The sequence below is a fragment of the Syngnathus acus genome, chromosome 21, assembly GCF_901709675.1.
Source record: "Syngnathus acus chromosome 21, fSynAcu1.2, whole genome shotgun sequence".
Classification (NCBI taxonomy): domain Eukaryota; kingdom Metazoa; phylum Chordata; class Actinopteri; order Syngnathiformes; family Syngnathidae; genus Syngnathus; species Syngnathus acus.
Genome location: NC_051105.1, coordinates 3,910,516 through 4,032,357, shown reverse-complemented (window position 1 = coordinate 4,032,357; position 121,842 = coordinate 3,910,516). Strand labels below are relative to the sequence as shown.

The following is a 121,842-nucleotide window of genomic DNA, read 5'->3' as shown; positions in this document are numbered from 1 at the left end:
TGCTCATACATACAGTAGTGCTTGGTTAGGCATGAAGAGTAGTCGGGATAATGTGGAAGGAGTCCCTAAGGTCCCTGTAAAGTCACTGTTGACTTGTCTGCTGAATGTTTGAAACCATGACCTATTGAAAAAAAGATGCAATTTTGTCTAGAAACTTTTTTTATGCTCAAACATCCCACAAGTTTAAGATTCAAACATGTATGATGGCTGCAATACATCCCTCCAAATCGTCTTGGGGCTTTCCACACCATGAAAATAGGCAGCTCGCGAGTTAACAGGTGCCGGGCTCCTCTTAGCCGATGGACGGGCAGCTGGGAGTAAATAACGACACAGATTTTTTATATACCGTATTTTCCGCACTATAAGGCGCACCGGATTATAAGGCGCACCTTCAATGAATGGCCCATTTTAAAACTTTGTCCATATATAAGGCGCACCGGATTATAAGGCGCATAGAATAAATAACTCAACGTTGCTCAAACGTTAATGCAATCACAATATAGTAACACTCTGAGCAGTGAAAACAATAACAATATATCAATAACTCAACATTGCTCAAACGTTAATATCACACAACACACAAAATAAACACGTAAAGCTTACTTTAATAAGTTAGTCCTCATCCACGAATCCATATTGGTCCATATATAAGGCGCACCGGATTATAAGGCGCACTTTTGAGAAAATTTGAGGTTTTCAGGTGCGCCTTATAGTGCGGAAAATACGGTATATATTTCTATTTCTACTTTCTATAAAAGCCAGCCTATATATATGTACATTTTATTGTATTGTATTGCATTGAACATGGTACATGAAAAGTGAGCTCATACTGTAGACATGATCTAGTTCTAAAGTCTGAGTCTTGCTTGGTCTACTGTACAAACATTTAGCAAGAACAGCTGCCAGCATTTACATACTTTAGCTTTCCTCTCCGGGCACTTTAATACACTCTAGCGCTCCCCTGGTAAACTTTACAATGTTGAAGGATGCTTGTCGACTGCCATCGGAAATGAGAGGCACATGTGGCGCCCCCCCCCGCCCCAGTTTTCGCTGGCCAGGAACCCCCGTCAGTGCGATGCTGTGCTTCGTGATGAGACTAATGGATTCCTTTTGTTGAACAAAACGATGTTAAGCGCAAGATGTATTGTGGCCACGTGCACTAGATAAACAATAATATCTCGGGGCGCAGCGGGAAATGTCAGGGCCGCTTCGCTGGGGCAATCTTTTACTTTCTGCTCCCCGCCGCCGATGTTGCTTTTTGTCGTCTCCATTAAAAGGACATAATGTAGCGACGGAGTTTCAAACGTTGCTAAAGTGACTCCAATTGACCCCGACGAGGAGGAGCCAACGTCCTTGATTACTGCTGTGTGTCTATTTTATCTGATTGTACACTTGCTCATTCACATTTGCTGCCAAACACCATTAGCACATATAAATAATGTAAGGCCCATCCCCCTTCTTGCTTTTATTTTTTCCTACTCAGCTAAGTGCCTGCATAGGAACCTTGGCCTCCACTTGTCACTCTTCTCCATAGATTAGTATAAGATTTATTTTAATGCTGTAAAGCACCATGTTCTTGAACGTGCAAGAGATCTTTTTTAATTGTATCAAGTGAGATGAAAGTGGGGGTCCACGTCAGGTCTTGTTAATATTTAATCTAGTCAAACTTCAGTTTCAGAATGTGGAAGGAGGCACGGAACGCCACCGTATGTCGGGATCATGAAGAAGAGCTCGTCATTACACCCAAGTTGTCTTTTACGATTCATTATTAAGCCTTTTTGACCATTTAACATTATCATTCTTTTCACTTGAGGCAAATAAATCATAGATTATGTTCTTGTGGACCAGTAGTATTACCGTATTTTCCGGACTATAAGGCGCACCTAAAAACCTCAAATTTTCTCAAAACCAGCCTTATAGTCCGGTGCGCCTTATATATGGACCAAATTCCTAAATTTAAGCATTGTGTCATGAAATCAATCATAAATGGCTCGCTGAAGACTATGAATCATGAACCAAAAAGACTATGGATCATTATTTTGTGATTAGAAAGTAATTTGTTGCGTCTGAAGTTGAAATAAAAAAGATAAAATGGAGAATGATTTGATTTGGATAAAAAATCTGACATGATGCATTAATGATGCACCTTATAGTCCAGTGCGCCTTATATAAGGACAAAGTTTTAAAATGGGCCATTCATTGAAGGTGCGCCTTATAGGCCGGTCACCTTATAGTCCGGAAAATACGGTATAGTCGTGTCTTCCACCCAAGGACGTACTGGGACCAAATTCGAATCGAAGACTAAACTTTTTTTCTTTACATGTGTCTGTGCATAGACATTGGAAAGTGAGCGTCTTGGGAGAGGTTGGGTGTGTTTCACTCGCTCAGTTCTCCCCTCAGTGTGCGCATCACGTCTCCGCTCCCCGAGCTCAATTACTGAATTGAGACTAACAGAGGAAACTTGATCATGTCGTACAGATGTCTTCACTGCTGCACAAAGAGAGACGACGTGTGCTCTCATTTAATGTGACACGCCATGCGCTATACATTTTAAAGAATTGTCCGACTTTAATACCACCAGATGTTTTGTCCCCTTGAATAAAGAAATGCTTCTCTCAAGAAGACACCTCTATTTTCACAATCACAAGAAAGTTGATAAATGCTGAGCTACACAGTACCTACTAAACTGTTTCTTGGAAGCTATACAGAATATGACTTTCTTGCACAGTATAAAAGACGATCTGCTACTTAACCCAGCTAACCCTTCAACCTGGTGCAACCAACCTTAAAAGACCTTTTTACTCTTTAGATTCTACACGTGCAGTCACTCAGTCATGTTGGAAATGACTTTCTACCATGCTTAAAAACAATGATAAAAGAATACAAAGCAGTCCCAGAGCCGTTTAGCTCCATCATAGTAAATATTGTGAACAAGGCAGACAGCTCTATAAAGTGCTGTGGGCATCACTGGGCACAGCCGTCATTAGCGTGTAAAACCCCAATAAGACCACACATAAATGCATCGTATCCATGTTTGCGTGCATTCGCAACACAAACACTTTCTCACCGACAATGGTGGCGTTTTGCTTTAATACGATTACGCTTTTTTCGTCTCAGCCGAAGCCAAGTGCTGTTTCGCCTGGAGAACGCGTCTCGTCTTCATCGTGTTCCACAAATGCTGCCTCTTTTGCGGAGAGCTCACAACCGTGGCTCATGCCCAACTTTACATGGCTGAAAGGTAAGCATGCACGCACACACACACAACAGCAGCAGCAGGCGTGTTCATGCACTTCCAACAAGAGGGAATACAAAAGCGCAGCTCTCATCCCTGCCATATAAAGTGATGTTTTGTGTTTAGTTGAGTGTGTGTGTGAAGCCTACATGTGTGTTGTTTGCTTTTTGCTTCTCCATTAAGAGAGCTGTAAAGGAGAGGGAACAGATGGCGGCGGGCCCGCTCTGTCCTGCATCTCCTCGCGCAACCCCCGCCGTACTTCCCGCGCGTCCATTAATCTTCCCGCTCACCGCACAACTTTATTAAAACAACTCAAGAGAGAGGGCCAACAACGAGCGGCGCAGCTGTCAGGAACACCGTGCAAAACCATTCGTCCACACCGTGACGACGAGTCCTACATGTTTAGCTTTTACGTGTGCGGAGGAGACAATAGATGCTTCGGGAATCAAATGCAAAAGCAATGAGGAGCAATTTGTTCCTCTTTTACTCCTTGTGGCTAATGCTAAATGCTAACAAAAAACACAATGTCACATTTTATATCTCATCTATAGCTATCTATATACGTGTATATACGTACATATATATATATATATATATATATATATATATATATATATACATATATACATACATATATATATATACGTATATATATATATATATATACACACATATATACACATATGTATATACTGTGTGTATATATATATATATATATATATATATACATATATATACACATAGGATTTTTTTTGTTGATCATTCCATACATAATAAAATCAAAAATGCTTCCACCAGCATGTTTCTTCGTAAGGTGTTCTTTTGCATCCCACTTGCATTAGGGATATTTCAAGTGTGTTTTTGCACAATGTAATGTTTTGCTATGTAATGTAAGATTTCTGTCTGAGCAAAGTCATAACACATAATATATGAAGATGGGTGGTTGTTAAGCAGCCACTAGCTGCCAAAAATCCTTGCAGCTCCTTCAGTGTTGCTGCCAGCCTCTTGGCACGCCCTGACCACTTTTCTTCTTGTCCTTTCAATTTTGTAGGCTTGTACAGTTACTGTTGTTGCATATTTTCTCCACTTGATGAAGACTCTGTTGTGTGACATACGGTATAATGCCTTAGAATTTCATTTGAATCATTTCTTCTGATTGATACCTTTGAACAGTGTCATTCCTCTGATACTGTCTAAGTTTTCTGCAGGACCATGGCTTTTGTTGTAAGATGTGACGACAAAAATATCAGGAAAAGCCTATTTGAACATCTGAACTTTAATGGGGCGTTAATCAGAGGCATTCAAATTGTGGCAGGTGTTAACAGAGTTTGAATGTTAATTCCTTAACAAAACATCCCCAATTATCAGTGGGTGCGCACAATTTCAATTTGACTTCCCCTTCCCCTCATGTTTTTGTTTTCTTAAATTGAGTTCTACTAATTATTGGGTCACATTAATGAAAACAAAATCTATATGATTCATTATGGTCACGAAAATGTGACAGTTGAACAGGGGTGTATACACTTTTGGATGGATGGATTCTTAAAAATATTTCACACACATATATACGTATATATATCAAATCGACTATATACCATTTATGTACTCAACATAAAGCTCTGTAGAAATGTACTAATCATAAACAGCACCTAGTAGCTGTATTGAAAAGTACCAAATGAATCCTTTAGGTTAACTGTACACTTGATTATAACAAAGTAGACAAATCGCAAATGGTCTTACTGTCTCACTGACAGCCCGTTGATATTAAGGACACATTATGCCGGAATATTCCCTCAGTTGTTGACGCACTTATTAGAGAGCGTAATGGAGATGTTAGAGGGTTCCGATCACAAAAGGAGGAGTCGCGTCAATGATATAGACAGAAAAAAAAGAAAAAAAGGATTCTCTCGAGAGCAAGCGAAGAAGACGAGAAAAACGCGGCCGTCTCCATTTCCGCAGAGTTAAAAGGTGGCCCCTGTACAAATGAAACTCAATTTCACGCCACATTATCCCTCCCTGTTCTCTTGCCTGCCTTTCATTTTCATTAAGACCAGAGACAATCATAAATTAATAATTACTGCCGAATGTCTAAGCGCAGGCCACAGTGCTGCAACCATCACCCCCCCCCCCACCCTGGCGGACCCCCCTTCGCCTCCTCCCACACTCGTCGGCTCCATGTTCATGCTTGCAAAATGTTAATTTAGGTAATGTGGCCGTGGCCCTTGTCAGATGAAAGTGTTTTGTACCTCGCCTAATACATAATGGTCCATCTGATTAGATGACACCGGGCCTATCAGACCGTCCTAATGTGCACACGTGCAACCTCACCGCCTCCACATTAATAGCGTTGAACAGAGAATTACCTCTTGTGAGGCTAAAGCGTGGATTATAAATAAAACATGGGGATCTTTTAAAGCCTGAAACAAACGTGGCGTTTTAATAGTCATGTAAACAAAATATTTTCTTTGTCATTGTATATGTGTAACTAATTGGGTGGTAGGCTTTGAAATTTACATGTGGTATAAGTGTAACGTCAAAACCATGCTAGCAGATATTAAATACAAAATTTAACTAATGAAAGCATTTCAAATGTATATTACTTTAATTTAATGATTGTTAGTTTTTATTGTTTTGACAAATGAGTTAATTGTAAGTTTTTAAATTTAATTGTAATTTTACGATTTACTTTTTCATTTCTAATTTTGTTTTAGATATATTTTTTCCCTCTGATTCCTCTTCTGTTAAATTTAGTATTATATTTAAAACATTTTTAAAACACTGCACAATATTTTAACTTATCCGTTATTTTTTGTTATTTGTTTTTACTTATTTTTTCAATATTATTATTACTACGACTACTACAGAACAATAATACTAAAGGATACCGGTATAGAAATGTATTTGACCACAGGTATCTTGCCTGAAATTTGGAAAGACCAAAACAAATAAATACGATCTTTAGGATTTACTCAATTGTAATTTGTAATGTTGCGCATGATCAAAATGTGTTTAACAGTTTCTTTCTTTGAGGACTAGAGGAAAACATCACATCATTCCAAACATTTTAATCATGTGCAACCCCCTGAAACTTGTTTTTTTCCCAGTGCGTCGTGTCAATCACCTGATCATTGTGGTGATGCAAATCCGTTCAAACCGATTGGGATCTTGCCTTGGTCGCAGCAAATCAACCCTGAAAGTTTTTAGGAAATCCGATGACTTACTGCAGCTTTATTTTATGCCATAAGTCATATCACTTCAAAGATCTAAAGTCGAATTTCTCCCAATTTAGCATTGTCTTCTCGGTGAAGCTCAACTTTACTAGCAATTGGATGAAAACTGTTGGGACAATTTTGCCTTTGAAGGACCCCAAGAAACGGTCACAAAATTGTGTTGTCACCCTGTGTGACATGGATGTAGATGATGTCTCAATGAGAAAACCAAGTAAACAATGGGTTGCATGCTTTGAATATGCAATGAGTTGCATGTCCCTAAAAACTAAAAAAAAAAGCAACAACAATGCACATTTGGTATTTAAAGTGTTTGTGCCTCGTGGTCAAATTTGGAGCGAGTCGCGTTATTACAAAATGTGCACTGATATGAAACATGTAGCTGCGGGGCCCCCTGAGTGCATTCACCACGTAAAGAGAAATAAATATAATATCACAGCACACAGGACGTGAGTACAAAAAGCAAGTGAAGCACTGAGTCATTAAATGGATGACTTTTTTTTCACTTGGGGGGGGGGGCATTCATGACTGACCGCCCGTTGTGTGTCATATTGCTCTTTCAAGGTTGGTTGAAACTTAAACCTTATTTTGCTTCAAAAAAAATAAGAAGGTTGAAATAGTGCAGTCCTTGAATGTGAACAATGCGCCATTGAATTATGCAACAATCAGTCAATTATTCATTCGGGCGGCTGTGTTAAAGCCGTGTTTTAAAAAGCATGCAAAATGGGAATGGGCCCCAGCATGCTGCGTCGACACTTTTCACTCAGAAATGCTTACAGGAGAAATTTGTCTCTCCATGTCGATTTTATATTTCGTGTGCATTTTAAGAGCGGGGAACTGTCCCCGTGGACTTTGAATAATTAGTCATGATGAGAAACATAGTCATTGGGAAAACAAATACAACAAAAGGGGATGTAAAATAACACTGGCCAACAGGAAAAAAAATAAGCATAATCGGCTTTTTTTGTCGTCAATTAACATATTTTTTATGCTGATTTAAAAATGTCTATTTTTTTTCCTGTTTTTGTATATTCCTTTTTTCTTGTTTTTAAGTTTGACCTTTGAAAGCCTGCGCAATCCAGATTTGACCATGTGTTGAAATTGATAGCTATGATGTTCTAGAAGAAAATTCCACCTGTTGCTAAACCCTTAAGTCATAGACATTACTAAATATAGTACAGATTAAAGTTATTATATTACTATTATTTTTAATTTTGTTAAGCACACGTGCATGAAATGCCATTAATAAAGCCGCCTTGTCGTGCCAATGCTGACACAAAAGTGAAGTCATTACAATCAATACTTGAATGGAAAAACACCGAGCGTAACTTCTGGTGCCGCGTAACGACATATCCTTCAGCCTCTGCGCGAAGTAACTTTGAAACGTCGTATATCAGGAACCTTGTAGTTTGATGCGGCTTTTACCAATTCAAATGAAACAGAACCGTACCTATGATGAGCGTATGAAACGTGGGTGATGCGTTTTGGCCAATCAGCGTCATACACTTGAAAGAACACAGGGAATAATTTATTTACAGTCAGCTTGGTCACACCCTCATTGACATACCGTGTGGGTCGCCAATTAGCCTAAAAAAAAACACATACGGAAGTCAAAGGTGCGCATCTCTGAAACACTCCGAAAGGATAAAGGATTATTTGTATACATTTTCTTTCACTGCTATACATAGAACAATATGCTCAGTTATTTTCTACAGCACAGCATACCTGTATTTTTTTTTTCTTTTAAAACAACCTTCCCACCCCGTACGTACATAGAAAAAAGAGAGGGCGCACCCCCTTTCTCACGCTCACATGGTTTTATTGTCAACATTATTGGAAGTACAATGAAGAGATGATTTTGAGAGGGAGAAACAAGAAGCTATATAAGTTATCAGTGATAAAACACACACACGGGTAGCTTCTTTGTCTGATTGGAACACATACGCTCAAAAGTGACATCGGGTTATTTCTATAAGAATATACACACATGTTTAAAAGTCTTTCAGGGACAAAAGTTCACTTTTTTTATCCATTGGGATACCAGGAAGGTCATGGGGGGAAAAGGTCTGCACAAACATTGACGGACTGTTCTTGAGTTTCATATTTCTCTTTTTAAAAATGAGAAAGGAAAAAAGGTGCAGATTTTGAGGACTCAAAATCATCCAAAATGTACAGCAAAATTCCAAGAAATATCACCTCTGTTACAAAGATTACGGTACGAGCGTACAAGAGGAAAAGTCTCCAATTTGAAACTTTTTTTTTGTGGTGGTGAGGAAAACCCTACGTGTTTGTTCAGCACAATATAGGATTTATTATTAAATATCATAATTCCGGGACAAACATTTACATCATGCCTGCATGCTTTCTCAACAAAGTGGCAGCTATTGGAAAGATTGATGGCTCAGGAATACAACAGAAAACAAACCCCCAAAAAAGAGAAGTTTATATAAACGGTGGTATTGTTTGCCTATTAGTTCTACTGCATGACATTATATATACACACATATCATATCAATCTGCTCCAGTTGTCCTATGACTGTTAGCATTGTATGTACAACAATGGTAGAAAGGAAACTTGATTGTATTCTGTAGTCATCTAAGAAAAAGCATTTTCATCTGGATATTTTTTTTCACAATTTTTCCCGACTTCTCTGTCTCAAAATTCAAATTTGAAATATAAAAACAGGCGAATTCATGTCACTGGTATTAAAAACAGCGGTTGGATGAGTTGGTGCCAACGTTTGACTGTGCTCAACATCTATGACCCGAAGCTGCTTTTATTCCCGGTCGAATCGAGCTCAAATCCCCGGTTTAAAAAAAACTTGGTCTTATTCTACATTCAGACACACCTTCCTCCAGAATTCCCTTCAAGCAGCAGCTCCACGTTGTCCCAAAAATGAAATCACTCAGGAAATGGACTCTGGAGAATCTTTTCGATCCTTTGTTTCCATTTTTTTAATTGCCCTTTTCCCACCAAGTTTCCTTAGCTATTAGTACATCACTGCGGTTTTCAGGAAGAGTCTTCCATCTGCAACACAAAGATGCCACCGGTGATGCAGGATGAGATGGGTCACAGACTTCAACACTCTCCAAATCTCCAGTGTAGCAGTTTTCAAACTTTTTACACTTAAATTCTTAACCCTCTAAGTACCACTGTCATCAACATAAAAATTTTGTCCCGTATTCACTGGCAACAGACAAGAGGGTAGAAAAAAAAAGAAGAAAAGAAAAAAAACATGTATATATATATATATATATATATATATATATATATATATATATATATATATATATATATATATATATAATATATTATAAATATGTAATAATAATAACCATCATAATAACTTTTGTTATTTGTGTTGCGTGCACCATAGACAAGGATCTGCACCCAAATTGACACGTGCAATTTGACTGCTTGGTGATGAAGTTCTGCCTCCGGAAGTGAAAACATCCGATAGTTACCTTCAGACAGCGCTAACCTAACGCACTTTGTCTATTTCCTACGAGAACGTGCTCATCTCGGAAATGTCGCGGCGGTAAAAGCGTCTGTCAGGAGGCATGTCAGATGTTTATTACCTTTCCTCTGGCGGAGCAGCGCTACGTTAATGCCTTTAACGTGACGTCCGACTCTACGGCGCCGCGGCTAAATAATTCAATACTCAAGACAAAACGCCTACAAAGACATTTAGCGACGTCGGATGTTAGACTTGACGGAGGACATGACAACAAAGTCATATAGGAGCTTCAAATTATCCTTAAATTAGAAAATGAATTTTTACTGTATACCAATATGTTATTTTACAAGAGTTTCAGTTCGATTCACCATAGTTTGGAACACAAAAATGTTGTGGTTTGAAGAAGATATTTACATATCTCCTTTTATACAGCTACATATTTTCTATAGGCGTAATTCTCGTGGTAAATATTAGCTTATTTGCTAATGTCTGCGCAAATGTTGAAAAATCACATGACAATTTGTTCTTACGAAATAGCCTCATTAAAACACGTTAAAACTTTAGTATTTCTACATTCAAATTGAGATTGAAAAAAAAGTTCATTAAAAAGAATACATATTTCATTAGACGCTAAATAAAACAAAGGGATTTTTTTCGGCCTCTCTCAGCATTAAAAAAATCCGTTGAAAGATTAATTAATACATGTAAATTATGCAAATTATGCCCGTGCAAATATTTTATGAAGACAATTAAGGGATTCATTAATTACACCCGTTTTTTTCCCTCCCTATTGTTTGCTTCAGTGAGATTCATTCATTTAATTTTTAATTTCAGTTGAACTGTTTTGATGTTGAATCTCGTAACAACAACAATGACGGCACCAACATGAAAAGAACTTTGGAGATGGCAAACAGCAAAAATATTCATGACGGTGTTGGTGGTGGGGCTGCCCCACCTGCCAAAAGAGCCTTGCTCCCTCTTGGAAGCCATTCAAAACACAGCAAAAAGCAATTATTAAACACCGACTGTGTTCATATTGCAGAATTAAAGAAGTGTGACAAAAGACAAATAGAAATAATTAGTTTGCTAAAAATTACGCACTCATTACCCCCCTGCTCCCACCTCCTTGAATCCCTGAGTTAGGAGAATATACCAACACATTCACTTTGCTGATACGTCGCTCTCCCCGTTCCTCTTTATTTAGTTATTTATTTTCCTCTCTGTGTAATTTATCAACCTCTTTTTTTTTTGTTTGCCATTGGAGGTTAATTATACAGCCAGGCTGGCAGAGTAGACCGCAGGAGGAGACACGGGTGGGAGACAAATGGTTCTAATTGAACACAAAGCACAAAAATGATGCGTTTTATTGAGTTATTTATTTGCAATGGAACCTGACTTTACTGTGCAAGTGCTTTATTTTTTATTTTTGCATGTGTATTTTTTTTGAAATTTTTAAAAAAAATTCACATACAAGTTGCTCCTCAGTATAAGTCGACCCCCCCCCCACCCAAACTATGAAAAAAAACGCGACTTATAGTCCGGAAATTACGGTATTTGCTGTTTTTATGGTCATTTTGAAATGCCACAAAATAATGCCCTGTCTAATAGAAAAGTGGAAAGGAAGTAGTTGAAATGACAGAAATCTTGACTGAGAGACAGCTATGTATTTTAGGGAGGAGAGTTAATCAATTACACAAACAAACAATTTGTATAATATAAATTAAATAACAATGGCTGCAACCATAATGGCTAATAACTATACATAAAAAAGGAAACATTTGAAATAATTTTGATTTATCTTGGTTTTATTATTCCGTGTGAACACTTATCTGTACCTGCACAGTTGAAGCAAGTTGATTTACTTCAGCTTAAGACAGTTTACAAATTTGCTATACGGTTCTATAATGAATTTTGGATGCATGCGTTACCTTTGCATTTAACGTGTAAATCCTGACATCAAACAATGAATGAATGACATTTAATTAAAAGAGGAGTCGTGGTTTCTTTCCAATGTGTTTGCCCTTTTCACAAATCAAACTTTTTGTTCTGCGGAGACGAACAATTTCCACGTCAAATTCCGATTAAAGGTGCAGACCCGCGCCCCGAGGCATCTTAAAGCGACTTGTCTTCGGCGTGATAATTGAGGATGTTTTAGCGTGGTGCTTTGTGTGTGCGTAAACACAGATAGCAGACGGCCCACTGAGGTTATCACCGGTGTGCGCCCTTCCCCAAAAAAAAAAAAACGCCCGACCCTCCTTTTCGGCCCCGGAGGCGAACAAACAAACAAAGCATTAAAAATGCACAAGGCTTATTCATAAAATGGATTGATTTGGCCTCTTTTATTGCTACCAAAGGGGAGATTCCGACGCTTTTGGTGGTTTTATGACTCATTAGTATTTCCTGAGCGGTAAACAAACGCGTCTGCTTCTGCAAAGAAAGCGAACACACACACAAGCGCCGTTTGGTGCTTTTGACTGCATGGAGATGCTTGTACCCTTGGTGGAGGTGAAAGGGTTACGTGTTTGTTTTGTGTCTCACTATTTGTATTTGTTCCTGGTATAAGGCCCAAACTACAAAATTTACAGCGAGAACAAATCCTGATAGCGACCTTTTAGCACAAAACATGAAGACACGATGTATAGATTTAGCTCTGTGGTTTTGTTTGTTGGATGTTGCAGTACACAAGCAAAGAAGTAAGAATCAATTCGAATTAGGTATATTTGTTGTTTGGTGATGCACAACGGAATTGTTTTTCTTCAACAGCAATACTATTCAAATGCTTAAGTTCCATGAACCAGAAACTAGCCTGGTAACCAAACAAACAAACAAACAATGTAAATGTTCATTCGCCCCTATGCAAAATGAAATTGGTAGTGTCTATCCCAAACCTCTTGAGTTTTCTGTTTTTGTTGATTCACTCATGATGGATCTCTTAACCCCACATCAGAATGCAAATGATGGATTTAAAGTCTCAAGATCATTCTCCTCGAACCAGGGAGAAGTGTCCTGGCTATCGTATTGACAAATTGTTACAGGGATTTCTCTTCTATATTTGCAATTTAAGTCATAATGGAAGAAGAACAGAATACAAACGGTAGAGTTCTTTCCATCTGATCTTAGTTATTCTCCACGAATGAAGGATTAACCTGCTAACTAACGTACAAACAAACAGAAATGAGAAGTGGCATTTTTTTTTTTCATTTTTGTCCGCATTTTAAATTCTTACCTCACAATGCTAGTGAGGTCAAGAATTGAAGTGGTACTCTTTTGCGCTAATGTTATTCTTATTTTAGTTCATCGTGGGGTGAAAAACATTAAAGTAACGCCAGGATGTAAAAGTGCTTTGTTCAGTTCTATTGAGGGCTATTGTGTTATTCCCCCAAAAGCATTAGCCTACGTTGTCTCTAAAGGGAAACAATGATCTTGACCCAGTACGGTGGCCCAGATGGTGAACAGCGATGGCCCAACGGCGGGCACTCTAAATGTGTGTGTGTGAAAGTGGAAAAAGAAGAAGAAAAAGAAAGAGATTTATAGTCTCATCTGAGCCCTTGTACCTTGTATTGTCCTTTCAGCATCTGTTCTTCCGCTGCTGCGGTCGCTCTCCATCTCAGGGGTCAGAGCATCTGCGGCAGAAAAGAGATCAACGCCGTTAAACATCCTGCCTGCGTCCGGCCGCCGCAATGTCAGCAGTGCCGGCGCATCGCTCACGCGGAACGAGCAGCGACGCCTCGGAGCCTTGCGGGCGAATGCGAGACATACTTTTGCTATAATAATCTGTTGCTCGGAGTCACTCTACCTTAAAACAACAGCTACAAAAGCGTTTACGATAAAGCCTGAAAGAGTCAAACAAAGACATGCTGTTCTTCAATTAGTCACCAGATGCGTCATCCAATTAAACGCCTCCTTCAAATTGACACCTTTATTTTTTTACACCAGTGGGAAATTATGAGTTGCGGCAAATGTCCTCTTTCAGAATTCAATCTTTTTTTTTTTATTCAGTTACTGACCATTGAGGGAGCGCATGCTGTCGGCAGGCGACGGCTGCTTGAGAGTCTGCTCCGCCTGCTCTCTCCTCTTGGATTCGTACTCCAGAGCTTCTTGCAGTTTCCTCTTGGCCTTCTTCTCCTTCTTCAGACGCTTCTGGATTATTGCTAAAGGGGGGGGGGGGCACACTGGCATTAAATACGCTCTTGAATGTATTGTACAATATAAATGGAATATTTCTCCATATAAGTAATAAATCAAATGCATATTAAAGTGTATTTTTACATATGTCCACAAGAGTTGGAATGGTTCAGGCACGCACACACAGATTTGCTTACCTCTGTTCTTCTGCTCCATGGCCAGCTGCTTTTCCAGAGTCTCACGGAGTTCCCGTTCTCGGAACAGCTCCATCTTGAGCTCTGTCTTCTCCAGCTGAACCTGCTTCTCTTGAGCCCGCGCGTTGTCGATGGCCACCTTCAGCAGGCCCTGCAAACATGCACATTATAGAATATATAACAACTCATACCCAGCGGCTTTTTCTGTATTTACTTGTCATTATATGGAAGACAGACTAATGTTTTAACCAAGCGGAAACCAATAGCTGCTGGAGGTAAGCGGAGGCCCGGCCGAGGCGAGGGCGTGGAATAAGAGTTAATGCAAAAAATAGACACATCTGATCGGTCACTCATAGAATTCATTTTTGTCAACACTTGGAACCACAGCTCACCCAATATTAGAAATACTACCTGGGACTAGTATAGAACCGAAAATCATGCCTGGTACCAGAATAGTACTCGAAAAAGTACTTGGTACCAGACATGGTACCATAATTGTTGTCTGGTAACTAGAAGAGTGCCCACTACCAGAAAAAGGACATGGTGCCAGAAATATATCTGAAATGGAACCAGAAGTAGCACCTCATCCCGGAATAGTAACTGGTAGCAAAAAAACAGTACTATGGTAATCAGTGGTATTACAACAGTACCTGGAATAGAACTGAGTGGCAGAAATTTTGCTCAGTAGAATAATCGTACCCTGTATCAGACAAGACATAGTACTTGTACCGGACAGTCCCTGAAATCGTACGGTAGTGAATAAAGTGCAGCTTGCGGTTCAGCATCAGCAGATTTACGTATTTGTAATGTTTTACCTCAATATTTTTTAATATCGTATTGTTTTTAAACCAATTCCCTCATTTTCATTAAATTAATTTAGTTATTATGTAAAATGTACATTTAATTTTCAGTCCTACTAGATTCTACTTAGAATAAGTGCTATTGTAAATGGATGCGATGGATGGATGGATGGATGGATGGATGGATGGATGGATGGATGGATGGATGGATGGATGGATGGATGGGCAGCATGACAAATTCTACCTGTATGTTGGTGAGGAGGGTCTCTATTGATGACAGGCCGTCCGGGAAGAGGAAAGGCGAGGGGAAGCCAGGAGGCAGAGTCGGTCCAGCCAACGACAACCGCTCGTAGCTGTCTCTCGCGGTTGGCGTGCACATCAGGTTATCATCTGGAAACAAAGTTAAACTTGATTAAGTATTCATCCACCCATCCATTTTCTGTGTCTCACTAGTAAAAAAGCAACTACAGCAGAAAATATAAAGAGGAAAGCCCGTGAGGTGGTCCGATTTCGTTTGATCATCGAACTTCCACTGTCCTAATAGAAGTTTCCTCCTCTCCTCTCGTCACCTGGAGTCTAATAAACACATTGCAGTGGCCCCTGTGAGATTCCTTTGTATTGCTTTTCCTCAACATTCCAGCGTGGGGGCTAAACACTATCAAGATGGACATAAATCCCAGCTTCCCCCATTTAAGAGATGTCATGTGTATAACAAAATCACAAACAGGCTCGCCCGCCTTGACCCCCGTGAGGCTCGCGCTTCTTTTGTGCTGGCACGCATACGACTGTCTGTCAAACCGGTAATGACATCATCCTCGTCTCATCGCGAAACACGGGGATATAACCGAACCATCTGCCGTATAGCCTCGTAAGGAGGATGGAGAGGGTGGGGAGGAAAAGACGGCGCACACATCAGCCATGTTATTTTTGTCCGCCTTAAATGGAGAAGATTTTCATTGATTATGAACTTATTGACAATGTATTATTATTGTTGTTTGTAAGAATACTTATTTGTTTATTATTTAAATAATATTATTTATTCAATAGGCACACAAGAAACCATACGTACAATTTTAGAAATCATGTAAAATAGATTTTATTGTTACTAAGCAAGTGCAAAAAAACGGTTACATTATCAATAATGTCGGTTTTATGGCTACTCTAATATGGGTCAAAACTTAAATGAAAAAAATCAGTATCCTTGGATATTGTCTTGGATACTATGGAAAAAACATTATCATTGTGAAATTCATTACCTGTAAGTTTTCTTTTTTGTTTGCATTTGGGTTAGTGTACTTTTTATGTCTCATTTTTATGTCATTTCATTTTTTTTTATCACTTTTTGTCAATGTATTTATTTGATAAATATATTATTGCTATCAATATTATCTTTGAAATTGTGGAATTGTTGAGTCTTCAAGCAAAATGGCATTACTCTACTGCAACCAGCAGAGGCGCTGTTGATTCGGTCTCAGTGAGTTCAAGGATTGTAAAATTGGAACAGATCCAAATCAAAATAGTTCAGTCTTGGTGAAAATGTACGCTCGCTGAGTGCCACTCTAGATTGGAATGTGGACTTCAGTGTTCGTTTGTGATTGTGTGGAGGAAGAACAGTGCACAAGCTGCCTATCCCTCCCTCCCTCCCTACCTCGCTCCCTCCCTTACCAATCCCCCACCCCCCCTCCCATCAACATTCAAGCGATGCCAGCCAAGAGCCAGGAACAGCTGGTGCTACATTAATTAGTTTAAAGTATTTATTTCGCCCATCCTCAGAGCAGATTGAGCAAAAGCATTGGAGATTATTTCGAGCATCTGCAAAATGCCCTGGAAACATGTCGGGCGCCAAAAAAAGGAGCGTTAGGATTCACAGTTTGGGCTTGTAATTTGGATTTTGAGTCCACCTTTCCTGTGGAGAAGGCGGTGAATGTCCGTGGAGGAAATAAACAACCTTTCTGCTTTTATTCGAGAAGATGGAGTGTGTGTCTGTGTGAATAATTAGAATGGGTGTTTGCCTCATGGATTAAATGTGTTCATAATGCGACTTTGTAGGAATAATGGAGTTCTAAGTTTTAAATTAAATATATAAAAAAAGTTTTAAGTTCTTATTCTGTATTATTTGCCTTAAAGACACTCTCCAAAAATGTTGAAGGCCAATGTCCAAAGGACAGAAGGCTCAACTACAGTAGATAACATAAAAGCCTCCCATGAAACAGCGACAATAAAGCTAACCAAAGATGAGTCAGACTTTACTAAGTATTGTAGTTTTTTGTACAATGGCTGCGTCCAAACACTGAATTTGTCGCCCACATCCCGTAACTTCTGACATGCCTCCGCCAAATGCTGGTGTCGAAATTTTCGCCGCCCTCCAATCTAGCCTTCAAATCGGGCCTTCGTTTCCATGGAGACGGGCCCTGACACTTTCGTAGCCTACATTGCTTCACTCTTCTACGCTCGATTCCGCTCGTTTGTGAACGCCAACAGCACGGCGGTACATTCTGTTAAGTCCCTCCCCCCGTCTGACACTGGCTGCTGATTGGCTGTTTGAGAAAACTCAAGGGCGAGTGACAGATTCTGCAATTCTGTTTACACTCCCAGTGGAAACAGGCATGGCTGAGGTCAAATTAACTGAGGGCCTGTCCAAATTTGCAACTATTTATGCGGACCCAGCCTGGATTTGTTTGGGTTTCCAAAAGTGGACACATCTGGAAAAGCGAGGACTTTCTGTCCTTTTAAGTAATGATTTCCTCCGTGTGCAATATGTGAAATAAACATCTTTTAAAGTAAGATGAAAGCCCCATTTCATCTCCATAAAACACCTAATGAAAGATCAAAACATCGCAAGTTGGCGGGCGTTCAGGTTGATATAGTCGTCGCCCAGCTCCGATAAAATCACCATGTCAACGAGGGACGTTAGCAGACCTCTGGGAGAGCGGGCTTTGTAATTGATTCGTACCGGTGGCACTTTGTCGTCCTTATTTCGAGCTGGCATTAATCATAAATCATCGCTTTAACAAACTTGGGCGTCAGGCTTCCGCCGGCACCCTCAGCTCGACACAATGTTGGATCACAGAGAATATTTGATGGCTTTGTTGCGACGGGGAAACAACCTGTCACGCTGTGGGAAAAGCAAACAGCGCGTTTTGCTCGACAGACTCCGACGAGCGTACAAGCGCTTCTTGTCAGATAACATTTCCACCATGAGACGAGTTGAAGGAAGGGGGAAAAAAAAGGCAAAATAAATGTAATGAGATCAAAACACGAAATGGCCTAATGGAATTTGAACGTATAACCCAGCAGATCCGCATCTTCTTCTATTCAGCACGCTTCTTGGATGTAAACCCTGGCATGCGCTGGCGTGTTTATTCCTCACAATCGCTTCACGAGCGCAGTCTTCAACTTAATTACAGCGAGCCGTCGGAACGGAGTGCTCTGCTTCCAGGTGATATTTCTGCAGGGCTGGCGAGGCTGCCAACAGCAGCTGTGACGGCGGCGGCGGTGTCCAGGCCCGACGCTGTGAAATACCGCCTGCAAAAACGGGGCCGGTCACCCCGACGCCCCCACTCCTCCTCCCCGTTCCTGTCACCAATAACATTTCACGCACAACTGTTTCGCCGGATAATAGGAGCCACAAATAAAAACGGGGACGCTGTAAATACAATGCATTGTGAATGAAACACCATAATTTAAATACCTCCACCGCAGCCTCCATAACTCCCTCCTTTCTCCATCTTCCTGCTTTGAATAGCTGCAGAGGGAGTCCTTGACAGCGTGCAAGCAGTGATGAATTACCTATCCAGTTAATTTTCTCACTCCTCCACTGTTGTGCTGCTAAAACACTAGGCCAGGCATTCACTTGGCTATAAATACATACCAAAAAAATATAATAAATATATAAATGTGAATCACTTGGAGGGCTATAGACTCGTGTCCAATTTACATGTGATTATATTTGTGCAGCAAGCAAGAACTTGGACCTTAAATTAAAACAATATGAAACCCCCCAAAATTACATGCTATTACTTATGATTATAAAAATAAATACAAAATATGTGAAGTTGCTTTTATGGAATGCTATGTTGTAGCATTTGTGATGTGAGAGGCAAATGAATAAAATAAATAAAATAATATAAAATGTGACCAGATTTATTGTACATACATCGCATATCTAATTTAGTTGGTCATGTTGCTAGAATATATTTTTGCTGTGATTGAAGCCTTTCAAATAATAATAACAACACCAAGACCACCAATAATAATAATAATAATAGTTATTATTATTATTATTGTTATTATTATACAAAGAAAAGTATGTGTGAAGGTATGCATACAGGTTATTAAAGCTAAAATGTTGCATAAAATATATATTTAAAAAAAAAAAAATCATATAAAAAGCAAAATAAATCTCAAAGTTGCACATAGGCCTATTTATTGCACCTTTCAAAATACAAAATTAAAAAAAACATGTTTATGTGATTACATTTGTGTATTATGTAGCACTTGGGACTATAAATATAACAAATGAACAAAATAGATAAATAAATCATAGGCTACATGTGCATTTTTGCTACGTAAGCAAGCAAAAATATGCATTAAAGTGGCCTAATTTTTTTTTTCATTGTGACAGAAACATACTGCAATCTGTGGCAAAGCCAGAGGAGGAAAACCTTGGGAAATTTAGCCGCAATCTCGGGATAAATAGCTGTAATTGACCTTGGGAGTTGAAAATGTGCCATATGTTTCTGGTTCCTGTGTTTGAAAGCGACTCCCTCAGGACATTGCTGAAGCGGGGAGAGGGAGGTGAGGAGGAAAGACAGACAAAGAAAGAGGGGGGGGGGGGTGGAGGAGGATAGTTAAAAAGACAGAGGAGATGGATGCGTAGATGGCGACGGCACAAGAACAGAATGATTGAAATAGTGACAAGAGCAAGAGAGGGAGATAGGGCAAAGGTACACTGGGCTGGGCCAGTCAGAATGATATATTGACAGGTGAAGCTTTTGTCCTTGCGAGTGCCGCTCCTCCCAGCAGGAGATGCTTAAAAAAAAAAAAAAAGCAGCCGCTTGTCAGCACGGACTCCTCACTGCACAATTACATTGGATTTGCCTAGCCCCAGAACCTCCTCCTTCAAATGGACCAGTTATGACCTCTCGGACAGCCATTAGAGGCTAACGCGGCGCTGATTCCACCTGCACTTAAAAGCAATGGATTTGGAAAATCTTGTCAAGGGGAATCATGTGTCTGCCGCTGCAAGTGCAAGCGATGCAGGCAGGAAAGAGGAGTTGCGTGCAATTTGAGCACTTAAAAAAACACGAGACTTGCTTATCTTGCAATTGCTGTCTGTACTTGAAAGCGTCTTTCAGGCTAAGTAGACTCAACTGGATGGCCTGTCTAAATGGATGGATATGAGCAACAATATTAATCAAAGCAAACATGCTTGTCTGTGTATTTCGCTCTACTCACTATCGACAACTTACAGATAGAATTTCTGTCCATCCGTTTTCAACACCGGGTTGCTGGAGCCTATCCCAGGTGACATTGAGCGAAAGGCAGACTACACTCTGAACTGATGATATTTTAGTCCATCTAGGTGCCCAGAAAGAACCCAGACTGGTCCCTGAGCTGAAAAAGTTCTGCTTCACTTGCAAAGTGAACAAAGTAAACATGCTGATAGATGTATGCGGAAAAAAAAGCAACCACACAGTCATTAGACACACACATACATGCACACAAACACACACAACTAATGTGGTCTCATCACATTGAAGCTAATTTCCTTTTCATCACGGAGAGAGGAAAATGAGAGTTTGCCTCATCCCTGCTGGGGGACAAAGTCAAGGGCCCCCGGTCGGGATTGGGCTCGATTAACAGGTAACATTTGGCACTCGCTCTCTTATCGCAGCGTGAAAATCAAAACGCGGTGTTTTTTTTTCTTTTTTTACCCCCCTCTCCCGTCGCTTCAAGATGAAATCGCTTGGTGCACAAAGCCATTTAGAGAGCGGGAGGAGAGAAGGTGAGCGGGATAATCAGGCTGGCCACTGGGCCGTGTTTTCCTAAATGCTCTCCAAAACATTACTGTGCACAGGCATTAAATTAGCGGCGGCCCACCTTAAAATGTTGACATTTAACGTGACTTTTTGGAGAGTGACACCCTCATATTTTTCTCGTTGGATATCATTAAATCTCAACTGCCCTATGGCCGTGCCTTTCCATTAATAACCCATTCCGACTGTTGCCTCCTCCCTCCTTCTCTCTCTCTCTCTCTCGCTGGCTCGCCACATTGTTAAAGTGACAACTCCATTGCTTTTGCTTTAATAATAAATTGAATCATATTCTCAAAGCCGCATGAAGACAGAGAAACAGATGGACCTAATAAATTCTTTAGTGTCAAGTTACAAAAGATGCAAAGAGAGAGCTCACCTAAGTCATGTCCATCACCACACACTAGCATTTTGGAAAACATATAGTTGGTTTGTATGTTTTTGCTAGCAAAGTAACTTTAACGTTACTGTTTACCGCAGCGTATTCTTAAATTGAATCATCTCTCTCTCTCGCTATGCTCTTGGTTTTTAAATACTTGTTAACAATTTTTTTTATTCTTGATTTTGTATGCGTTATATTCTGTATTTTTTTCCCCCTTTTTTATGCTTTTTTTAATCATTTTTATGTAAAGCACATTGAGTTGCCTAAGTGGACTTTTTCAGTGACTGTCGAGAGTGTGCTGCACGCCCAACTTTTGCAAAATCATGTCTTCAAGCCATTTAACGTGTTCATAACAGTATTGGTGTAGATATGGACTCAGCATCAACGGGATGTACTCAACCATTCACGCTGTTAATTTACATGCATGCATAAAGCGCATTATTGCGTTAAGTGGCGGGAGAAGGCCCAATTATAATCAACTTAAAGAATCTAATCATGCATGAACACCGCCGTACAGACAACGATCCACCCTTGTGTTCCGCCGTGTACATGAGGTGTGGCGCTACTAATAAGAGCAGATTATGAGCTACAAATTGAACTTTAGTGGCGTGCGTTTAAAGGCGGAGGATACAAGCGTGTTTCATCATTCGCTCAGTCAGAACTAAACAGCAAAGACGTGCGAGACAGCGGAAGAGGGAAGGTAACGAGGGATCTGCGTCGACTTCCAACTGGGAGGAAGATATCTTGTCTTTTTATGTGGCCCGTGTCATATTTATTGCATAAAGGTCAGAGTGTTCATTTGTTCAAAGTCAGCATTTTGCCTCCCTCCTATCCGCCATGTAATAAATGCAGGGGGCTGTGTCATTATCGGACCTACGAGGATTTCAGGCTCGGCCGACTGTGATGACTGCATAAAAGCGTGCGGGACTTTTAGTTCCCGCCTTTTCCGACGAGCTCTTAAAGCCAGCTTCGATAAAAGGTGGCCCTTTTTGTGGAGGGAAGTTAGCAAAAAGGTTTTAACTGCGATCCGTAACTGTCTGCAAGATAACACTACAAAAGGAACTAAGAATTACAGTGGAACATCTGAGGTCGCGCTAACAACAACATTCCAGCCTTTATTGAAGCAGTGATTTAGATTGCGGCCCACTGTTTATTGACACAAGAATCCCAGAGATTAAAATTGATTGGCCAGTTTGCCTGACTCATTCCCATTTCCGAGGGGGATCATTTGTACTGTATATGCCGCTAATCTCTGCGTGACCCACTAATCATCCAGCCATTTATTCCTCACTCTTTGTTTTCTTTGCCTTTTGTTTGCCATTTATGAATTCATTAGAGCGCCTCCTCGCGCGGCTTAACGTGGAAGGTGACTGGGGAGTCCTGTGTGTACCCGATAGCGCCGTCAGAATACAACCAACATAAGCGGCAATTACACGTTGCTAATAATTAAGCATTCAGACTAAATAAACAAACAAATGAAAGAGAAAATCCATAATTGTCAGTTTTTTTTAATCAAAGTAGTATTAGTGGTATTCTGGAGTTAGGAGGTTACAACAACCTATTTGGAAGAAACTCTGTTGCGCAATAACTTTGCTTTTCTAACTGTGAGAGCTATTCCCCTGTTTTTCAATTTTCAAAATCATTCACTCCCCCGCTTTATAGTTAAAAGTAGAGGTGTCAAAAATCGGTTAGCGGACAAAAAAAATCGATTATCAAATCGATCGCCTTGCATTTGAATGATCGAGTAATTAACGAGAGACAATGTTTTAACAAAAGTAATTTGTCCAAATCTTCTAATTTCAGACTCTCAAAATGATTTAACTGATTTTGCTCATCCTTCAAGAAAGCATACGGATTCATCTTTTGTGTTTCATGAAAGCAAGATCTTTGCAAACATACGTACATTTGCACTTTGTAAAACAAACTTTCCCTGGCATTTCTGATTTGCTGCAGTTTTTCGTTTGTTTCAGCAAAAGAGCAAAGTTCCTTTGAGCCTACCCAAACACATGAGATATCATTAGAAAGGCCGGGATGTCCACTGCTGAGCACACCAGGACTTAGGGTAGCTCAAATGAGTCAAAAGCTATAGATACTGAAATCAAACTTTGACTACAATGGACACAAATGAATAGACTGCGTCTCAGGAGTGCTGTTTGACTTTCAAGGGTCTACCCATGAACAATTGTGGTGAACTTAATCGGCATGTTTTGATCAATGTGAACAAGAGAAGCAAATCCCTCATAATTGTCTTTTTTATAGCGGAACAAGTCTTAAAAGTGGACATATAGCCTCGCAATAACTGTTTTATCTTCAACATGTCTTTGCCGAGTTTCGGCGTCCACTGGGAGCAGCTCCGCTGGCACTAATCCATCCTTGTACTCGACTTGGCTTGCTTTTTAACGACGATGATGAAGACATGAGCAAAAAGAAGAAGAAGAAGAAGCGGAGACTTGAAAAGGACTGGCTTAGAACAACACTTTGCAAAGACGGATGCAAATCCATTAGTCGTTTCACAGTTATAAAAATACTTAAGGGGCCCTTTTAATCGTGGCAACGTGTTAAACGCGCGGAAATCTGTTTTGATAACATTATTCATAACACCGGCTTTGCTCGTGTGAATTAATAACACTTCATTTTCAGACGCTCAAGAAAAGCTGGCACGGTATTTGCAGCTAAAGAGATTAATTTTCAAACACCTAATTGACAGACTGGGGTTATACAGGATAAGCAACACACTCTATAAGGCAGCAGCTGCAAAGTCAAGGTGACTGGAATACTGAGGAAAAAGGCTTTCATGAGAAAAAAAAAAAAACAGAATAGAGAGCAGAAAGGGAGGGAGTGAAGAAAATTAGTCCTGAAGCACTTTTCCACCACCCGCCCCCTATTCTTCCTCTCTTTATTAGGAATGATTTACTTTCATGGTGGAAGGATATAAAAGCTCGAGTATAGCCGCGTAATTATCGCTGAGTGAAAATTTAGAGGTTTGACTCACAATGTCCTCAAGTCGGCTATCGAGCAGACCGCCAGACGATAAGAGAGGCCGCCGCGCTGCGCTCCCGGCATCGCATTGCCGGCGTTTTTTACGAGCCCTGCCAACGAGGAGCTCCACTCGCGAGTCTGTAAACAGGACGGGAGCGCTGCGAACGAGCAGGGCCGCTCGCTGTTTACCTTGGCAAGCCATGGCCTCAGCGTGTCGGCGGCATCCCTTAATTACTGTTTACATGCAAATATTAAATTATACAAAAAAGACCCCCTCCCTTGCATGAACGTCTCCAAAAGTACAGAAATACATATTCAGGGTCAACCTTATCTGTCCGAAACAGTCGCCACAGCCAAGATATGTATTGTTTTGAATCACAAATTTTTCCGCATTGTACATAATCTTCATAATTGCTTAATGCTGTTGTCCAAGGGCGTCGGGATGGGAACGTGCTGTTGCGATCTGCATAATAGCAGATGCTCAGATATGTAAAACTCACCTTGTGTACTCTCAGGGAGCAAGGATAGCAAAAAGAATAATAACACAAAAAAAGCTTGTTAAAAACACTTTGGTGCAATTCCCTCGAGAAGTTAAAGTGGCCGTCAAGTCCAAAAGTTTGTTCACAATATGTTCAACGTAGCCTCACCAGTCAAAACACTGCTTTGATAAATATTGCGTATGCAAAATATTAAGTAGCAAAATCATCTGTTTTTATCCATGTCAGGGGGTGGCTATGTTGCCACTTGCAGTCGACTGCAAATGACATCACATTTTGTTGTCCGTGGACCTATATAATATAATGGATATATATATAATATGTCTTGTCACCGTGGGATAGTAGGAAACGCAATTTCGATCTCTTTGTGTGTCTTGACGTGAAGAAATTGACAATAAAGCAGACTTTGACACCTAGGTGCTTAGGTAACGACCAATCACGGGTCACTTGTTGTTGAAAATTAGACATTGCACTATAAATCAACAAATCACGGGAAAGATTTTCTCATTTGCCAAAAACATGCATGTTAGATTGGTCAAAGACTAAATTGTTCATGTAATTTGGATTCCGTATCCCCATAATTTTAGATCCACTTGCATAAGCTAATTTGATTCCATATAGAACTTTTGATCCTGTTGTGAAATTTGTTTGATTGTATATTTATGTGTAGTGTGACTATTTTTGCCTATGTAGTCCCGATTCTTTTCATATATGGGCATTTGAGCAAAAAAAAAAGAAAATATGTTACGACACTCTGACATTGATGCTATGCCTATCATCAAAAGTTTGACGTGTTCAGCTCCTTCTCTTCATTTACGCTGACTTTAATGCTGCGTGTTGTGTCGGTTCATCTCAGTGTCCTTGGCGCTCGCAACTTCAAACGGGGTGCTGACTACCTGACTTTTTTTTCCGGTCGAAGGAGGCGAGATCATTAGCCATCAGAGCCCCTGAAATGTGACTTGGCAGACAATAATGCTTTGTGATCAAACAACTTGTCAGTGCGTGCCGTTGAAATGAAAGTGTGCAGAAAAAAATAATTCAATAGAGGATCAATCAAATTTCTTCTTGCACCATGTGAGCAGGAATGCTGATAGTGCAAGAGTGGGGACGCGGGAGTTCATTTGGATATTTGTTCTCCGCTCATGAATGTTCCATCGCGTGACACCATCTCCTCACTAATCACATTTCACTCAGGTGGGTGGTGGTGAGGGGAAGGGGATGCTTTTAAGGACGTTGAAAAGAGAGAGGTTCTTTTTAATCTTTGAAATGCCTCAAAAGTGACAGAATGCTCTCTCCTGCCAAGACGGAGAGCGTCGGATGGGGAGATAAATATGCTGTGGTCAGCTAAGTGTATCTAGTGAGCAGAGAGGCAAATTTAATAATGCATTATCATTCACTGGCGAAGGTGAAATCTGCCTGTCCATCAGGAGGCTCGGCCCTGTTTCATGTTACCCTTCAGTGCAAATGAACAAGTGCTTTACTCAGCCAGAGCAGAGATGCACACGAGGCAGTGCAGAGAGGCCTCGCTAAATATGAATATATCAAGAAAAACAGGTCGGCAATCAAAGGAATCATTGGTGAATCGGAAGATGAACGATCAAGCGCCTCCATTTGGATTTGGAAGTTGTTTGTGCACCTTTGGTGATCTTGAGCCTTTTTTCTCACTGGGCAGATTTTGGACTGGTTATCTTCAAAGGTGCTTTCACACTAGCAGGTTTTGTTTGAATGGAACTCTAGTTAGACATATGTAAACACAGTAAATGAACTCTGGTCTAAGACTTACTGCAAGACACACTTCAGTGTTGCTTCTAACGCACTCTAGTGTGACTTAATGTGAAATTAGTTGAGAGCACCTTAGTAAGCCAGGACTTTTTTTTTTATATGAATAGCAACAGGTGGATAAACAGGTTCATTGTACCTTCTGCCGTCTAATAGGGGTGCCTTTCTTTTGCCTGTCACTATATAACGCTGGCATAGATAAATGGACAAAGACGTATTTGCAATTAAGAATTGACCAGAAACATGTTCACAACCGCTTTTGTCCATATGGCGTTAATCAACAAAACCTGAAAAGTTCTCTTGTGGGGCTTTAAGTGGAATTGGGGATTTTTTCATCAGCATCCTTGATGACCTGCCCTGGCACACTCGTGTGTCATTTGTACCTTGACCTCTGCTCCCAAAACCTTGTAGTTCAAAAACAGATAGCACTGGCAGCTAACAGAAGGAAGCTGTGTGCTTTTGAATGCTCAAAAATCGTTTTGGGGATGAAACTTCTGATTAGACTGGTGACACGTCTTTGGTTTTAGCAGGATGTCCTGTTTACACTGCGGTGTAATTTCTTTTTTTTTTATTTTATGCTTATCACCTTATGGCAAAATTCCTTTGTGTTTACATTCTTGTGACTACTAAAAGATGCCATGGCACATTTGGGCATCAGACTCCTGGTTTTGGTTTCTGGTGGTCAACAATAAGTAATCAGTCACTTCTGTAGGGAAACATTCTTTTTTTTTGTTACAGTTTCCCATACACAAAATCAACCCATACATTTAATCACTCAAAAAATATATTTTTCTGCACAAAGTTGAGCAAAGCATACGTACATATTTTTGTTATCATATAGTAGGTTATGTTTCTAAAACCCAAACATACTTCATATATTGTTGTGTAACCATCACACAATCAGTTTTGTATCTCAAAACACATTAGGCAAACCTTTATCTGCCTCAATCTAAGCAACACACTCATTAACCATCAAATAATGGTATAATATTTTTAGCTTGTTATTCTAGCCTAGCGGCGACTAAACAAAAAAAAAACTGTCTGACATTTCAGCAACTCTTGAAGATGGGTGTAACTTATTGTTGGCAAAACACTGCCCCCCCCTCCGCCACATGGAATTCACACGTATGGTTCGAAGTACATGCATATGGCTGGCATTTCAAACACACTCTCCCAAAGAAATGAAATGATGTCAAGCCGTTTGATGTCCAGAGTGGGTTTTACAGCCAAAGGCTTTCAAATGTCCCCCCTTGTTTGCCGAGGCTACCTGCTGTTTTCACAAGACAGAGGCTCTTCTCGTTTGAAGCTGTTCAATTAGTCACATGTGAGAACTTTATACTTTAAACAATAAACATCATCTAATCTCACTATCCTTTTTTATTTTCATCCAGAATTGTTTTGGGGCCCAAAGACAGAAAAAAACAACAACCTAGGACCATCTGGCTTGTCTGCGCTAGGTGACAACATCGGAAAAAGGCTTGACAACAAACAGCCTTTGTCCTGCCACTAGATGACATTGCAACATCTTTTTGGGATTCCTATTTAAATGGGGACGTTTCTCCGGCGTTCCCGCTGCGCACGAAATTAATTGAGCGCTCGGCCAGGATCGTAAAGATCAAACAAGTGGGGGCGATATCATTAAACTATCGGAATGCTATCTCTAAACAAACCAACGTGACAAACGGGGCCCTAATTAAAAAGCTGGCCATAAACAAAGCCTCCTGAACAATGGTTTATTTTATTCATCTAACGCATCGTGTAATATCGTTACAGTTCACTATATCTATCATTAATTTTATTCCCTTCACTTAAAGCTTTTATTGGAATTACTTTGGTTATTAGTTAGTTCTTAATGTATCGGCCGGTGGTGGCGACCATCTCTCTTATCTCGCTGCATAAACCTGTGCATGTTATTCAAATTGCCTCATTTATTATGATAGCTTCCTCATGTAAATTGTGCTGACTGCTCGCCCTTGTGCAGTCCTCATTAGACTAATGAAAACCTTCAAACGAAAAAACTAAACAAGCTGCCAAATAAAAGGTTCCGGGGTTATTATGAAAATTACAACTGTGCGAGCGGCGAGGAGCTCTCTTCATTAATTCATGCTCAGCAAATTGCTAACTAATTTGGTTGCACTCCTCTGCATTAATGGGTTATTTCATGAAAAACTAGAAAAATAAATATATTTTTTTACCCCATAGTGCAAGACCTCAGAAGAGAGCAGAATCCTAATAAAGTCTGGCGACATATCGGGAATTGACAACGCCGAGTGTGTAAAATGCGTGAGGGTCACCTGGTTGGAATTGCTCTTGGACTGTTAGCCCCCATTCGTCTGTCTTTTATAGATCCCTTGTGTCTATTTTCTGGCCACATCTAAACTAAACTCTGTTAACTTTGACTATAACCTTGACCCGAACTATACTGGGACACATCTTTAGATCACAACTTAATAGAGGTGTGTATTGAGTTTGCACAAAAGCGAGAAACAATGTTTGATTAAAATCATTTTTCTTATTATTTTTTTAATACAGAACTAGTATTTTTTTTGGTGTTTATAAAAACTACACATTGAAGCAAGTTTTATTGGGTTATATTATGATTATTAATCTAATCACAGTTTTTATTATTCCTCAAACTTACATTGTTTTTAAAATGCCCATAGCCAATCAAAAACATTTATCACATTGCCCAATATGGTTTCGAACATTATCATTATTATTATTATTGTTGATGTTGTTTTGTTATTCTATTTGATAAAATGTTTTTAATAATTTTGTTGAAATGGTAATGATCAATGAAAAGAGTTTCAGTTGGAGAGAAAAACGTTTTTTCACACCGACAGCTGCTTTTATCCTTTCGATCTTTGTTCTAAATGTGCTACTATCTAAATGTGGTATATCATTACATATACTGTATCGTTAAGAAAGCTACACATTATTTTATTTGTGTCTTACTGGTAGTAGACAAAGTTGGACATTAAAAAAAGAATAATAGCATGTCATCTGTTATGTCTTCCAAGATTTATACCATTGCTGGATTAGGAGGATCTGTTGAAAATACACACACACTTTTGGTGACCCATAAATTGTGTTCATGATCCTGCTAATTATTCCGATGCACTGCTTCACAGGCTGCGAGTGAAGGGCTAATAGTGATTTTCATGTCAGACTATTCAACAGGGAGCAAAGTGGATCCCGGTGATGATTTCCACAGTGGTTCTCGTATCATTATCACCTCGCCCCACCCCGCTTCACCCTGAGCACAGCATCACAACCTACACTGCTCCCTTTAAACCAATGGAGAATACTACAAATCTATTATTTGATTCACTTTCTATGACTACAGACCATTTTCCTTTTTTTTTCCATTTCATAATGAAAAATCTTGACAGCAATTACTAAAACTATTCAAGCCTGTATGATATGACCGTGATACATCTCCTGAACATATCCACTCCCATGTGTGAAGCAAATGGGAATTTGTGGTAATATCGATGAATTTGAATTTAGTAACAGAATAGGAGACCTCCACCTCCTAATTTGGATCAGCAATATACAGTAAATGGTGCACCTTCGTCGATACTCACATCCTATTTTAAATTGAAGTTTAAACCTTGAGATGGATGAATTATTCAGTGACAAATTCACCTTTTGCACCATTATCCCGACTTTCATCACACTCATCACACTGTTAAAAAGTTCAATGAGAATTGGTTGCCATATTTTGGCAAATAGTGGCCAGCAGTGTTTAAATACTCAACTACAAATATTACCAGTATGTTCAATTTGATCTCAAGTAGAAAACATCATTTTAAATAAGAAGGATTCAAACAAACATGTGACAATTCTTCAATGCATATGAGAGATTGCTTCTGGCGTTGCTGTTTTGGTAATTATAGTTACTAGACATTTTTTCACTGATGAGAAACAAGGAGGTTTTTATTTGTTTTAAATCGATGATGCTATAATTATAAACTGATAATTGAGACACAGAATCAATAGAGCCAATCTTTGAGGTGTGTAGCAATATCTCCCCAAAAATTCCACAAGAAGACAGAAAACTAATTACCTTGCATGTAACGTTTTATAATGACTTGGAGATGAAACCCTTTTTTCATATCACCTTTCACTTTTTTTTAGATTAATTTTCTGACCTTTAATTCTTCTTTAACAAGCTCTGTTATCTGAAAACATTTTGACCTTTCACACCTTGCAGCCCAGCAATTAGCTTGAGGCAGTACCTTTGTGTATTACATTTCCTCAAATAGTGGCCCCTACCCTAATTCAAGATTCAAGAGTTTTTATTCGCCATGTTTGAGCGTGCCAAACAAGGAATTTGACTTCGGTAAATCACACCCTCTGTTCAACATTTAGATAATTAGATTAATAGACAGCTTCTCAATTGATTCACAGCAATAAATGGCTGCTTCAACTAGGGGAAAAAAAAAACTTTCTTCAACATCGTTGTTTACACAATTGCTCAGCGTATTTGTTGCAAACCAAAACAGCAGCACCTCAGAAATTAAACTGTGGAGACTTACCACAAGTTGGAAAATGACGTCCCTGTACAGTATTAAGGTTTGATCATAGGTGTGTATGTTTAATGATAACATCCCAGCACACTCTTATGTGACCACTCGGCAATGTGGTGTACAACTAATTTGCATTCCTTTAAATCTTTATTGAATTAATCAATGTAATCCAAAAATAGTGACAAAAAACAGACTTACCTTTTTCTGCATGCATCCTCTTTGCTTCATGGCTCATGTCATGGGCCAGGTCTCCCTCTTTCGGTCCAGGCAGGATGTTGGGGGACAGACCCAGCAGGGCTTGGTTCATAGACAGGCCGTTGTGGTGTGGCGCTGTGGACAGTAAAGTTGCCGGGCGGCTATGAGGACCCGTTTTAAAAAAAGCGCAATGTTGAACCACGAGTTGGCGAGGAGACATACGTATCCTATCTGAAGAGCTTTCCGTGTGGGCGGGCGAGCTCGACACGCTGCTGCTGCGGTGAGACGACGGGTGACTGCCGGGCCTTCGGTGGTCCTCCAAGGACGGGGCAGGGGATGGACTGTCCTGCATGCGCTCCTGCAAACCCTGCAGTGACAACACACAGCCCTAAAATAAATACAGTATATCCATTAGCTTTCATTGTGAATCATCAAAAACGTTTTTTAACTTTTAACATAGTGGTTAGCTCATTTTTTTTACATTGCATACAAACTAACTAACATGGAGTTAAAATTCACCAAATATAGTTCATATTTAGCTCATTTGATGCCAGCCATTTTCAAAGCAGATTTCCCACATATCACACAACCACTTTAGAGCTTTTCTTCTGGTCTTTTGACACCCACAGAATATTGTGTTCTGTGACGATATAAACAGCAAACATACTAAAAGATGCACTATTTCATCAGAAAAACTGCTTTTTGTTTTCTACAAATCGAACATGTCAAGCAGAACAGTCAAAAAATAATTGAAGTCTTTTAACACATCTTAACCACAGGGGCAGTAATTATGGAGGGCTGCATACGTCAGGCTTAAGTATTACATTTTTGTGGTGATTTATATTTTGTCAAATCAGGGCAGATATTTCAAATAAACCTCTTATATGTAAATAATACCTTACCTTAATGACAGAGGTGACCATTCTGGAAGGCAGGCTCTGGCCCTGCGCCGCAGCAGCCATGTTGGCGATGGTGCTGAGGTGGTTCATCTGGCTCATGGCCATGGTGACGGAAGCCGGCGGCAGACTGACGGGGATCAGCGGGTGAGGCATCATCATGAAGGGCAGTTCCAGGCCTGCCATGATGTGAAGAAGAGGTCGTTGGTTACTCAACGATGCGTATCACGGGTTTAATATTCACGAGGGGGAAACGGAATTTGCCGAAAGATATTTCCTGATGCTGTTAATTCTGTAATTCCCCACCCCTGAAATACTCCTTAAAAAGTCCAATAACATTTAAGTTGGAGCAATTGAATAATTCTCCATGTTAACATAATAGACATCAATGTTTTACTATGCGTTAATAATAGAGAAGGAACGCAATAATAATAAAGAAAATGGGGGATAAAGACTATCCACAGTCGTTCACACACCAAAGTTTACACAGCAATAAAAAGGAATCAATTATTCTCTGATGAATAAAAAATATGGGAATATTATGGAAATGGCCTTAATATTTAAATATAAAAACGGCACTAAAAACAAAGGAAATCTTGAAAGCCGCCATGACTAGTTAAGTACACTAATGACAAACCCGACGAAGGTTAATTATAGCAGCCCATCAGTCGGCATAATGAAGGAATTTCACTACCTCTTAGATCTATACACATTGCGGCTTCAGACGTATCTTTTAAATTATTCAATTGCAGTCCGCCGATGGACGCCTAATTGGGGGAAATTGAAGACGTTTAAACGGCAAAGAGCGCGGAATAATAAAGATACCACGGGGGGTTCGTAGTTAGCAGTGCGCCGTGCTTCTTTCATGAAAACATGGCAACTTTTACAAGGGCACAGTGAGGTATCTCCGTACCCCCCAGACCACCCACCCCTCCCTATCGTCCGTCCGTACTTCTCTCGACAGGGACTTTGAACGGCTGAGGATCAAACGGGACTGTGAACAGTCTGGTCTCGTTCCTGCGCAACTCGCTTTAAAGACAACCTCATAGACACTCGGATACTGATTGAGCTTTTTTTGTTGTTGATTTTTTTCCGCCCTTTTTCTTTCTCTCTCACTTGGCAGACCGGTTCAAGGTAATATAAAAAAAAAAAAAAAGCTGATGTGCAAAAAAAACAAAACAAAAAAACTCAGACAAAACATCAGTCGCTTAAGGGCAAGGAGATCGGCATGGCGACAACTCTAAAGAGAAGGACACTGGTTGGAAATGAAAGGGCTCTTTTTTCCAAAAGCAAGCATTGATTTCCATAAGAAAGATGCCTCGGTGGAGAGTATTCCCAAACAATATAAAGGATTAAAGCAAGCACCTTGTATCAGCGCTCGGACTGAATCAATTACCGCTCAGCAGGCAAAGCTTAATTCAAACAAATAAACAGAAAAAGGAAGGTCTGATTGCAGAGCTGCTTAATGTAGGACATCATGGAGAGGGTCTTGGCAACCCATCAGCCATTCAAGGCTCCTCAAGGGCCTCCCAGGTAGGATGCATTACACTCAGGGCCAAATGCGTCCTCCCTTTCCAAATACACGGAGAGCTCGCCACCACTTGTCCTTGAGACCAAATACATCACCTCTGTTCAAGGTATCAGTGTCGCTTTCAGCGACTGCCCAGCACCTTTCATGTCTGCCTTGTCCAAAACTGCCCACCCACACCCAAAAAGCCCATTGAAAGGAGGGAAGGGCAATCTGCTACGGGCCAACAAGGCCTTGCATGCTTCGGTTTGTTGCTGATTGAGAGGATACAGGTGATAGGTGAGATACGATTTTTTGTTTGTTGATTGATATGTAATAATGTTACGTAACACATGTCTGGTCGTGACAGCCCCTTGAATGGATTGTTTCTATTTCCATTATTTGCAGTGACATTTTTTTTTTTTTTTTTCAAATTGCAGATTGAAAAGGGTTCAACCTTAGAGGTGCCACAGTGTAAGCGGTGATTAAGTGTCTGCTTTCTTCGAGTAAAGTAGTATTTTTTTCCTCATTAAACAATCATAAAAAATAGGAAATTCGAGAATCTGTCTCTGTCAGACTAGCTAAGCAGAGGCAGGAATCATCAGAATCAATTACTTGCATGGGTATAGTAGGAGTAAAGTTCAGTGCTGTCGGCATATTCAATTGTTTTCATTTATTTTCATTTTAGGGGCATGGAAATGTCGAGCTGTCCCACTTTGCAGCTTCCTTTACTTTTGCCTGCGCATGGTCAAGTGACACACACTGCTTCCTGTTGATTAGCCAAGACAAACAATCATCTGGACAGCCGGTGGGGGGAAAAAGATGGAATACTCGGCTGAGGAAATTAATATATGATGGTTTTCTCACACATAAATAGAAAATAATACATAGTTAGACAAGGTCTGCCCATTATTAGGTAAAATGCATAATTTATTTTCTGTAATTTCCGGTGCGCTGGCAACTGTAGAGAGCGGGAAAGTCGCCAATCGACACCCTATAAAAAAAATCCAGCAAGGTCTTATAGGAGCTGATATCCTTATTCACCTCTCGTAGTGGCTTGGGTGAAAACTAAAAAAGTTACATACTGCAGTTTTAACTTCCAACTCATCGCAACATTTTATATCCCTTCGTCAGCTGTATAATGATACAGCCTGCTACTAAATTCTTGCAATACACATTGCTATTGCAATTTCCAACATAAAAGTTGAGAAGTGATGAAGAAGCGAATTCCCGCTATGCGTAAACAAAGCGTATGGAGTCATTTACCGGAAGTGAGCCTGAGGGAGCCTCAAAGGTGAACATTGATGTGTCGTCATTAAAACAACAAATCACTTAATACCGACAAACAGCTAAGCTATTATGCTCACGCCTGGCTAAGCAAAGATCGGAATCGGCGGGGACGAACAGAGTGAATTAAAACAGCCCTCAGTGAGAGTGCAATTACTGTAAAGGGCTTGTTATGGCAAATTTCAAATTGCATGTTGTCAAAAAAATCCAAACAAAAGATAGAACGTTTTAAAATGATTAAATAGAGCTGTTGGCTACGTGGTGGACAGAAATGATAACCCGCCACCATCAATCTTAATCTAAACAGGAAGTCTGCCTTTCGAATATATGAGAACAAGGAAAGCGGAAGCCTTTTACTCTTCTAACTTTGTTGCAGGCAGATTTCCCCTGACAAAAATTAAACTAGATCCTACTTGGCACTTTATTATCTCTTCAATGGAATGATTTATTGTTTGTGGAGCCGAGGAAGCGCAAAGAGAGAAGGGGGAGATTACATTTCCAGGCAAAGCTCTAGTCTGATCGTGTTTTCCGAGGAATAAAAGGGGAAAAAAAGGTTCCCGACAAACAATAATGTCAGCTGTAATTGATCAGAGGTCGCCGGCTGGGCCCACAGTAACGGCGGACTATTTAAGCGACAATCTGCCCCGACGCTTTTCAGACGCTGGCTAATGAAGCTGTCTGTCTTGGGCTATTTACCTTCTCTTAACTGGACGGCAGGAGATGTACTGTAAGAGACAGCACCGGAGAGGATCTGTGAAATAGGGCCCACACACGCCTGAGGAATGTCTAATTGGTTGGCGCCGCTCGAGCTCGGGATCTGGCGCTAATTAAATGCCTTGTTTAAAGCCTATCTGTCTTTGTTTGGAGCGTCTGAACAATGCATCCTAGACAAACATTCCTGGTGGTTATCCTTTGAGTTTGATTTCAATTGGACGAGACAAAGGGCCGACTTGTTTGACCACTAAGCCGTTTGGTTGTTCCGAGTTGAGACGCTTCTTCCGTCTCTCTGATCCTGTCAAACTCAATAGGAACATTCCACTATGCTGGCGGAATGGACTGAGTCACCGCTCTGTACGCAGTTCAATCCCAGTCTGACTTTAATTGAGCGCATCAAAGTTGGATTCTTGCAAAAAATGGTGAGATGCCGGTGAACACCATCAGTCTTTTTTGAAGTTATATCAAGAATTTGATGAAAAAGATGTCATTTTTGGAAAATTATGGTCACACTAATTAGTGTGGGCATATTAATTGAAGACTCTAAACAATCCATACGTCTGAATGGTTGTTTGTCTGTTTGCTCTGCCCTGCCACTGGCTGGCTACCAGTCCAGGAAAGCAGGGGCCGGGATCAAATCCCGCACCTCTTAATTGTGAGGCGGACGTGCTGACCAAATTGATTACAAAATGTATCATTTTTAGGCGTAGATTTCTTTTATGTACCAAAAAAAAAAATCACACAACTGCTTTAAAATAACTGCAAAAATCTAACACGTCAGTTAGCTTCTATAAACTATTTTCTGAAAAATAGTTGACGTGAAACCATATTTCTTGATGTATTAGTAACTGCACAAAAAATAGCTGTCCGACGTATTTATTTTATATAGTGCTATATGATTCTCTGCAAAGTTGAGACATCACACAGAGTCACAAGTTTAGAGCTGATGGCAGGCGAATTTCCCAGAAGCCCATTCACGCTCTCTCCTGAAGGGCGTAAACAAGGCAGTCCTCATTTAAGTGAACTTGTAAAATGCCCCCATGTTGTATTCTGGCAACAAAGGTGAGCTATGAACAGCCTTTGTTGTGGTCATAGCAAGCATTTGCGCGGCCCTAAGAGGAAATGAATACTGGGACGTTTGGCGGTCTCGAGCACTAATCAGCTCTTCATCTTTATTAGAACTGTTCATGGCGCTGAAAAAAAAAATGACCGGAGCCATCGTTTTTGGAAGCCTGGCGGACACGACATCAAACGGTGAAAACCTCCATAAAGGTGTTGTGTTGTCTGGAGTTGTGCTACCACTTAGAACGCTTACATTACGCACAGACGCACACACGCAGATGGCGGGTTGAGTCCAAGCAGGCGAGTCCTGGTTCTCATTATAGAAGAGAGGAAGGTATCTTGGCTTTGATGTAGCCACCCACAGCCCCACAGTGTCATTGAACGCAGCTCGGAAGAAAAGCTTTTGTGTTGACGCACTTAATGTTGATCATAAAGCAAACATGTTGCCTTTGTTAAATACGTCCTACGTGAGCACAAACACACACGAGGGAACGGATGCCGCCAAGACGACATAAAGCCTCAGATAATAACGCGCTATAGGTGCACGCAAAGACGACCCGACACCAAACACATGCAAACAATATCGTTTACATTCCACAAGCCAGATGGAGACAAACCAAGCTGAAGTGTGTCAACAAGCTGAAAAATATACATTTTACATTAGGATTAAAAACTAGCAATTTGAACAGCACGGTGGTCCACTGGTAAAATATAGACCTGAAAAATACATTTTACATATTACCTTAAAATTTACATTTACTTGTATGTTGATGATAAAGAACACAAAAAATATATATTTTTTAAAGCTGCAAAAATGAATTGCAGTGGCTGGCTTTCTGCTTGAAAACAGTTGAGTAGCTGCAACGAACAGTTACACGAAAGGTCTGCAAGAAAAACAGGGTATTGCAGCAAAGTGGAGACTGTATATTAATTAGTGCAGCGTTCTGAGCTAGAGCAAAGCGGTAGACTAACTTTTGTATGAAATGATGAATCTATGACTTTTAATGTGTATGGTATCAAGTTCAGCTACTCCAACTAAAGTACAGTACATATTGGGAACCCAAAATTGTGTTTGGGAAAGGATGGTTAATACAAACAACCCCCCTCCCCAACATACAAAAAAAGATTCAACATGTTTTAGTTCTACATTTTAAAAGGAAATTAATTGAATGCACCATTTGGCTGCACACCACAGAGGCACTGTGGACACCCTCAACTAGTTTGCTGTCTAAAGAAAACCAAAATGACTTCAGCGATGATAAGCGGAGTTACAGCCTCGGCAAATCTGTGCTATGTGATATTCTGCGCAATATGACATTGAAACCTGGTTCAGAACAGAGCTATTCGCCCATCCCATCAAAAATAATATTTAAAAAGCAGTTAATTGGTCATTAGTTGATCAAACAGTTAATTGATCAGTCAGAGGTCCATCCCGAGTTCAACCAATTAAACTTCAAGCATTTTCAAGCACAGGGATGTTAGCAAGGCGCGATAAGAAAGAAAATATCTCAGATTTGATGAGCTATAGAATAATTGCTTTCCTCTGAGAGGCAGCGGAGTGTAACATGTGGTCGAAATTATCAGCCAGACAGAGGTGTTTGTCCTTTAAGTGTATCGGGCTAACTTTTATGGGATCATTTAAAATCCCGGCGCTCTAATGGCATGCATTCTTGAAAGGGGAAATAGAAAGATCCATCATCTATGTGACAGAGGGGAGGGGAAAAAAAGTTGTTCCTATCTTTGAGTAGGAAATGCAAAACACGTTTTGGCCTTCCAGCGCAAGCCACTCGTTCGTGCTGTCTGTCTGGCTCTTTGCTGGAAATGTTAATGTTTATTGACCATAATCTTTTCTTTTTTTTTTTTAGGTGAAAATGTTGACCAGACTGAAGGTGTTGTGGTTTACTTGAGCGAATTCAATGCAGGCAATGTGGATTCAATTCCCACTCAAAAAAGTTTTATTTTTATTTATTTTTTTACTGTTGAGTGTGAAATTATATTTATTATACTGAGTGCACCCTGGCCGTTTTTCTTTTCCCCAATTATGAGGATTATCTCATGTTTCTATTCATTCGTGTTCTGGAAAAAATGGTATTGTTTCGATGCGGGAAATCTTTGAGGGAAAAGAATGTGCAAGACACATTTTTGTCTGCCTTGAAGCGCTTTTCTTGTCTGGCTCTTAGCTGCAAATGTTAATGAACAGGGCTCCATAATCGTGCCATATGTTCGCATGTGGCAAATCTCATTACAGTAAATGACCTTTACCAGGCAATGCCAACATCCCAGCGTTTGATAACGCAGAGCGTAGGAGACAATGGCGGCTCTGGTTAGCGTCTTCACGCTCCGACAGCAAAACGGGTTCCCGGGAGGAGCAGCTCCTCTAATTTGGGCCCATTTTTTATATTTGCGTCACGTCACTTCTGATAAATTTGCCACATCAGGGGGAAAAAGAGAGTCTGCGATAAGCGACAATGGCATGAAGAGTGCCGTGGACAAGAGTGCAGAGCAGGGCGTAGATATTAGCAGCAGCTGTTACTGCAGCGGCTGCAATATATTCAAGGCCAATCAATAAAGCTCCAGCAGTGACACCCAAGCAGACAGAGGAATCATTTTCATCTGATACTTAGCAAAGGCTCCCCCCTTTTAAAAAGATTGCTTTCAGTCAATGACAAGCCGTTGTCATTTGACTAAGGCTCCCCAAATGAAATAAATCGACGAGCGTTATCAATCACGGCCCACTCCGCTGTCATATCGGACGGGCAGGAACATGGACGCCGAGGGTTGAATGGCGGTTAGGGTTTCATGTGGTCATCTGGTGGCTAGCAAGTTTTTAATTACATAAATTAGTATTGCGAAGACACGGTTTATGAGTGAATGATGTGGTGTAAGCTTTACTAAGCCAACACAACCAAAACAAACTGCCAGGAGTTATGTTTCATGGCATCTGACAATTGAAAGTGTATACCTCAACATGTTTTGTTGTTTTATTCCTGAACGGGATTTGTGTTTATATTTGGGGAAAAAAAATGGGTTGGATTCAAATGACAAAATAACTGAAATTGAAATTCCCTGCATTAAAGCACTTTCTGAAGCTGGATGGGATTATCTCCTTTTTATGACAGACAATACATTTGCTAGGCATCGTAATAAAGTTAATCATTATGGCCAGTTATAATCCAAAATTTGCAACATTTTAAAATGTTGCGTTTTTAGCCACGCAAAAAACATCTAATACAAATAAAGTACTAGTGAGATGCAGGGTATCCTTGGTGTATGACGGTCCCAAAATTCTAAGATTGTATGCATATTCTAACAATCATATCTACTGTAATTTGAATTTTACGTAGATTTGAACCAATTGGTCTTATGTTGCAATTCTTTTGTAAACAGACTACCACTTGGGCCTGCTTTTAGTTGACAAATTATGTGCAGTAATGCTTTCCTCACATAGCCTGATTGACAACAACAATCAAACTTGAATGTAGCGGGACTAAAATATGAATCTTGTTTGTTATGATCAATTTTATTGTTGTTATACTACTTATACCACTCCGATCCTAACATGACTGATCAATGACACATCCATCCCAAACGACTAACCTATCGTGACTAACAACTACGTGTGGTAAATCAAAACTCAAGAAAATGCATTGACCATTAAATGTTACGATAAAACTAACAGGCATGTTTTCTTGGATATTTTTAGAATTTTTTTTTTGACACTTCAATAAATGTAAACAGTAATATTGTCTATGTGTCACTTTAAAATAGCGTACGTGTAATAGTCAGTTAAAATAGGCACTTAATTGTAACTGGGGACCTGCTGTGTAAATGCAGCCTAATTGTCTCCTGCAGTTGGTATACACAAATAATGAATTAAAAAAAAACTGACCAGTGGAGTTGTCACCCATCATCAACATTAAAGCTCATTCTTCATTAATTGGATAGATTAAATTGGAGCGCCAGGACGTGGGGGCGATGCGTCTACGCTTCTGTCCAACCCCTCCCTGCCCCTCCTCACTCTTCTTCTCTGTCAGCTCGAATTTAGCGGCGCAAGGGGCTGACCTTTGCAAAGTGAAGAGATCAACACAATCTGAAAAGACAATGTCACTTGGTGTAAATGTGATACGCGCAATAAACGACATTCAACCTTTCGGCGGTGATTCGCAGGTTTCCAGGCTGTAATGCGGAGTGTGATTACGTGGCGATGTAAAGCAGTTTATGCGGTAAAAATGGTGACACTTTCACGCTGGGACATCATTGACGCAGATAATGCTTAGTTGGGAACATTAGCATGTCGGCGCAATATTACGCCACACGCAAGTGTAATGACGATACGACAATTACAACGATAAAACAACCTCTTTTGAGGGTGATTGCGTTGAAGAGGAAAAAAACATAATTGGTCAGCAAGATTGAAAGTGATTCTGCCTAATAACAATAGGGAAGAGCTCATCCTGCATTCCCATGTGATGAGAATCTTGCATGTATTTTACATATTTAGCAATGTAAGGTTTTCTGTCATTCCTATAAAATGTTAGTGATACAGAATTGCTCAACCTTTTTAGCTCACTACGGAACTAAAAATTCAACATAGTCTGTGAGCTCCAAATTGATATTACATGTTGCCGTAACATTGAAATATGCTTTCTAACTTTATTAGATCAACTCGGTCAACAATAACAAAAACGTCAATTGAGACATGCTTTAATTGACCCCATCAATTTCAGTGAGCTTTCAACAATTGACTATTTTGAACGGGAATTTTAAATCTGGATTCTCCTTTTGGTATGAATACAGCATAACCATTAAAAGATGAAGACTGACATTTGAAATCTAATATATTTTATGTGCCCCTATTAGTTTAGACGGCATTGTGATGAATATTGTGCTTGTGGATTACAAATTAAGCAGAAAAATCTACCCGTCTTCATCCATCTCAGAGGACGGCCATTTTGCCTCTTGCAGTCAACTGAAAATGAAATCGTTTCTACACATCATATAATGCATCATTAAAAAAACGTGTTAATGGGGTCCTCGATTAATGACGGTAGTGTATCACTAACCTATCACAGCAGCGAAGTCATAATTACAATAAATATTTTCATGAAAAAATCTCGTAACTATCAAACAATCAAATGAAAAACACGGTGGTAACTGCGCATGCCTCATTTTGTCGTGTGATATCTTTTTCTTAATTTTCTGCATAAACTAGTTAATTGAAAAACCTTAATGCAGACCTCTATGTATAGAACACATAATTGAGGACTGCTCCGAATGTGCTTTAAGTAATGCATATTAACGTCATGATTGGAACAGACTTCAGATGCATTTCAAAGATCCCAGCTTTTACTTGTGTGGATTGCAGGATATAATATTTAAAAATTGCTCTGCACAGGTGTCTAATGTGAATCCATTCCTTAAACAAACATTCCCATACTCATCTTTTTTTGCAACTCCGCCTCCAACTCAGTTCAATATGCAACATCACGAAAAATAACGTTTAATCAATCCCCCGTGTTAATGTAATTTCTGCAGTTGCGTCGCAGTGTTTGTGTTTTTTTTTTTTTTTGCGGGCAACTCCCCATTTCTCTGTCATGCATATTCAACGACGATGGATGCTGGAGGAATTGGAACGAGGACATTAAACTTCATTAAGGAGGAGAAATGATTATCAGATTTATCTGTTGAGATGTCTATTAAAACGTGTGACTTATCTGTCACCTGGCTCCCACGAGGCTCACCAGCCTAATGGAGAGATGGCGAGGGCCTCAATCCGAAAGAGAGAGAGAGAGAGAGAAAAAAGAGAGCGAGCTCTTTGCTCATCTTGTCTTCACTTGACAACACCTTGCCACCCTTCTGTTCCTGAACCTTTTAAACGGCTTCTCCCAGCACCACAACACAAAACAGTGCTGTAATGCATAAATCAGACAATAATGTGCCCCCCCACACACACAACCACTCTGCGAAGGAGCTCTTGTTCATGAATCGAATTCCATTCAGCCCATGGCTAAAATCTCACTCTCTCTCGAGAGCTTCCCTGCGACAAAAGGCTCCCACAAGAGAGCTGCGCAAGAAGATGGATGAAGTTGCCCCCAGACACTCATATCAGGTCAGCATGCGCTTTATCCCCTAATGGTTAAGGTTACGATAGAGTAGAGATGGGGGTAGATACCAGATATTAGCCTGAGGGCCATCGTTCTGTCTAGCAGGAACAACAAGAAAGTGCTCGCCACCATCCGCTATCCATGTGGTGGCCCACATTCACAGAGCAGCCACCAGTTTCCCGCAGCAGCAAGCAGGTTGGAGCCGCTTCGGATGTGTCCTTCCACCCGGAGAGCGTTATTATTAGAAAGGACATAAACAGACTAATTAAATCGCAGTAGTGGAGCCGAGGCTGACAGCTGGCGCAGAGTGTGACCAAACCGATTGCTGTCAAGAGTGCGGGCGCGGCATCGCTGCATGTGGCCTCGTCTGTGGACAGGCACAACACCATGCCGCAATGCCACTACTCATACATGAATGTATCGTCTCAAATTTTGTGTTTATTATTATTATTTTTTTTAGTTTTTTATTTATTTATTAGATTTACTTTTTTTATTAGATTTTTTATTAGATTAAAAACACTTTTCCTTGCCATAACTCATTGCATTGCTGTATATACATACATACATATATATATGTTGTTTTTTTTTGCGCACCTGTCTTCGAAAATAGATTTTTTTAACTAGCAAGGCTAACAATATCATTAAAATGTAGCAATATTTTAGTTTGAGATAAAAAATGATTGGCAATACTTAAAATGCTGGCCAGATGATTTGATGATTACAATTGGTCTAAAAACAAGATACTTGTCTTCCTTCTTATTTTCCCAGGAGGTAATGATGAATCACTTCACTGTCTGAGTCTATGAGAGAGTCTCCAGTATGAGTCTCCCAGTGCTCCGTCTGATCCACACATTTCTTCACGCACTGGAGCCATGATAATTGTTTGATAGAGGTCTTGATGGTTTAGTTTTGTCGTCTCTACCTCTTGCCATCACAGGTTGTGATGCTGTGTAACACGTTTAAATGCAATGCGCGGCTACCAAGAAGCATTTGCAAACATATTCAGTTTTAACTTAATTCCTTTCGTGCAATTAGTCGATCAAATATTTGAGTTGCTTTTTTTTTTCAAATTGTATTTGATCTTTAAGTCATATTCAATTTGTATTACTGTAAAAAAATCAGTGATCTTTCCACGTGATACTAAAGGGAGCTCGAGGTACACATAACACAATCTGAGAATCACTCACAATGCATTTGTCATAATTCATACACTAATGGCTAATTTAGTCACTCAATTAAGACGAGCGGGAATCAAACAGACGTATAATATTAGTCCTTTATTGATGACTGAGAATATGAATCGAGATTGTCAGCACTTAGTTTATCAAAACAAAGCTTGTTTGTGAGTTTGTTTTCTTCTGCAAAACAAAATGGCAGACATTTTGGCAGCCAATGGAAATGCTTCTTAATGCATGACATAATTTATTTTTTCATCGGGTGTTTGCCTTCACTTGGAAGAGATTATGGACACTTGCATTCTGTAGGCCAGTAATACCAAAACAGTGTGTCACCGCCCATCGGGTATCTTGCATGAAAAAATCCAATTTCACTAAATTGGTCTGAAAACTATTTCTAACAAATAATTTGTTCATCTAACTTATGCCAGCGACATTTTGTAACAGGCAGAATCATTGAATGATCCCACTAGATAACATACGCTACATAATTTTCCCTTGTATCCACTTTTTGTGTCTGACGTGTCATCAGATCTTTTTGTCATGTAAAATGAGTGTTGCTCCAACGTTGGCCATAATAAAGAGGGCTGAGAAGGTTTTCATCAGATAATGTGATTTACACATATGTGCATTCATAAACACTGCTATCCTAGCATCTCATTTAGCATTTGGACGTAAATTGACTGGCTGATGCGATCCAAAGTGCTATCCAGCAGGGCGGTAAACATTCAGGTAATTAGCGCTCTCTCTCTACGCTCGCTCTGGGCGGCTCTTTGGCGTCACCAAGCACGGACCCCATATCGGGAGGGGGGCCCCGTTATGCATTGATCTTGCAAATTTAAGGCTAACTGCCCCAGATTGCCTCGTCTTGATGTACCTTCTGGATGAGCGGTGCGCGCTCGACTACGTGCTGTTTGTGGGCCGAACGCAATGACTCAGGCCTCGCTGTGCACCTTCAATAATTAATGATTCCCCTTAAAGCACCGTTCTATCTGTGACCGCAGACATGATGATGATGAGAAAATATGGTTTTAACAAGTCAATAATGGCAACGACAACAAGAATAACCTAATCAATGCGGCTGCAGTGTTTGCAAACTTGAATGATAAACGCCGATAATTGATCCCTTACATTTCTCTTTCGCGTGATGCCATTTGTTATCGACCGGCCAAGGATAATGGGAACTTTCTAGTTTAGATTTAGCATGACTTCTGCCCTCCCCACCAGCCTTCCATTCCTTTATGCTCTGTCTTCATCCTTTCAATATGAAATTTGCAAGCTGTAGAGTCAGCTTAACCAAAAAGGATTAAGTCCCAAACCCAACAGAGAACACAGATAATGCTCAGTAATTGGTAAAAAATGAAGATGAATGGGACAGCTAGATAAGGACCAATTAGCTGCTGGGAGTGTACAGCTGTGGTCTCCTCACAGAGCGCTCTCAGGGGCCAGAGCCCCCCTTTTCTCATGCACACACACACCCAGACAAATGCGCTAACATGCAAGCATGAGGGTGGGGCTGCCAGAAATTAGCCTGATGACCCTGGAACGGAGAGAATGATGCTTCTTCCTTGTCTTGCCATTTTCCCCTTAAACTGACACACAGGCAACATTCCAGGTACGTGGACAACGCCAACTGAGCAGGTGGTGATTCGGGATTTCGAAGTAGGCTACCATGTCTACCCGACAGCGGAACTAAGGTTGAACAAATCTGACAATGGTCGAATTAAGAACGAAATAATCTGACAGGAAGTAATGACAATTTGATTAATTCACTCTCGGGTCAAACTGTGGTTGTCATAAAACCAACATGTGATGTTTCCGAGAATGTTTTAAAAGCAGATTTTCATAAAGAATAAACACAATGTTCATTATTGGCAACTTGTTCGACTATATTGTACCGTGCATTGAGGTTCAGCGACGATGTGTACCGTAATAGTGCCACTTCCTGTCCTATGGTGTTATTCTTTCCATCTTTTGGGATCATCCAGTACACACAAAGAGTTGAATTTAAAGCATAGAAGCATAGTTTTTATGGGAAATTGACAGATTCCAAATTGTACCACTTCAGAGGCATTCAAGTGACCAACTTAAAAGATCTCCTTGAGTCCACACATCAGATTCCTTATTTTCATCCATTCACAACAGTAGTTACGGTGTTTTTCCACAAATTACTTTCCCTGTTTTCTGATTAGTTAAACAGCCTGTTATATATTTTTTGCCTTTTTTTCCAGATTGCATTGACATGGAATGAAATGTGTGAAGTTAAATAACTGTCACTTCTCCAACCTAGTTGTGTTGAAAACAAGTCTCACTATTTAACAATAACAATGATGCTGACATCATCTACTGTATTAATCTGATTGTCTGATTATTAACACAAGTGCAACAATCTTCCTTTTAGCTGGGTTCTATGAAAAAAGCAAATGGTCGATCTTCTATGTCAGCTCTGATGCAGGTATTTTGCTGGGCCGTTGTTTAAAAGAGTCAAGGGCTTATAGCATCAGTGAGAGTCTACAAATATGTTTTGATGCGGTCAATCATTTTTCGTAAAATTCCACTGGTGTGGAGGGACATTTGTTTGAGCCTGGCATGCGGAAGAAAATGGTCTTGCACAGTATGTATGGTCACCGCCTGAGTCTCCACTGCTCAGAAGTAGATTAGGAAGTGGTGCATTTTAGCAGTCTTGTCCCCTCTTGTGTTTCTTTGGTTGGTGGCATCATCTGGCTGATGACAGTCAGAATTCCCATATCTAATTACGAGCGGGATTTCAGCTCCATTAGAGCTGCGTGGTGACGAGTTGGACGAGTAGAGTGGCAAGCACCCAGTGGCCAATGAGAAGGGTGGAAGTGGGGAGCGGAGTTAGGGGGTAAAAGACGGATGGATGGATGTTGATAAAATAATAAAGGAGGAGAGATTGAACATTGTTATCTTTACCTCCCACTTCTATTTCCGAGAAACACTTTATTTTCCTTCCACGCTAGAGAAGAAAGAAAAAAACAATTCCTTCTCATGGAATTGGCAGGTGTTTGTTAGTGGGCAGCGGACAGTATTTTCTCTCCCAGTAATGAAGGTTGTGGCTGGGGTCAGTGCACAGAGGAGGGCTGGGGAGGGTAGTGGGTGGTGGGGGCTGTTTATCCCCCTCAAGGCCCAGCGCCACACGTGTTTTGCTTGGTCTGTGATCTGTAATTGTGGCATTTCCTGAGAGGCGCAGGAACAATCCAGTGTGCTCGGAGAGGGCTGCTCCTAACAGGCAACCCCCATTCGTTCCCGTAAAAAAACACTTCTCATTTCTTTGTCTCTCATCACATATTCCCATCATTCAAAACTATTTCCCCTCTTGCTCAGGATGTTAGCGTTGTTTGGTTTAAGAGTGGAACCGGCTGTTTTTCCTTTTCTTATAATTAATAACATTGATGCAAGCAGGAAGCTAATTGAGATGAATATTTAATGCAATGAGAAACATTAGGCTGTTGAATTTACATCAACACAAAGACAGCGACCGCCGATCCAACTCTACAAATGGAACAGAGTGTCCTTCACAGACTGGCTCGGCTTTCAGCCGCCTCACACAAACACTCGGAGGAGCCACCTGTAGCGAAGAGGTTCGGGATTTAATATAGCCATGTCGTCCAATTATATCAAAGTCATGGTTGGTCACATATACTTGTATATATATCCTGCCTCAAAGATTTTGTAAGTAGGTAGCGTGAGAGGTAGGCAGGGTAAAGATAGGTAGGTATATATAAGGGGTACAGGTAGACTAGGGCATGTAGAGTAGGTATGGTGGAGTTGGTCGGTGGGGAATTGGGGTTTTATACCTTTAGTTACCTTAAAGGTACTTTAGGTAGGATAGATGGGTCGGGTTTGTAGGGATGGTAGTAAAGTAGAGTGGGAAGTACGGAGGTGGGAAGTACATAGTTAAGTTGGGGAGGGTAAAAAAGGGTGGTAGGTGGGGTAAGCACAGCAGGAAGGTCAGAAGGTAGATACTATAGGTGGGAGGGTAAGAACATGATAGGAGGGGGGGGAGGTAGGTAGGTAGGTAGGTATAGGTAGGTAGATTAGAAAGTGCTGGGAAGATGGACGGTACATATGTAGGTAGTTAGGTAGGTAGGTAGATTAGAAAGCGCTGGGAAGATGGAAGGTAGGTAGGTAGGTAGGTAGGTAACAGTAGGTTGATTAGTACAATAGGTTGGCAAAGGTAGATCAGGTATGGAGAAAGGTACAATAAGTAGGTAGGTGTGTAAAAACGTAGATAGATAGGTAAGGTCAGTAAATAGGTAGGTAATGCAAGGGTATCCATGTGTAGACAGTATGTTACATTGAACAAATTTGGTACTGAGATGCAGTGTGTGGTATGATGGTAGGTAGGCTAGAATTGTGCTTCGTATGTAGATTAGCATCGAGTAAAGCTGTGTCGAGAGCAGTGGAAAAGGTGGCATTAGACATTTTTAAATAGTTGCTGAATTGTTATCACACAAGTTGGTATTTAGGTGGATTTAATAATGGTATTAAATATAATCCAAGGGTAGAGACGGATGAAGAAGCGATGCAATAACTCTGCGGCGTATTATCAGGATGACTCCTGCTGGCCACCCCTGTCACAGGCGAGTGCTTGATATAAACACGAGATTGCTGCGACACCCGGTAATCAATATGAGGATGGTTTTCAGTACCAAACATCATTTGTCTCCGAGACCATTTCTTTGACCAAACGAAGCATTAATTCAAATCATAAATCTGAGCTGATTTAAATCCGCACAGAGTGAGTGAGAGCAGGGGCGAGATGAGGAGGAGGTGGGCGCTCGGGGGTTGTAGAGTGGCCCTGTCGAGCTAATGATTTATTTTCTACATTTCTGCGAGCGAGAGATTTGTCCATACTCACTGACAGGTCACCTTCAAACGCCACTGGCAGACTGTTCATCACCATGCAGACGAGCATGGTCTCATCGCGTCGGGTAAATATTAAAGGAAAAAGAATCCAATTGATTGTGGATGGGGCCGAGAGGCGTCACCGCCATATATTTCACTCACAAGCTAATGCCGGACGCACCTGAGAGCCGCTACCGCCCTTCGCCGGCTAGAATTACGATTCTAGTGCAGTGTGGCCGGGCTCAAGGTTACCATTTAAATTGTAAAAAGATAAAAGAGTTTCTTATTAGCTCCATTGCCGTAGCCTTGCTGTTGGTGCTCACATTTATCTTTATTTCCGTGACCTCGCGCGCTCCTATTCTCTTCCGTCTTTCTTTTTTTTACACACTCCATTCTCTCAGAGCGATGACCTCACGCTTTATGCATTCCGCATTGTTAAAATCGGCTTTGAGAACACATCCTGTTTTCGTGCGCGGTGTCAAGTGTTACCGGTGAAATGTATTCAGGAGTCGCAGTAAGTGAATCCAAAAGCTTCCATTTAGCAGCCAAAGCTACAGGGAATACATTTGGTTAATAATTTGGAACGGGCTGGTGGATCTGCTCTATTATCGTTCTCTTTAATACACTAAGTGCTTCTGTGTGATATCATGAAAATCCTTCTGCATTTTAGGGCTAATAATTAATTGGAATGGCGCATAGCGAAAGGAGAGAAGAAAAAACCCAAAGCTCTCACAGCAATTCAATTAGGCCTTGTTAAAAGGCTGATAGCTTTGGGAAATTGTGTTCACAGATTCACTTAGCCTTTAAGAGTGTTGTGTTTTTTTTCTCACCTTCAACACAACAATCTCATGTGTCAGGTGAGGAAAACAAGACGGATCCTGAAAAAGCTTTTCAGCTAGCTCAAATGAGCTAATGTTAGTATTTCACTTCTAATAATAAAAATGACATTATTTTTAAATTGTATACATTTTCAGTGGATTTGGGTTTGGAAGAAAATCAGACACAATTTCAGTCTACAAAAAAAGGGCTGTCAAAGTTGTCATTACCTATTTTGAAAACTAAGTAGGAAAACCTTTCAGTTATTGTCTGTTGGTTACCTAGTGAGCAAAAAATACAATCCTCCAAAAATATACCGTCATATTTGTTTTTAGCTACTTGGTTAGTTAAGAAGTATTGCGCTTTAAAATGCAAAACTTGCAAATATATTGAATATTATTGTTTTTGGTCAAGATTATTATGTCAATTGTTGTTCCTGAGAATGACTGTTTTATAACAGTTCAGGATACGCGTCCTCACCGACGCTGGAGCTGAGGTCTCCATTCTCACCGTCGGCCCCGTGATGGTGGTTGGCGTTGGCATGGTAGCCGCCCATGGCCTCCAACTTGATCTTCTTGACCTTCATGGCCTCTGCGATGGCCGCGTTGGCAGCCGCCGCCGCTGCCGCCGTCAGACCTTGAAGAGGGAAAATGAGGAAGCACGTACTGCTTAGCTACAGAGTGCCACAAGTCCGCCAGGGGACGCAAAAAACCTGCTTGAGCAAATGAATGAAAAAAAGTGCACTTGTGAAAGAGTAGAACAATGAATAATTTTATACCCCATAGGGACTAAGCATGTACGTGCTTTTTCATGAGGTGACACACGATATCTTCACAGCAGGCTGTCATGATGATAGTATCATATGATTATGATGAAGGCTACACCCACCCCATGGTGCCTCGCCCTCTATAATGAAATATTTGTGAGATCAAGGGAAAAGGATGCACGTGATGTAAGCATTTTTTGTTTATTTTGTTACAATTTAAATTTATGAGTTATAAGATGACAATCACAGATCTCCTATAACCAGGTGTGGACTGGTGAATGGAGCATCAGCCTAGTGGGCCAGCAGTCATCTGGGCCCAAATGTGACACTTTTTTCCAATCCCCCTAAGAGAAGCGCCCACAATTTAAAGACGGTGGACCACTGGTCCATCTTTATTGTATAAACGGGAAAGAAGAAGAATCTGAATATAGCACAAAAGCATTCCTGCCCCTTTCTTATAGTCGTCAAGGTGCACATCTCTTGGATGTGGAGCGAGCAATGCAATGTGGGAATAAAATGGAGATTGTGGAAGTTGCATGAAATTAAAGATTCTCGTCTTGGATGCTGAAATACGTCCAGAAATGATGCTGCAATCTCCGCGACAGTAACACCATTGCACCAGCAACAGCAGGTGGTCAGAGTGAACTGGAAAGTCAATCTGTCGATAAGAAGGTTGTAACATTCGAATATAAAAAGTGACTATGAAGTGATGGAACTACCATCCGCATATCTTGAGCAATATTGCACACATATATATTGTAGTTGAGAGGATTTGTCACAGATTTAATCAATTTCAGTCTTCATCAGAAAAAAAATCCTTCCAAATATAACAAATATGGAGTTGGCCCAATATCACCAGCGTTTCCAGTGCACAAGATAATTTGGGGTGTCTAAATATAGATTTTCCGAGACAACTCTTCCAATTTTTAAACATAGGGGGAGCATGCCTAGACCTTCATAAAATGGATTGGATATTATCTAGTATATGCGGGATAATAGACACACATATGGCGAGTGCACTGCAGAGATCATAAAGCATCCGGTTTGTCATTGCGGCACTTTCGGGGCTTCTGGTTGTATCAAACGTGACTTGAAATCTTTATTCATGAGCCTGTTGTCTCCAGCAGTGGGGACAAATAGTGTTAAAGCTCTTACGGGCCTGCGTGTACAGTACGTGCGTTCTCGGGAGAGTCCCCAGATTGTCTGCGCCAACAACATCAAAGATGCACGATTGGGAAAAGACAAAAAATATATATTAAAGGAAAGCGCCCATTAGTGGAATCACTCCGATCCACCATAGAGTATATCACCTGCCCTTTAACTGCTTATACTTGATATGCAGCTTTGTCTTTGCATTTATCGCCGATGCGCTGTCACCCTTAGCAGCGGCTTTTAGCACACATGGGAAGGGGTGGGACTCAAACGTGTGAGCCCGGCAGAAGATCCTCTCCTTCCCAGCTGATAGGCAGATGGTGAGAGTCATTCTGCGCATATAATTCCGAAGCTTGTTTGCATCTTAAAATACATCGGGACCATATTGACGCACTGTATACATCATGTCACCGATGGCCCTCTCGTTTGCGGGCGGCTGTTCCATATGCAAAAGGAGTCAGATGGAAAAAAGTCACAGGCTCATAAGAAGGTGATACTTGTGCACATAATGAATGTAGCCTCTGCCTGGCCTGAAGGTCAACCTTCATTTGTGTATAATAGCCAAGAGTCAACTGTTTCCCAAATGAGACGTATGCAGAACAGACTGCAGAGTAAATATTGAAATCACCTCCGGGGCTGTTTGTGTGATAAATTCACCGCACAAATCAGGTGCAGAGTACACCTCGCCGTGCCCCCACCCGTAGCTTTGGATGTGGTTTATTGTGCTACAGCCTTTCCGTCCTTAACATTTGTGAGTATTGCCGAGGATCTTTTAATTGCTGTTTGTTTAGTGCTTGTTTGGTTTACTAAGACGGCAAGCGGCAACAAACATTTCCTCACCCGTGTCCATCAAAGCTTGTGGAAGTCGGGTGAAGCAAGTGAATATGTATACGGTATGTTTGGGGAGACCTGAAACCTGAGATCTCACTTTCTAGAATGAACTACACCAATGGAGGATACACAGTTCAAATTTGGATGAATCATCTTGGACAAGTTTGTATTTGCACGAGGCCTGGAAATTGTCCAAAAAAAAAAATACAAATGTCAAACAGTTCATAGGTCAGATGACTTAATTATTACAGGAGTTAGAGTTTTTAGCGAAGAAAACTTGGCACATTCCACCAATAAGGTACAGTATAATAGTCTAAATTTGAAAGTTTGCTTTGTCTGTCTGTTTGGAACTCATGACCCAAATTTGGTAGCAATCTGACAAATCAAACAAATTTGTTTTTGTTTGAGGTCTGCAATGGCTAATGTCATCTAAATATGAAACAGCTTTCTATTATTTTTGGGCACATATTGCTATGTTTTGTGCTTCCTGCCATGATATATGTAATTATGAAAATAGTTGTGGATTAATTTGATAATCGATCAGTTTTCAATTCATTTATTTCTTTTGACACCTCGAGATTATACGATTCAGAAATGCGTTGTACATTTGGTGACATTGCATCAGAAAATGCATTAATCTATAAAACCAAATCTGAAACTACAAAGAAGTCCTTGTAAAAGAAACTATGGATCAGATGTTTTTGATTGGCGGGCAAACAACCACTGTGACTTTGGCTAAACGATTTGCTGCATAATTCTCTAGTCTTTCTTCTAGTAATTGTTTCATTCCAACAGATCAATTGTCAAATCTTCAGAACCCGCGGCCTGACGCGGCAGACGTAATGAGGAAGACAGGGAAGTCCATTAAGCCGCAGGAAGTCAACGTCAACGTTCCACTCGGTTACTAATCTGCATTCATTACCATGCAAACAAAACAATCCCGCCTCGTATAGTCTCCCAAAGTCACCTTTAGATTCAGACACTGGTATAGACACAGGTACGAATCATTGGGAGCGCAAAAGCAAACAAAAAAAAAAAGCAGAACCCGTCAAAGAATTAATGGGGACTAGCGTGGCGGTGTCACACGGGGAGCACCAAACAGCAAATAACAGAGACAAGGTCTGACGGTAGCCCTTGGAGCAGCTGTCATATTAAATAATAATGAAGGATCTATTAATATGCAAAGGAAGCAGCAGCCGACTGGCTTAACGCTGTCATGCCTCCGCATATTGTCAGGATCTTCATCATTAATTAACATGCTAGCTGCCCCATACCTGCGCCAATGTCAGAACATTCTTACGACAAACACCCCGATGCCTGTGCCCTCCGCAACTAACTCGCATAATTGAATTAAAATCAGATTATCTTTGCACGACTGCATAAAAGACAGATTCGTCTTTTTAACAGAATTAAAGTTTTGGCTTTGTTAAAGAGCGCACCACGGGCACAAATTAAAAACCAGGTTACGCCTGCGTGTGGCAGCACAATCATGACACCGACCCCGGGTACGCTCTTTGGTGTACTGCGCCGATATGAACTGAGCTGCATCGCATCACGTTACATTTGGTATCAGTTACAGTGCTTGCTAAACTTATGACAAGATGGCAAAGGAGAGGAGTAGCTGTGAGGCTGTGCAACAAGCAATACAAAGATACAATGCTAAAGTAAAAGCAGGCCCGTGGGTAGCCGATGAGATTGGTGCGAAGTCACAAGAGGTTCTGTTTTTTTAGATTCTATTTCTTTTGTCTGGTTATGTCTTCTGTGTATTTGTCCTCTACTCATCATTGTCCTTTGAATCTCGTGTTTTGTTCTTGTGTTTCTCGTTGTGTTTTCAGTTTAATTGTATTTAGTGGTTTTCTTTATCGATTTATTTTATCTGGTTTTGTGCTTTACTGCAGTGCTGTGTTTTTGTTGTTTCTGTGTTACCATGATCTTATTTTGTTAAACTCTGATGATTTTAGTGTTTACATTTTTACTGAATCATATATGCCTTTTTGTTTTTACATTAATTTCTTTTTTATTTGCACTCCCACCTTGTTTTCTTGCATTGAGGTCTGCAACCTCAATATATTAAAACCTCGATATATTAAAATACAGGACTTGAGATCATTCACTTGAATGGACCTGACGAGGTGTGCAACATCTTTATCACAAGCTTCGCTATTTCATCCACATGATATTGCAAATATGGTTACTTTTATACTCGTATGACAGATAAGACACTAAATTATTACTTAAAACACTGCCTATATGGATAATAAAGGTTTTAAGACAGGGCATCTGCAGGTTTAAAGAAGTCTCATTAAATTTTTTAAGGCAACTTCCATCAAATTTAAGACCTCTCCTTCACTAAATCTGACCATAATGACGGAAGGAAATGGACTTCACATTATATCACAGAAACTGGTAACTACAAATTTGTCAAGAACTTTCCTTGATTTACCAAAGCAAGTTTAGTCACAATGTTTTCAGGGTTCAAGTGTCTTGTTATTATCATTTCTTTAGTTTTTCCTTAAGATCAGGAGACATTGAGAATAATTGTCAATTTTGCACAAGCCCTTTGAGACGTGTCTGTGATTTAGGGCTATATAAATAAACTTGACTTGACTATCAATGAAGTAGTGTTTCTCTGTTTGCAGGTAGGATGTATGCTGTAGGTGGCATTCATTTCTCTAATGGTAAACTCCGTTCCTTCTGCACATAAATGAATTACACTGAAGCTTCTGCTGCTCAAGTGGTGGCCATACTGTGAGTAGAGGTCCTCTCTCCACTTTAGAGGAGATGTCATTCACGTGTGGTGTCAGGCCATGGCAAATAATCCCATTTGGAAGGTTGGGAATGTTGGGTTGGGGGTGGGAACAATCTGTCTGTAATGCATCAGCCACCTGAAAAACCCTTGAGCACGTGCATACAGTTACACGTGTATTTTCACACACACACACAGGTACAGTTTTTCCTTAAATGGGAAGATAAGCATATTAGGATGTCCTCGCTTCTAAATGGAAGCAGTGTCAAGGGCACACATACATATGTTAACAATGTGTTCCAACATGCTTATTGCGGCTCTTGTTAGCGTGCGAAGTAAACTTGCACAACAGCGTAGGCGTTGATTTTAATCCGACGCGATTTGTGCATTTAGCGGCAGCAAAAATACAACATTTGCAGATGAATGAGTCATAAACACCACAGTGGATTGGGGCTTGTTTGGAAAAAAGTATAAAACAGATTTGACAAATTTGCTTTAGGTACAATTGGCTATTAGTGTACATGGCACCATGGTGACGTTTCTAACAATTTAGAAAAATCCTGCTTGAGCAGGTTTTATAAGACTAAATTAAAACATTATTGCAACATTTAAGACATTAAAGTTATATTGACCATTTCATTATGTTTGTAAACATCAGGCGGCAGAATATTAACAAACACCGACCTAAACTGAAACTAGGGATGCGCGGTAGGGACGGTATATTTAATATAAAGTATGAATTTGCCCAAAGGGAGAAATTTGGACCTGACTGTCCTATCACGGTAATTCTTGTTGTGTTTCTTCTATTTTATTATTATTATTATTATTTCAGTATGTCTTTCTATCTGCTTTCACATTTTACAGTGGTGAACACATTTTCACGTTTATCAAAATTCAAAAAGCCAAAAACCAGGACAGGTTAGGCTCATCTGCAACAGAAATAAAAATATGGGCATACATCTATGTCAATACCGCTTGCATCTATTAAAGTGAGGTACAACTCGTTATTCAGTGACAATACCTAGTCGATAAGTAAATGTTGCTTGGCATAGTCACACATTTATCAATTAAAGCAGCAGAAGACAAACTAGCTAGATACAATAAGTAGTATACTAATATTGCATAGCATGGGCAGATTACTGCTGTCGTTCATCTTGTGTTTTTCAAAACTTTGGTCAGCAGTCTCTTGACGGTCATTAGTAACAAAACAAAAAAAAAACGTAATAACGCTTTGCTCGGAAATTCTGCGTAAATGGCGTCCTTGGTGAAGCTGTCACCACCCCTGAACCACACACGGGGGCGCTAGCTCAAGCGATATGATGTGACATGATAACTATTTGACACACTATCTCACCGCCACCATTTTGCCATCCATCAGGACTCTCTGGACGTGACAGCGACATCAATTAGCCGCCTACTTAGATACTAACTTATGTGTGGTCAATTATATCCAATTAGGTGACTGTCAAAATCGGTAACTTCCCCTGACATTTAACGCCTAATGCTATCATCAAAACGGTTCAATTATAAAAGCAGCAAGCAAAGGGTAGGAAAAGTTGCATCCAATCACAGTTAGCAAAGACCGCGTCACGGTTATGAGAACAGCGAAAACCTCAATTACTTTATCGGCGGCCTCTGAATACCCCGACTAAATGTCAAGATCAGAGCGTCCCTTTGCTTTAAAGGGGGATGATATCAAAAGGCTTCTGTGTTGCTTCTCTGTTCCACCGTATAACATGACTTCTTTCTCATCATTGTCCTCCTCCGCACTCATGTCAGACTTTCTACAGATAGCCGCCGACCTCGCCCTATGCGTTCAAAGCAAGTGATTGTGGTGAATGTGCTTAATATTAGGTTTCAAAAATCTCACAGACGATTTTTTGCCTCCAGGATGAAAAAAAAAACCCACATTTGGTATAATATTACAGCAAAGACATAACTACTGGTCTGTTAAAGCAACAATGCGCTGTAATTTAATCAGAAAACTTTTGTTGAGTACAAACCCTTTATTAAATAAAACCATAAAATTACAAATGACCAATTTTACTTTGTTTTTAACATAATGTGGCCCAGATTGGTCATTCTTAGGGCATTGAATCTTTCACGCCTGGACTGCTCTGCTTGAAGATATTTCACCTCTCATCCACTTCATCACTTCATGGCAATATGGCAAACAGACCGAGCAGTCCTGTTGCAATCGATCCGATCCCCTGAGAATTCCAATTGCTGCAGCTCCTGTATATTTTGCTTTTTTCTGATTTATTCCAGCATTCCAAAAGACTCGTCATTAAAGTTGAGGAAATGTTTTGTTCATTTTACAGGGGTTTACAGATAACTTCTTATTCCTGAAGGGGTTTGAGTGTGATTTTAAATTTGACATTTCACTCAAGTGGACCCTGGAAGCTAACGGACATTACCGTAGAAAACTAGCAATGTTGTTTTCTGTGTATTATGCATGGAGTACTTCGGTAAATATCATTTAAGTGAACACTGATAACAGTATAACACTGTTAGACGTGTCAAGAAGGAGAGCACAACAATATGCAAATGAGAGCACTTAAAGTTCCCAACATCAAAGTAGTCACAATGAAGCCCGCCACAAATAGAACAAAAGCATTTGTCGCAATAAGACTCGGCCTGAGGGGGCATGAGGGCCTGAACGCTTGCTGTTGATTCTTGTGGCGATAAGCTTGCTTTAGCGTCAACCGGTGCCTATGTACATATTGCAGTGGAGTGGATTTAATCGTGCTAATTAGAATACACTCCAGGCAACAAATGCAACATCTACCGGAATAATCTGAGAGAAAAGATCTCCACTTCAATTTATTCAACCTTCCCTTTGTTCTTGTTGTTTTTTTTTCTAGAGGGGCTTAAGTAGACGATCTGTTTTTGGTGAACAAGTGATCGGCGGGCGCCTGGTGGCGGAGGGTGTCACTTTGGACCCATTGCCATTTCGAGGATGAGCTGCAGGGAGCCCTTGAGGGCGGAATACAGTAATACCTCCAAGTTCTAACGCTCCTACCGCCATCATATGTATGCATGATCACCACAAAACTCATGTCACCCAGAATTAAAGGATTGTGCATGTCCTGTATTTAGTATGTATGTGCACTGATGCACACATGGTACACTTTGTCCCGTAATACCATGAGAGTCAAAACTAGTCTGTAAAATATCGATGGAATTAACTAACAGGGCCCTTTTTGAGACTTTACTGTGGAAATGCTTCTTTTGGATTAAATTTCACAACAAACCACAGAAAAACCCAACTTAGGTCTCATGATGAGCACTGAGGTAGCATGAAATTGAAGAGGCATATTAGATTTTGGTCAAACTTTAAAATGTGAGTGGCGTTGAGCATTTAAGTCCATCTGTGCTGTATGAAGAGCTCTGAGCAAAGAGGTCAATTTGTATATTGGCTTCTTAGTTCTCAGCCAATTAATTTTTCAATCCACATTTTGTCATTTTGTGATCAAAATGTTGTGATGTTTTATGCCTCGTGCATGCCAATTTGTTCTTCACAGTCTTAGTTAAGACGTCTTTAATTCAAAAAGAGCAAAATTATGATGAGTGAAAACGCTTACTTCTACCATCTTTTCTTCTCACGTACGTTTTCTCCTCACACCCCTAATAATGAATTGTCTAAGAAGAAAAAGAAGAGTGCAAGAAGCAGCACTCAAGAGTGAAGTGGGGTATTCATGTAAACCATGTTCGAGGAAGAATTTATAATGTGACAGTTTGGACTTTAGAACGAATTATTCCAAATATAATTTATGTAATTGGTATATTTTACTTGACTAAGACAAGTCAACTGTTTGGACAAATTATTCAAAATATAATCTATGTAATTGGTATATTTTGCTTGACCAAGACTAGCCTACCTGTGGGTGGCATCATGCCAGGGGACATGAGACCGGGGACCGTGTGGGGCATGATGTGTGAGTTCTCGGGCGATGTCACACTCTGGGTCCTCTTCGGGGGCCGCCCGGGTCTGGAGCTGAAAGGAAACACAAGAGGCAGACGTATGAGAGAGTCCGGGGTAGGCAGTGAAGGCGGCAGCGGTGATGGTGGGGGGGGGGGGGGTGTTCGACAGCCGCTGTTAACATTTGGAACGTTCCACAACGAGCTAACACGCACTGTAAATAAATTCTCTTTCAAGGACAGTTGCTTTCTGCAGCTCAACATAATAGACTTCCATAACTAATTAGATTACACGCTGAATTCATTTCCTTTTATTGAAGATCAACCACTTTTTGATGCATAATTCATAGCCCGTACCTCGTTACCTGTTTCTGCGCATTAATATCCCCCGCACTATTTGAATTGCCTCGTTTGCATATGTTAAAATCCTCAGCCCACGTCAGTCTGGAAATTACGCATTAACTTGTTATAATTATTGCAGTCAGGCCGCTATTGATTTATGAGACTTTTAAAAACCAAATATGTGTAGTTGCAGTAATGAATGATATTTTAAGCTTCTTCAGGAAATTAAAAGGCAATGGCTGCCTTAGGAAATGTTCCGCTTGCTTGATTTAATGCATGCCATCGCTGGAAGGTGCTGTGACAGAGTGATTCAGACCTGTTGGACCACTCCGAAGGGGGGGGAGTTTTATTACAGCGAGCGAGGGGCACAGATCCAGCCGTGATAAATGACCCAGTCACCTGACTGAGAGGGGGGAAAAGGGCCTTGGAAGCAGATACCATACCGACTTTCCACGTCTTACTCATTGGCGTGTTAATACAGCTCCGAGTTGCAATCAATACCTACTTTGCTGGCTTATACTTACAAAAAGAAGCCTACAGGGTGACAAAAACATATTATAAGGGGGCAAAGAGTCCATAAAGGTATACTCCGGTGTCGCTACTGAAGATGAATTATGGCCAACTTGACACCGATGACATATTGGCGTCATAAATTATTGAGCATACAATAGTCTGAGCGTTATCAGGCTACTAAATCCAATCCAAAATGAGCAGGGGTGCGTGTTTAAAATATTTCAAAGATCACTCAAAACCAGAACAACATGGTGTTCATTTCAGAAAGACAAATCAAGGCTAGAAATCAAACTGTGGAATGGTGTGGGCCGACACGGTTTTTCTGTTAATAAGACAGCAACAGTCAAATGTGATGTGCTCTGTTCCACTAGAAACCACAATTACATTTCCACTGAGAGATAAATATTTGTTCTTGTGCTAATGAGAAAATTAGAAAACAACAAGATAGGAAGGGCACTCCAACAAAATATTTGACTATTCACTCAGACTTGTGTTTTGTGGTCAGGATTGGGGCAATGAGGGAAGGGAGTTATGCTGTTGTCACTTCTGTATTTGTCTATTGTAACGTTTGCATTTATTTGAGGTTTGTTGTGAAAGCTCTAAGGCACGGGTGTCAAACTCAAGGCCCGGGAGCCAGATATAGCCCGGGACACCATTTTATGTGGCCCGCGAAGACAAATTGTGCATCAAATTCGTGTCATTAATAGGATTGCAAATTGTCTTCTTATATCTTTTTTTAAAATATTTTAAATATTTTTACCCGTCTGTTTTGAAAACGAGTTGTCAGTTTGTTTTGTAGCTTTTACTGTATATAATATGGTGCTCATACATTTATTTGGGTTGACAGTCATAATGGCCCTCCCAAAGAAGCTATGACTACAATGCGGCCTGCGAAAAAAATGAGTTTGACACCACTGCTCTAAGGTTATGTTGTTTTACATTTATTGTGATTTTTAACTGGGAATCCAGGAAGAATAGCAACCACCACGGAGGATACTAATGCCCCACCCGAAAAATAATAAACAATATACAATTTTGCTGAGACACTTCAACATGTGTAAAAGTGCCAGCGATCAAACCCAGAAATTTTCGGTTGGGATACGCCCACGCTACCACTGAGCCATGCCGCCCCGAAGGAGTGATGATGTAAAATTTTCATTTTATCTCATGTCTGGTTTAGTCAGAACCAACTGATTACTGGGGGGGTTTGATATGTGGTGACCAACAGAAAGACTTTCTACCAGGAACTGGCACCTATAAGGAAGGGGAGGAAGTTTCTGGGTGCAAAGGGATTTTAGATATGAACAGATAAAAGACTCACTGCTGCTTGTTGTGTAAACAGTTAGCTTTGGTGTGGAGGGTAAATGGGACATAACTCGTCTTTGTGTCCTTGTCATAACTAATAAGTGCAGTTTGCAAAGAAAATCAACAGATGTGGACGACAGTTAATGATTGATAGGTGGAAACGTACCCTTTGAGCAAGATCTTTTCCAAAACGAATATTCACAGAATTTAAGAATAAAGGTTCAATATTTTAGCCTATGTTGAGAACAGAAGTACTTTTACAAATAAACAAAATTTGAAAACTAATGCAATAAAGCTTGTGTGGTGCACGGAAAAAAATCAGCTATGAATCGTCTTTTTCCCTCAAATCTGTTTAGGTGACGATGTGCTTTTTTTTTTTTTTTTCCTAAACACTTGTGGCTGAATTCAGGGCCCTCATCAGCCAATGTGGTCGTTTGCCTTACAGCCCATCTCATTGCATTTCCCACAGGCAGCATCCGCAGCAAACGGCCTTAATAGTGGGGTTTATTCAGCCGTGTCTTGTGAGGTTTACTTACCTCGCTGCTTGCTAATAGAGTGCGCTCGCTCGTTCTGTCTGTCTGAATGTGCTGACTCTCACGGAGCGGCTCGAGGGGACTAAAAGCCGACCCTCGTCGAACCCTTTGAAGGGGGCGGGAAAAAAAACATACAAGCGAGCGAAGTGGCGAGGGAGCGAAAGTGAGAGGAGGGCAGCGAGCGAGTAGAGGGTGGGAGGGGGACAAGTGCCCGCTCAACCTGGGAATGTCTGGAAATGTAATTCCTATTTCTATATATGCCTCTTTGATCGGAGGAGAGGGAGCGATCGCGTACAGTTTTGCTGTCATCACTTTCACTCGTACTCTGGCTGAATTATTTATGAAAGACCTCAATGGAGGCTACGTGACGGCTAAAAGGCTTTTCGCCCACAATACAAAAAGCAAAAAAGGCTTCTCAAATGGACAAAAAAAGTGATGTTAAAGGATGCGGACTCCAGTTTAAAAAAACTGTAAGGGTAAAGTGGTTTGTCAGCTTGTATGCACAAATGAAAGTAGCACATATGTACTTGGTAACACAGCATCTGCACATCTGTGACGGTCAAGCTAACTAACACAGTGCGTCCGCAGAGGAACTCAACCTGGCCTCCAACAATAAAAGCGCCAGGCTATTCATCAAGCAGCAGATGCTGACTTCCCTAAATAGCCTGGCATAGAAATGGGCTCCAAACTAGGCCATTATTGCAAAATACATGCATGGCTGAGGTTTTCATAAAAAAAAAAATTCAAAGAATAGACTGAGACCAGAAATGCAAAATGTGTAAACCATCCCTTCAACCAGTTTATCATGACACGCTGTTGGTTGATCATGGATGCGTTGTTCTTGATTGCTATTGCAATTGTCTGGGCCAGTTTAGCACATAAAGTTGTATGAAATATAAATTGCAGGACCGGTCAGAAAACAAGATCCATCTTTGACTGTATTTTTACAGCTCCTTTATCATTTTCATCTGGTATAAATTGTGTGCGGAAATAGAAAAAATATTTAAAACTGGGAGGTGACTTGTAAAACAAATGATTCAAGGCTTTATTTATATTTGAGCTGCAAAGGATATTTGAGGGCCTCACATCTCTGCTGGCTTCAATTAAGCAACCCAAATAGGCCCCGGCAGCAAATATGCGATGTATCTATTTCTTTGTTTTGCTGCCGTCGCCAAAAGAAAATAACGATGAACTTTCCCTGAACCGGACCCCCTTTAATGGCGCGGCCTTGTGTTGACCCAGCAGAGTCGCCGGCAACCCGATACTCGCCAACACACTACGCCGCAGCGGGCAATCGGATTACACGGGGCCCAACACGAGTCCAATTTCAAGGCCTCGACGCAATAAAAGCCCCGATAATTGCATTCACGTTCTCACCCCGGTTTTCAGGAAGTGATAGGCGTAGAATATCGCAAAAGGGGACGGAAACGGCGACTGGGATCTCATTACGCAGAACGCCGCTAATGCAGTGATTACGATCGCTTATAAATCAATCGATAATGTTGAGCCCAAGTGAGCGTGCCGCCTTTACTGGATTTTGTTACACACATCTGCTGCTCTCCCGTCTTTCGGAATCCAACCCGATTATGTCAACAGAGATGGTAATATTATTTTCCGGCGGTTCTGATTGAGCCATTAACCTTTTATCTGGGCTTTTGTTTGACGTGCCTAAAAGGTAGGCATGAAGATATTTATTCCATTTCCGCTGCTTGCTCGGCCGACAAACAAACGAGTGAATCATTCCGTGTGTAAACAAAAGGCCTGTGCAGGTCTCCGCCAATCAGACCTTATAAAATATTAACCCAATGTCATTGCCCTTTGAAAATCTCTCACCTAGAATTCCCTAATTGTTCCTTTTCTTTATCTCTCCACAGCAGAGAGTAAATAAATTAACAAAATAGCTTTTATCGCCCCGAGTAACCTTTTAACTGAAGGATTATCTGGGGTTTATTTTTCATTTCTCCACCAGCGATAGCGGAGCGTGCACCCATTGATTAGTTCGCCAGGGTGGTGACCAGCCGTGAAAACAAGGTCTTATTGATAAAACAAAGCGCCTCCTTACCGTTTTTTCAAAGTGCCGGGTCAGGCAGAAACAGACGCTTCGGACCGTCAGGGACCAAAATATGCTGACTTTATGAGCTTTTATATTTTTTTATTTTTTATGTATTTGGTCAGGTCAAACAGTTTAAAAACTCCCCTGGGGTGGTGAGACGCTGTTTGGAGGACTTACTATCAATAGGAAATTCAATAATGCATTGTTGGACAGAATAAATCAACTCCAAATTAAATATTTCATGCAAGCTAGCATCTGTATTTTTCGAGAAAACAATTTAACAGGATATGGACGATTTGGGAAATATCAAGCACTTTTATTATTAGACACCAACATAAAGTATAACGTTTTGAAGTTTTAAATTCAAAACATAATTCGCAATTCTCACATGGGGATGGATGAAGAATGAAACATTGTTTCAGTCAAGTAAGCATTACAAAGCTACTCGTTAAAAGGAACATTATTAGTTAGATACTGCCCGAGCATAGCAAGAGGTGTCTTCTAACAGACTTGTCGCCGGTCGATTAGCTAATATATGACACTAACCTAAAGATTATAGTCTAGTTAGGGTGAAGACTACAAGTTCTGTTCACTGCGCAGTGGATACAATCTTGTCCGCAAACACAAAAGTACAGATAACATCAGGTGGCCATGCAAACTAACACACCAGGAACTGAGAAGTGTTTTGTGAATCATTTACAAGTTACCATGCGGAGACCATTTCCTCTTCCAAACGAATTGTCGCTTCAAAAGACCCAAAAGTGGTGTTAAATAGTGAAAGGAGTCCGTGTTCTTTCATGCAACTTTTGACATTTTTCTTTGGATCTTCCCAAGTGATTTACTATCTTGACTTTTTAGTCACCCCTGTGAGACAAAAAGACTAAATTGTTGCAAACTGTTAAGTAAAAAAGGCAATAAGTATGCATTAAATATTTCCTTCAACATAGAGAGAAGAAAAAAAGGGATGATTTATATTTCCTGCTGACCTTGGCAGTCTATTGCTTGTGATGATCGTAATCTCACAGTCACACCGTGATACATGGGAATATATTCGCTCATCCATCTTTTTCATGCAGCCATCTATCCCGGCGCCTCATCTTGTATCTGCACTCGCATTCAACTTATTCTCGGATTATCTCCATCAGCTTCCCCTTGCACCTGTCAAACAGACGTCTGGCGCAGGTAGCCACATGGACCTTATCTTATCAAGATTGTGGACGAGTGGGTGAGGGCGGGGAACAGTTTTTATTTATTAGCGATGGGAAAGAACAGCTGCATCCGCCTTGCAAACTGTGAAGCTCTTTTTGCGGAACAATATATGGCAGATCAAATAGTGAGGAATCAACCAGAGACGGACGGGGGTGGATAGTGCTAGCAGAAAATCAGTCCCTACTAAAACCCCTTTTAAACTACCGTCTGGTGCCTGATCCCTCTGTGGGCGGTGGGTTGGGATCAGGAGTCGCAAAGGGACTGGTCACTTCCCAGTGCTTTTCTTTGGCTTGATTGGAACTGTCAGCTCAAATGTCGGCGGCCAACCTCAAGTCTGTTAAGCACATTCTTACGTAAAATAGACCCAATATCTGGCCACATCGGAATTGGATCAGGGCTGTTATCCGTACCCAGGGAGCCACACGGGATTGATTATATCGTCAAAACTTTAACTATTAAACGATTAAATAAATCCATCACACAAAGCCGTCACTGAATGACGGGATATTTCCTCTGGCAAAAAAATGCATGTAAAAAAATTGTTTTCTCTACTTTTTTTTTTATAACTCTGTTAAAAGCCCTTTTTTCCAACAAGCCGTAAAAATCATTCAGTTTCGACAAGAAATTTCTTCTCATTTGAATCGGTAGTTCCCAAAGAAGTTTTTCAGTGATTGCACAATATCTCACGTGTACCATGTCACTTTTCTGTACTGTAGAGTTTTGGTGAGGACTGCAGTAGTGCAGTTTAGTTTAATTCAGTATTTTTATTTTATTTTATTGTTTGGCATTTACTTTGTAGGGAGTTCCAATATTTTTTATATTTAGTTTGTTAGAATAGAGGCTGGAGTAGAGGTTCAGTATAGTCAAATGTTTTTCATCGTTCCCTATAAGCGAACTGAACTGTCCCGCTGACCGAGTGTCCCTTAATGAGACTGTTAACAAAACCTTTTTACGTCCTCCAAGTGGAATTCTTTTTCAAACGTACAGAAAAGTTATTAAATCGACGCCTGATCGTACTCCCCCAATCTTTTGGGAGGGGACTTTCTCATAATCACATTCCATTAGAGCTGTTTGAAGTCTCTCAGCTGTGAAATTCAATCTACAAAACATCTAAAACACCATAAATTGCTGATTATAAGGCGCGCTTCATTAATGGCAAAAAAGAAGATTTTTCATAATTGCCGCAGCCGCTGCCGTAACTACAGAGTAAGAGTGTTTAGTATCACATCAACAGGCCGCGATAATGAGTAAGCAGGCTTCGCACATCACGAGAACTGACGAGGAAAGCCTAATTGGTTGACTTTTCCATGCCTAATGGATGATTCTCTTAATTAAAAAGATACTGTAGCAAATGTTGGGAATCAGATAGCGCTTAAAGTAAATGCAGTTAATCAAATGTACGCGAGTGCACAGTTCCAGGAAAGTCCCAAATGAGATCGGTTGATATGATTGGCTTCAGTATTTATTATTAAGCGCCTTTGGTTAACAAAACAGACCAGGTCTTATCTTCAAACTGCGAGGAAATTTCTCTTTTTTTTCATGAACTGTGATGCATATGAAACAAGTCTTCAAAACAAGGCTTTAAAAACTTACTCAGTCAGGGTGCCTTTGAGGATATTTAATTAAAATCTAATCCTGCATTCATTAAGGCTCACATAAATTAAGCTGTCATTCATAAGATTTATGGATTCTCATTTGCATATTGCATACAATTCATCAATTACTCAAGTATGAAAGGAGCGCATTTCCCTTGGAGCTGCCTGCTAGCCTGCCAACATTTGAAATGAGAGAAAGAGCACGACTGTCAGGCATTCACGGCAAACTTTTTTTCCCCCCCGCACAATGTCTGCCGTGCTGATTAATCTCATTTCCTCGGCATCCCTTACAAGAAGCGTACACAGCGCGGCTACACTTTTCAACTTTTTCAATTATTTCTCCTGTCCTCTCCAAAGAACTCTGAAAGCAGGACACGGGCTACTCATGCAGACTGGAGGCTACTTGTGTCTTTATGTATAAAACATGTCCTTTTTGCCAGCGTAATCATAAATTAGAGAGCGAGGGGCTGATGGAGAGGAAATGTCGTAATTTTATTACAAATCCCATCAGGCAAATATTCCGTGTGCTATAACAGCATATTTCCCGTAATGTTTTGGGGGATACATCCGGAAGGCATTTTGACAGAGGCAACAAAGACGGTAGCAGGTGCGTGTATGTGGGGGGCGGGTCTATACGTGGTAGGAAATTCTAGGTACGCTCAAGCAGATTCTGACTAAGAAGGATGCTTAACACTAACTGTGGAGTACTTCATTGAGTTGAGGTTTCAATACGTGAAATGGGTTCAAAAACATTAACTCCACATGTATCTAAAAACATATATCATGAAAGCACTACTAAAGTCCACGAGAAAGCTGAACAAAGAACAGCAACTGCCTAGTTCTTTAATCGGGTTGTCACAAGCTAACTAGAAGAGATTAAAATTAACACAGCATTCTAAAATATTTTTAAAGTACCGCCGTAATGTGTACGTGATTGAAAAGTGCATTAGTAAATAAACATGGTGAGATATGGTCCACATGTGGATACTCTTAAAAAAATTATCTTAACATGAAAACATTACCCTGATGTGAAGTATTTAACCGCTAACAGTTGTTCACCTGAAAGATTTTTTTTAATGTGTAAGTTGGAGAAATTTTATTAGAAAGTGAAATATATTATCCCAGTGTCCAAAAACTTAGTTTGCCACATATCGAAAGGCCCAAAAAGCGGAAACATTTATGAAATACCCACTTTCAGAACTTTTAAAATTCAATGAATGGCCAAATCAGATTTAAAACAAACAAAAGGTACACCATCTTTGATATAGAGCTTGGGAGCCGAGCACTCCTGAAAGCTTCCATCCTGAGAGACGGAGCAGCAAAACAAAAGCGCGGGGGAGCACCTTAGTGCTAAACACATAAAAAGTCCTTATTTGGATGCGAGGCTATGGGAATCGCAGCAAGGAGCAAGTGCTTAAAGCGAGCCGAGCGTGAACGAATGCGAGATAAAAGGTCAGGCGCAAAAAACAAACAGGCCACTCGCCAGGACGAATGGAATTAATTGACTCATTAATATGCATGGCTAATAAAGCTGGAAATCCTAAAACAAAAATCATTGTCAAGCATTTCCTTTTAATGGCTCTTATTTTCAGCTTGAGAAGAGCGAGTCTACAGGGCGTATCAATCTTTAAGGGGGGGGGGGGTGTTTTGGAGGGGGGGCGTCACTCGGAGTCACCTCGCTGTTGTACGCTCATGTCCTCCCCGGCAGACAAAGGCGGAGTTGTTCTGCTGCGGGGATTAATTGAGAATTAATCCCGCTTTCTGGCAGCGGAGCAGACCGGCAGTTAGGAGTGAAAGTCATCCTGAAGGGTAGTTAATTGGTTCTCCCCGTAGCAAGAAGCTTTGGAGAACAGAAATCAAGCTGCATTTTCATTCGCACTCCCCCGTCGTTATTGTTTGAAATTGTCGTGGGGAGTGACTTCTGATGGAGTCAACAGTTAAAGGCTTTCACTTTTATCTCTGGCAGTAGGGCGGCAGTTAACAAATGACAACCGTGATGGAACTTCAGCGTCCAGGGACTCGAAATTCAAGCTAAAATGATAAAAGTCATTAGGAAATGAAGTTTTTAGATGTAGCTGTGACTCTTGATAGCACCATAGCTATAGTGGCATAGATTAAGAGCATTCCTCACGGTAACTGATCTGATCCCAAAAGATACAGCTGCTCTGAGAGTACAAACTAAACATACACAAAGTTTGCTTGTGTCGAAAACAAAAATATTTGGGAACAAAATTCCACATGAGACATTTTTCAGCTGTTGATAAATTAACGTTTAGTACTTCTACATAATCCTGACAATGTTCCAACCATCTAGAACAAAAGACCACAAAGTGCAAAACTGTCCAAAAAAGTGTATTGAAAATTAAATAAGATATTTATTACAAATATATTATGATAAGGTTTAAGTGGGAGAAAGTTGATTTTTTTGGGTGGGGTTTCTCTCTGGCTTACTAACTATACCCAAAACATGTTTAGTAGATTTATTGAAAATAAATTGCCCAGTCATTTACAACCTGGCCTTCGCTTACACGTCAAAACAGAATTTTGTTTATTGACTTTTAACTTTTTTTTTTTTTTTACAAAGCTGTAGTCACCCAAAATATGGTTGAGCAATTAAAGCAAGATTTGAAATTTATCTCTTGGCTAAACCATTATAAATTTTATAGATCAATATATATATATCATGGCTTGTGTAATGGCCTCAAGACAAACATGTAATTTCCAGATGAGTGTACAGTGATTTAACAAAACAGCATATTGACTTGAGAATTTTGTACGATGTTGCACAAAAGTTAATGTGCTAGTATAATTTAGCTTTGTGGTTACGGAATTATATATTTACATATAAACTGTTACTGAGCCATGAACATAAAATGGAGGCAATCCTTCCGAAATTCCCTCCAGAATGTTTCCTCATGAGAGGTTTCGAGAGGGCAACAGCAGCCACACACAAACTCAAGTTGAAGCTAAACAGGAAGACCATGGTGATTAGCATTAATTGCACTGAGGATTGAGATCCTGTGTGAAACAGTCAACAAAAATTATCTTCTGTTTATTTCCGTTTTTTTCCCCCTCCGCTCTCACTCTGATTTTCCCAATAATTAATGAAAAGTAAATACAGAGGAGGAGTCCAAAAGCAATCCAAGGGAGGGAAAAGAAATGTTTACACAAACTTGAGTGTTCTCTAAGTTTTGTATACATGCAAAAGGGTTAGAGGATGGGGTTTGTTTTTTGCTGGAGGACCCCCCTCACCGTCCCTCACTGCTGGGGGAGTGTTTATTCTCCGACCGTAGCCCTGATCAATTTGGCCAGCTGTGCTTTAAATACAATAATAAGAGCCTGGAAGAGGCATGCATGGAAGGAGAGGGAACTTCTGAGAGGACCCCCCCCCCCTCCGCCTCCTTCTTCCTCTCTTTTAGTTCAAAGCCTGTGCATTCCCAGACGAGCATTTGTACCCAGTTAAAGACAAATCAAAGCGCCTCCTCCGCAAGACACGGAAGACTTGGATTCCGTCTGTGTACATGTGTGTGATCTTTTTTGCGGAAGACTGCTTGAGCAAAGAACAGGAAATAACAGGCGCTCCAAATCCCGACTGGAGGGGCGGCGCTGAGCTGAACTTTTAATGTCGGATTCACTAAAACTGTTATCGACTAGCTGTCAGACAAATATCTCTATTTGGGGGAGCTACGGCATTCCTTCACACTTAGAAATTCTCTTCACAGGACTCCATGTAAGCAGTCACAAGTTCCAACATTCAAGCAAAGTTGTAGTATTCGTGCCAGGACAGATGTCATATTCTTTTTTTATGATGGGTGCATTGCCAATGTCAGTGGATATCAAAATTCTACACTAACCTGTTGAAAGGGATTCCTGATAGAAAATACAAGAGCTACAAATTATTTCGAAACTCATGTCAAAGTCAGTAATCACTAGCCGTTTAACTACAAATAAACTTCAGCTGTTCTAGTAGGCCTTTCCTGACTATTTTGTTAAGAAGAAGCCTGAACTTTTGTGCTAACACTGATTTATAGTTCAAACTGTTCAAAAGTCCCTCCACCCTTGACCTTGGCCCTAGTTTTAATTGGAGAAAAAAAATAGTCCCCTAAGCATTATGCTTCCACCACTATGTTTAATTGTAGGTAGAGTATGGTGAAATTTTTGAAATTAAAAGTTTAATCTGGGTTTCATCATTTGTGTTTGGAATATTGTACGGTCCGATGACATTAGTACATATTGCTACTTTCTATTTAATAGAATTTAACTATAAAGATATTTTGTATTTGAGTTTTATTTCATGCATTATTTTACGGACAGACATAACAAAAATGGAGATTTCTGCTTTCGATTTGACAGCAATGGCATGCAAATAAAGTCCGATATTTTGCGAGTTTATACAAGAATGTACGTGCTTGGTGTATTTATCCTAAAAGAAAGTAATGCCCTTGTTGAGAAAAAAAAATATCACATAACTTGGAGACACCTGCGTTGCAATTTTTGAATGGATAAAATCGAACTCATTAAAAAGTTGCTTTTTATTTGACAGCAACTACGGTGTATGCAAATTGAGAGTGGGGCACTAGTGCATTGTTAGTTTATATCCCTTTATGTAAGAGTTGCACTTTATTGCATTGCTGCGATCTTATGGCATTCCCAGAGCTGACGCAGCTTTCACCATCCCTCCTACCGTACTGAATTGCTTCGCTGTGCAAATATCGGATTCCCTAAAATCCCCACGTGTGTGACAATTGTTATCGACTAGGCTGTCACACCTAGCGCAAATAACTCCATTGGGGTGATCTACTGCATTCCTCAAGACTTCAGGTATTGTCTTTACGAAAAGAAAAAAAAAAACTCAATTTCGGAATGGCAGAAGAGCAAATAGGCCTACTCAGCAGCGTAAAAGCGCAGCCCGCCGGTGTCCTCTGACGTGGCGATATAATTCTTAATGTACACCCCGACGCCACATAAATCTTCCCTCTAGCGAGCGTCACCTCTCTAGAATTCCTCGTGATGAATTGTTTGCTACATCTCGCAGACTAAAACCCTTCAACCTCTTCAAAGCCGGGTTTCTAATAACGTGCAGGTGCTTCTGCGAGGTGACAGCATGATGAATATCACAACAGACAGCTCCAATATGGGACAATTTTACCAGATCGATATCTCTCTCTGCAATATCAGAGAAAAGGAGCTGATATTAGTGCACAAAGTGTATTACAGATAGGCTACATTTCTCCTTCCCCTGCACTCCCAATGAACCTGCGCTATATTTCATCCATGTCGACTGGCGCTTTACACACTCGCAAACTAATCATAGCACGAGAGCATCTGTTTAAGAATTATCCATATGTGTGTGCATGTGTGTGTGTGTGAGAGAGAGACAGACACAGCCATAAGCGCATTCAACGTGGGAACGGTCTTGAAAATAAACTGAGAATCACAAGCGTGGAGGATACAGACGATTATTCCTGGTGAGAACAAAATGTTTTGTCACGTTCTAATAAAAGACGGCGCTTTGAGGCAGATGTTCCCATGCAACCGAAACGTTACGTGGATTAGAAATGTCACTGCTCTTGTTGATTACCAATGTCTTTGAGGTACACGGAAAAACTTCAAATGGACAACATGGCATTTTTGTTGAGTGGCAATAAGGCAAATTCCAACTCTGGCAGGCAACAATATTTTATTTTAATATTTGACTTGTGAAAATGTTCATTGACCTATCACATTAACAGTTTGATACTTTTTATTTGTTATGCGTATATGGACTAAAAATGGGGGATTGTGCTTTTCATTGTATTTTGGGATGAATTAAAAAAAAAAAATCACTATTCCCCGCTATTCGCCGGGATCCACTGCAGATATATTTTGTTAATAACCGTAATGTGGGTCAAACTACTTCTTTTGAAACATAATTAATGAGATAGGAAATGTCAAAATCATCAACATTAAAACATCAATAATGAAAACCCTAGGGCCATGTTGGCTACTAGTTTTCAAACTGTCCAATCTGTAGCCTTTGAATACGAACACAAATGTGTTTCGGAATTACACTATGTTTACAGAGGCCCCGTGATTCCCTTGACTGTGCGGTTATGATACGGGAACATCATTTGTAGGAGTCCTGAGGTGCGACATGACGGAAAAATCACTCATGCAATACATCTCAAGGCAACTCGTGATAAACATTAGAATTAATTGTGTATATTTAGTCACATATTGAACCGTCAAATCTGTTTCTACTGACTCACGTGCCCGTTTGTTAGTTTGATGAATGAGATGTGTTTCAACTAGTTATTATAAACGGTATGCAAATGTCTGCATGCAAGTGTCATTAGAGGTCCGAGTTTAATTTGGAGCAAATTGCAGCGCCGGGGATCCATCACAAACATTTATTGAACCTCGGATGAATAAATCAATCACCAACTCTCTCCTACAAATGAACCGACACGTTTCTCTTTGTCCAATGTGGCGGTCAAGTAATGTGAGTCGCAGGAAATGCAAGGCGACACCTTCCAATGGGCCGTTGACGGAGAGACTCCCAAGTCTAGACGTCACTAAAATGCTTAATATAGGCCCTTTCTCTCCGGAGGGCTGCGGCTGAGGGCCCCTCTGCTGTCAGCTGCAATCGGTCCTTTTGGTGAGTGCTCAAGGTTCGTTAAGGACTATTAATGGAACATACAATCCCTTGTGCGGGGAACTTGTCAGTGTTTCATTAGAAGCTGATAAACATATAATACGTACGTGTCAAACACTGTGTGTGTGTGCGTGTGTGTGCGTGCGTGCGTATGTGTGTGTGAAGGAGGAGGTGAGGCGGGATTTGGAATTGCCTTACGGCCAATCGTTTGGTGGAGCGAGATTTGCGCTTGTGGTCCACTTTCGCTATTGTAAAAGTTACAAGTAGTTAAACTTTTGCATTAACACGTTGAAACGACGAGATCTACAAAGCTAATGTTGTCATTATAATGTTGCACCACAAGATGGCAGTATAATTATGACAGTAGTTTTTACATCTTGGGCTGGTTGGCCGATAATCGTAAACATTAAATATGTAGTGCAGTGTAATTGCTAAAAAAAAAAAACGTTAAACGTTAGCTGAGCTGGCTGTCCTGTGACACTTTGTTGCCTCTCACAGGTCAATGTTGAATTTATGACAGACTAACGTACGTGAGTGTGGACTCGCAATTGTATCGTATTGTTAGGTGTGCTGGGTTCGGTAAGGATAAATCACAAGTCATTAAGATATTCAGGCTCAAGTTGTGTTTCATGCCTTTACGGTGAGGGTGATTTCCTCGCCACCGAATTACAGGAAACAACGTAACTGTTCTTTGAAGAGATTGCAAAAACATAAGCAGAAAAACACTGCAACGTTCATTCGATGTAAAGATAAGTTTGCCGGGGTCAACGTGTAGCAAGGGAAGTTGTAGCCAATCATCTATTGTTCACTTACAGCAGTTGGGCCCGAACGTACAAGAAAAGAAATGCGTCCTATTCAATTAAAGTTATTTCCCAGCACTATAGAAGAAACAGACCCACAGCTGGGACTCTGGGTCGAGTTCACAAAGTCCTTTTGATCATTTGGCTGCAGTTTGAGAGTAGTTTGGATTCCCGGGGAGTACGCAGCTGAGCCAATCTTATTATGATAATTGGGATACATCAACTTCACATGCCGCTAATGGAGCGAGATTGCGCTGATCAAGAGCACATCTTCTACTGTTGAAAGCGGACGCTACGCGATACGTCCTGGTCGCCTTCCCAGTAGGCAGAGCTCTTCAAATATGGCGCTGGGAGCAACGGTTGGCTTTGAAGAAAAGCGGTCAAGTTACGTCTACGTCTTCCCGCGAGTGTCTAATTGCTGACCGTGACCGTTAATCAAGTTAATCTTTTTTTCTTTCTTTTATGCGCACTCTCTTCAAGCCGCGGAAAATATCACAGGTCCGATAATTAAAAATGTGTCAGGTGAAAGTCCAACGTGCTCTCTCGCGCTGTATGTTCTCACATTGGCCGCTTTGTTCGTCCTATTAACCTCCTCGCTGCTGGCCTCGCCTTTAAATGAAATCTGTAGCCCTTTACACGCTAAATTAAAACTGCCCTCCCTCCAGCGCTTTTAATTATTCTTCTTGGTCTTCTTCCGGAGAAACTTTTGTCTTTCCTCCCGCTCTCGCTCTATTCCACTCCCACTCGCCGACTAGCCAGGCCTGTCACGCTCTACTCCTCCCTCCCCTCCTCCCACCCCTTTTTTTTTTGCTCTCTATTCTTTCCCTTTTCTCTCTTTCTGCAGGTCTGTTTAATTCTCACCTTGTGCTGCCCTTGTCATCAAGCCGCTCAAGCACAAAGCCAGGAGCAAGGGAGTGTTTACTCATTTCCCCACTACATTACCCTTCCTATTAATCACGCCATGGAAACTTCTGGACGCTGAAACATTTACGCGGCCCCCGTCCCCCACCTCGACTGGCAGGGGCCAACTTTAAATAAAGCATAGATAGATTCATCCTGCACGAGATATATATATATATATATATAAATTTTCATATTGAAATTTGGCCGTACTTGAGATGCCCACATGGGCCAAAAATGCCTATAATGTTTTTTTTAACTATGAATTTATTTTAACTATATAACTTTGTTTTCCCCCTCATATAATTTTATTTTATATGACAAAATAATATATGTATATTTTATATATATTTGATTGTACAATTATAAAATAATGACTGTGAAATTATTATTTTTGTCCATATATTTATATATGTATAAGGAACAACTTGGCAGGAGTTGCCCTGAAGGATACATGTGAAATTTAATTAACACAGCAACAAGCACCCCTTTTCTTTTCTCTCATGCCCTAATTCCCACATTCCTGCTTGAAACTGCCGCATTCCCGGCGATTAGGCTCACCCGCCTTTGCCGTAAATTTGCCGCTGTATATGTGTGGGAAAGGCTGTAAAAAAAAAAAGGTTTTCCTTAAATATTAGAAAGAGATGTTTGAGGAGATGGATGGCCGTGGGCTAGTGGGCCGACTGGATTTTAGTGGGCTCGGGGTGGGGTGGGGTAGGGTGGAAGGGGTTCGGGGGGGTGCTCTTGTTTGGGGAAACACATGCTAGTTCTTAATGAGGCCGTATGAATATAAGCGACATTATCATTAGCGACCCGTTGGTGGATTTTACTTCCGTTTTTCACCACCCTCCCAATTAAAGTTGTACTAGTTGTCCGTAGGCGATACGGCTGTATATACGGCAAAGAGAAAGGCGACCCAAAATATTTGAAATGCAAATCCACGAGCAATGTAAATAGTTTGGAGAGAGTTTAGCCTGTGAACAATGCTCCCCTTATGTGACAAATGCAACAGAAGCAGCCTGGACGGGACCGCTGGTGTCGGCAGGGGTAGGGGGGTAGGGGGGGGGGACTGGCTGGCAGGAGGGAGGGATGATCCAACACAATGTGGCCCTTCTCCTGAAGCAACTTGTTATCAGGCACAGCCCCCACCGCCCGACCCCATTCAATCTGCATTTAAATACATTTCAGTCCACTCGCTCATTTGCATTCATTTCTGCCATTATATTTGAAAATGGCCAAATGTCTGCCCACCACAATGTTGGAGCCCATCACCGGGATGAAGGGGGGTGTAGGAGTTGGGGTGGCGGAGGGGCGAGCGCCCACACCTGATGCCAATTTAGTCCTGCTTGGATCTTTTCAACTCTCTTCGCCATCCTCATCAATTGGATGTGCTTGTGCTGACAAAATTGTTTTGCTCATTGTGTGTTTTTTATTCTTTTTCTCTCCATCACCCCTTTTCCCTCCCTCCCTCCCTCCCTTTTTTGCTGTGTCTCCCTTCCCTCAGTCCGTCTGTCGCTGTCTGTTTGGGAGCCCTGGGAAAAGCAGAGGCAAATGATTCTCAGTGGCTTCTGATTTCCACTATTTGTTCAGCATTAGGCCCCACTTATCTCGCAAAAAAACGCAAAAGCAACACGCGGAGAGAAAGTGACAGACTCGCTGTGCCTATTGTAAAGCGCAGAGATGTGCATTCAAACGCGGGGCCCCCTCCAAACTCACTCTCCATGTCGTTTTTTTCCCTCTACTGCCGCCCCCTCCTTCGATCTATCGCTCGCTATCTGGCCGCATACTCGCGCACATACGCCTCAGTCAATTACCGCTGCTAATCTGCGACGGGAGGGTAAATATTTCATTACCTTTTCCAAATAAACACTTGCTCTGAGGAGCCCCTCAAGTGTCATCTATCCTAAGGAAGGTGCCTCTGACAAGTGGCTCCAGTTTTTCACTGATTGTTTGTTGGCTTGTTTGTAGGAGAGTGGCTCTGGGCAAACCACATTCCGCAAAACGAATTGAACCCTTTATTTTTCAAAAAGTGAGCTTCTTGGCTATACGGTCCAGTGATAGATCGACATGATTTTTCAAAGCCGATGATTAGTAGCCAAGGAGGGGTGATAACTGATATTTGGAGCATTTACTGTAAAGGGGAAAACATTGGGGTAAAAATAAAAAAAACAAAAGATGTCATAAATCATATTTGTAAAGAACGTTTCAGATTTGCAACAGGTTGAATGTTTGCCTTTTCATTTTTAGTTCTTGAACATTAACCTCGTTTTAAATTGATCTCTCATCAGCCTTCATTGAAAAAAAGGCAGATAATTTAATAGAGGTGCCAATAATCAGTTTATCCCTACTACAGCAATTGTTGCACAACAACAGAGTCATGAACTTGAAACTAAAATTAATTTTCTTAATGTTTTGGAGACACAGTACCTAACAAAATTAACTTGACCAGCGCTAGAACTTCATTCTTGTTAAATTATGTTGATTTTGGGCAGTCCAACTTTTTTCTCCCATTATCTTAACGTCAATTTTTCGACAGCTGAGAGTTGTCTCTTATGGAGTTTTCTTCTCCAAACATTTTTGCTTCATACGCAGGCAAGCTTTGGGTACATTTAGCTTATACTTTCAGGGCAGCTCTATTTTTGTGATTATTTCAATTATAGTAAGAGGCGTGATCTAAATCTGTGCAGGGACGGACGGATTAGACCAACGCAGCTTGTTGCGGTTAAAACTATGTATTTAGCACCGTTGTGGGCGTGAACACAATCGGCATGCAAGAGACGCAGTCCTTGACAGGGGCGAAAAAGACACTCATTTGCTTGGGTACACGCATAAAGTCAAAGCGCGCAAAGTACGTTTAGAAGAAACTGCAAGCAGAACTCAACAAGCGGATGATGTAAAGTTGGCCAGGGAGACCACAGTGAAGAAGAGTGGGTGTCTTTTCCACACTTGAATTTTAACATCAATAAGGCTTTGAGTGAAGCTGTGAAAAAATTTGGATGGTTTTGTCTTGGGGGAGCTCTGCACTCCAGTCCGTCTTATTCATTTCACCAACAAATGCTACTATTCGCTTTACATTCACCATCATTAGCACTAACAAGTGGAACAGCACTCTCTGCTTGAAAACGTAGCTCTTTTGGCGCGCTCTTCCCCCGTGACATTCTAACTTAAGCGTCGTTGTGTGATAAAATAATGCACGGAGCAGGCGAGAGGGGAGGGAGGTGGCGGCAGGAGGCAAAGAGGACTGGTGGGGGGTTGACAGAGAGATCCCAGAGTCTACTGCTCATTAATCACTGCAGCGTCTTTGACCTTTCATTTGCCAAGGGCGCAAAGAGAGGAGGAGGCGGAAAAAGAGGAGGAGGGCGGCCGCTAAAAGCTGTCTGGTTTTTATAAAAAATAAAATAAAATAAATAAAGCGGTGCGATGACCATGAGGCGGAGATACACTCTCCGGTCACCACAACACCTTCTTAATGAAGAGTGAAATTAATCAGCTTCACGGACTGTTGGGTGGATCCGACACTTCCTGGCCCTGGAGGAGGTATCAGATGCTGCGCTCCGCTGGCCAAGCCCGATAAACACCGACAGGCTACCCCCCCCTCTCATTGGTTTACACATGTTATTAAAAGAATGACAAAGATCCTTTCACATCAGCCCAGCCTCTGGGAAGACGGTGCGGGAAACGGCACGGGGGTGCGACTTTAGCGTCAAGTGTATTTTTAGCGTGCCCAGGATTGCTGGTGGCTTTGTGGTGAGAAATAAGTGTGTGCCCTGTCTTTGTGAGTTTTTGTGTGTGTGTGTGTGTGTGTGTGTGTTTGTCGGTGTGTGTGTGCACTAACGTGGGAATGTCAGTAAGATGTCAGAATTATTACCTAGAATAGCAATGAGTAGGAGGACCTCCGCCAAGGCCCAAAAATCCAAATTTGGATCAGCACCAAATTGCTCACACGTTTGAAGGAGGAGGGTTTCTTTGAAATGTCTCTTTTTGTAACATTTGGGCCTTCCCACTACATGTCAACTGTTTTGGTCACATAAAAGGGACTTCTGGGAAACGTGTGGAGTTGTTTTCTCTTCTTTAAGCGACATTACAATCATGTGTTTTATCTAGATTTTTATTTTTATTTATTCTATTGTATTAATGAATCAATGTAATTATTTTTTTACTAAAAAGTCAACAATACAATGTCTTCTTTAAGCGACATCACAATCTTGTTTTATCTAAATGTATCTAAATGTCTACTTTAACTGCAGTATGAAGTGCATTCATTAATCAATTTAATTATTTTACTAAAAAGTCAACATTACAATGTCAACTAATTTTCAATTCTGAAATCAAATAGGCAATAAATTGCAATATCTTCCTTACGAAAAGTCTAGAAATCTGTTGCATCATTTTTGCATCATCCTAAAAAACAGTAGATGTACTGTGTCTTTTTAAAAAAAAACTACTTGTAAAATTAGGCACCCATCATCAGCATAAACCTACAATTAAGATACACACATTTCACTAACTAAATAATAAAAAATATGATAAATGCAGTGATGAAAAATCTTGTCATGAGGATGCATACAATTTTCACTGACTTAATAACCAAAAAGGTGAAACTTGCAAATAAGGTTAAGCCATTACCGAATTTGCAACTGAATGCAGATACGCAACAAATTTTAATGACCTCCTTCTCACAACCTCATTAAAATTTGTTGACAGTGGTTGCATAGTCGTCATAATTTTACTTTTGATTGACCAAACGGCGCCTACCACCAGGCAAATGTGTTTTAATAAGGGAAAAAAAAATGTTCAAACAACGTGCACGGCATTTTTTGTTTTCAATTCTTTCCATGTGGATTCTTGCATAAATATTGCTGTTTTTCCTTTAAGATGCATGCGTTATTTTCCGAGATTGATATGAAAAAAACACATGATCTTGCATGATTCACACCAAAATTGGCATTTGTTGCATAATGCTGCTAATTAACAAACAAAGAAACAAACAAACAGTGATAAAACGATAACGTCCTGTGTAGCAGTAACACCTTGATAAAATAAGTGATGACACCGACACTCAAATGATGCAAAGCAAGGTTAGAGCCCAGCATCAACTAGTTATTAATATACGTTTCATCATTTTTTTTTTCATTTCTTTCAACCCCGACTGATGTTCAAGGTTAATCTAATCAGCCTGAACACGCGTGTGAAGAGCCTGCTCCACTTTTAATTGGCTATTTTTACAGCCTCAGCACCACTGTCAGTCCAAACCAAGAGGGGATATCACACAACAAGTGTGACATGTGGAACGTCTGGGGGGATGAGTTATAAATATGTGACAAAAATATGTGCATTATTAACGCTATTATTTCTCCGTGACTGCGGGGGCGAAGTCTGGAGATTTCTAATCATTAAAATTCCAAATGACAGATGTGTGAGCGGTCAAAGCCGGGAATCCTGTTTGGAGAATTTGAAAGGTTGATTCAACACGTTGTCGCCTTTCAGCGGCTGATTCGTAAACGCGAGAGATTACATTGTGTCTAAGACTTCCTGGATCTAATTACGCCATTGATGATATGGATCGAGACTTTGAAAATGTTCTCCTCTTCAGTGTCCTTTTATATCGGAACAAATGTTCCATTTGGCGGACCGGCGCTATTTGGAGATGAAGGGCTTATTAATGGCATGCCTGTTTCCTGCTAAGAGATCCAGTGGGAATTACACGCTGCGCACCGTGTTGTTATTTGTCCTCAAAAGGAATGACGGCCACTCTAGAGCTGCTGCTTTAAATATCAGACCTATTTGAGGTTCGGGAAGGACGAGAGGTTCCGATAAGGGCGGAGAAAGTTGGGAATACAACCGGTCCGGAGTGGAAAACACCACCTACTCAAGCTTGACATCTGCACAAAAACAAAAATAATCTGCTGTCAGCGGAATGTTCAGCGACTCCTATCACCCGCGCCGCGATAAAAGACCCACTATGCGAGGAGGGGAGGGAGGGCTGCGTTTCAGTGGATCGGAATGCATGCTAATTGCCATCGGAGCTATGCGGCCAGCCTTATGATTCTTGCTGTTGCGCTGCAGAAAAAAACAAAAAGATAAAAAAAAACAAAGATTAATGAAGAGTGTTGAATGGCTGTAATGCGGGACCATACATTTCATTACAGAGGTCAGCAATACTGCCGCTCTGCATTAATGCCATGTGGTGAAATGCTCACCACAGTAAAAGGTTTTCTTACTGGATGTTATATGTTGTTGTAAATGTGATTAAAAAGGTATTTACAAAAAGGTATGGGAAAAACACCGGTGGAAAATTAAGTACATCGGGGTTCTCAAATGCTCTGGTTTGTCATGTAGAGCCAGTGCTTCTATTTTCATTTTTTTAATTTGACTAATTTTATGGGAGTGGAGGCTCAAACTGGAGAACGTAGACCATGAGACTGCAGCAGCCAGAGCTAATGGACAGTAATAATGAAAGCTAATGCCAGCATGTGTGCTGATTTTTGGCATTCCTCGCCAGGTATCATGGGGTATCTGTTTGACCAATGCACAAAAAGCATTGGTTTAACCATATGCCATTGTCACACTTGGAACCCTGATACTAGAATGAATACCTGGTCGTAACTGGTTAACAGTTATAGTTGCACTAGATCTGCACCGAGGTGTTTACAATCCACGCCATTTTGCCGACATCTGCAGACTGGCGGCTCGGAGAAAGGAAGGGCTGCACCGCTGTGGGAGTGGTCACGGTCGAGTCAATCAAGGCCAACTCAAGTGAGTGCACCCCACACCCCCCACAATAGTTGTGCCACCAATACACATGATTTCAAAAATATAAATATATAACAAGTTTGGATGAACTTTCTAAATTGGATCTCGAAGGATACACCCAATGCTGCGCTGTCACGCCCAGCTCATTGGAGCCAGGTTTGTCAGATTGGAAAACACGAGCTGCGAGCCTTGCCCTTGTAGGAAAATCAGGATCTGATGGCATTTGCACTCGCTCCAAATGAGCTTTCTACAAAAATGTCTTTGTCTTTCAGAACATTTTTCAGTCCAAAATCTGAAGACCTATTTGACTATTTTTAAAACTGAAGAGTAAAAAGGGTGTTTCATATATGAAACTACATAAAATATAAGAACCAAAGAATATATAATAGAAATATTCAAAATTACAAAAACATTAAAACACAACCAAATAATATTTTAAAACAAAAATAAATACAAGCCACAAAAATAATACATAAATATATCAAATATTTGCTCATCTGTACCCTAACTGCATATAAGACATATTAAATAAATGAAATTATGAATATTAGACAAAGGATAATAAAAAAATAAACATACAATCCAGTGTGTCAGAACAATGTGACTTTCTAAACAGGAGCAAAGCTGCCTATTTAAATAATTGATAGTTTCTGATTAAATGTGGCAGTTTGGAGATAATGAATTCTTTATAGTGCGCCTGGAGCAAGTCGCCAGCTTTGCCCCTGCATGACAGCTTTATGGGGCATCTCTTTTTTTTTGTTCCCAAATTCAGAAAGTTTAACCTATGTGGATCAATCCTTAAAAGAGTTTAATAAATTAAAGTGCAGGGGGCTCCCTCCCTCCCTCCCCTTTCCCCTCCGTGAGCAGAAAAAGCTGATGAGACAGGTTTAGTTTAATCTCAGGCAATAGAAGTCATTAACCATTCTCCCAGGAATTAAAATATAGCTTGCCCTTTTCTTCTCTCACTTATCATTAGCATCACTTTAATCTCCCCGCGTTTCACACTGCTATTTTAATCATTACTTACTGCCTTTTGACAAGTGAAGAACACGCTCGGGCAATATCCTGATTTTAGCTGACAAAATGTAGGACATCATTTAAAAATACCAAAATTTCCTTTCCCCTTTTTTTTTTTTTTTAAACTGTCTATTTCTGTCAAAGAAAAGGACGAGCGGCGTGGACGACATTTGAAGGGTAACAAAATGTGGAATACAGGGTTATTTTAATGAATGCAGCGCTTCACATAATGCTCTATGTGGGTCATGCAGGGTATTGGAGAGGGGTGGTGTTGGGGGGGGGGGGGGGGGGGGGGGGAGTATTTGTACGCCCTTGAATCAATGATCATTTGCAACATAAACCTCCCATCACCAGAGCAGAATATAAATAAAGTATTATGGCCGACCGCTCAGTGACAATGACAGATGTAGGGCGAGCCATTTCTTCAACTTTCGTGTCTTTATTGTTACTATTGTTGAACAATGCCAGTGGATCTGGAGCATGATTAATTTGGATATGATAAAAAACATGGCCTAAAGCTGATAGTGTATTTCAGTTGCAAAATGTGCACTCAGGGGCTTCCCAATGTGAGTTTGTTTGTGAATAAAAGGAGAACTCAACACTATTTAACAAGCATTACTTTTGACGAGCTCTGTAATTCCCCCGATTTGCTGTTTATTTGCCGTGTCAGTGCAAATAAAGGCATTTTGAGTCATTACATTTCATTTCCACCATTTAACAGTAATCCATCTAAGCCAGCGAGCGCTTCGGCAACCCCTGAAAATACGCGAAATTGAACTAATCTGCTTTTCCCCTTGTCGCCTTTTTTTTTTTTTTTTTTTAAACACGCTGCCAAGATTAAAAGCATTAGCAAAGAAAAGAAACCTCAAGTCTTTTAGATTAGTGTTCAAATGATTTCATACGTTAATAGAATTGCGGAGTTTGGTGAGAAACAACAAGAAGAAAAAATATTGCTGATGACGGAACAATTCAATCAAACTTTTTTTTTTTTACCTGAATCCAAAACGTATGAAATTATAATGTGCTGTGTGTATGCCATTGGACATCCTGCAACTGAGGGTTTTTTATTTTCATTTTTTTCCCGCAAGGGTTCAGAAAATATTCTCTATTAATTTACAGTTTTGAAGTGCAACTAAAACCCTCTGATATTGAATATTGGAAAAAATGATCAGACCTTGGTCCAAATTGAAAAAGGAAACAAAATACAAAGTATCATAGACTATTGCAGCATGTGAGGTTGGAAACAACTTGGTTGTATACATGCAGTCCTTTCTTATGTTTTTCTATTTAACATTTGTTAAATTCTGTTAACACTTGTTTTTTTTTTTATGGTGAACGTTTGATAAATTTTGTTAATTCTACAAAGGACAATCGTAGAGTAAAAACATCAGAGTTTTTGGGTCTAATAGTCACAAAAGCACACACGTGGACTAGCCAATAGTATAGATTTGTGAAAATATATTATTACCCAATTGGTTTTGGCCTGACTTCAGCAATATGACTCAATCTGAATCACAAAAGTTTCGAGACAACTTACAAAAAAAAGCTGATTTGTTTTAACAATGTAACTCTAACATGTGCAACTCTTTTACAACAAACATCAATTAGGACACATTAAAGACGGCTTCTAATTTGTCGAGGTAATGCAACACTTCAGCCAAGACTCGATCCAGGAACTCTTCTGATGAATAAAAACAGTGTTCCTCCCCTGTCTTCTGTGTTTTGCTCTCTTTTTTTTAATCAATAGCGCTCCCTCCTAAAGAGTTGAACGCAGTTTATGAAGAGAGAAATCCCCTCCTCTTACATCAAAACGCGGCTCCACCAGCTCACTTGTGATGTGTGTCCAAGTGCAGAGGGCGAGCTAAAGTGATGCTTCAAAGACGAGCGCAATCAAAGACGTGCAGCTGTTAAAACAATCTTTTTTTGCTTGCTCATTGTCTTCCCCGGCGTACTCCTCGCATATAATCCCCCTTCGCAAAATGAAAGGAAGCAGAATCAAATAAGTTGCATTCAATCATTCCAAGTGGGAGGCTTCGGTGTCATGCAACACTAAAAGATTTACGACTATTTACAGCGGCCGCCGCGCTACAATAAGCCGGTATCGCCGCCGCAGGAACAACTCGCGCCATCCTCTTAAACATGCCAAACCATGTGAAATACGCTGAGGCATTTTGACGCCGAGTTATGGCGGGCTACATTTTATATTTGATGTTCGTCGAGGATCATCCGCCGTCCTCCGCAAGGGCAAGTTGTGGCGTCGTTAAACACTTCTCCATACCGCTGAACTTGTCATGCAAAAGCCAGAGGAACATTTTCTTTAACACCGGCTTTTTCTTTAATCGGACTCGAATGTACGTCGAGATAGAGCTGTCAATCAGCGCTCAGCTAAATTATATACCTTGACTCCATTCGGTGCAAGTCAATCAAATCTGGAGATGGAGATGCTGCTGTGGTGGTTATTTAAGTTGCAGATGTTCCAAAACCCAATTTTAGCATCATTAGCATAGTTCAATAGCACTTGTTGCTCTCAAGGAACACGGTGTGGAATGTTGGAAGCCACAAGTTTATGCAAGAAACAATTAAAGTATTGTACACTAAATCTGAGAAAAACATTGTGAAATGAGATTTTTGTTCATCTTTGGGAATTACTGAATCAGTTTGTCCTATCATATTTATTAGAGTATTACTCCAAAACAGATTTTTTTTTTTTTTTTTAAATTGCAGGGAGGTTTTAGGCAGGCCAAACAAGAATTTTTACATTTTTAGACAGATACAAATAAAATGTGCAGATTGAGAATGAATAATATGTTAAGATGATTTGTGTTAATATTACTCCTAAATTGTGAAAATAAGGAAACAGGAAACAAATCTAATTCTTACCTTCACCAAGATGCTAACATGAGATCCAGCTCCCATTTTTGTTTGTGCAAAAAATCCTTAACAAATACCAACAAAATGTTTTGTCCAGGGGTTGGGTATGGCCCGAGAAAAGACGTATAGAAATCAAACAAAAAAATCGAATTCGATATATTGTCAAGCAGACTAAGTTGATCCATTGAAATACTGTCAACACAATTTTGCTTCATAAAAAGTTTTCAATTTTTCTGTATCAGTAAAATTAAAAAAACATCCTTAAGAGGGATACTTACAATGGATATTTTATTATGATTTCCCTCCCTATTGAGTTAAACATGTACAAAATGTTTTTTAAAGTGCTAAGAAGTGAAAAAGATAACTCACCTGCACATCAGAAGAGCCGAACAGGAACAGCAACAGCACATGCAAAAGAGGAAACAAAAGAGAGCGTTAAGGACATCGATAAAAGTTTTTTTTTTTTTTTTTTTTTTTTTCCCCCAAAGTCTATGAATTTACTTTTTTGAGGAGAGCAAAACAATACAATTGATCTGCAGAATAAAGACAATTGCTTTTTATTTAAATTTTTTAGGTACACATTGCCAAGAAAGACATTCTGTCAGGCGTCCATAAAAAAAAAATGAACAGCGCGACAGACAATATGTGCAGCCTGAGCTGGTGAAACGTTCTCATTTGGACTGTTTGCAAACATGACACAAGCTGAACATTTGCCAGGCGCTCTTAGTGGCCATATTTCCGACGAGAAAGGAGCTGACTCGATGGTAGGAGGGAGGTGGCGGGTATCTTGGAGACAAAATGCCAAGAATGACATTATTATTTCCATATATGCCACACGGCAAGCAGATCTTTTCAAAATAAGGGTGTTTGCTTGTGTGTGAGCGCGTTTGACCTGCTCCATCTGGAGGACTGCAACACTGGGCTGTCACACAATGGTGGAGACGAAAGCCCGCTGAAGGATAACAAATGACTTCATGGCAAAGCAGACATTGAAATTCTTTCACTATGTGGCATTAAAAACAACTGAACAAATAGAGATAAGACGCTGGCGAGGATTTGAAATGAGATTTTTTTTTTTTTCCCTCTCCCTTCCTGTGTAAAAGCTAAAGCAAACAAACTGAGCTTATTGCTTCAGATTAACTTACAGTGGACACATTCCCCACGTGTAAACACACTGTTCTCTGCTAAACGCCGTACCGTTTAGGACCGTCATCAAAACCCAGCACCTTGTTGTGAGATAAAGTCAAACGAGCAGACATTTAAAAATATATCTGTCTAAGAGGTCGTTTCCACACGGGTCGCCATAGCAAACACTGATAAGACAATTAGGCCGTTATATTTTGACTGTGGCCGCCAAACATCATCATTGACATTGGCCAGCAACCAGAATACGTACACTCTAACAAGCACTCTATTTATTTTCACTACCAATTGATTACTTGATTGTTGCTGGGCTTTTTGTACTACCAACAGGGAAGGTTATGGAATAACTTCTGTTGTCATGATTAAAAGACGATAGAGCAAAACTGCAACTCCAATTTATTCTGATTTTGAAACAACTGCCATTGTGAAACTATAATTAAATATATAGATCTAGGAAGGATAAAATGGGTATAATATCACTTGAACAGGTCTCTTCTAAAATATTTGACTAAAAAGTAAATAAAAGCATGTAACCTCCTTGCTGATATCGTATCTGATTGATATTGGTATGGGACCAGTACTTGAAGCTACAATATCGGTATTGCGACAATTTATAATAATCAGGCCACTTAGACAAGAGCATGCATCGAGAAAGGGCGCCCACTTGGATTCCTGTTCCTGCACAGGTCTACAGCACACCAACAATAATTTGAGCCGAAACTGGCAACCATTTTTGTTGCAACTAATTTCCTCGTCCTTGGGCCTGAACGTAATTGATCAATAAGCCATAAAGGTAACAGGCAGTTAAAATGCGAAGGCATGTACAGGAACAGGGTCACATATTGGGTTCGGTCACAAATTCAAAGACTTCAGTGTTGCTTTCTAGCTCAGGGGTCACCTCTCTTTTACAACTGAGATCTACTTATCGGGTATTGATAAATGCAGAGGGCTACCCGTTTGATACATACTTCGGAAATACCAAATTTGATCAAATTACCTTGGATTAAATGTTATGACGAATAATTTGTTACATTAATCTAGATAGAGACTGATCATGTTAATGATGTGACAAGGTAGGAAACAAATATCAATATGCAACACTATTTCTTTAAATCTCTCCAAGTGTTTACATTTTGAAATGATTACTTTGACAACATCCCTAGGAAATTGTAATGTCGCCATCACAGATGAGCTTTTTTCTTTTTTTAAAACAGAACCACACACTACTCATGTTGCTCTTGGGAGACTACCTATTAGCAGTGAAACTAATACCTTTGGTTGCTTTCTTCAGAGCGGAAAAAACACAACTGGCCAGTGACATTGCATATAAATGGACTCACAAAGGACCAGTGACGTTTGTGTAAATATTACGAAATAATTGGATGTTGCCGCGTCACCTTTGCTGTGATGCTCCTGTAGTAAGTCTATTTTATGCAGCCGCCGTCTGATTGACAGCGGGCACGGACACGCCCTTCACTAAATTCATCACATGACCTCAACTGCCTAACAATCCGGTGGCGACGTGAACAAAAGCCTATTCCAAATAAATTCCCACTGTATTTGTGCTGGGATTTGATTTAGTGGCCTGTGGGGAGGCACCATTTGGTAGCGCGAGAAGAGGCGGGAGGATGTAGGTGGTGTCTGACAGTGTTTGTGTGTGTATGAGGGGGCTGGGCACCAGGGGAGCAGGATGGGTAGAGTTGGGGTGGTGGTGGCGGTGGTGCTCATGTGCCAGAAGTGTTTATTGTGTCATGGTGATTTATTGAGTGAGCTTCATTTCACTGAATGTTCTCAGATATTTATTTCCCTAAAGGCCCCCACAAAGATATGAACAGGCCTGCATCCACATATGTCATCATTGCCCATTTTACAGCGTCAGGAGATTTCTCTCCAACTAACGGGAGGGAGGTGTTGCTGTGAAGAGTGGGAGTGGGGACTACAACAGCTCGTGGCGATCGGGGTATCGCTCCATCAAAAAAGCAGAGAAACAATAGTACCTCAGCAAGATCGAAAAATGGCATTTCGGAATACTGCCCACACTTTGCTGCCACAGATGCACTTACTTATTGCGAATAGTAAATTCAAAGCGATACTCAGCAACTTTGGTGCTTGGCTTGCATAACTCTAAAGTTGGATATACACAAAATTCAAAGACAGTGTTAAGAAGAAGAAAAAAAAACACAGCGATCATAATCAAGCCTTTTCCAAATGTGGAAATAAAGGCAATAGGCGATTCCAAACCTTTGTCAGGGGGCAATAATTGTTAACAGTTTTACGAATAGTACCGTATTTCCCGCATCGTAAGGCGCTTCAGGTTAAAAGGCGCAGACTCAATTCCGGGGGCTTTTCTGGATTTAATCCACACATAGGACGCACCGCATTATGGGACGCATGCATGCCATGACTTGCAGTAAAAAAAAAAAAAAACATCACAAGAGCAAGGCAGTAATTATGTACTGTATTGTACTCACATTGTTAATTGATATTACTACGCAAATCAATCATAATCCTCATCTTCTTCAACGGGTCTACATATTACGCCTGTATATTACGGAAGCCACTCAAAACTTTACACATTTTGGAATTCGGTCCACACAAAAGGCAAACCTTATTACAAGGCGCGCCTTCGTTTTTTGACAAAATTAAAGGCTTTTAAGTGCGCATTATGGTGCGGAAAATACGGTAAAGGTTTATGCATGGTAAGACTTTTTTTAATTGAAAAAAATTAAGTCTATACCCCATCAGGAAACAATATGATATATAACGTCACGAGTTAACAGAGGATGGCATTTAGATGTGATGGCGTATTGCGATATAACTGAAGGCTACTAAAAACTGAAATTTAAAGCCCCGCAGAAAGTGCAAATGATTAAAGTTATCATAACAGCTGCCTCCCACTGACAACATGCTCACATTTGACAGCAGCAAATGGCTGTCATCAACACAATCCCCATCACTGACATTCTCTTGTGCTCGGGCTCAGCCAAAAGTCCCATCACATGCTTGAAAGATGTGCTGTTGGAGCCGCTCGAGGCCGAGGAGGGGCTCGTATCCATCTTCGTAACGCCGTTGGAGGATGAGGAAGAGGAGGAGGAAGACGAGGGAGGCAGCATGTCAATGAGCCTAGCCCGTGTCACTGAGCAGCACACACAAGAGCCATCTGGAGAATCAAAAGACTCCAACCATCTGGCCGCCTCAGCCACTTTCTACCCCCACTGAATAAGAATGGACCAGACACCGCTTTACTATAACACTGCCGGCCTTTCATGGACAAAATGCAATTTAGGTTAAAGCATTGCTTTTGATCTTTAGATGTTTTCTTGTTAACCAATATACGAGCAATATGGCCACAGTTTTACATGTAAGAATAACAATAATTGCAGAACAATAAAAAAAATTGAGATTTATGGTGTGGCTGAAAACCGCCAGGACTGGTGTTACAAAAGGCGTACTTCAAACCCAAACTACAAACTAGCAGTTTTCCCCTTAGTCATTCAATTTTTTCCCATACGGTTACAAACATATTCTCTTCGTCTTTCTTGAAAAGTCATCAATGGTGATCGGCCTACAAAGAGATCCTGTGGCCTTTGTGTCATTCAATGCCCTGAGCATCCGACAGTTCCTGGCTGGAGAAGAACTGGAGCAACATCCCGACTCACCAGATCGAGCTCAATGTTATTTTTACTTTTTTTTCCCCAAACCTAAGGGGAACGTGTGTCTGTGATTGGCCAATCTGCTTTTTTAAAATATTTCTATTAACAATGCAGTAATAAATAAAATAAAATAAAATAATAAAATAAAATAAAAAAGGCTTGGGTGAATTAAGCACTTATTGACTGTCATTTTTGTGTGTTCATTTTCTCTATTTTGTTCATTAATTTCCGAACGTGTCTAAATTCCACTATGTGGCGTAGACTGCTGACAAGGAGCAAACTGTCATCTTGACCCTCATCATTGCTCTCGGCCGGGCAGGAAATGAAGCAACATTCATGCACATCCAAATTAGCCGGTTAAGCAAATCTCGGCCCTAATTTGAATGGGACCGGTTAAGGCGGCGTTAAACGCTCGCCGCTTTTATACGCTGACCCCCGGTGTGCACCTCTCCTTTTGGGGTCATATCATCATTACCATAGTGCAAGCTCAGAGACTTGCATTTCTGTGCGCTTTAATTAATGTGTGTTTATAGAGGGGTGGGGGGTGCTTTTAATGAAACATGGCTACGTCTGTCTCGGGGGTCTCCCAGAGACAGCTCGGCTATTGTGCAGGCTGTAAACACTTAATTGATCTGTGGAGCATATTTGACTGTCCGGATTGGGAGCCTTTCCTGATTACTTTTTAACTTCAGCAGAATGTAGCCAGTGTCTGGGGTCTGTTTACTGGTTTTTAAAAGTGCACACACACGCTCAAAAAGGTCAGGAAAAAGTGTGTGGCGGGATAAAAACACACAGTGGCCAGGTCCTTCACTCGTGTGTGTGTGAGCAGTGGTGCCAATGACAGGGGCCACGGCCTCCTCCACTCGAGGGAGCTCCAATGAAAAAGAAGCATTTCCTCTAACATACCATGGGTCACCAAAACAATTCGCTTGGAGAGTGCTGGCAAATGCCGGAAAAAAGCTGCCGGGTATCACAGGAAGATGCGAAATAGCATTTAAAAATGTAGTACGATTCCTCCTAGCGTGGCATTGTTGTATAATTAATACGTTTGCTGTGTGTTCTGCATCGGAAGGAACTAATTTCATTTCTCACGCTTCAGCGACTTTGTGATTACTTTTAATGGAGAACACACAGAATGATTCACTACTTCATTACCCGGCAACGCAAGCTAAACACGTAACCTTGTGGCTCATGTCACTTAAATGTCTACATCTAAATACTATGCCGTTTAAATATACGCTATTAAATCAGTAAAAGTTTCTTTTGGATTTGTTGGAACTACTAAGATTGAAGATTTTTGCTTCCGAATTTGATCAGGTTGAAAAATAAATTTTCTTAGGATAAAATGGAATTAAAAATAAGCTGTACTTGGTTGAACTGTACTCATTATGACACATTCAGTTGCAGTACAAATTATTCTTACATTTTAAGATAGTGTGAAAAAGCAGACAGCATTTTATATAATGGCAAAGATCATAAATCAAAAATGAAGAATAAAAGGGACAAAATAAAATATCAATCCAGTCATTGTCTGAACTGCTTATCCTCACGAGGGTTGAGGGCGTGCTGGAGCCGATCCCAGCGGTCTGGGCAGTAGGCGGGGGACACCCTGAACTGGTTGCCAGCCAATTGCAGGGCACATAGAGACAAACAAACAAACATCCACACTCATATTCACATCTAAGGACAATTTTGAATGCTCAATTCACCTACCATGCATGTTTTATGAAATGTGGTATAAAATATGAAAAATAAAAAACAAACAAGACTAAAGTGAAATTCAGAGAGGTCAATAGAGTCTGTGTCGCACAGGTCAAGTGTTAGCGAGGTCTATGGTAGTGGAGAGTGGTGAAGCAGTGATGTGGACAGAGGATGATGTGGTCAGACAGGTATGGGAAGGGTAAAGTTATTGACGGCCTTGAAATTTAGCGGAATAATTTGAAAATGTAAAATTGCCATTTTTATTTGTCACATTTTAATTACAAAGTTAGATAAAGGGGGAGCTAAGGAATTTATATTCTTATTCTTGCTAAAGTGGTCACGTATGACATATTAGTAATTACTGTTTTGTTAAAATGTGAAGAAAAAAAATGATTTAAACAAAGATAGAGATGTCCCTATTCCACTTCAAAATATTTTTTTTTAGAAAATGTTGGTTAAATTCTAAACTGTCATTTCAGTCTTCATAGGCTCAACTGTATTTATATTTTTATATCAAAATGTAAACAACATAAAGCTAGTGATGGCCAAATACTTTTTAACGGTATTTCAAATGGTAATCCTTATGGACAAGGTAACATGGATTATTGGAGATTCGAGACTTATAATATATCACAATCTTGCACGTCAAGTAATATGGACAAAAATAAGTCAACACACGAAAGTGCAAATAAACAACTCTAACCAAGCCTAGATTTCAATGTAATGCAATAAAGGTGCATAATAGAGTATTTTTGTCCACTTCAGCACCATTCCATGAGCAATAAACCCAGGAAATATCTTTTGTACTTCCTGAAAAGGCAAATTTGCAATCAATTGCACTTAAGTGATGGAAAATCACACAATGAACTCGATTAAAAACCCTTTAATCCAGATGGAGGTTTGACCGTATCTCGAGGCGCTTTTAAAGACGCCGCACTTCCCATGAGCCACTTTGGCATTTCTTGCAACTCCAAAAAATATCTCGCTTGAGGCTGTTCGGCTTTTGTTTCAGCGTAACAGATGGACAGCGTGTGCTCAAATTGAGTTTTCCTTTATAATTGCATTCATAATTCATCTGCCCTGCAGATTTTGGATTGAAATACATGTTTGACGTGCGTCCTTTTACCTTTCCTGCCTATTTTTTTTCTCCGTAACGCACTAGAGCAGGATAAAAGGACTCAAGTGAGTGTGGTGTTCATTAGAGCCGCAATCTGCCCTCCAGGGTGAACATGTTCAATAGGTGACATTGTCTCTCTTTCAATATACACTTAAACTGCGCAAGATTGCAAGTGCAAAGCTGCGCGGCGGCCTTCCCAAGTTCAATGTTCCGATCATTGGGATCGGCGTGGAGTAGGCGAGCGCCATGTAATCAAATATATGTGCGTTAGATTAAGTCGCTCACAAGGACATGAATATTCAGGGACTACACTGCGTTGCATTCAGGTACATCTCACAGAGGAGAAAAAGCCCACTTGAGTTCTTTATTCCTGGTTTCCACACACGGCATGTTCAAGTGGCTCTTCTCCTTCCCTAAGTACTGAGCTTCTATTCTTTCCATGCAAACATGGTTCATGATACAACTAACTAAAAGTCCCTTTTGACAACACGCTACTGAGTTTCCTAGGTTTGTATTGGCGCATCAAATTACCAAACACATCGCAGAGTGTGGGTGTAAAAGGGTTTGGTGGAAATTTCCGCGAATGGAAGCAACTTTCCCCATTAAAATAGATGGAATAGAATGAATCTGTTCTAGCCCCAGAACTATTTTGGGTGTAACGGTGCGCCCAGGTTGAAATGTATCTTTTGTTACAATGTTCAGAAAGCAATGTTCATGAACTTTCCAGGAACCAAAGGGTCAGCACTTTGAAACTTGGCTCACAGATGTCCAAGTGTCCGAGGGCAAAGGTCTGACAAATATTGATCATGATTACTTTAAGATTGAACTCAAGATGATTAAAAAAACGATTATACATTGACTTCAAAACTGTTTATCGACTAATCATTGACTGACTAATTGGAGGTATCATTGTTAAATTATTGTGTAATATTTTTGTGATTCAATCTAAAAATCTACTCGAGACTCGTAGGGACATTGTTACTTTTGTTACTTACTCTCCCTTTTGAGCCAACTGTTATGTCATGTTAGTTTTTGCATCATCCCATCACTTCTTTTCCAGCTTCATTCCAGACCACTGCTGCTTCTCACTAGCGGTGTTAAAGATTATATGCTTGTCTCCACTCTTTATCGTAGCCTCTGCCACCCTCTAATTGATGCACCCCTGCCAATTTACACTTGAGCCCCAGCGCTGACCCCTATTAACTACCTGGCCTCACTGTGCCGCGTTCCGGGAGGTTCCTCCAGCTCTAATCAACTCCTTTTTAGAATGCTGCTAAACACATTTTCATTCCCAGCCAGTGAGCCACTTCACATGCCCTGACCGCCAACTTTTTCTCTTTTCTTTTCTGGATAAGGATAAGATGAGCAGCTCATCGCTTTCAAGCCTTGCGGTCGTTCGCCGACCGTGAATCTTTATTTATTTTTCCTCTGTCGTCAGATTAGCGTCCTAGTAACACTGCACCAGCCACATGTCACTGCCTGTTTGGTGCTCGTCCTAGATCTTGAGTATTTTGAGGAATGTCCGCCCTGTTCTCTGTTCTATCCCATCCCTCAAGTGAGTCCACTTTGGGGCTGAAAATTAATGAGGGCTGTTGTAGGGGAGTTGTGTTCTTCAGGAAAGTGTTTTCTATCAGATAGAACTCTTGATGGACACGACACAAGATATGATGTGACGACAGCTTCAGTCAGAATTGAACTATCATTGTTTCCAAATTTAAAAAAAAGGCATGTGAGACTTTTTCACAGTCTCATATAGGATATGTTCTTTATGTGACCCCTAGGGAAAACCCCTATTTTTAAATGAGTGCAATAGGACTACAGAAAAAGGAAATTTAGTCTCTAAAGCGTATATGACGCAATAGAAAGATTGCATATTAAAGTGGACATTCTATGGAAAATTTATGGGGGGTGTGGTTAACTGAGCCAGGGGTGGCTTTCATACAAGGGACATTCATTTACAGTCTCGACAGGGAGGGATGCACGACTTCAAAAACCGTTATATGATAAAATCATAACAGTTAGATTCGTCGCTCATGGCTTTGCAAAACAAGACAAAGGTTGAAAAAAAAAGGAAGAAATTTGCAAAACAGCTTGGGATCGATTCCCGCTCAGTGATGAAGTGGGTGTGACTGGTTGCTCATCTCTATATGTGCCCTGCAACTGGCAGGCTGTGGTCTGACTTTCCCCCAATGTCAGGTAGAATAGGCTTGATGGAAATACAACCTAGGTGGGCAGGGATATTTTATTTTTCTGTCTCTACATTGCAGCTTTTCACCTATTGCAGGTGGGTCTGCAAAGCATTCCCCGGAAAATAAAAGGGTTTTTGCTGCAGAGAGGTCAAGATCACTCACTGCACTGCATTTCTACACCGCAATGACTTTGATGACGCAGAAATCTACATGGAGCAGTACACAAGCACGTATAAATATAGAGCAGGGAGACAGACACAGATATACAGCGCTGAGGTGTCAGAAAGCGCTGTGGCGGCCACGATAAGAGGCTGACAATGATCCTGTGCAGCTATTAGGCTTCAATAGCCAGCCAATACAAACAGTTGTTGCGCCAAGCCATTGTCACTCTGTGGATTTACAGTGAAGTCCAAAGAATATAGCCCGCTGTGCTTTTGTACGACGTTTCCTGAGCCTATTGGCCACATTGTTTGGCTGTTTAAAAAATTGCAGCATTAATAAAGAAGAATAAACACACATTTACGATGTCCTTGGTGTAACGAGCATGTGTAATTAAAAATCACGTTTCCGCCACAAAACTAAAAAAAAAACAAAAAAACGAGCCATCTTAAAACAAACCCCCGGTCGTGAATTTCTTGATAAACACGGCAATATGCACACACATGGCGTGGTGTTAATTAAAAGACTTGGTAGACACAGCATCAATCTTGAAAAAATAAATAATAAAAATCGGGAATTAAATTGCTATCGTGGCACAGAGAGCAGTTGAGGGCTCCCTCAGGGGTATTCATGAAACAGACTTTTATACAGGAGCCATCAGATCCCCCTCTAGGCAGGAGGGGGGTGCGAGGGAAGAAAGAGGCCAGCAGCGGGATGTCATGTGTGGGACGGCGGCGTCGCTGACCTCTCATTTCATACTTTAATAAAGTCGCACCCAGGTGTCCTTGATGCCTTCCAGTTGCCCGTGGGGCAGTGGGAAAAAAAGAATTAAACATGAAAAAAAATTCTCAAAGCCTTCCCCTGCTTTGTATTGTACATCCATCAGGGGTTTGGGAGTGCTACGAATACCGCTGACCACTTAATCAAACAGCCTGAAATCGATAGCCAGTAATAATAAGTGTAGATAATGTATTTCTGGGCTTCACTGTTTACAAGCCAGTGTCATCGACAAAGTTATAAAATCATGAGAATTAATTAATTCATCATATCATAAGAAGAAAACACAAGAATAAACTGAATTGATGAGAAAAGGTATAATGCGAGGAAATAAAAAAAAATCAAGGAGATGTAATGATAAAAGAAAATCTATTTTTCTTTGGGGAAAAAAATTGAGAAAATGTTTGAGAAAAAATTGTCATGCAAGAACCAAGCTGTATTTCTTCAAGAAAAATGTATCATATGACGACATCACGAGAAAAATGTCATAGTTGTTCCTGTTAAGTGAGTGTAAAAATAAAAATCTTCAGGAGAAAACTAAAGAATAAAGTGCTAAATGTGACAAAAAGAAATCAAGTTGCGAGAGGTAAATCTTTCTTTCTTTTTTTAATGATAAGAAGTCAAACTTTCTCACTATGGAATAACTATAGGACATAGCTGACATCAAGATCTTTAGACCGAAAACTAAGTTAGTGACTCAACAGCACCTCTCCTGGTTGCAGCCAAGTAGCGCACACAATTTTACCGCTATTGCTTTAAGAATTGTTATGCCATGAATAAAAGCTATAAGTTCACCCCTAGCCCTTCTAAGTAAATGTTAATTCAAAGTAGGCAGTTTAAGACAAAAATCCAACTTAATATTGATAAGTTGAAATACCAGGTACACTCGAAGGTTTAAACAGGTAATAAAGAGTGTGCTCATTGAGAAACGTGGTGATTTCCTCACTCGCTAGCTCAACTTATGCAACAGCAAGCGGCCGTTGCATCAATAGTACATGTACGCCTTCATGATTTACTATCGACCACGGTTTGGTCACAGGAAATTGGAACAGCGCTGACTTGCCTTTGAATTGTGGGCCGAGGCCGTTTACTGTTGAACAGTGAGGCAGATTATCAGGCAGCAGATTTGGAGATGCAGGCTGCGCTGCGCACAATATGTTATCACAACACGGCCAGCGCCCAGACAGCTGCTATCTGTCATAAACTCGGCCTATTGTTGGCCACACTTCCCCCTGCGACATGTGACCTCATCGAGATGAGCCGACGCCGAGCAAATACGGAGCAGAATGGTGTCATTTTTAATAAAGCTGTTTTATGGACTCCGGTCAACAGAGCCGCGGGAGAGAGCGCTTCAAACTTGTGCAAATGATATGACGACGACGACGGCGGTGGCGGCGGTTTCATAACTTCCTGCGCTCAGACGAGCCTGTGGCAGTCTGCAGGCAGGGCAAAGTTAGAGAGGAAGAAGAAGAAGAAAAAAACATAACCTCAGCCTTATCAAGATACTACAGACATTCCTTTAATTAGTTTTAAAAATTTCTTGTTTAGATAATGTCAAGCAATTGACAATTCGGTCCCAAGCGGAACAAGAAGGAAACTAGGGAGGGTGGAATGGAGGGAAATGTCTCAGAGAAATTGGTTGATGACAAAGATTGCATATTCCCTTTTATTTAATGGGTTATATTTTGGGGGGCAAGCATCAAATACATTAGCGCACAATTTTCAGCAGACAGAGCTAGCTGATAAACACAGAATCCTCACAAGGCAAAAGCAGATGCGCAAAAAACATTTGGTGGGACACAGGAGAAGGGGTGAGTGTTTTTGCTCCACCTCCATATCAGACATTTAAATTTTACTAGGATAGAAGAGACATTAAATATAAGTAAGTTGTTTTAAAATTCTGTCCTAGAACATCATGAACCTTCCACCAACTGTGGTCTTTGAAATAAAGGCAAAGCAAACAACAGCTAATGGTTGCACAATACGGACTTTTGCACAATATAAAACAACAGCGAGTATTGTGTTTGTTTGGAACTCGTAGTAGGACATGAGTGTGTTGTCACAGTGGTGATGGAAAAATAATTAGCGCTGCTGGGGAAAACGTTTCCTCTCTTTTTCAGTCATCCCAGACGTGGCGGACCTCGACCTCAAAACAATGTCGATCAAAGCGCAGACACATCTGGAGCCACAAAGAAAGAAGGAAAACAGCCTTTTCCGGAAACAAACATGGCCAGATCTATTTATAATCAGTGCTGAGATGTGCACTTAAGATTAGCCATGCTGAGTGAATATCAAAAGCATTTTAGCGTGATACTGTAGCCTACCTGCATGGTTGCCCTGGAACCACTACCACCTGTTTTGCTTTCATCCACAATCTCAACAACCACATTTAACAAATTCTCTACCTTTTGTGCCCGTGTCGCCCTTTTTATCATCTTGCGCACCTTTTCTGGGTGGCAGGTGTTGAGTGGTCCCCCCCCCCCCCCCTCCTTCCCTTACTGCAATCCATCCCCTTATGCTTCTACTCTCTTAACTTTGTGTCTCCGGCAGCTGGCGAGAGGGAGGGAGGAGGCTTCAACAGCTGCACACAAGGGTGGAAAAACATTGCACAAGGTAAACACATCCAATCCCCTCAGGGTTGTCAAACTCTGTAGGCACCCTTCTCGGAACCAAGCCCCCCCACATCCCAAACTATGATGTTTTTCCAGAGAAGGAAAACTGTTACAGTCAAGTGTCCTGTTTAATGGACTCGCTGGCTTTGTGTAACTTTCAGGTTAGATAACATGCCTCTTCCAAATGGAAATGATGTTAGAGGTAAGATGAGTATGCTTAGTCCCCACACCCCGCAGCATCAAAATAAATGAGATCATCTCTAGGGCTTTTTGTTTTACCCTGGCAAGGTTAGGCCAGCCTCATTCTGAATTTCCTGAGGGCGGGAAAAAAAAACGATCCCGTACAGATAAATCACTAACACAGATCAAAAGACAAATCTGTGGCAAAGACAAAAGATGCTGAATCTCTGAGAACAATGGAAAGGACTAATGCGAACGTATCAGAGGAGCTGGCCGCTTTAACCAAGGTTTGCACGCTAGGTCAAACAGAAATATATATAGTATACATATATTTAACTTTAAGTTTTGTCTAGATTTTAGTACTGCAAGAACCCGCGTGATTTCAAGTAAAATCGTGTCCCAGCTCTGCAGAACTTCACATCACCCATGGCAACGTCCTACTTAGATTTGCAGGTTCCCCAGCGAAAATCACAACACGTCATTGAGGATTATTAGGGCTAACAGTTTTTGCGGCAGTAGCTACTTCAGCTTATTACTTGGGGTCATTTACCCCCCGCGACGCCTTTCCCGAGCAACACTGAGATGGGTGGCTCGTCTGAAAAAAAAAAAAATGGCAAAGATGCATCTCAACAAGAACTCCTTGTCTTTCACACAATGCAGAACTACAATATATTAGCCCACCGTAAAATCTGCTGATCTTACAGAATTATGTCCCGCTCAAACATCGGGCTTTATTCAAAAAGCACGCAAGGCCAAGAGGGTCAAAGGATTTACCTAATCGATTTGGTTAGCACTCCATCCAGGTGTCACAAGGAAGATTAGCATTAAAATATAAACCTTAGCTGTGTCGAGACCCCTGTGAAAGTGAGCCGCACTCAAGTGGCTGTCTGCAGTCCAAAATGGAGAGACCTGATACTGCTGTCCCAGGCGAGAGCAAGGGTGGAGTGGAATTGATGGGGGGGTGTTCAAGGTCAGTGCCACAACAAAGACGGGAAGTTCAACATAAAACCCCTTTCACTTCGCATTGTTTCCGCAACATTGGCATTTCTGACTCTTTACAGTTGGATTTATTAGCCTGTGCCATTTTAGTGTCTTCTACCCTTAACACTTGCGTTCAACACAACGGGATAGAAGATATGAATCCAAGGCTAAACTTCATCACTATATTTCTTCCGGAAAGTTTTGTAGGTTCAATCGCCACCTTTAAGTGTACAAGTGTCATTCACATAGCTCTCGTACATTATACGATTGTCAGACTCCAGGATATTCACCGGTCGACTTCAACACCCTCAAATCAATATTGGTACCTTTTACACAACTGCCATTTCACCTTTTATGTCCCTCTGAAAGTACCTTGGAAGGCTGGAAATTCACAGGTCAACTTGACCCCCTAATACAGATCTTTCACACAGAGGCTGTCCCGCCGCTGATACTACCTCAGAAAGCAATGAATTTGCCCGTCGCCTTGAACCTCCCATTCAGTTTTTACCTTTCACAATCCCGTCATCTGAACTGTGATACCAACTTGGGAGCCTTGACAAATGCAGACTGACTTCAACAAACCCTCATTCCATGCCATGATCCAACTGTCTCTTACACTTCTGATATTACCGCAAAGTATGGGAAATTTGTAGGTCAAGTTTTACTCCGCCTTTCTGGGTCAAACCCTTCAGACGGATGCAGTTCTACTTATAGTACTGCAGATTTCAGCAATAAACCCAGGTCGGGAAATTTGTAGTTCGGATTCAACTCCCAATTCTCCCGTCTGATACGAGCTCAAAATGTAAAGTTCACTTCTACTCCAATTCAGTGTCAGTACCTTTAAGGCCACCTTGCTTATGTTATGATGTGATGCCTCTGGTACTACCTCAAAAATCAAGAAATGTACAGGTCGATTTTAATACACCCATTCTGCCTTGATCCATTACACACAGAAAAGCTTTTATAGGCAGCGAAAAAGGAGCTACAGATTCCTGATCCAGTCATTTTTTCAAGCCTCTCTTTCGCCAACAACACTACTAATAGAGAGCTGTAACCCGGAGCTGGCAGAGACACCTGCGACATATTTTCTCCCGCACACCTCCTCCTCCTCTTTTTCGCCATTCATTCCCCTTCCCCCCACGACATTAAAGTCCTTCACAGAAATCAGAATTTAATAAATCACCCCAGAGCTTGACAGAGTTTATCTCCGGGGGTCGCCTCTGCTGCGCAGACACTCGGCGGCAGACAAAGCCTGGCACGATAAGATGTGAAATTAAATACAGTTAGTACTTTGAGACAAAAGGCGATAGAGTGTCACGGCTAGCTTTGAGCGGCATAAACGGCCGGCCTGCTTACACAAACGCCTCAGAGACCGAGAGGTGATTCATTTCAGGTTCCCCCCCACATTTAGCCTCATTTGCATCATCCACTGTCAACATATCGCCTCTCCCAGATACATTCAAGAGCTTTTATTAGGGTGTCCAAGAGATGACATCCTTTTTTTTGCAATATTATTAATCACCAAGGCTCTCCTCCAATGCAGAGCCATCTCCATCACGGATCAAACGCTATCTGCCCGTGTTGCCTTTCAGTCAGCAGACATGCCTGACACCAGCCATCAGCGCAGCTAAAGGAGACTTATGAGAGCGCGTCGGGTCTCCGACGACCTTACAAATGCGCTACATGAGCGTTTAATACCGGCGGGGGTATAAATGTGAGGATTTGTTCAGCGCTAGTCGGATCTGTCAGAGCAAACCTCGGGCAGCGCAACACAGGAGCACAGACGAGAGAGATGGAGCGAGAGGCCCGCTGCTGTAAAAATAATATAACAATGAAACGGCTGCCCTGGTGTTATGAAGAAGATTGCTTTTAACGAGTAATATTGTTTTCAATTAACTGTGCTCTCGTCAGGAGATGGACGACCTCCCTTGATGTTGCCCCAACATGGTAGTTAGGAGAACGCACTGTCAGGTATTCGAGAATTTGCAGCTCCTTTAATAGTAGTAGTGAGCCACAATTATATCACAATAAATTGTGTCGTTATCTACAGTACAGTACAGATAACTACTTCATCAAATACTTCATTGTTGTGTTTTTAACACTGTCCTTTGTTTGGGATGAAGACAGGAAGGGCTCCAAGATTTTTATTCTCCCAGGGCTAAAGTGGGGGTACACTTAAGAAGAGGGGCTTGACAAAATAATTTAGAAATATATTTTAAAATATCAAATGAAATGCTGGAGGGGTTTATTGCACGGCGATTATTCCAAAGCTGTTCTCTCTGAGGAAAACGGCTAACATTTATGCCATACGTGGCGGCAAGAAGGAGAGACTAACTGATGAGATTTTATATTCAATATTCACATCACATTTCGTCTGAATGTAGTTTTTTTCCTCTACTAAAGATATATTTATAAATATAAATAAATGTATTGAAAAGATATAAAGATATATTTATAAATATAAATAAATGTATTGAAAACAGGAAGCATGGAAACAGAAATGTAACTCAGTCCAACTGCAGGTAAGCGAGAGCTCAGGATTTCACGACATGGGAAATGTGGTCGACTTCAGTCAAAACACTGCCGATTTTTGTCCTTATGGCGCCACCATAATCAACGAAAACTGAAAAGTTCCCTAGTGGCTCTTTAATTTGTCAATCAATATAAAATATACTCGTATGAGTGTTCAAATGCGTTCAGACAAACTATATGATATTTTACTGCAGCTACTGCACAAGATATATATGTATATTCTATCAATAATCATACGATGAGTCTCTTATGTTTAATAACCTTAATCCACCGGACCTGTTCCGTTCAACAATTCCTAACACGACTGACCCGCGGCCCACCCTTGGAACTTTGTGACCTGCGGGTGAAGCCTAATCTCTTCCGACTGTGTCCTTCCCCGCTGACCAGACGGCTGTCATCCACAGCCATCGCTGTTCCTGCGACTGATGTCTTCCTGCTGAGCCAACAGTGCCAGGGAACTGTCAACAGGCCGGGCCCCAGCAGGGACTCCAACTGAGCTTCTCGAAGGTTCCGCAGGCAATGACACTCCAACGTTCTCCTGTGGAATGTGGAGAAGAATGGCAGGAATGCCTGGTGCCATCATGCATCCTGATAACATTCCGCATCCAAGAGCATGATTACTTTCCCACTGCAGTCAGCCAGTCCATGGATGGCATTGCATTGAAGGCCTTTTGTAAGAATGCATTTTTAAAATGTAATCTTCAACTCAGTGTCGAGAAGTCTTACTTATGCATACAGTTTATTGTTTGCTATTCATTACAACAAACTGGTTCCCAAGTTGTTTTCAAGCAATAACCGATATTTCTCCACCAGAGTGAAGTAATAAAAAAACAGAGCCAGTAAGGTATTGTAAGGCGTCACGTCGAGGCAAGAAGAACAACAGCAGCTGCACTTTGAGCTGGTGATATTGAATGGGACCAATATTTAAAAACACAAATAAAAAATGAAAACGCTCAGTGAGCTGTTGTCGAAGTGGACATAACTCGCACAACCAGACTCACAAGGTAACCAGAACACTATAGATCGGTTTGCGTTCAGTCCATATGGCAGGCGTCAGAAACAATTCGTGTACTTTTCAGGAGACCCCTTCTTCTGCCATGTCAAGGACGATTAGGGCACTTCTCACGTGCACCACCTTGAAGGAAATTAAAGGAGCCGCTTCCATTTGCTGTGAATCAAGTAGACTGTGTTCACACCCACAGCAGCGCAAATGCCCCTTTTTTAAAGAATATGCCACGCTTCACAGACCTGAGAAAATACCCAATGTTAATCAAGCACAAGTCACACTCGCCACTAAAATGGAACTGGTTATCGATGTTTTCTCCAATTTTGCCTGTAAATTAGTCAAAAATGTCTCTAACATTATCTAAATAACAATAACATGCGCTAACAAGCTAATTAGCCTTCTTTCAATCTTTAAGCATGATGGACTGCTTATTGCAAATGTATCAAATTTAATATCTCTGATAGTTTAGATTGAGGTCTTAATTGGTTAAACACAGATGTTTACACTTAATTTACCACAAGTAATTTATTTGCGTGACTAATTTACTTATTTTGTATGAGTAAAATGTGAAGAAATTGCAATTCTGCCACTTTCCACAGCTTGTCTTGATCCTGCCACTACTTCTGTCTTGTTAAACAACCTTCTGTATGTGGCCTGCAACAACAGGAACAGGAAATGGCACAGCTGTCGATGTCAACACAAATAGTGAATATTTACAGACGCTCAAACACGCCGGAGAGCTTAGTGGTGGATGAACACAAGCACATTCGCACCGACTCCACCTCTGCTGTGAGCATCAGATAAGGGAAGAAATAATAAAAAAACGGACTGTATCCGCCACTGCGTAACATAAACTTTGTTTGATGTGAGCAGTTCATTCTTTTTATTGTTCCTGTGTTCAAATAACGGGTCATTTTTTTTCCTTCCCAGAGCAAATAAACGGCACAAAGGAGGGTTTGATGTCCGAAATGTGATCTGTATTTCTTTGTATTGTCTCCACTTCCTAGCGTGGCTTCTTGAAAGGTCAGCAGGGGGAGAGAGAGAAAAAAAGGCCATTTGATAACTACAGAAGGACCTTTTGGCTTTTATTACACCGTCTTTCATGTGCTTTAAAACAAAGCGTGGCATGCTCTTGGAAAAGTAATTGATCACCTCCATCTTCATTAAAACGAGCTTCAAAGCAAGGTCAACGAGCAGGCATCCCTAAGAGGGATTGTTGGTTTGAGGCTAAGTAGAAGTAAGAATATTGTGTTGTTTCTCCAATGACACCAATCGTCTTACAATACGGTAAGTTAATGGTCAGAATTTCAAAATATCAATATTTTGCATGGACTTTTTGAAAAATGCATTGGGGGAGATTCAAAATTGCCATAAGCGTGACATTGATTACTGACAATATAAATACTTGATCCAGTTGTAACAGACTTGTCTCATATAGGACAAACAATAGTATACAAATCAATACTGATATGTTTTCACACATGTACATTAAATGACTCTGTTGTGTAACTGGTGAAGGGGAAAACAATAAATGAGTAAATATAGTATAATCAAGTCTCCCAAAATCTTATAATAAAAATAAAGTCAAAGCTGTCAAAACTTTCCCCAGATGTAACATCAGACAATATTGATTGATAATGTATTGTATGACATGATGTGCTACAGATAGTGCCACACTCATTTTTTTCCAATTATAACCACCACAACTTCAACTCTATTTTTCTGACAGTAACCTTGGGAGACACTTAAGACCCACTAGCCTGCGAAAAATGTTTTTGATATGCTTGTGTCATTTAATCATCGGCGTTCTGCCACCAAGACTGCGTGGGACAATTTTGCAGGATATTAACTCCCGGCTAAAGCCCGCCTTGTATCATTTGCCGGGCCCCAGTCAAGCGGCATTCCCAGGAGGTATCTTGCTCTCCTCGACACTCGTAAGTGATCCAAGCTCGACTGGGCACGATACACAGGTAGAATGAGCCATAAAGGGATAAAGGAATGAGGCAATGGCAGATTTAAACTAAGTCTTTCACTGACAAGCCACCATTGTGAAAAAAATGTGTATTTGTGATTTGGGTGATGAAACAAACACAATGATTCTGTAATGAATTAAGTTCAAATAACCAAGGAAAATCCAGAGGAACATCAAACAAAAGCCACATGGGATCCAAAAGTAATGGGAATTTGACCAAATTAGCTTTATTAACTGCAAAAAAAAAAGTTGATGATCATCTCATCAGTTTCCTGAGTTCTCAGTGGTCTGTATTCACTTCAGATAGCAGCTGTGTTGCTGTAGCTCAACTTCTCATAGCTGACGTTGTATTTTAATTTATGTATTTATATTTTTAGACAGCAAACTAGTTAAACGTAAATCAACAGTGCCTCTACTGCAAAGTAGTGTATATTTTTTTTTTGCCTCAATTGCTTCATGCAGTTGACAATCATTTTAAAACAATCGACAGAATTTCATTAATCAATTTATCCCCAAAAGTTGAAAATGATTTACTACAACTACTTAGTTCATTAGTCCGTGTGCCAGTGATGCATAGTTACAATTTGTCGAATATGTGCCTTGGCTCAATAACTGTTGGGTAATACTGAATTAATCGAAATATCAATCATCATGGTCATCCCTACAACCAGCCAAATTTTGGCTGGTGTAATGAAACAACTCCATCACAATTTTTTTTCAATGTTTCAATAGAAAATGAATTTCAATACAGGGTCCAAACGGTGCATGACCCTCAGACCGAACGTCTCGCACACACATACGCACGCTATACAATGCACACAATAAAGCAAAGGCAAGTAATGAAAAAGCGACACAAAGAAGTAGGTCAGCCTCTCATAATTGTCAATCATGCAATAAATGTGTGAGCACCACAAATGAATACAGCATTGGGAAAGAGACAAAGCGTATTGGCATGCTATGTCAGCTTGACTCAATTCATCCTGCTTTTCACACAAGACCATTCACATGTGAACTTCTCTCTTTCTCTCTCTCGCTCTCTCTCACTTTCACACTACCTCGCCCGCTCACGCGCTGCAAATGTGTGAGCCGCGCCAGGGTTAATGTATGTGGACGCGTCGTCCCAGCCCAGGGCCACGTTATTACCATGAGCCGTGTTTATTTCCATAGAGGAGTCATATTATTTGCCTCACCGCGATGGAATGACCACACAAAGTTACTTTTCTGCCGCTAGAAGCTTGAAAGCAGCCGTGTGGACGCAACTTGATGTTTTGGAGATGAGATGCACATGATAGAAGGTTGTCAAAAGTATTAGAAGACATGCCCATTACAAATTACAGATGGGGGAAAAAAAATGTCCACACCAAATACATCCAAGCATGCCTCTTACAGACCTTGCTGGGACTACTGGGAATAGAAAAGGACCATCAAACAAATTGTTCCCACAAAATCAGAAGCATACAATTATCCCTATTACAAGCTCGTGTACAGCAAAAATGGCCAAGCCTTGCCACAAATACCAAATAAAACATTTTGAAATAGCTAATTATCAGCTGATTGAATTGGACCCCAACAGTGAGCCTTTGACGCATGCGAATGTACATACTCGTTTTCTTTTTTTAATCAACACTGATTGAATAAATCAACCAATCCTAAATCATTAGATCAATCATCCTCCTAATTATTTTTCAAGGTAATAGGAGATTGAAATGATATGAAACTGTTTTGGGATCATAATTTGTGGGATATTTACACTAAGGCTAAAATTAGCAATTATTTATTTTTGAATTGGCAAAAATCTCTTTTTTTTTCCTTTTTTTCCTTACACAGGATAAGCGGTACAGAAAAGTGATGGATGGATTGATGGGTGGAACATAAAATAAAAATAATCAAACATCCCGACCAAAAAAGTAAGTTTAAAAAAAGTGTTTAAATAATCAGAAGTGTGGCTTATAAAATAAAACAGAATATGATCAGATATCAGAATTTTATTCTGACAAATATCTGACTCAGCATCGCCCTAAAAAAATCCTTAACAGTCAGGCCCTATTATCTAATATTAAAAAACAAGCAACCCAGGCAAAATAGAGGTCCACACTGATATATGATTGAGACAAGGCTTGAAAAAATTGCAAATACGTAATTTTTCACTGAATAGCTTGAGATACGTTCCAAAGAAAAAAAGGGAATGCAAATATGCAATTGCATCTATGAGGAAGCCATTCCGCACTTTGTGTAAATTGTGATTTAACTATTGGGCTTATTTACACAACAACTGCTACTGCTAAATTTCTCAATCCACGACTTGGCAACTCAGTTGCGTAAAAATCCCCCATTTACAAGTGGCGACAAAAGTCTTTCAGTAGGACAACGCCATATCAGTATAATGTCAAAGCCCAAGGGTAAGCAGAGCTGCAGTGTTAGTGTTATTAGATAACAGATTATTCTTAGCTTGCTTAGGGAATGCTTTAATTCGCAAATTGCTGTTTGAACACTTCCTGTTCAGAGGCTACGTTCACACTGCAGTTCAATTCCAAACAGTCTGAACTGAACATTTCCGATTGTTTCAAATCCGACTTGGGCCACTTTCATATGTGGTTTTAGATCGGATGATCCGATGTTTTGCAGTGCAACAGCAGCCTGAACGGCCAGGTCAAATATATCCGACCTAGACGTCATCATACGTTCCTGACCCCAAATCCAAATGTTACAACTGAATGTGAAGTACGATGACATTCTTTATCGTTTCCTTTGTGTATTTTGATGGAAGAATATCAGAAACCTGTTTTAAATTATGGGGAATCAATGACAACAATGGTGTGGTCGCTCCTTGGCGACATCTCCGGGTGTTTTGATTTACCAGGCGTCCTTTTCTGATCCACCAGAACACTGGAATGAGGTGATTGAAGTTAACAGTTTTCAAAAGTTAACGTACAACCCAAATGGTTTAGAAGCTGTTATTTTTGGGTAATGTCGTTTCATGTTTTCGCTTTAAACAGTCACCGCTTTAAAGTGACTAAGACTTTTTGCTGCACTCCTGGCAGTCGTCCCCAAACGTAGTCGCTTTTTGACATCTGCGAAGGTTATGAGTTGGCTATCAATAACAGCAGGTCAACGAATTTTCATCCAACACTGTCACTCCTCTTCTTTCCACGTCTCGCGTCTTCTGTCCAGCCGGATTAACCGTTGGACTCTTTTTATTGGCCACACCGCTCTTGTTTGTCCCCCTCACCGACTCAAATGTCAGCATCTCCCTGACGTTTCCTCAAAATCGCCCGCGCCGCCACTTTGCTGCGGCGCCCAGCTATTATTACCTTCCTCTTAAAGAGTGACAGGCGGTGTCCTCGGAGACAAGCGCTGCGTCAAGCCAAGGTGCTGTCGGGCCAATGAAATGGCGAGGGGTAGACCTCGGTGAACCTAATGTGCTTTGATGCTACAGTCAGGCGTGAACCGCTATAATATATGACTGAAACTATTGATGCACGCCTCTCATTAAAGCCAGTTGAGTTCCACCTGAATTGTTATTCCTGAGCATACCAAAGTCTTTTACTAACTATCGTTTGGTTAAGCCTGGCATGCTGTGGAATAGTAAAGGGTTTAGCCCCAATCCCACTAAGGGGCGAACCATTGCAAGTGTTTTCAAAGGCAGCCAATGTTGCGTGCTCGTCAGGGTTCGCTCAAGGACGCAAATATTCTCCAATCACCAGAATTTCGCAGAAACATTTCTTATCGCACAAACATTTTTGAACATATTCTTTCCTAAGCTTTCTCTGCCCCATAAGTAACATGCACTATTAAAAGCGATGGGTTAAAAATTGGGCTGACCTAGGAAGTTGCGTCAGTTCGACACAAAAAAAGTTGGGTTGTTTTTAATCGAAGCATTTTTAAGGGTGTAGCGTACCGTAAAATCTATCTGCCAATCTTAGCCCAACAACAAAAGAATAGTGAAGACCTGACCAGATACGATTCTGAAAGAATGTCTGAAAGTCAGAATGGGTACAATCTGGTGATCCATGTTCACGTCTGGAAACATCGCCAGCTTGATGGCTCTATATGAGTCATAAATATAAATCCTCTCTTGATGAATTAATTTGATGAATACTATCTGAAAAGTGAACATTTTCAATTCCAACATGATGCACCAAAGTTGGTCAACATTCCAAAGTTATTCCCTCAGAGGTTTTAATACCATGGTTGTGCTTTTCAATAAAACCTTAAACAGTACAATACCCGTGTTGAAAATCAAAGCAATGTCTCATCTGCTGACTCAACTCAGCAATGTGAGATTTAATCCAACACAACACACACGGGCACACACATACCAGTGACTGCATCGAGTGTTTGTCTGCTTCAGACTTCCCGTCAAACGGAGTTAAGGTCATTTTTCTTTGGTTGGTCATCACAAGGTATTGACTGAGGGTGAAAGCTTTTGAAGCAGCGTGAAGAATGAGCCGCTAGTCTCGAGTGTCATTAGCTCGGGGGGCCTTTCTCAGCTAGCGCCAGGTAAAGATTAGATAACAATCGGGTCTTTTTTGTTTTTTTCCAATACAAGATCCCGCATTGTGCTCTTCAACTGAAGAAGACGACGCAGCAGGAAAAGTATGATATTTAACTAAATCATAGCCAAGTGTTGGCTGTTGTCACAATGCTCTGCATTTTACTCAGGTGCACTCCCCGAATACTTACTTTTTTCACTTGTGACAAGTTGAAGTGAGGCCTCTTTTTTTGGCATGAAAGTCCGAGGAAATGGGTTGCATTATCCCAACTTGTTTATGGACATTTCAAAAGTGTTTACAAATTTTGACTAAGCACTATATGGATAAATAGATACTTTCTCCACACAGGAAGGCTAGAGCTTGAATCAAACCTTGCACCTCCAAAATGTGAAGCGGACAAACTAATCAGTGCGACACCGTGCCGCCTGCTTTAAGAATAGAAAATTAATTCAAAAATTATTTCATGCAATTTGAAGATTTTTGCAATAATTTTCAACGTTTATTTTTATTTTTAAATGTAAAACATTTTAGATTTAAAAGAAATTAAAACAGCTAGATTGAGATATATTGGTCTTTCTTCCAAATTATGTCATTGGTTTGGGGGGGAAATTTCTGTATCAAAAGTACTAGTAGTATCAGTACTTGGTATCGGCATCGGTGACTTCTGAAGAATTCAGTACTCATATTGGTGTCTAATTGAAAACAAAAATTGATTTTGACAGGGAAGAAAAACATGCGTAATTATTTTTACCTAAACAAAGAACTAAGACACCTTTCTACATTTTGCGTACTCAAGTGTCCAATCTTTACACATTTCAGTCATTCATAGACTGCATTTGTATGGCGCTAAGGAGTAGCTCCTTCACATTGCAAAATCTTCCACAGGCTGTTTTGTGAGATTCTTGCAGTACTAAGCTGACATTATTAAAGCTGAGCAGCTTGTTTGGAGTAGAAAGCTGAAGAAAGCGTAACTCTTGAGGAACAACATCTGTGTGTTTATGCAGGAGAAGATTCATCCCCAATAGCGGCTGTGAAAGAAAAAAAACAAGTGGAGGAAATTTGTGGAATCCCATCTGAGATGGCCTCCCTGATGGATTCCTTTTCCTGTCAGCTCAGACGAGAAATGAAGCCGGGGAAAATTAACTCCTGATACGGCCACGCTGAATTAGACAGAAAAGAGGAAGGGGGGGTAGTGTGAGAGCAAACGAGACACTTTTTAAGGATTCCATCCTTGTCATTTTCAATTTTCTGCTCTTTTGGACATGCTTGTATTCAGACTCCCCAACATCTCCTCGCTATATCAATCCTAATTAGACAATCTGGGCCCCGCCAAGGATGGGAAGCAGCTTATTTGCATAATTTAATCATAAATACTCAGTGATACATATTTCCAAATGCATTTGTACAATTATCTTTTCATCCTTGGGGCAAAAAAAAAACATTAATATGATTAGGCAATGCTTTTCCAAAAGGGGAAAATACTCTTTTTTTTTTTTTAACTCCAGCTTGAGGCTATATGAAAAATTAATTAATTTCAGAGGAAAATCAATTTCTCCATGTGACCATATTAGACGGTGCCGACCTAGGACCCGTCTTCTTCTTGCCTTTCCTCCAATCAGGAAATCTCATCTCCAGCTTCTAACTTGTCAGTAGCGTTTAGTGTTCTCTCATGTGGCTAAATACAGCGCATGGTGAGGAGGAGGAGGAGGAGGATGGTGAAGGAGGAGGTACTTGATGTGAAACTTGTTTTATATGATTCAATGACTGCTGTTAATAATCATCTCGTGTTTTTCAACTGAGCTTTGTGCTCTAAAAAATAGATTCTATTACAATATCAAATTTTACATCGCTAATGAAGATCTAACGTTACACGAAAAAAACACTTCTAGGTTGTAACAGGAAAAGGAGACAAAGTCAGAAAATTGAGAGAGGTAAAAATGAGAATTAATAAGGTTAAGAGAATGTTGGAACTTTTTTATGATGTAATAAGAATAAACTCATACAATTATGAGAAATATAATCTTACTGAATTGAAATTGAAATGTTTCAAGAATAAGGTTGTATTATTTGAGAAGTTCAAAGTGTTACATGAGAAAACTTGCATTGTACTGAAAATAAAGTAACATGAGACCAGTGGTCATTTTGAGATAAGTTGTTATATAATGTGGCGGACAAAGGCGCAGATTTACAAGATATGTAAAAAGAAAAAAATACTAATGAAGCTTGATTAAGAATTCTTTGTCAACTTCCCATAGTATCTTTTTTTTTTTCCCTCAATATGTTTCTAAAACTCTTGATACAAATATGAACCAGAGCTGGAGTAGGCAAATGAAGCAAATGCAGATCTTAGCCATGCAAATAGCCTCCAAAGCCACAAACGTCGTTAAGACGACGGCAAACAAAGCCTCTCTTAACAAGTCCAATCTGCAGCCTCTTTACTCAAAACAATGTCGGGATTTTGAGGGAATGTTTTTTTTTTTTTTGCGCTTGTTCCAACTGGATGAATGTCAAGTTAATAAAGCCCTTCTGATTTTTCAAGGAGACTATTTGCATCGGGTGGGGGCGCACCTTGCCGCCATCTGCCACCTGCACAGTTGACTTGAGCACATGTACTGTACCTAATCAAATTTAGCAGAGCTCCACTGATGGATTAAAGAAAAAAAAAAAAATACGGCCCACTCCTGTTTAAACAGTCTCAAACAAAACAAGGCACAATTTGACTTTCAAGGAAGTGCTTGAATAGATTTGGATTTGAAACAGCTTTGCGTACCATTATCTTCAACCCCCCCCCTTTCTAATCAGGCATCTGTCACTCTTGTTTTTGAAGTTATTATCGCCTGGGATCCCTCTTGGATGTGGTTGCTGGGTGACGGGTATCTCAGCACCCACTCTAACCGGGTAGAAGCATTTGAATGGAATCTAGAAATCTCCCCTGAGCACCTGTAAACACATTGGCGCCTTGTAAGAAAACAAATATAAGAGCTCGACGGCGATGGAGGAAAGGGCGTGGGGGGGGCGGTTGTCAGTGGTAGAGGGGGCTGGCACCCTCGGTGGCAGATCACACTGAGCGCTATGCAAAACAATTACCGTCATTTCCAGATGTGTGAGTGTAGTCTGAAACACACTTGAAATGTGCAGAGGAGCCACGGTGACAGGCTGCCAGGCTGAAGGTGCAGATGATGTGCTTTTGTTCAAAAGGTGTAGCAAGTGTTTTGAAAAAGGATCAGCCCCTTTAATACTTGTAATATGTTGGGTAAGTTATGTGCACCCAAATGCAAGTACAAACTTTAAAAATACTGTTTTGATGTGATTTGGTTCTATTTTTAAAATTGGGGTTTTCTGTATCTTGTCAAAGTCTAGAAAAAGTTGGGAATCAAAAACTGGAAAATGTATTTATTTATTTATTGTTCATGTATGTTGCTAATGTTTGGAATAAAGCAAACCAAACAAAAGGGGTTATGACAATATGAGAAGTTGGCAATTAGTGATAAATAAAAATAAATTAACGTTAAAATAAAGTCCAATTCAAATAAAATGTCAATGATGTGCATTTGCTGAAAAAGGGGTTTGGTTGAGTGAAAAAAAGTGCATTTGGGAAGGCTGACACACATTGACATTTTTAATCTGATACTTAAGATCAGGGGGTCACCAACCCCACAGGCACCAGTTAGCCCCCAAGGACCACATAAGCAGCCCGCAGGCCTGTTCTAAAAATAGCTTACCAGTGATGGGAAACTGTGGTTGCCAAATTTTAGGGAAAATTTATAGAAATGTAGCTGTCAAATCATTGTTGATAATGTCTGAGGTCATGAAAATGACCAATGCTTTCATATACATACATGAATGAATTGTTAAAAATAACATCTAATTAAAAGTTATTTGAGCAAATGAGTTTTTCAGAAGTTCGTATGAAATGGCTAGCACTTCAGTTTATCAGTACCAATGAAGTAGCTTTCACTTTCAAAAAGTTGGTGACCCCTCTGTTAAAAGTAAAAAAATCAAAAGAAATATATATTGAAACAAATTGACATATTTGGAATTTTTTCGAATAAATCTTTTGACAAAAACAAACAAAAAGCATTTCAAACAAAAGTATAAGATTTCAGATGTAATTTTAAAAGATAGTCAAAAAATAAAATTAGATGAAAATAAGGTTCTAATTTTGAGTAAATTTGCTATGTCAAAGGTGACTCGTGGGAGTGGAGTGTATTTAAGGGGCTCCTTCCCAGTCGTATGATGCTGTCTGGGGTGCTTAACCTTCAGGTGGAGTGAGGTGCGACCATGATTGTCAATTAACTGCAACATTCTCAGCAACAGAACACCAATGGCATATATTTAGACCCACCAAACAGCTCACTTCTCCGCCGCCACCACCTCCTATGTTATAATAACCTTTCAGAGAGTTCAAGTGTCACACAGCAATAAGAACCTTTTTCCATCCCACCGCAGGGAAAATGAAAAGGAAAACAAGTAGCTGGAACAGAGGGGGCTCCTGGAGGGTTGCTCGTAATGTAAGGGAGATTACTGAACCTAGATCTGTGTGTGTGTAGTATTTTTTGCATGATTACAAAGCTTACAACATGGCCAACAAATAAAAGTTAAAAAGGTAAAGTCTTTCAGATAAGGTACAAACTACTATATATATATATATATATATATATGGTAGTTTATATATATATATATATATATATATATATGCATGTATATGCATGTATGTAGTATATATGTATGTATACATGTACGTATGTGTATATGTATGTATATATGTATATAGGTAGGTAAGTAGGGAGGGAGGGATGGAAGGGGGTGAGAGAGAGAGAGAGAGAGAGAGAGAGAGAGAGAGAGAGAGAGAGAGAGAGAGAGAGAGAGAGAGAGAGAGAGAGAGAGAGAGAGAGAGAGAGAGAGAGAGAGAAGGCTCAGGAGAGCCCTTAAGAAGATGAAGGGGTCAACAATGACTATATTCCAAAAGACTAACAAGAATGTCAAAGTACAAAAACACAGTACACCCCTAAAAGGCACATGGTGCAAAACCACAATAAAGCCTGTCACAAAATAAAAAACATAAGTGACTTCATTGCCGAAATATTTTGCATTAGCATTGAATTATACGAACCTTATTTGCTCATGGCCGCGAGCATTTATTTACTAAACTTCAGAGAGTAACGGGTACGTTTACTCATTGGAAGGCAGGCTTTAGTTGTAATACTACATTGTTCCCTTTTTCCAAAAGTCTGGTCAGACTCACTCAACCTAGAACATCAGCTTTACAGATACCAGCCGACGGTGTGTGTTGTTGTGGAGATGTTTACGGTGCCACCTGGTGGTAGCAGGAAAAAAACAATCGTCATCAATAATTTGTCCATGGGAGGAAGTGAATGAATATTTGGAGTGAGCTGCTGTATGCAGTAGGGGTCAATATAATAGGATTGTAAAGTAGAATATCACTGCGATTGTTTTCCCTTCAATATTCCAATTACGAATTAATATGAGATTACACAGATTATTTGTATTACTTTAAATGATATCAGCTATATTCTGGTTTTATAGGTTAAGCTTAAGCTAAAATAAAGGCAAATTAAACATGAATTCCTACGAGACAGTTTATCTATTTCAATTAGACCTCAAGTTGCCTCATCCTGAAACAGAAACCAATTCAGTAGCTTCCTTGCGATCTTGATCGCAAGATTAAAAATCTCCATCAATGAAAACTAAATCCTTTTTTTTTTTTTTTTTTTAAAAAACACTTTTTGCTGTGTCTAAGTTAAAAGCAAAAGATGAGGACAGAAGGTGCATTCCTGTTATTAACTTTTGGACATTTACAACGTCATAAAAACTGCAACATGCTCAACAAAGTGAGTTGTATAAATCCAAATTATTTCTAAAAGAGACAAGCAGTGATGGCACAATGTTGAACTGTGTTTTAGCACAATAGACAACCGGGGGTGAACAGAAGGGGGGGGGGCTTAATATCCGCCTGTGAAATAGTGCGACCCCATTGTACACGATACACAAGTATTATTCACCTCATTGTTGCGTAAATAAAGAAGAGCAGCAACTGATGGGGGGGAAACCATTTCCAGAGGGTACTTTTTTATCTGACGGGTGGGAAAAAAGGGGTGGGGGGCGGGCAACCTGTTTACACAAACTGACCGTCTTGTCAGCGGCAGTTCAATCACACACTAACACACCAACACAGGCACACACATTGCACACAAATAAAATGATTGTAAGCAACAGAAGCCTTTTATCCAGCAGATGCCTCTCGCACGTGATGTAATTCTGCAAATGGGACGGGCGGCCGGACGAACGCTCAAGCGGACGGGCAGGCCTCTTCTTGACTGATTGATTTGGAGCCCAGCACCGACCCGCAGGACCTGGCGGCTTTCACAGACAATTACAGTGCTGTGTCCGTGTGCCCCGTAATAGCTCGGCACTTTAGCGTCATTAAAGCGGCGCGAGGCACTGCATTATCCTTTAACCCCCCACACCAATCCAGCAAAATGACACACGCAAGCACCCACCTACCCCGTTGACATGAAGAGAAGTACGAATATGCGAGCAAACAGGAAGCCCATGACACACGTGTGTCAAGATTTGCCCAAAGTTCACTAATGTCTAATAAGTGATAAGGGAGGAAAAACCTTGGCAACCAAAGGAACTAGACAGAAATAGATTTGAAGACCTAATTTCAACCAGAAATGCATGCTGGTAGATGACCACAACATACCTTGAGGCTTTCGGCCAATTTTTTTTTAAATTCTTTTATTTGCGTCTTGCTGTATATTGAAAAGCATGAAATGCATCTGCAACTTTTGAATAAAAGAAATATAGAAAACAAATAAATACAAATTTTAAAAAAAGACCAAAGCATCCTACCCTCCTATGCACATAACATACTATAATAAACATGTTTGACTGACATATCTGTCTGTACATTCTTTTATTTATAAAATCTGAAAAGGCACCTCAACTTAACATTATATAAATGCTTTCACTCAGTGACAAAAAAAATGTGCGGTAATATAATTGATTTCAGCAGTAGTCAATATTTTTTTAAGATGACCAAGTGTCTCAAAGTGTTTACGACTATTCCGCCACTTTCCCATCATATTTGCATTTCTTGCTTGTAGCCGTGGATACGGTTGGGAGGTGGGATCGATATGGAATCAATCACAGTGACAGGTGAGACGGTCAGTCTGACCGCCATGTGTGTGTGAGAGAGACTGGAATAATCAACTATTGATCCGGGGCTTTTAATCACGCCATATTAAAACATATGGCGGTCCAAAAATCTTCCGATTTGCTAATATGGAGTGATGTATTAATTCCCTCCCTCGTGCATGTGTGCGTGCGTGTGTGTGTGTCACTGTGCCTCTGTGGTGAGCTTTTCTACAAATGGAGGCTGTTTAATTGAGGATCGTTAATCTCCCATCATAATTCCTGGCATGTGCACTCAGTACATTTGTAATCATTATTATGGAGTGGACTGGCAGTCAGTAAAATATATATATGTATATTATAAATTTCCTTTTAAAATAGGATGTGAAAAATGTGTATCACTGGGAAAAAAAATATTTTCTATTTACCATAATTGAATGCATGAGTGAAATGATTTGATAACTAATTTTGGCTGATGTAGCTCATCCATAAGGACTTGGACTTTGGAGCTGTTGGGTCACGTTTGAAGACCTGCTACGGACAAACTGTTAAAATAGTAACTAATTGTTGGAGAGTTGCGGGCCTGCTTTCTGGCTCCTGCAAAATAGCCCTTGAGCAAGGCACTGTCCTCACACCCCCAGCAGTTTGTGTCCTTTCCATCTCTTCTTACATGCCTGCATGTGTGTGATATGATTGGAGATTGCTAAACAAAATATAGAAACATCACAATGTTGAGGGATTATAATCTGGATAATAAATTAAAAGCAAATTAATTAATCGGTGAAGTGAACTTTAGTAGGGGATTGGGACGTTGGGACTTTTAACTCAACTTTTTTCTAACCCTCCCTGGAAGTCCCAACTTTAACGCACGCTTCAAACACACTTTTGCACTCAGCAGCTTTTTAGAACCTTCATGCGCGTAAAACGCGAGAAAACACGCACCAAGGCTGGATCCCGTGCGCTTTACGCGCAAGGAGCGCGGATCACAGCAAAGGACCCCCCCGCCCCCCCCAACACACACACACCACTTCTTTCACTTACCTGGCATTGGTGCAGTCGTTATAGAGGGTCTCGAAGTCCTTCCTGGAGATGAGCTTGCATCGATTGACGCCGGGCTGGATGGCGCCGAGCCCGCGGAGGATTCGGACCTGCTCCACGTTGCACACGACCGGCGTGATCTCCAGCCTCTTGAGCTTAGTGTAGACGGTGTGCAGGCCCCCCACCAGGTGCTTGAGGAACAGGTCGAAAGCTTGGGGAAGGCAGATAAGCTCGCAGCCGTCCACGGTGAACGAGGCCACCTTGGCCCCGCGCAGCTCCACCATCTTACACTCGTTGTTTTGCGGGATGTTCTCCACGGGCGACGGCGTGGAGTAGACGGGCTTGCCGGCCCCCGAGATGCCCACCGGGCTGCCAGCGGCCAACAGCTCGGAGCGGAAGAGCGTCTGCGCTGCTCCGACCGCGGTCTGCAGGGGAGGCAGCGAGGAGGAGGAGGACGGAGACGGAGAGGAGGTGGTCGACGGCGGAGACGCACTGATGCCGGTGCTGCTGGAGATCGTGGCCGGGGGTGGAGGAGGCGGCGGCGGATGGACCAGGGAAGCCGGCGAGAGGAGAGCAGCCGGGACGGCGGCCATGGTCACCTTGCAGCGCTTCGAGGGGAAGGTGCGGGGTGGGGGGGTTATGGAAAAGTCGCCGAAGTTCAAAGTGCGCGAGCCAGCTTGGCCGAATAAAAGAAATCCACCAGAGGTTGTTTTTTTTTTTGGTGCGTGTTTGGAGCTCCTCAGATAAGTTGCGTGGAAGTTGGGGCACCAAAAAAGAAGAACAAGAAGAGAAAGGCGTGAGTAGTGCGTGATGGGGGTAGAAAGGAGGAGGAGGAGGAGGGGGGCAGGACAATGATCAAAGATAGGAGGAGGAATGACAGCAGGAAAATGAGCTGAAAAGTGAAGCTCGGCTCGCTGGATGACTTGTTGTTGTCACACGGTGCGCGAGGGGGTGGAGCTTGGGGACAGTGCAACAAAAAGTCTTTAGAAGAGAACGCGCACGCACGCACACACTGCACGCACAACGCATGTCCGCTCCAAACGTGAATATGAACCTTTGTTTCCAAACCAACTTCGGAACAACCTTTATTTGATCGATTCGTTTTTTAAAGCTTTTGAACGAGATCGGAATTGCTCACTTAAGTTAAAAAAGAAAACTCTTCAAGTCTTTTTACGCTCAATACATGCTCATTCCTATTGTGAATAAATTCAATTCGCACGTTTTGTCCGCGCGCGCGCCCTCACGCACACGCATCGTCCTATTATGAATATTAAAGATGTATAAAACATTTGCCTAATGTCTGGTGTTTCTATGAAAGACGCAACTTTTTTTACTTGTAGTATTTTGTACAACTGCGGAGTCCATTAGAAATTAAATCGAAAGAGTCTTCAAGTCCTAAAGTACAGAGTTTTGTTGTGTCAAATATTGTGTCACCAAAGGAAGTTCACACTGAACACCCATTCTCACTTAAGCACGCACACTCCATGCATGCAAGCATGCCTCCTCTGCTGATGAATTAATGTATGCTTTTAAACTACTGGATGAAAAGTTTGCCAAACAACCAGAACCACAGTGCTTTCTGCTCGAGCCACAACTTTTTTTTTTTTTTAAATCTCTTGACACATATAGCCTACAGTAAACCAGCTAGGGTTCCTCACTTGAAACAAAAAATGGAGTGAAGGTCCAGAACATAACATTGTACAGCATAGGTAGGCAACTCCGGTCCTCGGGGGACAAGGTCCTGCATGTTTTCTCCATCTCCCTGTTGTAACAATGCCTGATTCAAATGGTCAGATAATTACCAAGGTCTGCAGAAGATGGATAACAATCCTGATCATTTGACTAAGGTGTGTTGCAACAGGGAGACAGAAAACATGCAGGACACCAGCACTCAAGGACCGGAGTTAGCGACCCATGATGTACATTATAATTCAGTATGTTGTCAGCAAATGGCATCCACATGCACTTTCAACCCATTTTTGCCATGACTAGTCTATGACTATATTTTTAAACAAGTGTATGAAACGTTTGCTTAATGTTTTTATTAAGATCATCATTCCTTAAAAGTTAATATGAAAAATACACACTGAACACCCACACACGCTTTAAACACTTTGGCGCATGCATGGACACACACCACACACACACACAAGCACATACAATGCCTGCGTGCTTGTAACGTTTGCATAATGTTTCAATTGAATCCAAACCACCAGAACCACTGTGGTTTCTACTGAAGCCACAACAACCTTTTACTTATTTTTTGCATGATTACAAAGCTTACAACATGGCCAACAAATAAAAGTTAAAAAGGTAAAGTCTTTCAGATAAGGTACAAACTACCATATATATATATATATATATATATATATATATATATGCATGTATGCATGCATGTATGTATGTAGTATATATGTATGTATACATGTACGTATGTGTATATGTATGTATATATGTATATAAGTAGGTAAGTAGGTAGGTAGGGAGGGAGGGATGGAAGGGGGTGAGAGAGAGAGAGCGAGAGAGAGAGAGAGAGCGAGAGAGAGCGAGAGAGAGAGAGAGAGAGAGAGAGAGAGAGAGAGAGAGAGAGAGAGAGATTTAACCTGCCTTTTCTTCACCATTATATTTGAACGTGCTACATGATTTGTTTTCCACTCTCTTCGTCACCGCTTGCATGCCTTGCGCACAGCCACTTGGCAAGCTGTTAAGAACAAACCATTCGATTGGCCGAGAGGAGTTATTCCTGTTGTGGCTTTTATTCTGAAATTCTCATAACTGTTTCACCCATTCCCAAATACAAAAAAAGGATTATAATCTTGTCATTTCCCATCTTCTTCTAAGCAGTGAACATTAAAATCGACTTTATTGTGATACTCAGATTGATACTCAAAGTCAGCTGGTATAGGTTTCAGCTCACCTGCAACTCGAATGAGGCTGAATCTAGAAAATGTCTTAGGATAAGCTTTCTGTTTATATTGACATACGTTGCCTTATAAGGACAGGAATTAATGTTGTTCCAGACTGTTAGAAGAACAAAGATTCCCATATCACTATCCACTGGTCAGAGTGCACACTGCTGATTGCAGAAATGGCCAGTTGCCCCAATGCCATCTGCCAGTGTTGTCAACCTTGCCTGCATATGCTCTACTCTGTGCCGTATCCTAATCATGATTACAAATACAATTCTATTATTAGGACACTAAAACACCCCACCATGTGCCAACATTAAATTGCTTATCACACCCTTCAACGCAAATATATTACATTAAATTTCATATACTATTATGTGCTTAAATTTCTCTTTTAATTGCCTTTTACAGCATGC

General features: G+C 40.6%; 1 protein-coding gene across 3 annotated transcripts; it reads right to left on the bottom strand.

Moving 5' to 3' along the window:
- Positions 1–7,965: 7,965 nt before the first annotated feature.
- dachd (dachshund d) lies at positions 7,966–119,599 on the bottom strand. Of its 3 annotated transcripts, none has more exons than XM_037239938.1 (11): positions 118,521–119,599; positions 59,242–59,357; positions 50,376–50,501; positions 32,338–32,510; positions 31,658–31,823; positions 31,439–31,570; positions 15,281–15,426; positions 14,240–14,387; positions 13,925–14,068; positions 13,472–13,540; positions 7,966–9,487 (listed from the first exon to the last, which is right to left on the bottom strand). In XM_037239938.1, the coding sequence occupies exons 1-11, from the start codon at positions 119,108–119,110 to the stop codon at positions 9,450–9,452; spliced, it is 1,848 nt and encodes a 615-aa protein (XP_037095833.1). In that variant the 5' UTR covers positions 119,111–119,599; the 3' UTR covers positions 7,966–9,449. The 3 variants fall into 3 exon arrangements, with proteins under 3 accessions (XP_037095833.1, XP_037095830.1, XP_037095832.1); XM_037239935.1 differs by having other exon boundaries at positions 50,346–50,501; positions 118,521–119,598; XM_037239937.1 differs by having other exon boundaries at positions 31,658–31,802; positions 50,346–50,501; positions 118,521–119,598.
- Positions 119,600–121,842: the final 2,243 nt, after the last annotated feature.

What these genes read in the sequence shown, in the direction of transcription:
- dachd (XM_037239935.1), bottom strand. Translation starts at nt 119,110, where the DNA reads ATGGCCGCCGTCCCGGCTGCTCTCCTCTCGCCGGCTTCCCTGGTCCAT. An exon ending in CCCTCCTCACCAACATACAG is followed by an intron (nt 14,388 to 15,280) that starts GTAGAATTTGTC and finishes GCATGTTTGCAG; the next exon opens with GGCCTGCTGAAGGTGGCCAT. An exon ending in CATGGAGCAGAAGAACAGAG is followed by an intron (nt 14,069 to 14,239) that starts GTAAGCAAATCT and finishes CCCCCCCTTTAG; the next exon opens with CAATAATCCAGAAGCGTCTG.